Source organism: Misgurnus anguillicaudatus, chromosome 23 (assembly GCF_027580225.2).
Source record: "Misgurnus anguillicaudatus chromosome 23, ASM2758022v2, whole genome shotgun sequence".
Lineage (NCBI taxonomy): Eukaryota > Metazoa > Chordata > Actinopteri > Cypriniformes > Cobitidae > Misgurnus > Misgurnus anguillicaudatus.
Window position 1 is genome coordinate 8,828,459 of NC_073359.2, and position 123,378 is coordinate 8,951,836.

The following is a 123,378-nucleotide window of genomic DNA, read 5'->3' on the forward strand; positions in this document are numbered from 1 at the left end:
ATTTTAATTTTTTGCTGGAGCATTCCTTTAATGCAAGTAATGTAAAATATAATAGACAATGAAATGTAAATTATATATAAATTATAATAGGTAAGTAATGTAGAAAACATAATTTAGTTGAGTCCAGATTCCATAACTGGAAATTAATAATTACAAAGTTCACTTACACTTTATTTAACTAATGTAATATGGACTTTAACAGTTCTTTTTTGATAACATGATTACAGGCCAGGGTACCCTAACCTTAAATTTTCGCTATGTGATCAACTCATCCTCATCTCCCATGTGTGCCATGACAGCAAGTTGTTCATTTTTCCCCCGTCTCAGTGTTTGTGTGTACTTTAGTTTACCCCGTCGCACATTATGGTTATACCCTCACTCGAGGAACATTTACTGGACTTTTTGGTTTTAGTTTCAGACACCCCCTTCTCGTATTACTGCCCGTACACATCGCTGAAGGTGAGCTACAACTAATGTCTGGAAATAATGACTTTATTAATGAATTGTTCTGCTGTCTACAACCTCTGCTGGTCTCGCACAGCCTTCACCTTTACCCCCGCCAACACATCCTCACCCCATGGCGTCAATATTTGACGCACTTGACCATGCGTCAATATGTTACGCGGAGGGTATACCTTTCGCGTCATTTTTTGACGAACTGGGGAGTTCAATACTATTACGTCCGTTGCATTCTCTTTCCTATTTCCTTACCATTTTCGCGTCGGTTTAGGGTTAGATTACGCAAAATTAAACAGTGTACGCGAAATTAAACAGTTGTCACCTGGCGTTGGGGTTAGAGTTAGGTACGACAGTTGTCACCTGGCGTTGGGGTTAGAGTTAGGTTTGGGTAGGGATGTCATTATGTAAATCTAACCCTAAACCGACGCGAAAATGGTAAGAAAATAGGAAAGAGAATGCAACGGACGTAATAGTATTGAAGTCCCCAGTTCGTCAAAAAATGACGCGAAAGGTATACCCTCCGCGGTACATATTGACGCATGGTCAAGTGCGTCAAATATTGACGCCATGGGGTGAGGATGGGTTGCCCCCACTGGTCCGCACAGCCTCCCCTTCACTCCCGCTGGTCTGCGCAGCCTCCCTTTTGCCCCCGCTGGTCCCGCGCAGTCTCACCTTCGCCCCCGCTGGTCCCTCGCAGACTCCCTTTTGCCCCCGCTGGTCCCGCACATACTCCCCTTCACCCCTGCTGGTCCCACGCAGACTCCCCTTCGGCCCCACTGCTGGTCACACTCAGCCTCCCCTTCGCCCCCGCTGTTCACGCGCAGCCTCACTTTTAACCCCGCAGGTCCTGCGCAGCCAACCCTTCGCCCCCGCTGGTTTAACACAGCCCCATCTTCGCCCCCACTGTTCCCACTGGTCTCCTCCAGTCCCCCATCATCCATGCTGGTCTCGCCCAGCCTCCCCTTTTGCCCCCACTGGTCCTGCCTCTTTCTCCTTCTCTATGTATGCCAGCTAAATTATCATCCCTGGGTTTACTGACTGCGGGAGATCCCTCAGCACGCCATTGCCATTTTGTTGAGGGTGCTTCGAGGTCTCCAGCTGCCAGCTCAATTAGGACTTGAGCATCCTTTGCCCGAGCCATCAGCTCCACCTTGGCCCTCCGGAGTCTCTGCTTCCCCATGTCTCTCTGTCTGCTCGGCTCGGCCTTGGACTCAACCTCCCAAGTCTCATCACTTAAGCCCAAAATAAGAGAATTGTGCTAACGTCAGATGAACAACATAGTTGACCGGAAAAACATCTTTTTGAATAAAAAACTAAAAACAAGGTTACCCTGAGCTTGGCTAATAGAATAAGTACTTGAATTTTAGGGTTTTATGTAAGGTCATGTTTGGGTTTTTGGGAAAAGTCAAAATTTCAAATACACCACTAATTATAAAATTACCCATATATTTCTCATAATATATATCAATATATTGGGACCAACATACATACATACATATACAAGGGACATTCAAATCACTCTTATCTCATGAGACAAAGCATCTCGGTTTGACTTGAATGGCCCTTACAGCATTTCTATGGACTTTGGCCTGGAGGATGACATGATGACAGGCCAGGGCAACCTAACCTTAAATTGATATACATGTACAAATCAGTTAACCAAATGTTAAAAATTCATTTAACAAATAACATCTGGTCAGCAAGACACTACTATAAAAGATCTGTACCTCTGTGGAGTTTTACACACACCACCAGCCATGAGAGCTGTTGTGCTTGCCCTGACAGTGGCCCTTGTGGGTGAGTAAAATTTAACCTATACTATATTGTGTATATATTATTTCTTTTTATCTCATTTTACAAGTATATGTAAAATTAAAGTGTGATTTTAAGTGCAAATATTTTTTATTTATTTCAGCATGTCAACAAATGAACCTTGGTAAGAATTATGATCTGGCAATTTTTGTTCTTCATTATATCGTAATTTTAAAATTGTATTAATAATAGTCTGAACTCTTTTCAGTTCCTGAGTTTGCCCCTGATAAGACCTATGTGTACAACTATGAGGCTCAGCTTTTGGGCGGTCTTCCTCAAGAAGGTCTGGCCAGAGCAGGAATCAAAGTCAGCAGTAAGGTTCATCTCACCGCTGTGACAGAAAATATCTTTCTGATGAAGGTAAATATTACAAATGTAGAAATGAAATTAAAATAGTGATACAGTAGATGCTCTTAAAAGATGTATCTTAAGAGAGTTGTTTCATTTTGGAAAACCTTATTAGAATTTAAGGTAAAATTGTTTCTGTACAGCTCAGGGATCCTCTGCTCCACGAGTATGGCGGCATCTGGCCCAAGGATTCTTTCATTCCTGCCACTAAACTCACTGCAGCACTGGCTGCTCAGCTTCAGATTCCCATCAAGTTTGAGTATGCTAATGGTGTGGTTGGAAAGGTATTTGCCCCAGCAGAAGTTTCCCCTACTGTCATGAACTTGCACAGAGGAATCCTCAACATCCTTCAGCTCAACCTCAAGAAGACCCAGAACATTTATGAACTTCAAGAGGTGAGAACGTGGCCATGGTACCTTATTAATCCATTTTAAGACCTGCTATCTAATGTTTTTACTTTTTCTGGAAGGCTGGAGCTCAGGGAGTGTGTAGGACCCACTATGTCATCAATGAGGATCAAAAGGCAAACCACATTATTGTCACCAAGTCTAAGGACCTCAGCCACTGTCAGGACAGAATCATGAAGGACATTGGCTTGGCATACACTGAGAGATGTTCTGAATGCACACGGGTAATACAAAATACAATAAATCTAAAAAACGTTATATATTATATTATATAAAAATGACACTTTCTCTATTTCAACAGAGGGATAAGAGTCTGATTGAAACTGCAACTTACAACTACATCATGAAACCAGCTGCAAACGGTGTACTGATAACGGAAGCAACAGTTGAGGAAGTGCATCAGTTCTCACCCTTCAAGGAGATCCATGGTGCTGCTCTGATGGAAGCAAAGTATAATGGGTTTTTAAATTAAGTTACAGCATTTTTTACAAATGTTCTTAAGCAGTTAAGACTGAGAAATCTTTTTCTAGACAAACCTTGACTTTTGTTGAGATTGAGAAGAACCCAGTCGTTCCCAACAAAGCTGATTACTTGGCCCGTGGATCCCTGCAGTATGAGTTTACAACTGAGGTTCTTCAGACACCTATTCAATTAATGAAGATCAGTGATGCACCAGCCCAGGTACACTTGACCGTTTACCTTAAAAGATCTTTAACTTTAAATGGTTTAAGTTTTTAAAAGGTCTAAATAGAAGGTTTGAAGGTGCATTTGTTCTTCAACTAAATATTGCCTTTTTTCTTTCTAGATCATCGAGGTCATGAAGCACTTGGTTACTAACAATATGGCTGTGGTCCATGATGATGCTCCTCTGAAGTTTGTTCAGCTCATTCAGCTCCTCCGTGCTGCCACCTGGGAGAATATTGAGGCTATCTGGGCTCAATTCAAGGACAAACCAGTTTACAGGTACATTGTTGAAATATGTGAACAGTAATAGACTGTAGTTAGTAAGTATGATTTCTTTATAACTGAAACAATGTATCTGTTAGGCGCTGGCTTCTGGATGCTCTTCCTGCTGTTGGGACACCAGTCGTTGTAAAATTCATTAAGGAGAAGTTTCTGGCTGGTGAACTTAACAATTCTGAATTCATTCAGGCTCTTGTGATGGCTCTGCAAATGGTCACTGCTGATTTGGAAACCATCAAGTTCACTGCTGTGGGTACATTTTACTCTTATCAAAGTGTGGATTTGTAAATATTGTCTAAGCCAAACCTGATTACAGTTTATTTAATTCAAATTTTTTGGAACAGAGTTTGGCAATGAATGAGAAAGTCGCTGCAATTCCAGCAGTACGTGAAGTGGTCATGCTTGGATATGGTTCTATGATCGCCAAACACTGTGTTGCAGTACCTACCTGCAATCCTGAGCTCCTCAGGGTAAAAACTTCAATCTATCCTTTTTTTTTTAAGAAGGACTACTGATTTGCAATATTTTCTAATAATATGCACATAACAATCCTCAGGCCCATCCACGATATTGCTGCAGACGCCATTGCCAAAAACGACATTCGTGAAATCTCATTGGCTTTGAAAGTTCTGGGCAATGCTGGTCACCCTGCTAGTCTTAAAACAATCACAAAGGTCCTGCCAGGACTGAGAACTGCAGCTACTACTCTGCCCATTAAAGTCCAGGTTGATGCCATCTTGGCCCTGAGGAACATTGCCAAGAAGGAACCAAAATTGGTAAGAAATTGGTCAGAAATCATTGGAATTCAGCCATAAAAACCAACTGTTTACATTTCTTTAAATAAAACAAACTTTCTTTCTCACCTCAGGTTCAGCCGTTGGCCTTGCAGCTCTTAGTGGACAGGGCTCTTCACCCTGAAGTGCGCATGGTTGCTTGTATTGTGTTGTTTGAGTCAAAGCCCTCAGTGGCTCTCGTCTCCAGCCTTGCTGGTGCTTTGAGACTTGAGACCAACATGCACGTGGCAAGCTTTGCCTATTCACACATTAAATCATTGACCAGAATCTCTGCTCCTGATATGGCATCCGTGTAAGAAAAACAAACTTTTTTCATATTCAGTATTGATAATATCCCTTCATTTGAGCACAAGAGATAATCATGTTTTTTTGTTTTCAGTGCTGGTGCGGCAAATGTTGCCATCAAGCTTATGAGCCGCAAGCTGGACAGGCTTAGTTATCATTTCAGCAGAGTCCTTCAGTTGGATATCTATCATAGTAAGTCAAAGTCATAGTAAATCATTGTAGTCAGTGAACAGAAGGGACCATAGGCAATTGTTTGATTATTTATTATGTGCAATTACAAGAGTTTGTCCATTAATTTAATTGGTTTCTCTGTCAATGTGAAGCTCCTCTAATGATTGGAGCTGCTGGTAGTGCCTATATGATCAATGATGCCGCCACCATCCTGCCCAGAGCTGTCATAGCTAAAACACGTGCCTACCTGGCTGGAGCTGCTGCTGATGTTCTTGAGGTGAACAATTAAGATTATTTTCCTAAATATTAGACTTCTGGTTTAAAATACGTTCAATGCATTTATTTTCTTTGGCTTCGTTTAAACAGATTGGCGTGAGAACTGAAGGAATCCAGGAAGCTCTTCAGCAATCACCTGCTGCAGATCAAAGTGCTGACCGTATCACAAAGATAAGGCACACAATAAGAGCTGTAAGTTCTGTTTTATTGTTTTTGTTTATTTGTGAATTTATTTGTGAAACAATAGTTTATTGTTTAATTGTGAACCATTAAAAAACAGCATGCATTTTGCCTACATCATCATTTTTGTTTTAACTCCTGAAGCTCACCAACTGGAAGGCTCTGCCAGACAATCAGCCATTGGCTTCAGTCTACATGAAATTATTTGGACAAGAAGTGGCTTATGTCAGCATTGACAAGACTGTTATTGAACAAGCATTACCGGTACTGATGTAATTCATGTAATCTTGCTCATTACTATAAATTTCAGATCTGTTACCATCAGAACGCAAAACTTCTCATAAATACTATTTCTAGCTTGCTACTGGACAAAAACAACGTGAACTGTTAAGGGAAGCCCTTAAAGCATTGCAGGAAGGATTTGCCATGCAGTATGCCAAACCTCTGTTAGTAACGGAAGTGCGTCGTATCTTGCCAACATCCGTTGGTGTGCCCATGGAGCTCAGTTTGTATACTGCTGGTGTTGTTGCTGCAACCGTCAACGGTACGTTTTTTCTTTATTTTTGTTGTTAATTTTTCAAGTTCTTTTAAAAAAAGGCGTCTTGTTTTAATGTTGTTCTGTTAATCCGTCTAGTTAAGGCCACTATTACACCTCCTCTTCCTGAGCAGCCTGAGACCACCACTCTTGAGCAACTGAAGAGGACTGATATTCATCTGCAAGCTGAAGCTAAACCAAGGTACTCATTAATAGCCACACATTGAACTATAAAGAAAGAAATTCTATAATTAGTTTTACAAACATAATGTTTCTTCTTCCAGTGTTGCTCTGCACAAATTTGCTGTAATGGGAGTAAACACTGCCTTCATCCAAGCTGCTATAATGGCCCGAGCAAAGACCCATATAATTCTCCCTGGAAAAGTTGCTGCAAGAGCAGACCTTCTCAAGGGCAACTACAAGGTGGAGGCCCTGCCTGTTGAGGTTCCTGAACATTTTGTTACATTGAGGTAACACGGTTAGAAGAACTGATATAAAATATATGCCAAAATGTAGAAACTGAACCCAACAAAATAACAGTATTGTTAAAAAATAACGGTAGCTAAAAGTATCTCATCTCTTTTGGACAGCTTTGAGACTCTTGCTGTAGTCAGAAATATTGAAGATCCCACTTCAGAGAGGATTGTTCCTTTGGTACCAGAGATGTCTGTTCAAAACTCTCAGACTAATTCTGGTGAACAGGTAAGTTTTCAAACCACTACTGAACCTGGATATGCAGCAACATCCTAAAATTTATTTTGCTATAAGTTTCCATTTTTTTCTTGACAGTCTTCCGAGAGAACTAGTTATTATGGTGGATCAACTGAGGTCCGGTCTGTGAGATCTGCTGCCCCACTGCACAAGACTATGTGTCATGTTTTCCCATACATTGAACTCAAAGGATGTGTTGAGGTGAACTCCCACAACGCTGCTTTTATCAAGGATGCTCCACTATTCTACATAATTGGACAGCATTCAGCACGTTTTGCAATAGCAAGAGGTATACTTATGAACAACATTACATTCATGCAAATCAAAATCATTTTAGAGAAAAATATAAAAGTTTCTGGTTTTGTCTGCAGGTGATGGTCCTGCAGTTGAAAGATTGGAGCTTGAAGTCCAAGTTGGCCCTAAAGCAGCTGAGATGCTCAATAAGCAAATCAACCTTATTGATGAGGAGACTCCAGAGGGTAAGACCATCCTGTTGAAACTGAGGGAAATCCTGGAGGCTCAAGCCAAAAATGCTCCAGTATCTTCTAAGAGTAGCAGCAGCAGAAGCAGCAGCAGCAGCAGAAACAGCAGAAGCAGCAGCAGTTCCAGCAGTTCAAGCTCCTCTATTTCCAGCTCTCGCATGAGTAAGGTGAGGACATGGATTGTTCCTGGTAGGTTATGTATTAGGTGTAATTTCTCTAAGAAACAGGTATAATCATTTTTTTATGCGTTTTCAGAATCCCACCATCATTGAACCTTTTAGGAAATTCCACAGAGATCGGGTAACTATACTAAAATTAATATTGTTATGTACAATTGTTCATTGTATATATTAACTATTGTAGATCATTTTTAGGATTTTCAGTACAGCATTTGTTACAAAGCATTTTTCTGTTTACAGTACCAGGCACCTCATGGAGCCTCAAAGGCAAGAAGCAGTGGAAGCACTGGATCTAGTTTTGAGGTCATTCAGAAACAAGTGAGTCAACTTGTGTTGTGTTGTTCATAATACAAATCCAAAAACTATTATTATCTTAACAAGGTTGCATATGTTTTTTTAGGCTAAGTTCCTTGGAAACTCGATCCCACCTGTTTTTGCTGTTTTTGCCCGTGCTGTGAGAGTTGACCGAAAACACCTGGGCTACCAACTTGCTGCGTATTTTGATAGGCCAACTGAAAGAGTGCAGCTTGTTGTGTCCTCAATAGCTGAAAATGACAACATGAAAATTTGTGCTGATGGTGTCCTGCTCAGCAAGCACAAAGTTGTGGTAGGAGTGGATCTTGAAAAAATCCAACTGAACAGATTTAAGTTGAATTAAAGTAAATTTAACACACCTCAAATTTCCTTTTAGGCCAAGGTTGCTTGGGGTCCCGAGTGTCAACAATATCAAGTCACTGCCAAAGCTGAGGCTGGTGTTCTTGGAGAATTCCCTGCCGCCCGTCTGGAGCTGGAATGGGAAAGACTTCCAATAATTGTCACCACCTATGCCAAAAAGTAATGTTAATTAACACACAACATATTCTTAGGTTATTTAAAAAATGTTTAAATAAAATCTATGTTCTTTGCATCTTTTCTCAAATAGACTGTCTAAGCAAATCTCTATGGCAGCTCTTCAGACGGGATTCAAACTTGAAAGAGCTACAAACAGCGATAAAGAGATTGAACTGACCGCAGCCTTGCCAAATCAAAGGACTCTGAATGTCATGGCTAGGATTCCAGAGGTGAGAAGACAAGAATCATTCATTTAAATGTTTATGACTCACAAAGAGTCATATATGATGTGAAAAACAACTAATTTATTTTTGTTTCTGCTGCTTTAGATGACAATGTCAAGAATGGCGATTCATCTTCCGTATGCTGTTCCCATCAATCCAGATGGAACTTATTCTGGTCATATTGATGAAGACATTCTGACTTGGCTTAAGAGCCAAATGTAGGAATAATTAATAAATTAAATTGTACATTTTCTGGAGAAAATGTAAACCGTGTTAATATGGTAATTATTGTTGACATTTTAAATGCATATGTTTGTAATGTGATCTTAATAAATTTTCAGCAAGCATCAAGGATTTGTAAATTCTTATTTTTATAATGACAACCTGCAACACCCATAATGAATGCAATATAAATGGGTCAGCCTTTTAGCTTAAAGTGTTTTGTTTCATCATGATTTATTAGCTAAAAATCTTTTAAAGTGTTTAAATGAAAGCAAATACTTGCTACTGTATGAACTGACATAGCAAGAATACTTAAAACACCTTAATGCTGGGACACTGTAACTACATAGCAAAATCATCAGTTTACCACCAGACCTGAATCCAAAAGTTAAAATAACAAAAGTTACAAACTGTTTGTAATATGAATCAAATGTAGTTATCTCTGATAATCATTACATTTGGAGAGATGTTTGGTTATTCTATTTTAAGTCATTATTATATTGACTGTTCAATTGGTTCTCAATGTTGCTTAGAGTCTTGCACCAGAAGTTGCTGGGTACAATCTCGACCATGCAACTAGTTAAGAGTTAAGAGGTTTGTCTGACCAAATAATTAAAGGCAGCCGATATGCCAATCTTAACCTTTATTGTTAGAATCAAGTGGTTCCTCAAACCATATAAATAACAGAAAAGGCAGAGGATACGCCTACTTAATCCTGGTCGTAGATTTGCAGTAACAAAAGATTCATCAAATTTACTTGTAGTCAAGAAGTCAAAGTAAATTAGAATAAAGTCAAACATAATTTATTAGCTAGGTAAGAAAATCATAATTCAAAAACCAATTCAGAGTCTAATTTAAATATGAAGCATAAATCAATAAACAGTTGATCATATGAAAGCATTGCATAACTGGCAAAAGGAAGATACACAGTAACGGTACATTCACACGGGGCGATAGCGTTTACACTTGACGGAAGGCTTGTCTGAAGTGTGGCCAACAGCCAATCACAGTGGCCACAGCACATGCTCCGGTCTTCCATAAATGTAATTGGCTAGCTCTGCCTAAGTTATTTGCATAAGGCGACTGACGCAGTGCCGACAAATCCACAATTCAGTTCGGCAATGCATGACGTCACCCATTGAAAGTGAATGGGAAGTGTTAACGCTTTTGCCCCGTATGAATGTACCATGATATTGTGGGAGATCTAACAATGGAATCCCCAAATTAAATTAAAATGCATGATTGAATTTAGAATTTAACTTTCATATACATCATCTATAACAGGGATGGGCAACTTCGGTGCTGGAAGGCCGGTGTCCTGCAGAGTTTAGCTCCAACTTGCCTGAGCACACCTGCCTAAAAGTTTCTAGTATGCCTTGTAAGACCTTAATTGGCTGCTTCAGGTGTGTTTAATTATGGTTGGAGCTAAACTCTTCAGGACCAAAGTTGCCCATCCCTGGTCTATAAGGTAGTGTGCACACCAAAGCTTCTACGTCGGCATATGTTTTCAACTGTTTCCAATGGAAGCGTGGCGCTTTTCAAAAAGCCAGCAACTGGCAGTTTTTTCGCGCTGAAGCTCTGCGGTTTTTCCGTGCTCAGCACTGAATGCTGAGAGTTTAAAAATATTCAACTTTGGGTGAAAAGCTTGTCAATGTTAGATTACACATGGCGGTCCAATCACAGTTGAGGAGGGGCGGTATAAACATCACAACAATCAACCGGCGCATCTTACAAACACTGATAAACAAAGCAGAAGTACACAGCAAAATTTCTGTAAAATTGGCTTCTGTGTAAACCCCAAAGCATCTCATAATTGTTCTGGGATTGCTCCCATCAAGTGGACCTAGTAACATTGTCATAACATGCATGGAAAGTGTTGTGGTTCCCCTTTTTCCGGAGTAAAACCGTCTTCAGTCGTGGGTTTCGATTTCAAAGTTGGACTTTATTGTTAGCGAGATAAAGCCGTGAGGAGATCTTGCAAGACCTTCTGACCACTTTCTGTACTATGGTTTGTATATATAGGGTTGGTTATCCAAGAGCCAATACAATAGCTTCGTGTTCAGGCTTGTAACATAAAGAAACTCATGGCATCACTTTTATAAAGGTGTCCTTTCCAGATCCTTTGTGACCCTTAACATGTAGACCCTCACCATGTATTCCTTGAACAATTTCTCATGATTGCAATACATACTGGTAATAACCTAAATACATAACGGTAAACTACTTGATACACATAACTGGTTATATTTATATAGATTGTACTTGATTTCTTTATATTTTGATTTACAAAACCTTCTTCAAAAGCATTCTGTATGAACAAGATGCAGAAACAATGCCGTAAGGGGCATGCCATAGTAAAGACCCCACACAGTGTGGTGGTTGTCTTGTAGGTAGATGTGAACTCTTTTCAGATGTTGATTCTCATAGGAATTCAATGTTTTCTTATGGTTAGGGTTAAAAGTTTTGAACATTAACTTTTTATATACTTTGAGCCATCCTCGATGTTCGTGATTATCTTTTTTCAGACAAACACAAAGTTATTTTAGAAAATGTCCTGGCTCTTCCAAGCTTAATAACCAGGAACCAACTTCTGACTTTGAAGCCCAAAAATATGCATCCATCCTTCACAGAAGTAATCCATGCAGCTCCAGGTGGTTAACCTCTCATCGCGCACTAGCTCGGGGGCGGAAAGACGTCAGTTTTTTAACGCTGCTAACAATATCTAGCCTACTGTCTACAAACATGAATAATATTAACATTACTATACATCGTTTAAAAGGTCTCCGGGTTTAGCATCAGTGTATGGTCTCTGTTTTGAGATACAGATGCTCTAGCATCATAAATATAGTATTTTGTTACAGAAGTCCAGATGACAACATGCAAAATATAAACGGGACTCCTTACCTTTGTGTTGACATAACGGTCAAGAATCGAATACAGTCTGTTTCAGATGTGTGAATAACCCATAAAAACTCTCCAATAAAATACATCCAATGACCATTTTTGTCCACAAATGCGTATAATCAGTGAAATATAGATATATTGCCCATTGTTTACATCAGATTTCACATGAACGTCTTGTAATAGAATATAATAAAGTTTTAAATATGGATATTTTTTATCAGGTACACACACAAACACACACACACACACGTTGCTTTTAAGCCAGTGGTTCTCAAACTTTTTCAGCGTGCGGCCCCCTTTGTGTACAGTGCATTCCTTTGCGCCCCCCCCCCCCCAAAAAAAATGTATGACAAAAAACTGTTCTGAAACTTCACATTTTAATTAAACAAAACATAAAATTATACAAAGTAGTGCTGTTGGTTAGTAGCCTTATTTTTTAGGTTTAATTTCACAGAATTTATGATAAATTAATGTATTTCATAAAATGTCATAAAACTGGGGCCCCCCTGGCACTGGCCCCCAGTTTGAGAACCACTGTTTTAAGCAATGTGGATCCTAAGAGACAAAATTTTGGTATAGATCCTATCTAAGATTTATGGAAAAATTTCTCTCCAAATTGTGGAACAAAATGTAAATATCCATCTGCCTAATGATAAAGATGGGAGATCAGGAGTTGGAAGATTTTATTTATTATGTCTATACATTTTTTAAGTAGATGTTAAAATATAATTGTAAGGGTTCTATCACTGTGGGCTTTATTGTTTCGCTTATATTTTTTCTTAAATTGTGTCTTCAAAACTACTTTCTCTTCTAAACGCCTTTTTTAGTCCAGATTCCATATCTGGAATAAATAATTACAAAGTTCACTTACTGTTTTTTTAATCTTTTTCACTAAAAAAGTAATATGGACTTTAACAGTTCTTTTTGATGACAGGATTACAGGCCAGGGTAACCTAACCTTAAACTTTCGCAATGTAATCAAAATTTGCATTACTTAATACAAAGTAAGTTTTGGCCTCCCTGGATGGGTCAAGAAGGATCAAAATGGAAAGATGGCCAGCATCTGAAGCAACAAAAAAGGCATAAAAATATATTTTATAGTTTTGCCTAAGTTAAACCAGGTAAAATCATTGTAAACTAGAAAAGAACCTATACTCAAAAAAGTAATGCTTTAAAATTTAATTTTAACACGATAATTTAACTGAAACTAAAAATATATTTCTAAACATACCACATGGTCAGTAGGTGTAGGCTTCCATGTTTAGTAAATGCTCAAAACACTAAAAATGTTTTAAGTTACCTATCAACTGTGTTACCCAGTAAAGATAACATAGTGAACAGTGGCAAATAGATGGTATTTTAAGAACATATTCCTACAGGATATACATAACACTTTATACAATATAGATTGATCCATACTGTATACCATACTGAAAACCCTAACAAGTTGCTTGAACTTGAAACTTCCACCAATTCGATTGAGTAATGGGTCTCCTAAAAAAAAATTATAATTAAGTTCAGTTAACTTGGTGGTCATATTTAAACTGATAAGATCACCAAACTTGGAGTTTGTATAGTGTACTTAAACAATTAAGTTCAATTAATTAATTAAATATACAGTGACCTATATATTTCTTCTAATTTATATCAGTATATTAAGACAATCATACATAGATTTCTTTATATTAGAAAAAAGACAAATATTTCACTGTGGACATTGGGTTGGAAGATGACATGATTACAGGCCAGGGCAACCTAACTTCTAATTGATATCTATGTACAAATCAGTTGACCAAATGTTAATAATTGATTTAACAAATAATACGTGGTCAGCAAGAAACTACTATAAAAGATTTGTACCTCTGTGGAGTTTTACACAAACCACCAGCCATGAGAGCGGTTGTGCTTGCCCTGACAGTGGCCCTTGTGGGTAAGTAAAAATTAAACTTTACTATATTGTATAAAATATTGTTTCTTTTTAATAAAACTTCTCATTTTACAAAAAATAAAAACATATGTTAACATTTTTAAAGTGATTTTAAGTGTATTGTCTTTATTATTTCAGCTTGTCAACAGATTAACCTTGGTAAGAATTATTATCTTTTTTTTTGGGTTCTTCTTTATATGGTAATTTAAAAATGCCATTAAAAATTGTCTGAACTCTTTTCAGTTCCTGAGTTTGCCCCTGATAAGACCTATGTGTACAACTATGAGGCTTTGCTCTTGGGCGGTCTTCCTCAAGAAGGTCTGGCCAGAGCAGGAATTAAAGTCAGCAGCAAGGTTCATCTCACCGCTGTGACAGAAAATAACTTCCTGATGAAGGTAAATATTACAAATGTAGTAGAGATAAACTGAAATAAAATTGTGCTACAGTAGATGATCTTAAAAGATGTATCTTAAGAGAGTTGTTAAAATGTTTATGTACAGCTCATGGATCCTGTGCTCCATGAGTATGGCGGCATCTGGCCCAGGGATTCTTTCATTCCTGCCACTAAGCTCACTGCAGCACTGGCTGCTCAGCTTCAGATTCCCATCAAGTTTGAGTACGCCAATGGTGTGGTTGGAAAGGTATTTGCCCCAGCAGGAGTATCCTCTACTGTCATGAACTTGCACAGAGGAATCCTCAACATCCTTCAGCTCAACCTCAAGAAGACCCAGAACATTTATGAACTGCAAGAGGTAAGAACGTGGCCAATGTACCTTATAAATCCATTTTAAGACCTCCTATCAAATTTGTTTTTACTTTTCCTGAAAGGCTGGAGCTCAGGGAGTGTGCAGGACCCACTATGTCATCAATGAGGATCAAAAGGCAAACCACATTATTGTCACCAAGTCTAAGGACCTCAGCCACTGTCAGGACAGAATCATGAAGGACATTGGCTTGGCATACACTGAGAGCTGTTCTGAATGCACAAAGGTAATGCAAAGCAAAAACTGGAGAAATATTTAATAGATTGAAAATTTCAGACTATAAACCTCCTTTCTTTCTATCAACAGAGAATCAAGAGTTTGATTGAAACTGCAACTTACAACTACATCATGAAATCAGCTGCAAACGGTGTACTGATAACTGAAGCAACAGTTGAGGAAGTGCATCAGTTTTCACCCTTCAATGAGATCCATGGTGCTGCCCTGATGGAATCAAAGTATGTTGGGTTTTTAAATTAAGTTACGATATTTTGTTCACATTTTCTTATGCAGTTAAGACTGAGAAATCTTTTTCCAGACAAACCTTGACTTTTGTTGAGATTGAGAAGAACCCAATCGTTCCCAACAAAGCTGATTACTTGGCCCGTGGATCCCTGCAGTATGAGTTTGCAACTGAGGTTCTTCAGTCACCTATTCAATTAATGAAGATCAGCGATGCACCAGCCCAGGTACACTTGATTGTTTATCTTAAATGATCCTTTAAAGGCAGGGTCCATGATTTCTGAAAGTCAATGTTGATATTTGAAATCACCTAAACAAACAAGCTCCTACGGCAATAGAATCTAGACCTTCTTTTGACAGACCAGTGCCACACATACGCAACCCAGGCACTGATGTCGGTTAGTAGATGCGCACCTTACTGCTGATTGGCTACAAGTGTGTCTTGTAGTCGGCCCGACTCCCTTTTCCAAAGTGTTTTTGAGATATCGTACACTCCGCCTTTAACTTAAAGAAGTTTAAATGGTTTAAGTTTTAAAACTCTGAGGTTTAAAGGTGCAATTGTTCAAATTTGTTCAAACTGTTCAAATTTCAAATGTATATTACCCTTTCTTTTTTTAGATTGTAGAAGTCCTCAAGCACTTGGTTGCTAACAATATGGCTGTGGTCCATGATGATGCTCCTCTCAAGTATGTTCAGCTCATTCAGCTCCTCCGTGTTGCCACCTGGGAGAATATTGAGGCTATCTGGGCTCAATTCAAGGACAAACCAATTTACAGGTACATTGTTGAAATATATTTATTGAAATACTCTGGAATTAGAAAGATTTTTTCAATAAAACAATGTTCCTGTTAGGCGCTGGCTTCTGGATGCTCTTCCTGCTGTTGGGACACCAGTCGTTATAAAATTCATTAAGGAGAAGTTTCTGGCTGGTGAACTTAACAATTCTGAATTCATTCAGGCTCTTGTGATGGCTCTGCAAATGGTCACTGCTGATTTGGAAACCATCCAGTTCACTGCTGTGGGTACATTTTACTCTTATCAAAGCGTAGATTTGTAAATATTGCCTGAGCCAAACCCGATTGCAGTTTAGTTAATTAAAATCTTTTTGAACAGAGTTTGGCAATGAATGAGAAAGTTGCTGCAATCCCAGCAGTACGTGAAGTGGTCATGCTTGGATATGGTTCTATGATCGCCAAACACTGTGATGCAGTACCCACCTGCCCTACTGAGCTCCTCAGGGTAAAAACTTCAATCCATCCTTGCTTTGAGAAGGACTACTAATTTGCTATATTTTCTAACAATATACACATAACAATCCTCAGGCCCATCCACGATATTGCTGCAGACGCCATTGCCAAAAACGACATTCGTGAAATCTCATTGGCTTTGAAAGTTCTGGGCAATGCTGGTCACCCTGCTAGTCTTAAAACAATCACAAAGGTCCTGCCAGGACTGAGAACTGCAGCTACTACTCTGCCCATTAAAGTCCAGGTTGATGCCATCTTGGCCCTGAGGAACATTGCCAAGAAGGAACCAAAATTGGTAAGAAATTGGTCAGAAGTCATTGAAATTCAGCCATAAAAACCAACTGTGTACATTTTTCTTTTCTTTCAAAGTTAACGAACTTTGTTTCTCACCTCAGGTTCAGCCACTGGCCTTGCAGCTCTTAGTGGACAGGGCTCTCCACCCTGAAGTCCGTATGGTTGCTTGTATTGTGTTGTTTGAGTCAAAACCCTCAGTGGCTCTTGTCTCCAGCCTTGCTGGTGCTTTGAGACTTGAGACCAACATGCACGTGGCAAGCTTTGCCTATTCTCACATTAAGTCTTTGACCAGAATCACTGCTCCTGATATGGCGTCTGTGTAAGGATAACAAACCATTATCGAATTTAGTATTTTATAATATCCCTTCATTTCAGCACAATAAATAATCATTGTTTTCATTTTCAGTGCTGGTGCAGCAAGTGTTGCCATCAAACTGCTGAGCCGCAAGCTGGACAGGCTTAGTTACCATTTCAGCAGAGCCCTTCAGTTGGATATCTATCATAGTAAGTCAAAGTCACAGTAAATCATGGTAGTCAGTGAACAGAAGGCACCAAGGGCATTTCTTAACAGCTTTATCTTGTGAAATTACAAGACTTTGTCCATTAACTTAATTGGTTTCTCTGTCAATGTGAAGCTCCTCTAATGATTGGAGCTGCTGGTAGTGCCTATATGATCAATGATGGTGCCACCATCCTGCCCAGAGCTGTCATAGCTAAAGCACGTGCCTACCTGGCTGGAGCTGCTGCCGATGTTGTTGAGGTGAACACTTAGGATTAATTTCCTAACTATTAGACTTCTGGTTTTAGATACTTTCATTGCATTTACTTGGTGGCATCTTTTAAACAGTTTGGTGTGAGAACTGAAGGAATCCAAGAAGCTTTTCAGCAATCACCTGCTGCAGATCAAAATGCTGACGTTATTACAAATATAAGGCGCACACTAAAAGCAGTAAGTTATGTCTAAGTTTATTGTTTAATTGTAAATCATTAAAAACAAAGATGCATTTTGCTTACATCATGATTTCTCTTTCAACTCCTTAAGTTCACCAACTGGAAGAATCTGCCAGACAATCAGCCATTGGCTTCAGTCTACATGAAATTATTTGGACAAGAAGTGGCTTTTGTCAACATTGACAAGACTCTCATTGAACAAGCAATACCGGTATTGTGATGTCCTCTCGCTGATTGCTATAAATTTCAGATCTGTTACAATCATAATACAAAATTTATCATAAATACTATCCCCAGCTGGCTACTGGACAAAAACAACGTGAACTGTTAAGGGAAGCCCTTAAAGCATTGCAGGAAGGATTTGCCATGCAGTATGCTAAACCCCTGTTAGCAGCTGAAGTGCGTCGTATCTTACCAACAGCAGTTGGTCTGCCAATGGAGCTCAGTTTGTATACTGCTGCTGTTGCTGCTGCATCCGTCAATGGTACATTTCTGTGGTTAATTTTTCATGTTCTGTCCTATTTTATAAAAGGCTTCTAGTTTTGAATTTTATTCTGTTCATCCTTCAAGTTAAGGCCACTATCACACCTCCTCTTCCTGAGCAACATGACACCTTAACTCTTGAGCAGCTGAAGAGGACTGATATTCATCTGCAAGCTGAAGCTAAACCAAGGTTGACCATAAAAGCTGCATATTTGTACATGCAGACAGACCTAAAATATGTAACTTAGTATGACAAATATAACCTTGATTGTAATCTCTTCTTTCAGTGTTGCTCTGCAGACCTTTGCTGTGATGGGAGTAAACACTGCCTTGATCCAAGCTGCTGTAATGGCCAAAGGAAAGATCCGTACAATCCTCCCTGGAAAAGTAGCTGCAAGAGCAGACCTCCTTAAGGGCAACTACAAGGTGGAGCTCCTGCCTGTTGAGGTTCCTGAACATATTGCTACCATGAGGTAATACAGTTATTAAAGCTGGTATAAAATTTATGCAAAAATGTAACAAACAAACAAAATAACAAAAAGTAAAAAAATAAAGACTGCTAAAAGTATCTGTTTTTTTCTTTTTTGGACAGCTTTGAGACTCTTGCTGTGGTCAGAAATATGGAAGATCCCACTGCTGAGAGGATTGTTCCTTTGGTGCCAGAGATGTCTGCTCAAAACTCTCAGACTAGTTCTGGTGAACAGGTAAGTTTTTAATCAACTCCTGAACTTGCATATGCAGTAACATCCTAAGATTTAATTTGCTTAAGTTTTCATTTTTTCTTGACAGTCTTCCGAGAGACATTATTATGGTGTATCTGCTGATGTCCGGTCTGTGAGATCTGCTGCTCCACTGCACAAGACTATGTGTCATGCTGTCCCATACATTGAACTCAAAGGATGCGTTGAAGTGAACTCCCGCAATGCTGCTTTTATCAAGGATGCTCCACTATTCTACATACTTGGACAGCATTCAGCACGTGTTGCTATAGCAAGAGGTATTCTTATAAACAGCATTGCATTCATGCAAATCAAAATCTTCTCAGAGAAAATATAAAGGTTTGTTGTTTTGTCTGCAGGTGATGGTCCTGCAGTTGAAAGATTGGAGCTTGAGGTCCAAGTTGGGCCTAAAGCAGCTGAGATGCTCAATAAGCAAATCAACCTTATTGATGAGGAGACTCCAGAGGGAAAGACCATCCTGTTGAAACTGAGGGAAATCCTGGAGGCTGAAGCCAAAAATGCTCCGGTATCTTCCAAGAGTAGCAGCAGCAGCAGCAGCAGAAGCAGTAGCAGCAGAAGCAGCAGCAGAAGCAGCAACAGCCGCAGTTCTAGCAGTTCCAGCAGTTCAAGCTCCTCCATCTCCAGCTCTCGCATGAGTAAGGTGAGGAGATGGATTGTTGCTTACAGGTTAGGTATTAGGTGTCATAAAGTTTCTCTAAGAAACAGGTATAATCATTTTATATGCCTTTTCAGACTGCCACCATCATTGAGCCTTTTAGGAAATTCCACAAAGATCGGGTAACTATACTAAAATTACTATTGTTCACAGCAAGTGTAGACATTTTTTTAGGATTTCCTATACAGATTTTGTTACAAAGCATTTTTCTGTTTACAGTACCAGGCACCCCATGGAGCCTCAAAGGCAAGAAGCAGTGGAAGCGCTGGGTCTAGTTTTGAGGTCATTCAGAAACAAGTGAGTCAGTTTGTGTTGTGTTGTTCATAAGACAAATCCAAAAACTATCATTATCTTACTAAGGTTACATGTGTTTTTTAGGCTAAGTTCCTTGGAAACTCTATCCCACCTGTTTTTGCTGTTTTTGCCCGTGCTGTGAGAGTTGACCGAAAACTCCTGGGCTACCAACTTGCTGCTTATTTTGATAGGCCAACTGAAAGAGTCCAGCTTGTTGTGTCCTCAATTGCTGAAAATGACAACATGAAAATTTGTGCTGATGGTGTCCTGCTCAGCAAGCACAAAGTTGTGGTAGGAGTGGATCTTGAAAAAATCCAACTGAACAGATTTAAGTTGAATTGAAGTAAATTTAACACACCTTAAATGTCCTTTTAGGCAAAGGTTGCTTGGGGTCCAGAGTGTCAACAATATCAAATCACTGCCAAAGCTGAGGCTGGTGTTCTTGGAGAATTCCCTGCTGCCCGTCTGGAGCTGGAATGGGAAAGACTTCCAATTATTGTTACCAACTATGCCAAAAAGTAATGTTAATTAACACACAACATATTCTTAGGCTATTTAAAAAAAATTAAATATAACTCTGCTCTTTGTATCACTTCTCTAATAGGGTGTCTAAGCAAATCTCTATGGCAGCTCTCCGGGCAGGATTCAAACTTGAAAGAGCCACAAACAGCGATAAAGAGATTGAACTGACTGCAGCCTTGCCAAATCAAAGGACTCTGAATGTCATGGCTAGGATTCCAGAGGTGAGAAGACAAGAATCATTCATTTAAATGTTTATGACTCACAAAGAGTAATTTATAACTTGAAAAACAACTAATTTATTTTTGTATCTGCCGCTTTAGATGACAATGTCAAGAATGGCGATTCATCTCCCTTATGCTGTTCCCATCAATCCAGATGGAACTTTTTCCATTCATATTGAGGAGGACATTCTGACCTGGCTTAAGAACCAAATGTATGAATAATTGACAAATAAGACTTCTGAAGAAAATGAGAACAGTGTTCATATGATTGTTGTTGACATTTTAATTGAAAATGTTTGTAATGTGATCCTAATAAATTTTCAGCAAGCATCAGTGATTTGTAAATTCTTATTATTATATTGACAACCTGCAACACTCATAATGAGTGCAATATAAATGGGTCAGCCTTTTAGCTCAGAAACACCTCATGCATTGCCGCTCCCAATATAAAGGCTTTCCTTTGTCATTTATGTTTGGATAACACTCCTATGTCTTCTTCAATTAAAAATGTCTAGTGCATGGAAGTTAGTAAAACTAGAAAACTTCCTCTGACAAGATGTTTGGAATGACTTTTCGCAAAAGGGAAAACTAAATTTGGACTGCTAAATATGACTGCATATCCACGGTCCATATTTTGTTGTTTTCACTTCTCTGGCAAACGCTGACAGTCGAACAGTTGTTCGTGACCAAACATTGCATTAGTTGACATGCAATAACTGTCGAGGCTCAATCCTATAGCTTCAGTGGGCAACCAGTCTTAGGCTACAGAGTGATATGGCTGCTGGCTATGTAACTAATAATTTTGAGTGAATTATCCATTTAACTCTGTTTAATAAAACCCTGCTTTTGCAAGTCGTGGCAAATACATACAGTGAGAAAATAACTGCCAGTTGTTTAGCAACAGCAAATCATACACTGTCTCATGACTCACCTCATTAACTACAGGATTTACATCCAGTGTAAAATTTGGGAAAAGTTAGCCAGTAATCTGTTAATTCAGGGTTTAAAATGACCAAAGGTCTCAAAAACTATAAACAACCAATATTTGTAAATTTTCCAAATGAGACTTTATAAACGATAATAACTAGCTTCTGGTATCGCATTGACAGTGTTTATTCTTCTTCGATTAATGGCAGGTAGCACCAACATTAAGGTGCATTATCGCCACCTACTGTGTTGGAGTGGCTTCTGTGAACCCTGGACCCTATTTACTACCGCTATAATGCTTTGAAAAACCAGGACATTTTCTAAAATAATTTTAATTGTGTTCATCAATTACAGAAAGAGATAAAGAGAGAGAGAGAGAGAGAGAGAGAGAGAAAGAAAGAGAGAGAGAGAGGGAGAGATTGCTTTTAAGCAATTTAGATCCTAAGAGATAAGATGTTGGTAAAGATCCTAATTAAACATTCACAGTGCTGGAGGAAAATGTAAGTGAGCCCATGGACTAATTACTTTATTGAAAGCTCTTTTTTGTCAGAAGCTGGCAAACTGGAGTCCAATTAATAAAATGAGTTTAAATGTGTGGTGTAGTGCAACTTTGATTGATATTAAGACACTCACACATTTTTAAGATTGCTGTCCTTAAGAAGCATCATCTCTTCTGAACCATGCTCTTATAATGATATCTGATCAAGAGACGTTGCACTCCATAAGGCTGAAAAGGGATACAAAACAATCTCAAAATGTTTAGACCTTCATCAGTCTACACTTAGACAAATTGTCTATAAATGGAGACAGTTAAATACTGTAGCTACCCTTCCTAGAAGTGGGCGCACAGTCAAGATGACTCCTAAGACACCATGCAGAATACTCAATGAAGTAAAGAAGAACCCACGAGTAACAGCTAAAGGCTTGAAGACATCATTGGAACGGGCACACAGCTCTGTTCCTGAGTCTACCATACGCAAGTCTTTGGACAGGCACGGTGTCTATGACAGTACACCACGGAGGAAGCCGCTGCTCTCCCGAAAAACATTGCTGTGAGCTTGAAGTTTGCAAAAGAGCACCTTGGCAAACCCCAGTGCTACTGGGAAAATATTTTATGGATTAATGAAACAAAAGTTGATTTTTTTGGAAAAAATGTTATGGCGCAAAATGGGCACAGCTTACCAACATCAAAACATCATCCCAACAGGGAAGTATGGTGGAGGGAACATCATGATTTGGGCTTGCTTTGCTGCCTCATGGCCTGGACCACTTGCCATCATCGAGGGAAAAATGAATTATTAAGTTAAAATAAAAAGTACTACAGGATAATGTCAGGGTGGCTGTCCACCAGTTGAAGCTCAGTAGAAGTTAGTTGATGCAACAGGACAATGACCTTAAGCATTGTAGTAAATCCACTACAGACTGGCTTAAGAAAATCAAAATGCGCCATTTGGAGTGGCCAAGTCAAAGCCCATACCTTAACCTGTGGAATGACCTCCAGAGAGCGGTTCACACCAGACATCCTACAAATGTGTCTGAGTTAAAGCGGTTTTGTAAATGGGAATGAGCAAAAATTGCTTCTGAACGATGCGCAGGTCTGATTCAGAACTACTGAAAGCGCTTGCTTGAAGTATTTGCTGCCAAATGAGGCTCAACAAGCTGTTAAATCCAAGGGTTCACTTACATTTTCCTCCAGCACTATGAATGTTTAATGGGGGTTCTCAAAAAAGACACAAAAAACTAGAATTATTTGTGTGTTGTCACCTTATGCGCATTGTGTTTGTCTGTTGTTGTGACCTAGATGAGGATCAGATCACATTTTATGGCAAATCACAGTAGAAAACCAGTTTATTCCTAGGGGTTTACATACTTTTTCTTGCCACTGTATATCAGAAAGGCTTTCTAGTGTATTAAGGGTCAAGCAGTTTAACCTGCTATTGAATACTTGTTTATTTGTTCGCTCATACTTTTTCTTAAATTGTGTCTCTAAAACAACTTTCTCTTTTAAACATGTTTTGTTGAGTGCAGATTCATATCCATCAACACATTTGTTTTTCATGGGATTCTTCTGTATTTTGCCGTTCTATCCCACTATCATCATATTTAAATATTTTCTTGTATTTTTCCCATATTTGATATGTTTTCTACATTCACCACCGGGAAAGCAGACGGCAGTATTAGCTGTAACATCTTACTCAAATGGCACGTCAATGAAATAATAAGAAGAAGAACCGCATCCATTCCGGAGGAGGTGGTGTGCACCACATTCTTTGTAACTTTGCATGTTAGGAAACACTGCTGTTTGTGCTTTACTGTCATGAAAATCAATCACACTCGTGTTAGAAGGTGTTAAAGATTGCAATGTATGCAGGTGATGGTCTCCTTCCTGATATTTTTAATTTTTGCATGTTTGTCACAATTTAATGTTTCAGATAATGAAAAAAAGTAAATGTTATATTAAAATAACACAAGTACACACAACAGCAGTTTTTAATTGAAGGTAAAACAAAACCAAAACCCACATGGCCCTGTATAAAAAAGTGCCCCACCTCCCATTAAAACATAACTGTGGTTTATCAGACCTGACTTTAATTTCTCTAGCCACACCCAGGCCTGGTTACTGCTAGAAATCACTTAAATAGGACCTGCCTGACAAACTGAATTAGACCAAAAGAGCCTTCAAATGCTACACATCATGTTGAAATCCAAAGAAATTCAGAAACAAATGAGAATAAGAAGTAATTGAGTTCTAACAGTCTGGAAAAGGTTATAAGCCATTTCTAAAGATTTGGGACTCCAGCAAACCACAGTGAGAGCCATTATCCACAAATAAAACATGAAAACATGGAATAGTGGTGATCCTTCCCCGGAGTGGTCGGCCGACTTACCCCAAAAGTGCTACAACCACTCATCTAAAAGATCACAAAAGACCCCACAACAACATCCAAAGAACTGCCTCATTTGGGGTCAGTTAAGGCCCCTGTTCCAAGACAACAACGCTGCTGAGTAAAAAGAAAATAAAGGCTTGTCTCAGTTTGGCCAGAAAACATCTTGATGATCCCAAAGACTTTTGGGAATATACTCTGTGTACTGGTGAGACAAAAGTTTAAATTTTTGGAAGGAATGTGTCCCATTTAGGCACGGGCCGGTTACCGGTTTCAAGGTATACCAAGGTTTTAAAGGGCGGTTTCACATTTGGTGCGATTGCCTGGTCTGAACCCGAGTTCGATTGCTCCCCCCTCCCCATGCCCCCCATGGACTGTGTTCACATATTATTTTTGCATCCGAACCTTGGTACACTTGCATCATCAAGCTGCAGCCGGCGCGTTCTCATGTTGCTTGGCAACCGCTGTAAACAAGAAGACGACAAGCGTGATTGACGAACTGAATGCCTCCGCAAAACTTGACGTCGGCGGACAGCCCTTTGTCATCGAAACGACTGTAGTATGTTTGTGGCTGACAGAAGCAAGTGCGTTTCTGTATTATTTCTTTGAAAACAAAACCAAAGGTTTAAAAAAATAAGAACAAAAGTCAAGCAAGCATTCTATGCATTTTGTTGTCAAGGTAAGTGCACGCACACAAACACACATCTGTTTTGGTGGGACATTCCATATAATACGTAATTAACAGCGGTTCACTTCCGGGATTTGGTACGATTGCGCCCACATCAGCAGCGAACCGATCTGGAGTTCACATGAACCGGACCCCAGACCACCCTTTTTAAGCGGACTCGAGTACATCATCCAAATGTACCGAACTCTGATGTCAATCGAACCCGGGTGCGCACCAAAAGTGCTAATGTGAAAACGCCCAAACAGTCAAGGTTTCAAAACCACTAAAATGTTGTGTGATACCGTCTCCAAGGGATAAGTCATGTGATTGATTTGATGATTACATTTAATATACATTACGTAAATTTTATATATTTTTTGAAAGCATATTATAATTTAAAGGCTTTATTTTTACCTGGCATTTGAAAATAAAACATTTTAGTGTTGCAATGGCAATACAGCAACATTGTGAAACCATGGTATTTTTGCTAAAGGTTATCATATCACCAGAATCTTATACCGGCCCATGCCTAGTCCCATTATGTCTGGCGTAGAGTAACACAGCATTTCAGTAAAGAACATCATGCCAACAGTAAAATGTGGTAGTGGTAGTGTGATGGTCTGGGGCTGTTTTGCTGCTTCAGGACCTGGAAGACTTGCTGTAATAAATGGAACCATGAATTCCGCTGTCTACCAAATAATCCGGAAGGACAATGTTCAGTTCGTGACCTCAAGTTGAAGCAAACTTGGATTCTGCAGCAAGACAATGATGCAAAACAGACTAGCAAGTCCACCTCTGAATGGCTGTAAACACACCAGCAAGTCTACAACTGAATGGCTGAAGAAAAACAAAATGAAGACTTTGTAGGGGCCTAGTCAAACTCCTGACCTCAATCATATTGCCAGAATTCATCAACAGCGCTGACTCATTGCAAGTTATCGGAAACGCTTGAATGCACTTGATGCTGCTAAGGGTGGCCCGACCAGTTATTAGGTTTAGGGGGCAAGCATTTTTTCACACAGGGCCACATGTATTTGGATTTTGTTTTTCCTTCATAATAAAAACCTTTTAAAAACGGCATGTTGTGTTTACTTGTGTTATCTTTGATTAATATTTACAATTGTTTGATGATCTGAAACATTAAAGTGTGACAAACATGCAAACAATTAAAATCAGGAAGGGGAGAAGCCGAGACTTTTTTACATCATTGTATGGGTATAACAAGTCCTTTGCAGATTCAGGAGAGCCACACAACAAATGAAAAGGGTATTCCCCATCCATCCTCTTAGTGCAGGGGTGGGCAATTCTGGTCCTGGAGGGCCACAGTCCTGCAGAGTTTAGCTCCAACCCTAATCAAGCACACCCGAAAAATCTAATCAAAGTTTTCAGTATCACTTGCAAATGAAGTTCAGGTGTGCTTGACTAGGGTTGGAGCTAAACTCTGCAGGACTGTGGCCCTACAGGACCAGAATTGCCCACCCTTGTCTTAGTGCATGGTACACAGGGGTTTTCAAACTGTGGGTTGGGACCATCTAGTGGATTTTACAAAGTTTTGACCTATTAATGAAAATGGTTTTGATGTCAGGTAGTTTGGGGTTGCAATTAAACATACATTTAATTCATACATTGAAAAGATAAACCAATCTCTTCTAAATAAAAAACAAACGTATTTTTGATATTTTTATATAAAATATTTAGGTGGGTCCTGAGATAAACTATATTTGTCTAGTGGGCCACAGAATAAGTTGGGAAGGGGGTAAATGTTTAGTTTGGTTGCTTTCAAATGCCATGATGACAGGTATGTCCAGATTCCATATCTGGAAATGAATAATTACAAAGTTCACTTTTATTTAATCTCTTTCACTAAAAAAGAAATATGGACTTTAACAGTTCTTTTTTGATGACAGGATTACAGGCCAGGGTAACCTAACCTTAAACTTTCGCAATGTAATCAGTTCATGCTTACACAAAGAGAGAATTTTTCCACTAAAATGTTTTATAAGTAATGCTTGTGTTACTACAATAAGATATTGAGCAGCCATACATCATTTTTAATACACAGTAGTAGATTAGGCCATAAATAAACTTTAGTTAAATTAACAAATGTATATGGGTCATTCTATAATTGTGGGTACATCTCGTGGTAGTGAAGTATATTTTAATATATTTTTATCAATATAAAGTCACAATCCTTAATTTACTTGTAAAATTATATATTTCCTTATACCACCACTATATGTTGAAATTTAGTTTATTTAATTATTTTGTAAAGTAGCTTGTTTTATGCACAAATTCACTTAAATTTTACATTTTTGTCTTAAAACTAGGCTTATTTTCTCAGGTCATTTTGCTTATCAAGAAAATGCATCTTGATTTAAGAATTTTTAGATATTTGTACTAAAAACAAGACTCAAATACTAAGTAAGTAAGTCATTTTTTGCAAAGTGCAGAATTACTCTTCCACCATGTGTTCAGGTACTTTGGAATCCCAGAAGACATTGTTTCCGACCGAGGTCCTTAATTAATCTCAGAAGTCTGGAAATCCTTTATGAAGCTCCTAGATGTGACCATAACCCTCTTCTCCAGCTATTACCCCAGACAAATGGCCAAACAGAACGCAAGATTCAGGAAATGAGGCGATTCCTCCGAACCTACCACAATCGCCAGAACTCCTGGAGCCAATTCCTTCCCTTGGGGCGAGTACACACAAAACTTCCTTCTTCAGCAAGCTACTGGTCTCACACTGTTTCAGTAGGTACTCGATTAACAACCACCGATGTTACCCTGGATGGAGGAACCTTCTGAAGTCCCCTCTGTGCAACTTTGGTTTCGGGAAAATGAGAGGGTCTGGGACTCAGCTCACCACCATCTGCAAGAAGCAGTAAGACAACAATGGACTGCGGATGCCCACCATTCCAGGAACCCGTCTATAAGGTGGGATAGATTGTGTGGTTGTCCACAAAGAACATTCGCCTTCATCTCCCCTACCAGATACATTTGCCCTTTTCAAATCATTAAGGAGCTGCAACGCCCTTTACTGTACATTACCGTATTCATCCTTCATTTCTCAGTGTAAACCATACCATTCACCTGTTTCTTACTTGGCTTCCACCAAGCCTGACTTATTTGACTACTTTTGTGAAAATTGCGATATAATATACCTCCATTTTTATTTTGGTAAATGGATTCAGAATCTGTTAATCAGACTTCTAAATTCTTTGTATTTTTCCAAGCTACGAACAAATAATTATTTTGACGGTAACATAGTTGACCGGAATATATCTAACATCTGCTATTTGAGTAAAAAAACAGGTATTATTGAGCTTGGCTAATAGAAAACGTACTTGAATTTAAGGGTTTGATGTAAGGTCATGTTTGGGTTCTTGGGAAAAAGGAAAACTTTTTCTTCTCAAAATTATCAAATTTACCCAAATTATAAAATTACCCATATATTTCTAATATTCTAACTCATATCAATATATAAGGACCAACTATGTGGACATTGACCTGAAGGATGAAATGATGACAGACCAGGGCAACCTAACTTCTAATTGATATCTATGTACAAATCAGTTGACAAAATGTTAATAATTGATTTAACAAATAATACATGGTCAGCAAAAAACTACTATAAAAGGTCTGTACCTCTGTGGAGTTTTACACAAACCACCAGCCATGAGAGCTGTTGTGCTTGCCCTGACAGTGGCCCTTGTGGGTAAGTAAAATTTAAAATGTACTATATTGTATATAATATTATTTCTTTTTAACTAAATTTCTTATTTTACTGACAAAAACATATGTAAAAATTAAATGTGGTTTTAAGCAAATTATCTTTTTTTTATTTCAGCATGTCAACAGATTAACCTTGGTAAGAATTATGATATGGCAATTTTTTTTGTTCTGCTTTATATGGTACTTTAAAAATGGCATTAAAAATTGTCTGAACTCTTTTCAGTTCCTGAGTTTGCCCCTGATAAGACCTATGTGTACAACTATGAGGCTCAACTCTTGGGTGGTCTTCCTCAAGAAGGTCTGGCCAGAGCAGGAATAAAAGTCAGCAGCAAGGTTCATCTCACCGCTGTGGCAGAAAATATCTTCCTGATGAAGGTAAATATTACCAATGTAGAAATAAAACTAAAATTGTGCTACAGTATATGATCTTAAACAATGTATCTTAAGAGAGTTGTTTCATTATATAAAATATTATTAGAATTTAAGGTAAAAATGTTTCTTTACAGCTCAGGGATCCTCTGCTCCACGAGTATGGCGGCATCTGGCCCAAGGATTCTTTCATTCCTGCCACTAAGCTCACTGCAGCACTGGCTGCTCAGCTTCAGATTCCCATCAAGTTTGAGTATGCCAATGGTGTGGTTGGAAAGGTATTTGCCCCAGCAGGAGTTTCCCCCACTGTCTTGAACTTGCACAGAGGAATCCTCAACATCCTTCAGCTCAACCTCAAGAAGACCCAGAACATTTATGAACTTCAAGAGGTAAGAACCTGACCAACATACCTTTATAATCCATTTGAAGATCTGCTATCTAATTTGTTTTTACTTTTCTTGAAAGGCTGGAGCTCAGGGAGTGTGCAGGACCCACTATGTCATCAATGAGGATCAAAAGGCAAACCACATTATTGTCACCAAGTCTAAGGACCTCAGCCACTGTCATGATAGAATCATAAAGGACATTGGCTTGGCCTACACTGAGACCTGTTCTGAATGCACACGGGTAATACAAAATACAAAAGAACTAAAAGACATTATAAATATTATATTATATAAAAATGGCACTTTCTCTATTTCAACAGAGGGATAAGAGTCTGATTGAAACTGCAACTTACAACTACATCATGAAACCATCTGCAAACGGTGTACTGATAACTGAAGCAACAGTTGAGGAAGTGCATCAGTTTTCACCCTTCAAGGAGATCCATGGTGCTGCTCTAATGGAAGCAAAGTATGTTGGGTTCTCAAATTAAGTTACGATATTCTTAACACATTTTCTTAAGCAATTAAGACTGAGAAATCTTTTCCAGACAAACCTTGACTTTTGTTGAGATTGAGAAGAACCCAGTCGTTCCCAACAAAGCTGATTACTTGGCCCGTGGATCCCTGCAGTATGAGTTTGCAACTGAGATTCTTCAGTCACCTATTCAATTAATGAAGATCAGTGATGCACCAGCCCAGGTACACTTGATCATCACTTGATGATTATCCTAAATGATCCTTTTACTTAAAAAGTTTAAACAGTTTAAGGTTTAAAGCTCTGAGGTTTAATATTACACTCTCTTTTTAGATTGTAGAAGTCCTGAAGCACTTGGTTGCTAACAATATGGCTGTGGTCCATGATGATGCTCCTCTAAAGTTTGTTCAGCTTGTTCAGCTCCTCCGTGTTGCCACCTGGGAGAATATTGAGGCTATCTGGGCTCAATTCAAGGACAAACCAGTTTACAGGTACATTGATGAAATATGTTTATTGAAATATACTGGAATTAGAATGGTTTTCTTTTTTTAATTAAACAATGTTCTTGTTAGGCGCTGGCTTCTGGATTCTCTTCCTGCTGTTGGGACACCAGTCGTTGTAAAATTCATTAAGGAGAAGTTTCTGGCTGGGGAACTTAACAATCCTGAATTCATTCAGGCTCTTGTGATGGCTCTGCAAATGGTCACTGCTGATTTGGAAACCATCAAGTTTACTGCTGTGGGTATATTTTACTCTTATCAAAGTGTAGATTTGTAAATATTGTCTAAGCCAAACCTGATTGCAATTTATTTAATTAAAATATTTTTTGAACAGAGTTTGGCTCTGCATGAGAAAGTCGCCGCAATCCCAGCAGCACGTGAAATAGTCATGCTTGGATATGGTTCTATGATCGCCAAATACTGTGTTGCAGTACCCACCTGCAATCCTGAGCTCCTCAGGGTAAAAACTTCAATCCATCTTTGTTTTGAGAAGTACTACTGATTTGCTATATTTTCTAATAATATGCACATAAAAATCCTCAGGCCTATCCACGATATGGCTGCAGAAGCCATTGCCAAAAACGACTTTCATGAAATCTCATTGGCTTTGAAAGTCATGGGCAATGCTGGTCACCCTGCTAGTCTTAAAACAATCACAAAGGTCCTGCCAGGGCTGAGATCTGCAGCTACTACTCTGCCCATTAAAGTCCAGCTTCATGCCATCTTGGCCCTGAGGAACATTGCCAAAAAGGAACCAAAATTGGTAAGAAATTGAAACAGAAATTGTAGGAATTCAATCATGAAAAACCCACTGTGTACATTTTTCTAAAAAGTGAATGAACTTTGTTTCCCACCTCAGGTTCAGCCACTGGCCTTGCAGCTCTTAGTAGACAGGGCTCTCAACCCTGAAGTGCGCATGGTTGCTTGTATTGTGTTGTTTGAGTCAAAGCCCTCAGTGGCTCTTGTCTCCAGCCTTGCTGGTGCTTTGAGACTTGAGACCAACATGCACGTGGCAAGCTTTGCCTATTCTCACATTAAGTCTTTGACCAGAATCACTGCTCCTGATATGGCATCTGTGTAAGTATAACAAATCTTTTTTAAATGTAGTATTTTATAAAATCCCTTTATTTCAGCACAAGAGATAATTATTGTTTTAATTTTCAGTGCTGGTGCAGCAAATGTTGCAATCAAACTGCTGAGCCGCAAGCTGGACAGGCTTAGTTACCATTTCAGCAGAGCCCTTCAGCTGGATATCTATCATAGTAAGTCAAAGTAAATCATGGTGGTCAGTGAACGGAAGGCACCAAGAGAATTTCTTAACATCTTAATCTTGTGAAATTACAAGAGTCTGTATATTAATTTCATTGGTTTCCCTGTGAATGTGAAGCTCCTCTCATGATTGGAGCTGCTGGTAGTGCCTATATGATCAATGATGGTGCCACCATCCTGCCCAGAGCTGTCGTAGCTAAAGCACGTGCCTACCTGGCTGGAGCTGCTGCTGATGTTCTGGAGGTGAAAGATTAAGATTATTTTCCTAAACAGACTTCCTGTTTAAAATGCTTTTTTTCATTATTCTTGATTGCTTTTTTTAAACAGATTGGTGTGAGAACTGAAGGAATCCAGGAAGCTCTTCAACAATCACCTGCTGCAGATCAAAGTGCTGACCATATCACAAAAATAAAGCACACACTAAGAGCAGTAAGTGTCTATTTTGTAGTTTAATTGTGAACCATTAAAAACAAAGATGCATTTTGCCTACATCATGATTTGTCTTTTAACTCCTTAAGCTCACCAACTGGAAGAATCTGCCAAACAATCAGCCATTGGCTTCAGTCTACATGAAATTATTTGGACAAGAAGTGGCTTATGTCAGCATTGACAAGACTGTTATTGAACAAGCATTACCGGTATTAATGTAGATCATGTTCTCTTGCTCATAAATTTCAGATATGCTACCATCAGAATGCTAAATTTCTCATAAATACTATCCCTAGCTTGCTACTGGACAAAAACAACGTGAACTGTTAAGGGAAGCCCTTAAAGCATTGCAGGAAGGATTTGCCATGCAGTATGCCAAACCCCTGTTAGCAGCTGAAGTGCGTCGTATCTTGCCAACAGCAGTTGGTGTGCCCATGGAGCTCAGTTTGTACACTGCTGCTGTTGCTGCTGCAACCGTCAATGGTACATTTCTGTGGTTAATTTCTCATGTTCTGTCCTATTTTATAAAAGGCTTCTAGTTTTAATTTTAATCTGTTCATCCTTCAAGTTAAGGCCACTATTACACCTCCTCTTCCTGAGCAACATGACAGCTTAACTCTTGACCAGCTGAAGAGGACTGATATTCAGTTGCAAGCTGAAGCTCAACCAAGGTACATACAGTGTAATAATAGCTTTATTCATAAAGACAGAAATAAAGTATATAACTGATTTAAAAATATAATCTGTCTAATTCTTTTTTCAGTATTGCTCTGCAGACCTTTGCTGTGATGGGAGTAAACACTGCCTTGATCCAAGCTGCTGTAATGGCCAAAGGAAAGATCCGTACAATCGTTCCTGGAAAAGTAGCTGCAAGAGCAGACCTTGTCAAGGGCAACTATAAGGTGGAGCTCCTGCCTGTTGAGGTTCCTGAACATATGGCTACCATGAGGTAATACAGTTAGTAGAGCTGGTATAAAATGTTTGCGAAAATGTAGGAACTGAACCAAATAAAACAACAAAAAGTAAAAAAATAAAGACAGCTAAAAGCATCTCATGTTTTTTTTTTGGACAGCTTTGAGACTCTTGCTGTGGTCAGAAATATTGAAGATCCCACTTCAGAGAGGACTGTTCCTTTGGTGCCAGAGATGTCTGTTCGAAACTCTCAGACTAATTCTGGTGAAAAGGTAAGTTTTTAATCAACTCCTGACCCTAGATATCCAGCAACATCCTATGATTTAATTTGCTTAAGTTTTCATTTTTATTGACAGTCTTCAGAGAGACCTAATTATAGTGTATCGTCTGATGTCCGGTCTGTGAGATCTGCTGCCCCACTGCACAAGACTATGTGTCTTGTTTGCCCATACATTGAACTCAAGGTATGCGTTGAGGTGAACTCCCACAATGCTGCTTTTATCAAAGATGCTCCACTATTCTACATACTTGGACAGCATTCAGCACGTGTTGCTATAGCAAGAGGTATTCTTATAAACAAAATTACATTCATGCAAATCAAAATCATTTTAGAGAAAAATATAAAAGTTTGTGGTTTTGTCTGCAGGTGATGGTCCTGCAGTTGAAAGATTGGAGCTTGAGGTCCAAGTTGGCCCTAAAGCAGCTGAGATGCTCAATAAGCAAATCATCCTTATTGATGAGGAGACACAAGAGGGAAAGACCATCCTGTTGAAACTGAGGGAAATCCTGGAGGCTGAAGCCAAAAACGCTCCAGTATCTTCCAAGAGTAGCAGCAGCAGCAGTAGTAGAAACAGCAGAAGCAGCAGCAGAAGCAGCAGCAGCCGCAGTTCTAGCAGTTCCAGCAGTTCAAGCTCCTCCATCTCCAGCTCTCGCATGAGTAAGGTGAGGGTATGAGATGTTTCCTCTTGGTTAGGTATTAAACATGTGTGTCATAAACCTCCTTTTAGAAACATATGGAGTGTATATTCATTATATATTGCTTTTCAGACTGCCACCATTATTGAGCCATTTAGGAAATTCCACAAAGATCGGGTAACTACTATAAAATGCTAATTTAAACAATATTGTTATTTTTTCCAAGATTCTGATATTTTAATTGTTCTAAAACTTGATTTCGTGTACAGTTCATGGCACCCCATGGAGCCTCAAAGGCAAGAAGCAGTGGAAGCAGTGGATCTAGTTTTGAGAACATTCAGAAACAAGCTAAGTCATTTTGTGTTATTTGTGTTGCTCATAACACAAAACCCACAGCTGTAATTTTGCAAGTAAAATTCTGAAATTACATTTTCAGGCTAAGTTCCTTGGAAACTCTATCCCACCTGTTTTTGCCGTCTTTGCCCGTGCTGTGAGAGCTGACCAAAAGCTCCTGGGCTATCAACTTGCTTATTATTTTGACAAGCCAACTGCGAGAGTGCAGCTTGTTGTTTCCTCAATTGCTGAAAATGACAACATGAAGATTTGTGCTGATGGCGTCATGCTCAGCAAGCACAAAGTCACTGTAAGGCTGGATCTTGTGATTCTAAATATCAAAAAATCTGAAGTGAAATCAATGACTTCAACAACCTCAAATGTCCTTTTTAGGCCAAGGTTGCTTGGGGTCCAGAGTGTCAACAATATCAAATCACTGCCAAAGCTGAGGCTGGTGTTCTTGGAGAATTCCCTGCCGCCCGTCTGGAGCTGGAATGGGAAAGACTTCCAACAATTGTCACCGCCTATGCCAAAAAGTAATGTTAATCAACACACAACATATTCTTAGGCTATTTGAAACATGTTTAAATATAACCTCTGCTCTTTGTATCACTTCTCAAATAGGCTGTCTAAGCACATCTCTATGGCAGCTCTCCAGGCAGGATTCAAACTTGAAAAAGCCACGAACAGCGATAAAGAGATTGACCTGACTGCAGCCTTGCCAAATCAAAGGACTCTGAATGTCATTGCCAGGATTCCAGAGGTGAGAAGACAAGAATCATTCATTTAAATGTGTATGATTCACATGGAGATACAAATATATAACATGAAACTTTTACCTTTTGCTCTAGATGACAATGTCAAGAATGGCGATTCATCTCCCTTATGCTGTTCCCATCAATCCAGATGGAACCTTTTCCATTCATATTGATGAGGACATTCTGACCTGGCTTAAGAAGCAATTGGAGGAATAATAACAAATTTAGAAATAGATTTTACATTTTCCGAAGAAAATGTAAGCTATGTTTATGTAGTCTTGATTGTTTTCGACAGTTTAATTAAATGTGTTTATTTGAACGTAATGTATCAAATGTACCACAAATAAATGTTCTGCAAGTATCAATGATGTGTCAATTGCTATTATTTTACAATTTTTAGTACAACTGTTCATAGTAGGTACTTTTTGAAAGATATATATTTTTGCAATGCCTTCAAACAGGGTGTTCAATATTTATTTTAAATTACAAAAGGGTTCACACATCATAATTTACTCACCAACATGCTATCAAAAATGTAAATAATTTCAACCCAAACAAATATAAGTATGAAAATTATATACAATATCTAGGTCCATACAATGTAAGGAGTGTCCAAAATGATAATATTCTAAAAAACATATACAGGGACCTTAGGGACCCTTGATGTGAGTCCATGAGGGCCACCAGAGTCATACTTTGGGACAGACTTGAGCCTCACGCCCAAAATAGAAAGAGAAGTTGCCCATCAGTGTGAAAGACCAAAGACCGCATCAACGGTGCAAAGGGGGCGCGGATGAGCCGACGTACCCCGAGTAAGCAAGTTTTTGGTAAATCAACTAAGGGGTGGTTTCCCGGACAGGGATTAGCTTAAACCAGGACTAGGCTTTTAAAGCGTAACTAAACCCCTGGTCAGAGCCTGACTCCACCCACTGGCAATATTTGAAAAATGCAAGAAAAGTGGGCAGACCCCAATGGAGTTAGATGGGACAAAATGAGCTCGTACCAAGGGTGTGGTGAAATCGTAACAAGGGCGTGATGAGCTTGAAGCCGCTTACATCACGCGGTACCGCAACAGGAAAATTTAACTGCAGTAGCCACAATTCAACCTAAAGAGGGCACCACTCAGATGTTTTACACCATATATTGTAGCATTGAAACACTTTACACCCAAATGTCAAAAAAGTTACTCAAATCAATAAACAGCCTTAATAAAGCCCCATTCTTACAGATCATTAACTATAATAGGTTGGTTTAGGGTTTAGTTACTCTTTAACAAACATGCCTTTCTAAAAACATTACTTGTGTGCATTTTGTGGAAAAAAAGAGCACTGATGTATTTTAAGATGTCAGTGCAAGTTGTTTGGACAGCTCTTACATTTATTTTAGTCTAGGACTACTCTAATCCCTGTCCGGGAAACCGCCCCCACGAGTTCAGGGTTAATCTGATGGTAAATTAACCCTGCTTTATGGAATACACCCCAGCTGAGACCTATCAGATTTTTTATTTTATTTAAGAAAATATAACACATTAATGCAGATTTAACTCAAATTTACCAACCTTAGAAGAAATATACAAAAGTAAAACGCAACATGGACAATATTGCAGCAACAATATCACTAACACATTATATATAAAACAAAAACAGTGACAAGGACCTTTAATTTGCCAAATATACACTTTTATTTAACGTTCTGAATGTTTATTTCAAAATACTCATAAGTCACAGGCACACATTGAATCTTGGGCTAGCCAAGGCTGTGAAGGATCCATCTAGGGATACTTGGTTTCAGGGGAAACAAATGCCACATTTGGAGGCAGCACGTGAACGAGCCTTTGAATTGCATGGGACAGCCTTCGTCATGGCCCGGTGATGTCATTGGCCTTCAAATACAGCCTTCAAAGGACGCAGCCCCTGAATTGGGATGCACCCATGGTGGAAGTGATGATGAATGCAAAAATCCGTCTTGTTTTGTAAAGATGTGAGACATTTGATTTTTATAATCTTTCTTGTTTCCGTCCCCAATGTACGTTATATGGTGTGATTGTAAAGCTGTAAACTGCATTGCACACGTGGCCAATCATATAACTCCTTTTGAAAGCATGGAACAACTGTAGCCTATATATTACTGCATGCATTTTTATTTAACAAAAGTGTGTCTAGTTTTTATCCCAATTAATGTTGTGACTACTATATATAAAACAAATTCCTGTAGTATGTTACAGTTACAGTGGCATAGCTTTGTATTATCCACATGCTTTGAATGTAAAATATATAATGGTGGTAATCAACAGCTACATTTCTAAAATATAAAATAAGTAAACGACTTAATGACAAATCCAAAACAACAAATAAAATTTATCAGTACTTAATTCTGTAGTTATTGTAATTCATAGACATTCTGTGCTAAAATAACACTGTACAACCTACTGTATACAGAAACAAAAAATAAATGAACTAAAATACCAGATAAAATCGAACACTGCTTAACGTGATGCAACAGATTTCTAACTAGGAAGTAAACCATAAAAGATTAACCAATACATCTATCCGAATCACCTGTAACTGCTAAAATTACACTGACATACAGTATTAGAAATTTCTATGTGAAATTGCAAAATGTTTTAAAAGCATCATGGCCATAAGTAAAGCATTGCTCATAGCTGTTCTGCATTCGGCAAGCCTTAGATCTCTAACAATCTTATATTATCACAAATTCACATTTGACACAAATGCCTAATATTCATGTTCATATTTTGAAAGTTCCTCCATAAGATACTTTCAGACTTGGAAAGTCGTCTGGATAGGTGTATTACTCTCCTGGTGTTGGATAAATTGGCCGGGGGTCCATGGTGTCGATGAACTAAAGATGAGATTTGCTCACTTTCGCAGAAATTGGAAGGTGTTTCTCTTCATGATGAGACTCTGCGAAATAACAAAACATATTTCAATAAATCTACACTGCAAAAAAAAATTCGAGAAAAAATGTCGTAGTATTTTTGTCTTGTTTTCAGTAAAAATATCTAAAAATTCTTAAATTAAGATGCTTTTTCTTGATAAGCAAAGCGACCTAAGAAAATAAGTTCAGTTTTTAGACCAAAAATATCAAATTAAAGTGATTTTGTGCATAAAAAAAGCAAAAAATCTGCCAATGGGGTAAGCAAATTTTTCTAGAATTTTTCTTGAATTTAGTGTTTAAGAAAAATGTTCAAGATTTTTTTGCTTACCCAATTGGCAAATTGTTTTGCTTGTTTTATACACAAAATCACTTAAACTTTATATTTTTGGTCTAAAAACTAGACTTATTTTCTTGGGCCGTTTTGCTCATCAAGACAAAGCATCTTAATTTAATTTTTTTTAGATATTTTTACTGAAAACAAGACAAAAATATTTTTCTTAAAAATATTTTTTTGCAGTGTACATACCCATCTTTATTCAATGTGTGCACTTTATGAATACATAAATCCATCTTTTTGTGTAAAGATGTGAGACATTTGATTTTTATAATCTTTCTTGTTTCCGTCCCCAATGTACGTTATATGGTGTGATTGTAAAGCTGTAAACTGCATTGCACACGTGGCCAATCATATAACTCCTTTTGAAAGCAAGGAACTAGCCTATATTATTGCATGCATATTTATTTAACAAAAGTGTGTCTAGTTTTTAACAGAGATGAATTTAGAAGCCACCAAACACTTCCATGGTTTCCCTATTTAAAGACATGAGTAGTTACACAAGTAAGTATGGTGACACAAAATAAAACGTAGCAATTCTTTAAATAGGGAAAACATGGAAGTGTTTGGTGACTTCTAAATTCATCCCTGTTTGGATCCTAAAGGAATGAATGGGGCTAGGCTAAATGCTAACAAATTCACGACGAGCTGTACAAAGATTTAGTGCACGCATTGAAAAAAGATAGGTATGTATTAATTCATCCAAGTTGAGGTAAGAACATAGTAAAATATAGAAAAAACAGTGTTGTTTTCCTTTCACTCACGCCTTGTTAATTCATCAGTCATGCGACTTTGTGGTTTGACGTGGTCTGCAAATGATGTGTTTAGAAACTGATGTTTCAGCCACATTGCACGGTCATCCTCAAACGATTTTCTCTGTAGGAAAAAGAACGATCAACGAAATTTTTTTTCTTACATTACAAGTTCTATAATAAATAATTATCATGAGTCAGAACCTCATGGCCCAATCTGATGGCAGCCTCTGTGAAATTTCTTCTTTCCATTTCAAAGTTTTTCCGCTGTTCCTCAAAAACTGTCCACTCTTCTTTCAAGCGTTCTTTCTCTTCCAGCATGTAGCAATCGTTCAGGACAGCTGCAGTCTCTTCATCGCAGGGCGTGTTGAGCTGTTGCTGTAAAAGCATTGCAATGTTTATGTTTTCTAGACATGAAAGTGCCCTTGGTTTTTCTGAAATGAGCATCTTCATATTCATTCATATTTTTTTAAAAGGCTTCTACATTTTGCGCCACAAACAAATCAGATTTTTTTATGTAGATTCTTTAGAAATGTCTGAAGCTGACTTCACCCTATACATTTTGGCCCACAATTTAGCTGTGTAATGCTGTGTTTACACCAACCGTGTTTGAGGTGTTAAAATCACGTCTACCGCACCTGGTTTGCCGCTTGAACAGTTTAAATGCATTCGCGCTTCAGAGGCGAAATACGGTTCTTGTGGGAGGGGCAAGTGCTATGCGGTTGTCTGTTTGCAAGATGGCTGATGTGCATTTATCGAAAGAGTTACCGGTTTTATTTGGTCACCTTACTATAGGGGGAAAATAAACAGCGCGGGTCGTTAAACGTCACGAGACTCAAAAGTGAAATATGTATTTACAACTTACCAGGTTGCCCAATGTCCTCACTGACACTCTTCCATGCGAGGTCCTGTCTCTATATAAATAAGAACTTGTGTCGTATAGCTCCGGGTGACTGCTCACGGACAATATCAAACGTTCCTTCATGTTGAATGAGTGACTCCAGGCGGGACTGCCACAACAGCAAGCAGGCTCTTGGTTAACGTTCAAATTTTCAACTCGCAAAATGCACAAAAAGCACTATTCGCGCGTACCGCGGCAGACGCACGAATGAGGCGGAATTGCGTCTACCACGCCGCGCTAAACGCCTCATTCGCGCCGCGAGACCTCCAGATGCGCGTCAACACGTCTTCACATTGACTTAACTTTGAAATCACTCATGCTTGACGCCTCTACAGCGGCTGGTGTAAATGCAGCATAAGACAAATTCCAGAGATCATAAAATATGTCTCTTTTATAAACCAAAATCTTAGTATGACATAATTGCCTTACACTTAAAATCTCTAAAAAAGACATTTCATGCATTTTTAAGGACCTGTGGATATCCTTACAAACGCTGACAAAAGTTAAACAGATAGCCAAATTGAATTAATTATCCCTCTGCTTACTTGTAGAAGTTGCTGCTGGGTCTGAATGAATTCTTTGCACTGCTGAATTTCTCCTCTGAGCTTTTCAATCTCCTCTTCATGGACTTGTTTGGTAATCGTCTCATCACTGTCACCATCTTGTGCTATAGATGCTGCAAAACAAAATTCAAACAGAAGTGACATGGCCATGGATTTTGAGTTTAAATTGAATGCATCCTGGCCAAAAAATAATTATGTTAGTATGATTATTACTTTTAATTTTCCGTTGGTCTTAAATAGTACAAATATCAAAACTCTTTGGTCATTTTTGAGCGCGATGCTAATGGTCTAATAAGATTCAATAGATTATGCTAAACTATGCTAAAAATGGTACCGCCAGATGTCCATGATTTTTGAAAGCCAATGTTGATATTTAAAATCACCTAAACAAACACGCCCCTACCCCAATAGAATCTGGACCTTCTGTTGATAGACCCGCCCCACACATACGCAACCCTTGATTTGATTTGATTGGCTATAAGTGTGTTTTGGTAGCCGGCCCGTCTCCTTTTCCAAAGCGTTTTTCAAACATCGTGGACTCCGCCTTTAAGAATCAAATGTTTAACTCTAGGGGAGCTGGAAAATGAGCATATTTTCAAAAAAAGTAGAGTCTCCCTTCAAGAAACAATTTCCTTAAAGGGACTTTGACCATATGCCTGTCTATACCTTGGCTGTCCAGTTTCTCAACATGGTATTTTAATTTCCTCCACTGCTGACGAATGCTATTGGTGAGTTTCTCTCGGGCATGATCACATGACATCTCAGGATGTTCTTTCAATGAGTTCTCCTCATCATCAGAATTAGCCTGCTAGACAGAGTTTAGAAAGACACAAAAAACATGTACAGACTCTTTCTTTTTGTTGGTAGAACTATATTAATAAATATATATATATATATATATATATATATATATATATATATATATAAAATTTAAAATATATTTATATATATATATATATGTGTATATATATATATATAATTAAATTTAGATTACGGAAAATATATATATATATATATATATATATATAAAATTTAAATATATATATATATATATATATATATATATATATATATATATATATATATATATATATATATTAAATTTAATATATATATATATATATATATATATATATATATATATATATATATATATATATATATATTAAAAAATTATATATATATATATATATATATATGAATATATTTTAAATTTTATATATATATATATATATATATATATATATATATATATATATATATATATATATATATATATATATATATATATATATATATACTGGTTTACCAAAACTTAGTTACTGGGTTCCTCTTTTACACATTTTCTATATTATAGCACTTAAACATGGAAAAAGTCAGATTTTCATGATATGTCCCCTTTAAGATAAGGTTAAGAAAATATTTACTTACTGTTATAAAATAATGTACAAAAAAGATTGAAAGCATAGCATAGTAGACAAATGTATTTTCCGTAATCTGTGTGTGAACAGGGCTTTAATGAAACCATCAATGTTATTGAGATGCAAGTCTAACCTGATCTACATTATTGCTCTGTTTCTCTTCATTTTTTAATATCTTCTTTGAATTTAACACCGCCATCATCTCTCTCTTCATCTGCTGCAGCACTTTCTTCAACTCAATGTTTTCCATCATTAGCTCCCTCTGGCGATTATCAAATTCATTTAGAAGTGTTTTGTACATTTCTCCCTCATGTCTAAAAAAGAATAAACACATGTTGATAACACATTCTCTATTTTGTACATAAAAATTGAATAACCAAACCAGATGATGATGCTTGAGAAGCAAATATATATATATATACATATATATATATACATATATATATATATATATATATATATATATATATATATATATATATATATATATATATATATATATATATATATATATATATTTTTTTTTTTTTTTTTTTTTGCCAGGGTTTCAAAATGCAATGTTACATGGAAAAGTACAAAGCTATAAACAATTTGTAATTACAATTATTACAATAATGAGATAAAGTAAAGGGTACACGGGGATTTTTAACAAAAACAATTAAGGATGGAGTACAGGTTTAATGTCCTAATGGCTTTAGAATTTTTGAAAGATAAAAGATCTTTTTATAGCCCAATTTCCATTTCAAAAATAATAAATAATGGTTTTTGATGTGAGAATTTATTGCGATGAATATGAGACTTAGCAAGTAACAGTAGAAGATTAATTATAACATATTAATTTTCTCTTGTAAATATGATTATTAATATTATAGAAAAAAATCAGTCTCTTACCTGGCTTCAGTTTTCCCAGTTTTCCAAAGAGATCTTTTCCCATCCGGCCTTCCAACATAATTCAAAACTTCCATTCCTGACAAAGAGTACACATATAAACAAACTAAGCATCCAGTGGCAAGAAAAAGTATGTGAACCCCTAGAAATAAACTGGTTTTCTACAGTGATTTGCTATAAAATGTGATCTGATCTTTAGCTAGGTTACAACAATAGACAAACACAATGTGCATAAGCTGACAACACAGAAATAATAAAAATGTTTGTGTCTTTATTGAAAACACCTATTAAATATTCACAGTGCTAGAGGAAAAAATAAGTGAACCCATAGACTAATTACTTGAAAACTATTTTGTGTCAGAAATAAAATGAGTTCAAAGGTGTGGTTTAGTGATACTTTGATTAATAAAAAGAAGACACTTAAACATTTTGAGATTGGTGTCCTTTTAACCATTTAAACTATTTAAAAACTGCATGTTCACTTGTGTTTCCTTGACTAAAATTTAAATTAGTTTGATGACCTGAAACATTAAATATATTAATTATATATGCAATAATATATACAGATATCTGGAGGGGGGCCAACACTTCACACCACTGTATACAGTAGATTAAGGGCTATTCTCATTTCTCTGTCTTACCCCTTCCCCTTTGTCTTCGTCTTCCCCTTGCCCCTCGAAACCGAGTAAAGGGGAAAGGGTTAAGACTAGGGCTGTCAAAATAAACGCGTTAATAACGCGTTAACGCAAATTCATTTTAACGGCACTAATTTTATTAACGCGCGATTAAGGCAACACGCAATTTCTGTTTGACCCACAGCTGGATAAATTGAGACGCAGCAAGTGACTGGCGCTGTCTAGATGAGTCGGAGCTTTTCATAAAAATAAGAACATTAAGCTCTCGTCTAGCGAATCCAATGCTCTAAATGGTAATTAAACATCTAAAATGCACGTTTTCTGCACGTGCAGTTTTCTTTATCTGCAAGTTTTCCGTGAGGTGTACCGTCCCAAATCCATATAAAGCAAAGATGCGTCTTCTTTCACTTTTTAGTTTCGTTTTAAAAAGCATTCAGAAATTATAGAAAATAGACCGCAGGACTTACTTGATGGTAAAATAATTATTAAGAGAGATAAAGTTCGGGATCTGATTGATGTTAAAAGAGTTATTAAGAGTGACAAGGCTCAAAAGCGATGTCTGACGCAGACGTCTGAAGCGCGTGCACACAAACGCGCGAGTGCGTGACACTTCGTGCTATTTATACGCATCTTCAGGAGACTGGGCTCGATAAATATAGACATCTAACACAAAATTACAGGTTTAAAAATATCTGTTTTGACAAGAATTCACGCAGGTATGACCTATAATCTGTTATATCTAAAGTGAATGTTTGGTTAACTGTTAAGGAAAAGTATCTGTTGTGTCATTTATATTAAACCCTTGCATTATCCTACAGTCTTAAAGTGGTCTGTCTCAATGTCAAAATTAAACAATAAAAAAAAACATATATGTATATTGATATTGTTTTTGCTCTGCAAAAGGTATAGTTCTGTCATGCTTTGTCAGATTCCAACAATTGGTCCAATTGTTTTGAAGTTTTTCAATAAAGAATGTTAAAATATAAATGACACATTTTTGAAAATTTTCTTATCCCAACTCAATTTGCCAGCACAGGTCACAAATGATGCAGCAGCAAACAGAAATGGAGAAAGAACAAGGTCTTCTAAAGGCAAAAACATTTATAAAACTATGGCTGATGGTTCTGTTGAAAATGTAAACAGGCTGTTGTAGACATACATTTGCATATAGCATATATATTATCCAAATTCATGCTGATTAGAGCATTAAAAACTTAAAAAGTGTTACATTTAGGTAAATTTAGAACAGATAAAAATGTGCGATTAATTTGCGATTAATCGCAAGTTAACTCATGATATCATGCGATTAACTGCGATTAAATATTTTAATCTATTGACAGCCCTAGTTAAGACATAATAAATGAGACACCACTCGATTACCGTTTGCGTCAACTTCCCTTGACGCTAACTGGCTGCTACGTAAACAGACAAGCGTTGAAAAACAAAGAAGATGCCGTTGTCTTAGGTTGTGGTAGCGATTGCATGAGCGGAGCTCAACAAATAGCGCATAACTTAGCTGCTAGCTAGCGCCATAAATAGCGATAAAAAAAAAACATTACAATTAAAACCGCTTGAACATTTTATTAAAAGTCTCATAAAACATGAGTGTCATAATATAATCTCAATTAAACTGCAGAAAATAACGTTACTTTCATTTGTGCGACTCCTTGACAGTTCAACGTTCATCAATAAAACGTCTTGATGCCGACTCTCCTGAGATATTCCTACGTTAACGTTTACCCCTCTCTTTCAAGTGTCGTCCTTATCACACTTCGTTTCAAGGGCTATGTATCCATACGCCTTGGCCCTAGCCCTTGATCAAACTGAGAATTGAGACACCACTTTGCCTCACATGAACCCGCAAAACCGAGGTGATGGGGTAAAGGGAAGGGGTAAGACAGAGAAATGAGACGCACCCTAAATACGTACCTTGTTTGTCTTTTCTGGCAATAAGTAGCTGATTAAGGCGTTCCTTTACTTTGCTGTACTCCCTTTCTCTTCTCTTAATATCGTGGTTGTACTGTGTGGCACGGCTTGCAATGACACCCTGCAGCCTTTGTACCTGTTATAACGCAAAGTTTTTTGATTACAACATTGTGGAATGCAATACATGATTATACATGATTCTTTAAATGATTATAAATAAAACTATACATATTAATAAAAACCATAAATGATTCTGATTCCACAAACCTCTTCTTTTGCATCTTTTAGGCAGTTTTGTAATGTCTTCATAGTTGTTTCCAGTTGACGCTCTCTCTCATGCAACCGAATGTTTTCTTTCTTCGAAAGTTCAAGCTGGTCCTACAAAATATTGAAACTTTTTACATTAAACCATGAAATTGAAGTTGTGATTGTCTTTATTTATTTTCCTATCAGGATGCATATTTGAGTAAAATGGCTTTTGAAATGAGAAAGAGAAAATGTAGGTTGGGACTTGATTTCGTTCATCGGAAACTGTCTGGATTGTTGGAAGTTGAGCGTTTCTAGGAAAACAGGACAACAATCAACTGCAGCGAGTCCCCAATAGCCCCGCTGTCAAAATGATTGATTATTGACATAAGGATATTATGTAAAGATCATATTTCAAGATGATGTTTCGTAAATTTCCTATATCAAAACTTTATTTCTGTGAGTAGATGCAGCTAAATTCGAACAAAAACGGAAACACAAACTTGCTTTAGTCGCTTGGTATCTTTGGAAACCTTAAAGTGTCCTCTTTCTAGTCATATTCTCTATGTCATTACCACGGTACGCCAGTAGAGAGCGCCAAAAACAAAGCTGTTTATTAGCAATACACTAGAAAAAATGACTCTCGTACTTAGTATTTTTGTCTTGTTTTCAGTAGAAATATCTAAAAATTCTTAAATCAAGATGTATTTTCTTGATGAGCTAAATTACCTAAGAAAATCTGTCTAGTTTTTAGACAAAAAATATACAATTTAAGTGAAACTGTGGTTAAAACAGTGGCCAAAAATATCTGCTAATGGGGTGAGAAATTTTTTCCTGAATTAAGTATTTTTTTTAACTTATTTCATAATTTTTCTCTCATCCCATGGCAAATATTTTTGCTTGTTTTAAGCACATATTCACTTAAATTGTATATTTTTTGTGTAAAAACTAGACTTATTTTCTTGGGTCATTTTGCCCAAATAGGGGTGTATTGGACATGATATAATAAATGGTCTGTGGGGGATTTTTGAGCTGAAACTTTACAGACACATTCTGGGCACACCTGAGACTTATACTACATCTTGTAAAAAGACCACAATAGGTGACCTTTAAAGGCAATTTTCTCAATATTTTGATTTATTGCACCCACAATATCCAGATTTTCAAATAGTTGTATACTGGTCATATAATGCCACTATCATACCAGGCCATACATCAATTAAAAGCTTATTTATTATGTATAAATCTCAATTTCAGAAAATTGACCTATATGACCTATATGTTTTTGTGGTCCAGGGACAAGTATGACATTATATTTAATAATAAGTGATTAAAACATATATTGTGTTTGTGACATCTGAATGTCTTGCCTTATCTTAAAACTGAAAGTAAAGTAGTTTTCCTTGTGGAAGGTCTGCATTTGTTAACCATGTAATACGCGGGGTAATGTGCAGACAGCCGTTGTTATCGTGAAATAAGCTCCTACTTCGCTTCGCATCAGGTCCTGATCAAACTGTTGTAACTTTTTTCTGCGATAACAACCTGCTGCCTATACATTATTTCTTACATATTACACATTAAATTGCATACCAGCATACATAAAGAGAGGTTTTATATAATACAATACCTTTAGTCTTGAGTTGGTAAGATGTTGATAGTGAAGGTCACTGCTGGACTTGAGCTGCTCCACCTCCAGCTCCTCTATCATTTTAACAGCTTGACGGTGCAGCCGCAGCAGGTCATATATGTTATTTAAAGCAACCACAGCATCTAAATCACGGATTCCCTCCGAGTTACGGAAAATCGGTGGAAAGCCCAGCGACGACAATTCCTGCGAATAAAACAAGTGAGGGTACAGTAAATAACAAAAGAACTTGTGTCTTGGTAGTTGCGTTACCATTTTTCCTGTTATCTGGAGCATCTACCTGATTGATGTATAAAATGCACTCAGAGATATTGTCCGCTGTGCAGAAGTTGCCCGAGACATTTTGAGAACTTTGAGGAGACATCATAGATGGAGTGTATAGCCGTGAAGGAGACATTTCTGGAAAAAACCTGAAACAACACACATAATTTCATTTTAAATGGTTACTTGTATGCAATAATCTATAATAACGTTTGCAGTGTTGAAGGTTTTTACAAGGTTACATTTGTGCCTGAGGTTATGGGTTACAGCAAATCTAAATGAGGTTATTAGAGAAACTGATCCTTAAAATAACTTTTTGGGTCACCTTATCTTCCCTTCTCTCATGAGACTTTGGTTATGTGGAGCATGTAGAGTAAAATCTGTTACTTATGCTATATATATAGATATATATATGGCCTGTCGACTTTATATAGAACAATTTATTTATAAACGTAAAATAAGACGAATCAAACCTAATAAGTTCATTTGGAAAATTTTACATATAATTATTAACACACTCTCATGCCATTCCAATCTCATTTTAGGTGTTTATAGAGACTAGGGGTCTCATTTATAAAGCGTGCGTATATACAAAACAGGGCTGGAAATTGTGCAAAAATTGTGATCTATAAAAAACAAACTTGACGGGAAAATGGTCTTAAAGGGTGGGATCTCAGGAAGATTCATGTACGCACACTTGCAGCTGATCTGTCATTTATAAAGGGAACATTTCTTTGTTTTAAAAGTCTTAAAGGGGACATTTCACAAGACATTTTTTAAGATGTCAAATAAATCTTTGGTGTCCATATGTGTACATATGTGAAGTTTTAGCTCCAAATATCATATAGATAATTTATTATATCAAGTTAAAATTGTCCCTTTAACATGCAAATGAGCTGATCTCTGTTCTAAATGGTAGTGTCGTGGTTGGACAGTACAGATTAATGGGCGGTATTATCCCCTTCTGACATCACCAGGGGAGCCAAATTTCAATTACCTATATTTTCACATGCTTGTGGAGAATGGTTTACCAAAATTAAGTTATTGGATTGATCTCATTCACATTTTCTAGGTTGATAAAAGCACTGGGGACCCAATTGTAGCACTTAAACATGGAAAAAGTCAAATTTTCATGGTATGTCCCCTTTAATATTTTTTGCCATATGCCATTTTTGGCTTTGGTACGTATGTAGACTTTTAGTAAGGATCCTACGCACAGTTTTATAAATGAGACCCGAGGTCTGTCAAGCTCCAAAATGTAGAAAAAAACTTTGAAGCACTAAAAAATCCATAGCAGCCATATGTTTGCTCGGTACAACAGATGCACACATCAACAAGCCAATGACTTTTAATGATGTCACTCATATCCAACCATTAAACTACAAAGCAGATTTTCATTCTTTACCTCATGTGAAGCTATGGTATAACTTCAGGAGATTGAAATGTATAATATGATCAAACAAAAGTTTTAAGATAAGCTTTATTTTTGCCTTAATGGATCAATGTGCACTATATTACTGTACAAGAAAGTGCTGCATGAAGATTTCACAGTAAGAACGGTTGGGTCAAACAAAGTTATTGTTGCAGTGAATAAAACATATGCACACACACAAATAAACATTTTAATCAAAATAACAACTAGCAATAATGTGTTTGCTAACTTACCAAAAGGTATTTTAATTTTGCAAATAACTTTATATTTCACTTATATAATGATACTCTACTAAAATACGTACAGTACACAAGAATGGGTATTTTTTCATTTTTTCCATTAAAAATATTTTAATGAGTCTTGAGATTATGTCTGTCTAGCCCTGCTGAAAAAAAAACAATAAAAACATTACAGAAAATTCTAATGGTTTCCATTAAAATACCAATAGGAACCATTAGCTTTTACCATTAAAACCACTACACTGTAGTGTGTTTTGGGCCATATTCCATTAGAACCAATTAAATTCCCAATGAAACCAATAAAACCATTAGAATTTTCTGTAATGGTTTTATTGTTATTTTCAACAGGGAGGTCTTGAAATCAAAACGATGACACTAATATAAAGTTACCAAACTATCAAAAAACAAAAACACCAAATGTTAAAAGCAAATCAGACTAAATAAAATAAATAAATACATTTAAAAAGCATTTGGAAAAATATGCTAATAACATGAAACAAAATCAAAATATTCATTTATTCGTTTTAAACATACGTTTATCACGTGATAATGTAAACAAACAGTCTATATTTGCATTAAACGTACTGATGACAGTAATAAACGAGAGACTGAACCACGAGAAACTGAATTATCAAAAGTAGGTTAAGGTGAATAAAAGGATTTCGATAAAGATAATAATTTAAACGACATTTACATCTAAATACATCGTAATGTTTAGGGACATCACACTACGTTACTCAGTCAGTCCTGGTAAACACATTACGATTTTACCTCAGAATCAGATGTTAACTTATGAACGACCAGCGGTTCACTTACTGCGTGCGTCCTTTTGGCATCCAAGATCACCATTTACAGTTCACGGTCCCATTTTTCGCCATTCAGTGCAGATTTAACGGTTTCCCGGTAAGTTTACGGAATAAACCGTCTTGTTGTGGTACGTAACAAGCGTGATGCTCCTCAGATCAACCTTGAAAGAAGACAGTCGCAAGCAAACACGTCGCCAAGCAACGAACACGGGGGCGTGTCATTGGCTGTCTCCCTGCAAAAAATCCACCAATGGCATTTGTCGCAAACATTGCAGGTGCAATAACCTAAACTAACAAGTAGTACAATAACAAGTTGTGTTATGAGGTTTAATCATAACCAGTGAATAAAATGTAGTTTGTGATGCCACTACATTACAAATTTATTCACATATATTCTACACTCTTAAAAATAAAGGTGCTTAAACTTTATTCATAGAAAAAAACATTTTTTGCGTCCACAAAGAACTTTTCACCATTTCTTTCTTACATTTTTAGACTCTAGACTTTTTTCTCTTCAAAAAAACTTTTATTTTTTTAAACAGAAAGGTTCTTTAGATGTTAAAGGTTCTTCATGGAACCATTTAGACGAAAAAGGTTCTTCAATGGCATCGTGAAGCACCTTTATTTTTAAGACAAAGGACATGTATAGGCTAATGTATTATTCATCAGACAAATGACATGTATGTACATTATACCTACTATACATGTTAAAATAATAAGAAATACAATAATGATAATGATAATACACTGCAAAAAATGATTTTCAAGTAGTATTTTTGTTTTGTTTTCAGTAAAAAAAAATATCTAAAAATTCTTAAATTAAGATGCTTTTCTTCACTGCAAAAAATGATTTTCAAGAAAAAAATTCTTAGTATTTTTGTCTTGTTTTCAGTAAAAATATCTAAAAATTCTTAAATCAAGATGCTTTTTCTTGAGGGGCAAAACGACCCAAGAAAATAAGTCTAGTTTTTAGACCAAACATATCAAATTTAGGTGATTTTGTGCATAAAACACAAAAAAATCTACCAATGGGGTAAGCAAAAAAAAATCTTGAACATTTTTCTTATACACTAAATTCAAGAAAAATTCAGCTTTAAATTAGTTTACCCCATTGGCAGATATTTTTGCTTCTTTTATGCACAAAATAACTTAAATTTTATATTTTCGGTCTAAAAACTAGACTTATTTTCTTGGGTCGTTTTGTTACTCTATATGCCACCTAAAGGGCACCACAAATATTTTAAACAAAACAGTAGTGCTTTTTTACAGTCCACTTCTACATGTACTACTACCTACTGTGTATGTACCAACCCTGAACCTTTCTGTGGGTCTGTTTATGTTTAATCCCAGGGAACACTAGTAATATAATGTATAGCTTGAATGCACCTTGAATGCAAAAATACATCTAAGGCACAACCATTTATTGTAACTAGAAAAATACAGACTATTTATACCTGTTTTCAAATCCTCCTGACAAATGTGCAAAACATTTTTACTACATCCATGTCTGTTCATAAAGCAATGAGAGCAGCAGAACATCGATCAAATTTAATACCTAACATATACACTAACAGAAAGCAAACACGTGCTACTGTAGCAGATAAGTTAATTGCTAACAGGAACAGGATATCCCAGTGACCCATCCTCCCGAAACAGAGGATCTGTGAGGTGCCTTTTCGCCTCCAGCCACCGTCGTTTCACCTTTACCCTGTTAAATAAAGAGCTACGATGAATAAATCTCATCCAGTGTATCATAACACAATACTTTTAAAGACAACAGCAAAAAGGGGGCGGGGGAGAGATGGGGGTGCCTTTGCTTGTGAATAAGGAACAGACATGATTTAAGTGATGTCACAATGCCAGCTGAGGCCAAGCCCTAATTGAGACATTGCACAGCTGAGCTGAGGTCTTGAGTTCAGTCTCATGGGGCCATAAATCCTCTGGTCTGTATTCTCATGTGATTATGCCATCATCTCAAGAACAGAAAAATCAATAACAGATCGATTTAGTAGAGGGATGTGCAAAATAACGTTTGCAATAACACAAACACAAATGTACAAAATAATGTTTTGATTCAACATTTTCCCTAAAGACAATACTCATGCAGAAAAATATTTTATTGTTAAACTTTTTGACTGCATTTTTTTTAACATATACATATGTGTGAAAATACTTGATTATGCTAAGTGAGTTATTATATGCCTTAGATATAGCTTAGGATTTTTGTTTCATTTTTCACCAGGTGAAAATTGTACTTTGAATTATTTTGTTAAATGCATACAATAATAAAATACATATACACTTTAAAAATGTATATTTCGTTAAAATAATTATGTTGCTTTTATTTTGCACATTTTTTCAAAATGTAACAAAATGTATCATCATATTAATCATGATGTCATGCCGGAATGCGTAGTTTGTGAGAGCAGGTCAGTTATCCATGGCAACCATACAGAGCGAACCTAAATATTTAGCCATGCTACATTTACAACAGTCAAACAATGGCAAACGATTAACACAGTGGGTGGCTACTTAGCATTTCCTGTACGCACACACGCAAGGACTGTACACAATATAAACAACTCTCCGTCTCACCTTCACATTGAGAGACCCACGGCACATCAGCACATATCCTCCAAGTTTGTGTAGCAGATCTGCTGTACAGCCATAAATAGACAAAAACAAAGAAAATACAAGAGGATATGTAGGTTTTATTACAAAGATCACAAAAATAACTTTTAAAACAATATTAAGTTTTGTACAGGTTGTTTTTACACTGCATATGCTTTTATAAAAGTAGAAATAAAATGGAAATGCCACCTTTATGGCACTCAAATAAAAGCACTCTGAAAAAATATTTACAAAATTCCATTCATCGGACGTATGGGACAGAATTTGTTAATAATTACCATTGTGTAAACAGCAGTTTGCTCAAATACCTTCACTGGTGGACTCCATGCGAGACGCTGTGTTGACAGTGTCGCCAAATAAACAGTATCGTGGGATTTTGGTACCGACCACCCCAGCCACTACAGGTCCTGTGTAAGAATAATTGGAGATAAGGTTGAATAAATTTTGATAGATACTTTATTTTTAAGTAAATTATTAATTTAAATAATGTATCATTGACCACAATAAACAAGATTTTTAGTAGTGCTGAGCATAAAATCGCGTACTATACATATATATATGAGTGCATAATATATGAGTGTGTGCTGTGTGTAATTATTATGTATATAATATATAAATACACACACATTCATATTTAAGAAATATTTATATGTGAATATACAGTACTGTGCAAAAATCTTAGGCCACCATGCCAGAATTAGATTTGTTGTTTTTGCAATGTTATAGTGATTATATAAAATTGTTTCTCAGTCTCTTTAATAAAATACAACCAGAAAATACAGGAAATGTCTATGTAGTATTAAAAACTGTATAAAAAGTTTTTAGGATAAAACTCCCCTTCCACTTGACCAATAGCAGGAAACTGCAGGATTTCTTAAACCTAAATAAAATTAAATCTTATCACTGCAAAAAAATGATTTTCAAGAAAAACAAATCTTAGTATTTTTGTCTTCTTTTCAGTAAACATATCTAAAAATTCTTAAATTAAGATGGTTTTTCTTGATGACGAAAACGACCCAAGAAAATAAGTCTAGTTTTTAGACAAAAAATAACAAATTTAAGTGATTTTGTGTATAAACAAGCAATTTTGTGTTTGAGAAAAATGTTCAAGATTTTTTTGCTTACCCCATTGGCAGATTTTTTGGCTTGTTTTATGCACAAAATCACTTAAATTTGATATTTTTGATCTAAAAACTAGACTTATTTTCTTGGGTCTTTTTGGTCATCAAGAAAAAGCATCTTATTTTAAGAATTTTTAGATATTTTTACTGAAAACAAGACAAAAATACTTAAGACTTTTGTACAGTACATGAATGTATATATAGCTTAATGCAATGTTTCGGCTGCACGAGCACGCTTACAAGCATCTCCAATGGTTCCCACTTTGTAAACATCGTAGTTGTCGATGATGGTGTAGAGTTTGTTGAGGAAATCCACGACCTGGTGCGGGGTGCTGGAGCCAGAAAGCTGAGTGAAGCCTACAATGTCACTGGACAATAGAAACAAACAAAAAGTTTTACATGTAAAGTTTTTAATCAATTGATCTAATGGGAGAAGTTTACGTTTTTAGAGTTTTACGCTATTTTATACTTGCCTGAAGTAAACAGTTGCATTGGAGTAACTCTGGGCTTCTGCTGTGCATCCCTGACGAAGATCATCAGCAACTGGTTTTGGTAACATGCCTGTCACAAATGGAAATAATACTGGTACTGTCCTGTTTTTGAGCTTCTGTCCTAATTCACATTTATTTTATGGAAAAAATTATGTGAACATTTATACAGTATTTGTAATTTCACACATACTATCTTTTGCTTGGAAATTTTATAAAACTGCCCGCAATGTGTTAAATGTCCAGTAGGTGGAACCATTAGTATAACAGTTCATGGCTGTAGTCCCAATCATAAGGTGTTTCTCAATGTCAAGGATGCTTCCTTTGCAGGACTGGTCCTTCCAAGTCACTTCCTTCAGAGGCTAGGTGAGGGAACGTGTAAATGAAACAGGCTAGCAAATGCACGTCATTGCGTCATTACGTCAGTGAAAAGGTGTGCTTTCAGGGCTGCGCTCATAGGATTGTGGGTGATTTGAGAGCGGTGTTACTGGAAGCTAAATATTTTCGTTTATAAAGTTTTAAAAAGTGATATTTCTATGGCAAAACTGCACGGATTGGATTGTGAAAAATGGATGCACATATTTTGGACTTGGACATTTTTTGGAGGTGGACCCCATATCCTTATACCCCATAACTGACAGATCCAGGGCATTTTCTAAAATATCTGAAAATGTGTTTGTCTAAAAAATAGATATATGCATCTTGGACAGCTTGAGGGTAAGTAAGTCATGTGTTTAATATCATTTTTGGGCGAACTATCCCTTTAACAAATGAAGTAAAACAATTTCAACTTGTTTTACTAGTTATGTCAACTTATTACAACTCAAAACTTAAAATAGTAAGTTAAATTGATGTGCAAAACCAAGTTCACGGCAAAAAATTATTTTCAAGAAAAAAAATTATTCGTATTTTTGTCGTTTTCAGTTAAAATATCAAAAAATTCTTAAATTAAGATGCTTTTTCTTGATGAGCAAAACGACCCAAGAAAATAAGTTTAGTTTACAGATCAAAAATATCAAATAAGTGATTTTGTGCATAAAACAAGCAAAAAAATCTGCCAATGGGGTAAGCAAAAAAATCTTGAACATTTTCTTAAACACTAAATTCAAGAAAAATTCAAAAAAAAAATTCTTACACCATTGGCAGATTTTTTTTCTTGTTTTATGCACAAAATCACTTACATTTTATATTTTTGGTTTAAAAACTAGACTTATTTTCTTGGGTCATTATGCTCATCAAGAAAAAGCATCTTAATTTAACTGATCTCTCGGAAAGTCATGTTATAGTCACATAAATTGTATTAATTTATTCGTGTCCATGTCATGAAATTCAGTCTTTTTCGCACAAATTTCTATAAATAGTTTTTCGTGTGTTGCACAACTTTCTTTTTCGTTTCATTTTATGTATTGTTTTCTTATTGTTTTTTCTTAATTTCTTACCATTGTCGCTTGGGGTTGGGGTAAGAATCACTTTCTGTTACATTTTTAGACAATCTAACCAAAACCCCAACTCTAACCCCAAGTCCACACTGCAAAAAATTATTTTCAAGAAAACAAAATCTTAGTATTTTTGTCTTGTTTTCAGTAAAAATATCTAAAATTTCTTAAATTAACATGCTTTATCTTGATGAGCAAAACGACCCAAGAAAATAAGTCTAGTTTTTAGACCAAAAATGTCAAATTTAAGTGATTTTGTGCATAAAACAAACAAAAACATCTGCCAATTCGGTAAGCAAATTTTTCTTGAATTTTACTTGAATTTTGTGTTTAAGAAAAATGTTCAAGATTTTTTTGCTTACCCCATTGGCAGATGTTTTGCTTGTTTTATACACAAAATCACTTAAATTTTATATTTTTGGTCTAAAAACTAACTTTCTTGAAAATCATTTTTTGCAGTGCAGGCGAGAATAGTTTTAAAAGCGGAAGAAAAACATGTAGAAACCAATACATAAAATTACATCCTAACCCCAAGCAACAAAGATTTAAAAATGGGGGGGGGAACAATACATAAAATGACACGAAAAAGAAAGTCATGCCATAGACATGAGAAACTATAGATACTTGTCACAAAGCCGAATTTCGTACCATGGACACAAACAAATTGACCAAATCCTGCGCGACTACAACACAACCCTCCGTGAGATCATGTTGCGTGCTAACTTCATGCTGCATTGTTATTGCAAAAGTGTTTGTGTGATGTTTAAAACTGTATTGTACTGTAGAGCAACCGGTCTGTCTTCTGCTTCTCCTGAAGAAGATCTTGTGTTCTCTCAGCTACAATGCTTTCCAAATGTACTTTTCCATCTAGAATAAAACTAATAAGTTAGTTGCACTTGTATGTGAGATGCAATTTAAAAAAATATGTAAAACGAATATATGAATTTAAAAAAGTCTATTGAGATTATACATACCAGGTTCATCATCATATCCACAGGGCTGACCTTGTGCGGGTTTATTTTATCAAGAATCTTCTTCACCTGCTCGAAAGTGGGTCTCATTGTGATGTTGTGGGACCAGCATCTCTTAATCAGCTGGGTAAAATTTAAGTGTTGAGTGCTTTTTCAACAGTTATCAGCAATGATCAAGACCCACCACATTTGCTTAATGCCTAAATGACACTGTTAGAAAAAAATTGTACCCCAGCTATTACTGGGGCAGTACAATTTAAAAAGGTCTTAGTATGTACAGTACCATTACTGTAGGTACACTTTTAAGAAGGAATGGTTAGGGCTAAAATACATCATCAGTGCTTAGGTTGAGGGTTACCCATAATGCACCATAAAAGCAAATGTGCTTACAGTAAGTAAATACCTTTCAAGAGCCATTTTTCAGTTTTACAGACACAAACCTCACAGTAATCGTCCGGATCTGGCCAATCATTGTCTTTCCCAGCCTTCAGTTTGGGAAGTGATGGATGCCACATTACATCAAGCTTGACCGAATCCTCTTGTTCCTGCTGATGTGACAACCATCACGTTTCTTATCACATCCTACGTAAAAAACAAACTAAAGCCTGTTTTCCTGGTTTTTGTATGCTTACTGAAATGAAGTCACTCCGAGTGGCGATTTCGACCAAGATAATGGAGTAGCTTGAGATGAGGAAGAAAAGACAAATGTTTGTTTCAAGCTTCTGAGAAATCGACACAGATGATCTGGTTTTTGAGGACATGAAGTTCATAAAGTAGCTGTAACCTGTACACGTCAGCTGCTGCTGTGAAGCTAGAGCTGATCCGCAGCAAAACTTCAGGGGTGCAGTAAATGCGATACACATTTTGACAGTTGAAATTGGTGCTCACGTCCTCAAAATCCTCCTTTCTGTAGGCCATAAGCCCATAATCTGTATAATGGGAATAAATGTGTCTTTTCATAAATGTGATCTTTTGGTGTCATGAAATTTGTACAATATTTGCTTTTAATGCCCCATCAGGTTCAATTAAACCATCAAAATATGAGGTATGTGGTGCAAAATGGACTTAATCACTAAACTTTTAAGGATATTTATTTATTGGACAGAATAATTATGTAAAAAGATACCACATCAGATACCTTGGTTTTATTGAAATATACAAAAAACGCATAGAAAAACAAAAAGGTAATAAAACATATATTGACTACAATTTTATTTGTACACTTAATTTTTTTACAGCGCGTCGTGAATTTGTTAGCATTTAGCCTAGCCCCATTCATAGGATCTAAACAGGGATGAATTTAGAAGCCACCAAACACTTCCATGTTTTCCCTATTTAAAGACTGTTACATGAGTAGTTATACAAGTAAGTACGTTGGTACGTTCTATTTTGTGCCACCACACTTACTCATGTAACCCCTCATGTAACAGTCCCCAAATAATGTAAACATGGAAGTGTTTGGTGGCCTCCAAATTCACTCCTGTTTGGATCCCAAGGAATGAATGGGGCTAGGCCAAATGCCAACACATTCACGACGCGCTGCACAAAGATCAAGCGCACGCACTGAAAAAAAAAAAGGGATGTATTAATTTTTCTAAGTTGAGGTAAGAACATAGTAACATATTGAAAAACGGTGGTGTTTTCCTTTAAATTCTTCTCAAAGCTGAGCTTTACTCCCACAGACCAATGCAACATGCATGCAACATTTTAAATGCTTTTTTAAAAGAAATTTCACTATAAAGTATCAATTGTTCAAAATTGGACATCACTTTTTGGCCACTACTGTATGTTGTACAGATATACTTGCTAAAAACTCTTTCACTTCTTTCCTAACGGTTTTGGTCAGAGTGAAATGTTTCTTATGTGTTTGACAGCTACGGTCTTTCCATCACTACAGAAAACATAACTGCATCAAACCACAGATAGACAAGATGTGGCAGCAATGGCAGGAAAACACTCACTAGATTCCAGCCTGAATGAATCGCGGTTTGAAGTTGGCGTTCGCTCCAGTGCTGATGGTTACATCTGTGACTCTGCTCACACTGTAGTTCCTCTTTACTGTCTGAAGGCTTATGGTGCTACATAACCCAGTGTAGCAGACCTTACATGTAAAGACCAGGATAAAAAAAGATCAACCCAGTAACAAAGTTTTGGTAAACCATTCTCTGCAAGCATGAAAAAATAGGCCATTGAAATTTGGCTCCCCTTGTGATGTCAGAAGGGGATAATACCGCCCTTTAATCTGCACTATCCAACCACAGCACTGCCATTTAGTGCAGAGATCAGCTAATTTGCATTTTAAATGACACACACTCCTACAAAGTGGCAATTTAAACATGCTATACTACATTATCTATGACATTTTGAGCTAAAACTTCAAATACATACTCTTTATAGAGTCCTCTTTAGATTTATTTTATTATAGTACTATATATTATTTGCAATAATACCATGTATTCTACATATTAAATGAACATTGTGAAAAGCGCTATATAAATAAAATTGAATTGAATTGAATTGAAACCATTAATTGAATGTGTTTAAGTTAGATAATAGATAATCATAACAATTTTATAAAGTGATTTAAAGGTACAGTGTGTAAATTTTTGCAGCATCTAGTGGTGAGGTTGCGAATTGCAACCAACGACTTAGTCCACTGCTCACCCCTCGCTTTTGAAACGCATAGAGAAGCTACGGTAGCCGCCACCAAACAAACATGTCATCGTCGGAGACAACTTAGTAAAATAAATTGTCCTTTAGGGGCTTCTGTAGAAACATGGTGGCACAAAATGGCGACTTCCACGTAAGGGGACCCTCTTGTATGTACATAAAAACTTCTCTTTCTATGGTAATAAAAAATCATAACGGTTCATTATGTTAGATCTTTATACTCCCCTTATTATATTGTTTTGTATATTATTTTGCATTTCTGTCAAGAGGTCCTTCTAAAAATTACACACTGCACCTTTAAATCCAGTGATTTTGTTCTTCATAAAATTATAACATTTGAATAATTGCTGAGTAGTGTCTAAAACATCTTACCAAATATGATATTATTGTAGTTAATGATCCAGCTTTCATCCCAAAACATTTTCAGTTTTTGGTATTGCAGCCACTAGGAAAAGTTTGTAAAAAGTAATATTTCATACCACTTTTTTTTAAAACAGTACTGTATAATTTTGTTATTATATTTACTTGCTGCTTTTGTGTTGCAGCTGGTTGTTGTTTGCTATGCAGTTGCCAAAATATTATAATGTCTTGGTTTCTAAAAAAATGAACAAATATGGGTTAAGTACTTTGCAAACATCCTCACCACCCAGTGGCCACTTTAATGGATGTGGCCATAACCCCACAGTCAGCGGGACACGTTAGACAGTTCTCCTCCAGTTCACACGTCTCTCATCACCACAAACTTTAAAACAAGATATAGTGTAAACAGCACTATACAAATAAAAATCACTTTGACACACAGACGCAACTGAAAGTACAAACAATGGCTAAGCAAAGATTCGTTTTGTTTTCGTCTGAGAAAGTGTGAATTGTTTCCTGGAATAGTATTAGAATATGTCAACAGCTTTATTTAATCCAACACTTCCATGTACATAAACATACACTGTGGGTATATTTTGCACATCTATATCCTTGTATACTAGGCAGGGGCGTCGAACTGGGGGTAAAACCAGTACTGATTACCAGGGCCCCAAAGAAAGAGAGGGCCCTAAAAAGTCTGGAATATATTATGGGGTGGGGCATGGGGGCCCATCAGGACTGCCTATGCATAGGGCCTGAGATCTTGTGCAACGCCCCTGATACTAGGTTGCCAACTTTCTCACTCTCAAATACGGGACAAAGGATAGCCTGTCGCAGCAGTGAGGATATGGTTTTGTGTATACAGTGTATTTAAGCCATTTGTCAAAATGATAGCTTATCTCCTAATTAAATATTATTCATTTATAACTCTTATGCTTTGGCAACAGGTTTATTAATGGTTTGTTAATTTACTTTTAACACAGTCCTTTAATTGAACCATTACCTTTAATATCTGTCTAAAAGTAAAACAAAACACTTGACTCCTGCACTAAGGGTAAAACATTATCCTCTTTGATGTTAATCTTACGTGTGACAAACTAACATAGATTCTGTGAACTGTACTATTTTTTGGTTTGTTTTTAGTTATTGAGTTAACATTAAATAGTTAAAACACACTTACGTTACAGTCTGTAAATCACAAGAGCAAGAATTTCCTAGCAAAGTTGGAAATGCCTTCAGGCTTGTAACGTTAGGTGAGCGATTTCTTCAGAATTGAGAACGAACAGCTAAATAACCAATTATATAAAGAAAGAAAACTTGAAATCGTATTATTTTACCATCTTAAACGTATACTGATTGTGATTAGATGAAAGGTGTCGGAAATCATTCGGCTTGTTCGACATCATGCAGCGCCACAAGAATCGACAGCCGGATGACGTCAAAGTACCGCGAGATCGATTCGCGAAATCATACGAGGAGTTTGCTTTTAAATTGCTCTCGCGGAATTTTGACGTGATCCGGCTGTCGATTCTTGTAGCGCCACATGAAGTCGAACAAGCCTCTTATCAAGTGTCGTGACTCGTGATCAACATTGCTGCTGTTGTGTTTGTGGCGCTTCAAAAACTGACAGGTGGACGACATCAAAGTACCGCGAGAGCACCTCGAAAGCAGTCTCTTTTGGATGACTTCTCGAATCGCTCTCGCGGGATTTTGATGTTATCTTTGCTTGTTTTTTGTGGCGCCACATGAAGTCGTATCTGTCACCGGTTAGATCAGCGTAGCAGTCCAAAAACGGGACGCGAGATGTCCCGTAGCCTATGGGGAAAAAATTAGGCTCAAACTACGGGACATTTTGCAACCCTATTGTATACTGATGATTAAAAGATTTAATTTATGTATCTAACAAACGGAATAATGTTAACCTTGAGCGCTGACTAAGCACTTTTGACTCCAATGCTGCATGCATCTGTCCTTCTTTGATGTGAGCGATGACAGACGTTACTCCAAGATGAACCAGCACCACCTGTGTTAAAAGAAACAAATCGGTATATTTAAACATTTAGTGATAATTTCATATCCAAAGTAACTTGCAGTGCATTTAATGTATACACTTTATCATTGTGTTAGCTGGAAATCAAACCCATGACCTTTACGCTGCTTTTGCACTGCTACCAATTGAGCTACCACCTTTTCTAAACCAGTTGCATGATTTAGATACAAGACATACAGACTTGTTATATCTTTAGAACAAACTGCAACTTTACCCACCCAGTAGTGCAGCATTTACTATAGTAAACTGTAGTATACAATACAGTAGTATATTATAGTAACTTTAATATAGTATAATTACGATAGTATATATCACAAAGTTTATCCATTCTCAGGCACTTTTAACTAACATTTAGTTGGATTACATTAAAAAAGGTCAAATATTACTACAAGAAAGATTGGTCAAAAAAAGTACACCTTTGCACCTTAAGAGCTCATATTAGCACCTCAGCAGTACATATTGGTATCAAAATGTATACATATCTGTACCTTAAAGGAACGCTGCGACTTTTTGTGACTTTAGCTTATTTACATCCCCCAGAGTTTGATAAGTCCATACATACCTTTTTCATCTCCGTGTGTGCTGAAACTCTGTCTGACGCACCCACCGCTAGCCTTAGCACAAAGACTGGAAGTAAATGGCTCTAGCTAGCATACTGTATTGCTCTCCGCCCAAGTGGCAATGCTTTGCCTTCTGAGAATATAGTTCCCGGTATGTATATGGTTGAAAGATGGCTGTGTCTATGACATGCTGTGACTATACAAATCACAACATATAAATAAGAAAAGGTTGATGTTATTTTGTCAGTTAATGGGAGTGGTATGCTAGCTGGAGCTATTTACTTCCAGTCATTGTGCTAGGCTAGGTTAGCAGTGGGTGCGTCCGACAGAGTTACGCGGTCACACAGAGATGAAAAGGATATGTATGGACTTATCTAACTCTGGGGGATATACGGTGAATAAGCTAAAGTCCCAAAAGTCAGTGTGTTCCTTTAATGCTAGTACGAGGCAGGCGAAGGCCGAAGCAGGGGCTAGAGGACCCTATGCAATCCCATCGAGGTTGGGTGTAGAGGATTCGTCAAGATGCTTGGAGTGAAGGGTCTGCACAGCCGGAAAGCCGCCAAGAACAACGAAGACGACAAGATGACTGTGGATCAAGCGGGGTGATCCTTGGATCATACAAGCTACTCAGACACAAGCCAGGGTCTGATCAACCCTAGCTAGGTCGCCTGGGCGAGGGTGTTTGGTGTTGTGAGACCCGAAACACCCAATGAACGCAGGATACATCAACAAACAAAGTTTATATCGTAACCAGCTGTTATGTGAAGGCAACATACCGACATACATTGTTAACATGATATTGCATTCGAGACTTAAAAGAGTGATGGGTTGCCTAGAGGAATATATTGGTATTCTTAGTTGTTTGCAATCCGATAGCATCCTGATAATAATAAAGTTCAGGTAATGTTATATCTGAGAAGGTTTCACTCGCCTGAACTGGAAAATCTTGTTTCGAACAGCGTATTCATAGAAGGAGTCTGACGCGTTGACTGAATAGGTGACGTTGAACTCCTCCCCATCAGTGACCTTTTCAGGTGGACGCTGAACCCAAGCCATTTCTAAACCTGTGAAAATAGTATGTGTGTGCCTATTATTCAACATCTCAGGGGTGTGATTATCTCTGGGGACAGTGGGGACATGCCCCCCAACACTTTTTAAAAGCCCATTTGTGTCTCCCATCGACTTTCAAAGTCGTTTGTTATGATTTTTTTAACCGCACATCTTCATTGCCATGAAGAACACAGAAAGTCTGCCTGTGTCAATGCACGCGTTGCGTGCACACTTTATGAGGTTATGTCCTGTATAAAGGGCCAGGTGATTTTGATTTGTTGGTGATGGAAGGGGAAAAGTACACAATACGTAGTGAATACAGCTTAAATATTAACAAATTTAATGTTCTTCTTGTAGGAGCCAAAGTGTGTGTTTAGATGTTTAGATATGTTAACATGGTCACATCATTACATGGGTGTGGTTTCATATTATTTACGTGCTTGTGTGGTGGGTGAGAAACAAAGAATTGGGCCCTGATTATTCTATACTGATATATTTTTTACCGTTTCCATATAGTTTCAGTAGTAATTAAGCAATAAAAAAGTAAGACATCTTTTTTCTTATACAGTAGTAGCTTACTATTATTTTTAGCAGAATTTATCATTATAATTAACTTAATTATTTCCTGGATTTTGTATCACCATATTCCCTAAACATATGTAAATGCAGAAAATGGGATTCAAAACAAAAACATTTTCCGTAATTTTTGGTTTCCCCTACTTCTCAAACCAAAGTTACATCCTTGTCTATTCACCAACCAAAGCAAAGGTTTATCTTATGTAAAATAAGATAGATAAACTGTATAATGGGATAAACATTATAAATATTTCCTGAAGAGATTACAAACAAGATTCAGTGTTAAAATGAAGGCAACTTATTTTGTGAGCCTACACTGTAAAAAAAATCCGTAGAAATTGCAGCTGGGTTGCCGGTAACTTACCGTAGATTTAAATTTATGATTTTTACTGGCAACATTTTGTTCAAAGTTAAATGAACATCAAACATCCACAAGTCTAAAAAAACAGCATCAAGCAAAACATTCTGGGAAACAAAATCTGAAGCAAAAAACAGAAAAAGGTTCATGATGAATTCTTGTTCCCAGAATGCTTTGCATAAGGCTGTTATTGTATAGTTTTATTCTGTAAAGATAAAGACTTGTAAATATTTCAAATGTATTTAACTTTGAACAAACTCTTGCCAGTAAATAACATAAATTTAAATCTACAGTAAATTACCGGCAACCCAGCTGCAATAACATTGTAATTTCTACAGAATTTTTTTTTACAGTGTATGTTTAAAATACTGTCTGACTTTTTTATCTTTCACTAGAACTGCCAACCTAAATAAACCCCATTGAATTTGACCGTAGCTGATTTACCTCATTATTTGTTAAGAGATGCATGCACTCACCACCGCAACTGATCATGTTATAATCATTCGGCTCTGCTATTGGCCAGCAGTCATATTCGAAGTTGTCCAGATCATGCCAACCTTGAACAGTCAGAATCTGGAAACAATTCACATCCTTGGTTATTATGTATCATTAAGATACAAATGAGATGAATCCTACACTCTCAGAACGAATGTGTTAAAAACAACACATTAGTGTTGATTCTGGGACAACACACTAAATGTGTTGTCCCAGAATTCACCCATCTCTGTGTTATTATTAAAACAACACATTTTGTGTTACTTAACACAACATGTGTTATATTTTAACACAAAATCAACACAAAATGACACATAATGTGTTAAAATTACACATAATGTGTTAAAAGCTTACCGCACAATGATGTGTAAAAAATTAACACATCCTTTCTAAGAGTGTAGGCCTTAGTTATTCTAGGACATTTAGGTAGTTTTTACAAACATGCCTTACAAGAAACATTACTAATGTGCATTTTGAGACAAAACATTGACACTGATATATGTTAAGATATGTCAATGCAAGATGTTTTTAAATTGAGCCATCTTAAACAAGCATTTTTGTCTGAGTCTACAAGCAGTGCCTGCTTTTATTCTATATACTGATGATTGTAGGTCTACCCATCCCAACTACCATTTAGTTTAAGTTTGTCGACGTCACCATCTTTCAGAGATACTACTGCTTATACAGACTCTTCAAAGCATGGCCCAGTTCTTAGAGAATTTGTTGAGTAGTGTAACAATTCCATTTTTTTCCCAATTTTTTTATGTATATCCTTGCTACTCCATGTGACTTTGTAAATTGCCCCTAGGGATAAATAAAGTGTTAAAATGAAATAAAAATTAAATAAAACTGGAAAAACCCCATCCCTTTGGTCCCCCTAACACAGGGGTTCTCAAACTTTTTCAGCGTGCGGCCCCCATTGTGTACGGTGCATTCCTTCGCGCCCCCCCCCCAAAGAAAATTGATCACAAAAAAAAACAGTTCTAAAACTTCACATTTTAATTAAACAAAACATTAAATTATACAAAGTAGTGCTTAAGTAGGTTTAATTTCACAGAATTCATGATAAATTAATGTATTTTATAAAATGTCATAAAACTGGGTCCCCCTGGCACCATCTCGCGGCCCCCCTGGGGGCCCCGGACCCCAGTTTGAGAACCACTGCCCTAACAGATCATGACCTTTTCGACTTAATGTATAACTAAACCATATAATAATGTTTTTATTTGTATTCAATCTGTGTTTGCATTATTGCAGTTCAATACACATTTTAATTACTAATTTACGTCACAAAAACATAATATTTTGTTGTGCTACATTTTGCGTGCAAAATCTTCCACTAAAGTGCAGAATGGCCAGAGGAAATAAAAACAATCTTTTCAATTTATTTTTAATAAATTGCATTGTTCACCAACCTCAACGGTTCAACTCAGTTACCCACTACTATTAGAAAATTTTATCAAACTAGTTTGGAAATATCTACATGCCAGCATTAATCGTGTAGTACATATATGTATATTTAAAAAAAAATAATACACTGTAAACAATTTCAGACCTCTTTAAGCTTAACATTTCCTAGTGACTTATGTTATTCATTTATAGAACCTCAAATGAAGAACTTTAGATGCGCAACTAGTGAGTAGAAAATTTGGTCTGAAGATTTTTTAGAAAAAAGCAAGAAGAGAACAAAAAATTACATTTTACATTAAAAAACAGTTTAAACCACACAAAAATTGTAAAATTCCAGCAGATGGGCTGCCGGGAAAATACGGTAAGATAATGGGCACAATAAATTACAGAATTTTTCCGTACTACAAAAATAAAACATTTTCTGTAATTTTACATCAACACTGTAAAAAAATCTATAAATAAAAACTGTAAAATTACGGCAGCTGGGGTGCCGGAAAAATACCGTAAAATAACGGGCACAATAAATTACAGAAATTGTCCGTAATACAAAAATACAGTTTTTTCTGTAATTTACATAATGATATCTAAATATATAGCATATTATTCACACGCCGGTCCAGTGTACTTATTAAAAATCTATATCATTTATAACATACATTAGCTTTGGGTCGGTTATACACTCAAAGGTTTGCTTCCAATTGAACCTCGCCCTATTTTAAACACAGGTCTTTCTGACATAACCACAATAGCGACGCATGAGACTGTCTGATCCAGTCACAATCACAGATGCTTTCTTGGCATGAAAGCTGACAAGGAATCACTCAGCCAGCATTAAGCATTGTCTAATAACAAGTTTTAGCAGTTTTAGGAGCTGACAAAGTAGTAAAACAGCTCTCCTGCATTACTACAATATTAATTAACTCTTACCTAAGGCAGAAAAGCTTGCACTTACCATAAGAATAGAAAGAGCCCATAGACCCATATTGTCCTGCTTGTCAGGTTGGATGCGCTGTGCAGACTGATCTGGTAAGAAAGGTTCATTTTTTATGATTTTATGTAGAAAACAGTAGGCTAAAAACACTTTAGCCAAGTTTTTCCAGTCACATATTTATGATCAGTGTGAATCAAATTCAGACATTTGCAGAGAAATGTTACCAGCATGAATTCATTACCCCATTTGCTACCATCTGTGTTTTATTGGGATTTTAATTATGGTGCAGTCGCACATAAAACAAAAAAAGGGATTTTTTTGTGGTTTACTTGAAGGGGAAAAAGTTTACAGTTGAGCAATAATAAAGTTTAAGGTTCAGCGACAGGACTCAATTGGAAGTATAAATTCATATGTGAATATAACATTGTAAAGGTTTGCAAAAATAGCAACTGTGTCAGGATCTTGCTGCTTTGGTGAAAATAGGGTCAAATGCTTAATAGAGGCCAGTAGATTTGTCCATTCATAAGTATACTGCAAAACTTTTTTACAATTTGCACAAACAGTCAACGTAAAGGGATAGTTCATCACCAACCAAAAATGTACTCAGGTCTCATGACTTAGTTTTTCTGGGAAACAAAAGGAGGCATTAGGCATGACGCGTCAGTCTATTTTCCAGAGAAAAAAGTCATGAAAGTTTGGAATAACATAAAAGGAAATGATGACAGATGTCATTATGTGGTGAAGTAACTCTTTAACCATTACCGGGTAGACTAATCTTGTCATCTCTGTTACATTATATAATATTATAATCATTTAAAATATATTAATAAGTATTACCAAAAAGGTTATTTATTTTTGTATGAGGCTAATCGAAAATATTATGTGCAATTAATTGTGCAAATAGCTCTTTCATATACACTTACCTAAAGGATTATTAGGAACACCTGTTCAATTTCTCAGTAATGCAATTATCTAATTAACCAATCGCATGGCAGTTGCTTCAATGCATTTAGGGTTGTGGTCCTGGTCAAGTCAATCTCGTGAACTCCAAACTGAGTGTCAAAATGGGAAAGAAAGGCGATTTAAGCAATTTTGAGCGTGTCATGGTTTTTGGTGCCGGTCTGAGTATTTGACAATCTGCTCAGTTACTGGGATTTTCACGAACAACCATTTCTAGGGTTTACAAAGAATGGTGTGAAAAGGGAAAAACATCCAGTATGCGGCAGTTCTGTGGGCGAAAATGCCTTGTTGATGTTAGAGGTCAGAGGAGAATGGGCCGAATCATTCAAGCTGATAGAAGAGCAATTTTGACTGAAATAACCACTCGTTACAACCGAGGTATGCAGCAAAGCATTTGTGAAGCCACAACACGCACAACCTTGAGGCGGATGGGCTACAAACGCAGAAAACCCCACCGGGTACCACTCATCTTCACTACAAATAGGAAAAAGAGGCTACAATTTGCACAAGCTCACCGAAATTGGACAACTGAAGACTGGAAAAATGTTGCCTTGTCTGATAACTCTCGATTTCTGTTGAGATATTCAGATGGTAGTCAGAATTTGGTTTTATGGTGTGGGGGATGTTTTCTTGGCACACTTTAGGCCCCTTAGTGCCAATTTGGCATCGTTTAAATGCCACGGCCTACCTGAGCATTGTTTCTGACCATGTCCATCCCTTTATGACCACCATGTACCCATCCTCTGATGTCTAGTTCCAGCAGGATAATGCACCATGTCACAAAGCTCGAATCATTTCAAATTGGTTTCTTGAACATGACAATGAGTTCACTGTACTAAAATGGCCCCCACAGTCACCAGATCTCAACCCATTAGAGCATCTTTGGGATGTGGTGGAGCGGTAGCTTAATGCCCTGGATGTGCATCCCACAAATCTCCATCAACTGCAAGATGCTATCCTATCATTATGGGCAAACATTTTTAAAGAATGCTTTCAGCACCTAGTTGAATCAATGCTACGTAGAATTAAAGCAGTTCTGAAGGCGAAAGGGGGTCAAACACAGTATTAGTATGGTGTTCCTAGTAATCCTTTAGATGAGTGTACTTTGTGGTATAAATGCTCCCAAAAGTGAACAGGCTCCAATGCCCTTTTTTATTAAAATAATGCTGAAATATGCACTGTCAAAGTGTGAAATATAAAGTGTAAAAAAATGAATGATAAATACATATGCATATTTAAATACAGACTGACACGCACAGACATTTCAGAAGAATTCATGTATAGGCCCGCCTTTCATTACATTGTGATTAAACAAAACAATTACAATTCTTGGAAACTAAAGGAAGGCATACCAAAAGTGAAAGGGTTCCAATAGGCAATTGTTTTGGTATATAATTTCAAATCTCTATATTTAATTTTTTTTTTTAGTTTTAGATTAAAATAATGCTGAAATATGCACTGTCGAAGTGTGAAATATAAAGTGTAAAACTAACAAGAAACATAAAATACCAGTGCTATTGCATAGTGCATTCATGTCAATGTGATTTATATACAAACTGACACGCACAGACATTTCATAGGAACTCATGTATAGCCCCGCCTTTTATTACATCATGATTATCCAAAACAATTACGATTCTTGGGAACTGAAGGCATACCAATCACAGCAGACTTGTACAAACGAATCTGCCTAAGATAACCGTATACACAAACCCAAGCTATTTTGCTGATATGCAAATATTGTTGGTTTCTGGGCAGGGTGATCAAACTAGCCAACCAACTGAACACCAGCTCTTTACCCAAATGAGAATATCTAAAAGTCAAAAACAATGGGCAAAAATATGTTGGTACCCTTTCAAAGAAGTACAAATTTGCACCTAAAGAGTTTGTATTACCTTAACAAATGTATACAGTGTACACATCTGTACTTAAATGGTACATACTTACTGCCCTAGTGAGAGTTTGGGACCATTTAAACCATTGTGGGTTTTTTGGGGGGACAGTGTGGGTGATGTGCACATTTCCCGGTTACTATGATTCTGAAGTGGAACTGTGAATCATATGGATGTTTCCCAATTATGTCATGTTTAAATGCTTTACCACACACAATTTGTAAGTTACTGTAGATGCGTGTCATAATCAAGTGTGAGTTAAACAGGAAAAGCTAGTTTCACAATCAAAGCTATAGCTGTTGTCGTTTTATTGTTTTCCCAATGCACATTACACAGGAATGAATCCGTGTCGCAACTGCATGAGCGCCTGAGCAACTCAGGTGAACTGTTTTGCTGCAGCTCATTGCATCAGAATTACGCAAGACGGACATCTGGCCATTCTTACACATAAAGCTGAACGAACCGGTTTATACCTACCAGTTGTATTTTAGCATTTGAAGTCTGCATGCAAGGAGTGGCTCACAAGATTCAATGATAAATTCTGCAATGGTAGTACCCTACAGGTTTACCACATTGTAAAAAAAAATGCTGCATGAAGTTAAAACAACCTGGTTTTGCAAGTTAATTTAATTTCAGAATGGGAAAGAAAGGTGATTTAAGCAATTTTGAGTGTGGAATTGTTGTTGGTGCCAGACGGGCCGGTCTGAGTATTTCACAATCTGCTCAGTTACTGGGATTTTCACGCACAACCATTTCTAGGGTTTACAGAAAATGGGGTGAAAAGGGAAAAACATCCAGTATGTGGCAGTCCTGTGAGCGAAAATGACTTGTTGATGCTAGAGGTCAGAGGAGAATGAGCCGACTGATTCAAGCTGATAAAAGAGCAACTTTGACTGAAATAACCACTTGTTACAACCGAGGTATGCAACAAAGCATTTGTGAAGCCACAACACGCACAACCTTGAGGCGGATGGGCTACAACAGCAGAAGACCCCACTGGGTACCACTCATCTCCACTACAAATAGGAAAAAGAGGCTAAAATTTGCAAAAGCTCACCAAAATTGGACAATTGAAGACTGGAAAAATGTTGCCTGGTCTAATGTGTCTCGATTTCTTTTGAGACATTCAGATGGTAGACTCAGAATTTGGCGTAAACAGAATGAGAACATGGATCCATCATGCCTTGTTCCCACTGTGCAGGCTGGTGGTGATGGTGTAATGGTGTGGGGGATGTTTTCTTGGCACACTTTAGGCCCCTTAATGTCAATTGTGCATCGTTTAAATGTCACAGCCTACCTGAGCATTGTTTCTGACCATGTCCATCCCTTTATGACCACATGTACCCATCCTCTGATGGCTATTTCTAGCAGGATAATGCACCATGTCACAAAGCTTGAATCATTTCAAATTGTTTTCTTGAACATGACAATGAGTTCACTGTACTAAAATGGCCCCCAGATCTCAACCCAATAGAGCATCTTTGGGATGTGGTGGAACGGGAGCTTCCTGCCCTGGATGTGCATCCCGCAAATCTCCATCAACTGCAAGATGCTATCCTATCAATATGAGCCAACATTTTTAAAGAATGCTTTCAGCACCTTGTTGAATAAATGCCACGTAGACTTAAGGCAGTTCTGAAGGCGAAAGGGCGTCAAACACAGTATAAGTATGGTGTTCCTAATAATCCTTTAGGTGAGGTGTATAAAGAAAAAAATGTAATAATAAAGATAAAATTTTTTGCATTTTATTCAAACAAAACAATATATACAGTCAACTTTATTTACAAATTAATTTTGATTAATATATACACAACTTGAACACGTTACTGTGTTGAACACGTTATATAATCCTTTGAATAGGATTTTAGTTTCTGTCATATATATATATATATATAGTATATGTGACCCTCCCTTTGAAAACAAGGCCAACATCTCAACTATGAGATTTGGGGCATCTTTGAAATGACCTTACTCAGTCTGTATTAAAGATATTAAGCTTATATTAATGTTTTTTACACTATATATGATAATTTAGATGTATGTAGCAAACAGGAAATCACTAAAAATGATCTCCACCAGCATTTGATTGCAGGCACCCCTTAGTTATTTTGTTACCTACAGTATGCAATGAAATGCAGACATATTTAATTCTGGTAAATGGTTGGGCACGTTGCCAAACCCAAAAAAAGGTCCCTAGCTGTCACATGGGCGGTACACTTTGTACCTAAAGACTCAAGAGTTCATATTAGTAGCTAAAAAGTACATATTGGTACCAAAGAGTGCATATTAATACCTTAAAGATACATACTGGTACCAAATGTATACACGTCTCTATCTAAATGGTGCATATTAGGACCTTTTCAAAAGGTAAGTGTCCCGTAACAGCAAGGGACCAACACAAGAGCTACATGAACAGGGCATAACTAATCACATAATAGAAAGTACGACCACAAAATCAACATACTATATACACATCATCAATCTTAAAATCATTATTCTTACAAAAAAGAAATGCATGTACATTTTGAGGAGTTAATTCTATAGTTAACAAATCTCTCTCAAATGTATATTATTAACAGTATGTTACAAAAATCTTTACAGTGATATCCACATAACGTATGATCTACATATATAGTACATACATGATTTCTAAGTACAGTATACTTAAGAAGTAATCAACAGGTTCACAGATTACTTGTCTGTACTGCAAACTAATAAATGCAGTTCAGCATTCTTAAAAGAAAAATCACAATCTTTTAGCAATTTGATGTATTGTCGATAGTCGAATTACTGAGGTAAAACACAACCTTATAAGTCCGTTTCCGTCGAAACTAACCTGGTGGGTCGCACGCATGTTTTGACATGTTGTGCGTTGCTGTTTATGTGGGCAATCTGAATCTGGCATTTGTAACGTCCTGATCCCACACTACTCATTCTTCATACGTTTCGAAAATCTCCCAAATTTTTTGTACCATGATATTTGAGTATCAGTCATCTCTGAGAATATACTGCAAGACAATTTCATAGCAATCAAAACAAGTAAACTCCATCGGCCTTCAAGACTTTAGCATCTCCAGTGTGGACACTTGGCCGTCGTCTGTCGGGGTCTCCTTGAGGCTGCTGCTCGTCTCTCGCACCGAGTCGCGTTGGATGTTGGCTCTGGACGACCTCTGACGCCTCGTTCCTGTGCAATTGCAGCGCATCAGGTTCTTGATGGTGGTCCACATTTCCTCGTCTTTGTAAGAGTAGATGATCGGGTTCATGACAGAGTTGAGAACGGCGAGGAGGAGGAGGGAACGCTTGAACAACAGGATGTTACATTTTTCGCAGTTCAGTCCGTCCAGGAGAAGAACCACGAGCCCGGGGGTCCAGCAGATCACAAACGCTCCTAAAGAGACACAAATACACAGAGAGATAAATTAATGGCATTATTAATGGTGCTTTTGTAATATTAAGGCATTAGTATTACTATTCTACTGGTGAGATTGCGAATTGCAACCAAAAGCCCCTCCCCCAGTTTCAAAACCCATATGGTAGCTGCCACAGGACAAACATTTCGCTGTCTGAGACAACTTCGGGACGAAACGCGAACTATAAAACAGTTTGTCCGTTTAGGGCTACTGGAGAAACATGATGGCGACTTGCATGTAAGGGGACCCGCAGTGTATGGAGATAAAAAATGTCTCATTCTAAAATAATAAACACATAACAGTTCATTTTTTAAAGTCTTTATACACCACTGATAATATAGTTATGTATATTATATTGCATTTCTGTCAAGAGATCCTTCTAAAAGTCCCATATTGCACCTTTAACTGTTAAACTGCAGTATCTGTCTGTGTGCTTGTTTGTTTGCTTGTCTGTCTGTCTGTCTGTCTACCTTATCTGCTGAATGTGTTTGTCTATTCGCCTGTCTGTCTGTCTACCCACTTATGTAGCTGTTTATCTGTCTACTAGGATGTCTGTCTGTCTGCCTACTGTATCTGTCTGTGTGTTTGCTTGTCTGTCTATCTGTTCATGTATTTGTCTGTCTGTCTATCTGTCTATCTGTCTGTCTGTCTGTCTACCCACCTATGTATCTAGCTGTTTATCTGTCTGTCTGTATCTGTTGTATGTGTTTGTCTGTCTGTCTGTCTGTCTGTCTGTCTATTTATTTGTCTGTCTTTCTGTCTACCCACCTATGTATCTAGCCGTTTATCTGTCTACTGTGTCTGTCTGTCTATCTGTCTGTCTATCTGTCTGTCTGTCTGTCTGTCTGTCTATTGTATCTCTCTGTGTCTTTGTTTGTTTGTCTATCTATCTGTCTGTCTGTCTATTTATTTATTTGTTTGTCTGTCTGTCTACCCACTTATGTATCTAGCTGTTTATTTGTCTACTACGATGTCTGTCTGTCTGCCTACTGTATGTGTCTGTGTGTTTGTTTGTTTGTTTGTCTGTCTGTCTCTCTATCTGTTTGTTTATTTATTTGTCTGTCTGTCTACTGTATCTGTCTGTGTGATTTTTTGTTTGTTTTATTGTCAGTCTGTCTGTCTACTGTATCTGCTGCATGTGTTTGTCTATTCGTCGGTCTGTCTGTCTGTTTATTCACTTATGTATCTAGCTGTTTATCTGTCTACTACGGTGTCTCTGTCTGCCTACTGTATCTGTCTGTGTGTTTGCTTGTCTTTCTGTCTGTTCATTTATTTGTCTGTCTGTCTGTCTGTCTGTCTACCCACCTATGTATCTAGCTGTTTATCTGTCTGTCTGTCTGTCTGTCTACTGTATCTGTCGTATGTGTCTGTGTGTTTGTCTGTCTGTCTGTCTGTCTGTCTGTCTATTTATTTGTCTGTCTTTCTGTCTACCCACCTATGTATCTAGCCATTTATCTGTCTACTGTGTCTGTCTGTCTGTCTGTCTGTCTGTCTGCCTGTCTATTGTATCTCTCTGTGTCTTTGTTTGTTTGTCTATCTATCTGTCTGTCTATTTATTTATTTGTTTGTCTGTCTTTCTACCCACCTATGTATCTAGCTGTTTATCTGTCTACTACGGTGTCTGTCTGTCTGTCTGCCTACTGTATCTGTCTGTGTGTTTGCTTGTTTGTTTTTCTGTCTATCTGTTTGCTTGTTTATTTATTTGTCTGTCTGTCTACTGTATCTGTCTGTGTGCTTGTTTGTTTGCTTGTCTGTCTGTCTGTCTGTCTGTCTACCTTATCTGCTGAATGTGTTTGTCTATTCGTCTGTCTGTCTGTCCACCCACTTATGTATCTAGCTGTTTATCTGTCTACTAGGATGTCTGTCTGTCTGTCTGCCTACTGTATCTGTCTGTGTGTTTGCTTGTCTGTCTATCTGTTCATTTATTTGTCTGTCTGTCTGTCTGTCTGTCTGTCTACCCACCTATGTATCTAGCTGTTTATCTGTCTGTCTGTATCTGTTGTATGTGTTTGTATGTTTGTCTGTCTGTCTGTCTGTCTGTCTGTCTATTTATTTGTCTGTCTTTCTGTCTACCCACCTAAGTATCTAGCCGTTTATCTGTCTACTGTGTCTGTCTGTCTATCTGTATGTCTGTCTGTGTACTGTGTCTGTCTATCTGTCTGTCTGTCTGTCTGTCTGTCTGTCTGTCTGCCTGTCTATTGTATCTCTCTGTGTCTTTGTTTGTTTGTCTATCTATCTGTCTGTCTATTTATTTATTTGTTTGTTTGTCTGTCTACTCACTTATGTATCTAGCTGTTTATTTGTCTACTACGATGTCTGTCTGTCTGTCTGTCTGTCTACTGTATCTGTCTGTGTGTTTGTTTGTTTGTTTGTTTGTCTGTCTATCTGTTCATTTATTTGTCTGTATGTCTGTCTACCCACTTATGTATCTAGCTGTTTATCTGTCTACTACAGTGTCTGTCTGTCTGCCTACTGTATCTGTCTGTGTGTTTGTTTGTTTGTTTGTTTGTTTATTTATTTGTCTGTCTGTCTACTGTATCTGTCTGTGTCCTTGTTTGTTTGCTTGTCTGTCTGTCTGTCTGTCTACCCACCTATGTATCTAGTGTTTATTTGTCTACTGTGTCTGTATGTCTACTGTATTTATCTGTCTGTCTATCTGTTTACTGTATCTATTTGTCTGTCTGTCTGTCTACCATACCTATTGTATCTGTCATCTGTATCTACCATATGTCTCTAAGTCAATCTATCTCTGGTTCAGATGTAAGGAAAGTTCAAATTATTCTGAGAAAAAATTACAATATGTTAATTATTTTTTGTATTTAATTTTCTGTATCTAATTAAATAACATGAATAAATGTTAGGTGTGTCCAAACACATCGAAAATAAATACTGTATCAACCCACCTACATGTGAAAATATTTTTCAGGAAATGAAAACAGAGAAAGTTATCATTGGTTCCCACGGGCAATCAGATTGCACCATTTTTTATACATCATGAAAACCGGCTTAGCTGAACCTCAAAACACAACCTTTACCAAATAGCCTCTTCACTTTTTCCTGAAACAAACTTCTATTTCTCATGTCGTGTCCTCAAAGCACTTTCAGAGAATGCGTTTCTGTCCTGACATGTTCAAAACCACTTTTTTCAAGCCCTCATAGTGAATCACTGCATCAAAGCTGCTTTCAGTTGTACTTCCTCTTAATTCTTTCAAGTTAGCATGAAGTCCCGTCTGCACTGCAAAACAAGCTCGGACAAACAGGATGGATATCAGGTGTATGACATGTATCAGCACGTCCTTCAAAACTAAAAAAAATACACTGAACAATGACAAGCTTTTCTCTGCCTGTGCGATTTTTGTGTAGGTTCTTTCAATTGAACCGCATGCAACCTGTCATTTGAAAGTGTGATAAATGTTATTAAGTGGCTAAAGAAAGGCTTACTACTGGGGGAGCACATATATGGTAGAGGTTACATCGAAACCTCATCAAACGGGGGTTCCTCTGAGGTTCGCCATTGAAGTGAACACTCATACCCTTTAATTGTATTAAAAAAAACATCTGGAAGATTAAGGCATGCCATATTTGTTCAAGATGTTTTGTCTAGAATCCATGCATTTATGTATTTATTACACAACACACTTTAAAAAAAAAATGGTAAACCAGTGGTGGCCTTGTGCAGATCTCAAAATGACCAGAACTATTTTAAAATAAGACTCTCTGAAAATCGTTGAAAGTTTGATAAAATTGTAGAAAGGAATGGTCACCATGCTTGGGCTGAGGATGAAATGACATTTCATTTCAGAGTAAAGCGGCTAAGATTAAACTGTACTAGCGAGCGTAGTAATAATGTAACGTATAGAAGAGAGTTCAAAGTTAAGCCAATGTCAGCTGACTCCCTAGGGGTTAAAAAAACTCCTGGGAGGAAAAGTTTTGACTATTTTCACGCTCGATTTCACGCTTGAAGTTCAGATGCAAAACCCTCTAAGTGCGTCCGACATGTTTTCTTGTAAAACTGCATTTTTTAATCAGGCTCTTATGTTTCTGTTCAGTAATTTCTCTTTAATGGAAATGAAAAGGTTATTAGTCAGCTATTGAAATGCCTTATTGTCACTTTAGTCATTTAATTGGTATTTTAACAAATCTGACTCTTTCACTGCAAAATGCATGCAAGCATTTTTGGCAGACAAAACGTTGCAAAATCACTAAAGATGCAACTAGAAACAGTGCAAATGTTGTAAGTAAGAATGTACAAAGGATTTAGGTCCAAGTGCTAACAAAGGACACAATTTGAATGTGAAACACGGACGTTTTGTGCGCTGCAGTTCATCAAATGCATCTTCTGTGCACTTAGAGGGCTTTGCTGAAAAATCAAAGTGCGACCAACAAACCGGTATTTCAAAATGGTCTGAGGCAGGGATTAAGCAGATTAATCAAAGGTATTTGATGAACATATAATTTTGGTTTACAGGACAGGGATTAGCTTAAGCCAGGACTAGTCGTTAGTTTAATTAGGAAATATAACTAGTTTTAACAAACATGTCTTACTAAAAACATTACGTGTGTGCATTTTGAGGCAAAACAAGGAGCACTGGTGAATCTGTCAGTGCAAGTTGTTTTCAGTTTGGACAGCTCTTACATTTATTTTAGTCTAGGACTAGTCTAATCCCTGTCCGGGAAACCGCCTCATAATGCTTGCCGAGAGCATTTGGTAAAAGTCCCATGAAACGGAATTAGCGATTGTCTGACGTATGATGGTGACGTATATCAAAGTGAAATGGCTCCTGAAATTAAAAAGGTAGGGCTGGAATTCGTCCATCAAGAATTGATTGGATTGTTTGAAGTTGGGTGTTGTTGCTAATTGCTAATCGCTGCAATCTTTTTCCAGACTCTGCACACCTGCCATACCATATGACTGGAAGTAAAAAGAGATCGTTTTGAGGAGGGGAGGAGATTTGCGTTTTTGATTAAAGATTATGAGGGCATGTGAATTAAAAAAAATAAAATAAAGCTCACAGATAAAGGTACATTCACATTATAATAAATTTTGTCGCTGTGTGTCACTTGTCTCTTTCAACGAGGTCGTTAGGAGGCGTTTCTACATCTGGTTGGCATAAACAAATGAGTACCGTCCACTCCGGTAATTGACGAGAGACGGATGACGTAAACTCCACTGCTTCGCTTCCATTGGTAGTCGCTCCCGAAAATTGCTCATAATTTGCATAAGTTAAATTTTTCTCAACTTTGGCGCACGACTCGACAAGCCCCATCCAGTCGCCAATGGTCACTGTCGCTCGTGTTGCCGGAAGTTGCCAAGCTTCCATTGAAATGAATGAGATTTCTTCGCTCTGCTACTGCTAGTCCCTGCTAGTCTGAATTAGGCATGTGCCGGTATGAGATTTTGTAGGTATGATAACCTTAAGCAAAAATACCACGGTTTCACAGTGTTGCAGTATTGGCATTGCCACACTAAAATGTGTTATTTTCAAATGTCTGCATATACAAACAACTTTTCAACTGGACACAATACAGGACATGTATTCCAGGTAAAAATAAAACCTTAAATTAAAATATAATTTCAAAAATGTATAAAAATTATAAAATTTATTATTTAATGTAAACATCAAATCAATTACATGCCTTAATTTTTTAACTCATTTTGTGTAAACACAGCTTATACCTTGAAAACGTTATATACTGCAAAAAATTATTTTTTAAGAAAAAAAATTGTAGTATTTTTTGTCTTGTTTTCAATAAAAATATCTAAAAAAAAAAAAACAAGAAAATAAGTCTAGTTTTAGACGAAAAAAATCTGTAAGCAAAAAAATCTTGAAAAAAATTTTAAACACTAAATTCAAGAAAATTTTAAGAGAAATTTGCTTTCCCCATTGGCAGATTTTTTTGCTTGTTTTATGCACAAAATAACTTAAATTCGATATTTAAAAAAAAACTAGACTTATTTTCTTGGGTCCTTTTATTCATCAACAAAAAGCATCTTAAATTAAGAATTTTTAGATATTTTTACTAAAAAAACAAGACAAAAATACTAAGATTTTTTTTCTTCAAAATCATTTTTTTGCAGTGTATCATATAAAATCGTAGTGGTTGTGAAACCTTGACTCTTTAAAACCTCGGTATACCTTGAAACCGGTAACCGGCCCATGAATAGAGCTTTAGTCATTTGTAAAAATTACCACAATATTCCAAAACAAATGAAAGTTTTTAATTTTAATTTAATTTCTACTTTAATATCATTATCTCTTTTTGTCAGAGGGGACATTTAGCGGCTTTTGCATCTGAGGTGCTCAATTGTTGACCAGCTTCAAACTTACAGTCGATTGCATGCAAATAAACTTTTAGTAATCTTAGTTTAAGCAAAGAAACATTTTTTTATTTCTTTTCTTTGCAAATATTTACATAAAAGCTTTACTTTGCTTTCCGTGTCCAGCATTTTTTAAACAAAGAATTTCGAAGTCTCTTCAAAGAGTAGACGTGCTACGCATCTTCATTATGCAGAGTCTCTGAGACGTTACCTCTGCTTTCAAAACAGCAATCCCTTCCGGAAAACAAAGCCATGCTGTCTGGCCAAAACAGGATCTTCACACATGTGAACTATTGGCTTGAAAAGACACGCACTGTACTGTACAGTATATGTGAGGTTAAGGCAGCGAAGCCACAGGCCACTTACAGCGGTGGTTTGATTCAGATTCCAGTCAGTGTAAAGATCGACCTTGTGTGAGATAATTATACGGCCCTGAAGAAAGCATGCTGTGCTGGGAAACGGCCAGCTCCTCCACATCAACCCTATCTGTTAGACAAAGTTACTGTACTAATTCAAGTAACAACTTGCTTTTATCAAACTTTCATCTCAGCTTCCTAGAAATGACGTTGAAGAACTTTGTTACACTAAAAAAGAGTTTTTGGCACTGATTTATTGTAAGTGGTGGACCAGCAAATCCATGCTAAAAGAAGTCAACCATCATGGCCTTGTTGGTAAACCTGGTTGGCTGAATAGGTTTTGTTGGTTAAGACAGTTAGGAAGCAGGTTTGGACACAAACATCCAAATGCCCGTGTTTTTTAAAGGGTATATTGACTTCATATTCATATTTGATTCTTTATGTTGAATAGTATTGTGTTTTTATTACCATTATCTTTATAACATTTAGCCAATGCAAAAGTCGAACAGTGTTTGTGCGTCTCATTGTTTGTTAACCATTTAGTTGAACATGCCTTTTAACCCAGGCAGCTTATCTTGTCTAGTGAGACTCAATCGAGATCTCCAAATCGAATGAATTTACAAAAGGTACAAAACAAAAGCCCAGTTGTGTCTTAAATATGTTATTGTTTCTCCTAAACTGCAATGAGTTAAAGGATAATTCCGGTATTTAACACTTTGAGTCTCATTTCTGATTTGTTTTGGATAAACTACAATGATGGACACAGAAATTTTGACAATGGGTCGTGTCTTGACTTTTCGACTCATTTAGAAGCGTCTCTTGACTGCTTCAGAATGGAAGTCAATGGCCATGCACAAACATGTCATTAAAACAACACTTAACGTTCATTTTCAAAACTGTACTACTCACCGAGTGGTTCGTGGTGTTCGTTGATTATTAAAAACAAATATATTGGCGCAATGTATGATTTCAATCCGTGTTATTTGCTATAGTGGAACTATTTTTTCAGATACCTCACAACCGCGTATATACTTCCGCTCTATATTTGAGTCTGAAGCATGAATGAACGTAGTCCAACAAACTGTAATAAAACGGTAGCATACTTTCAAAATCAAGTTTATTTATAGCACTTACACCATCCAATATGTTTTTTTCATCAGCAGAACAATAAAGATGATATTTTGCAGAAACCCCAGTGCTCCGTCATGCAAGTCAACCGATCCGCACACTTTAAGAGCTAAAGCATATGTATCCAATGCAACAGTAATCCCCCATAACTCCGTGTGAAATATTGACGTCTTGTGAAGCAAATCACTCAGTTTTTGCAAGAAACTGAACGTTATTTACAACATTATTAGCGTGAATGCCAAAGCAGGAAGCGCGTTTTCCGTTTGAGACGATCTCTTCCACTGGTGTGCGTTTGGTGGCTGTTGGCTATGGATGTTGGTCTCTCTGCGCCACCTATAGAGCGGGAGCGTGAAGCGCACTTCCTGCTTGGCCAAAGCTCTTTATTAACCCTGTAAAATATTTATATATATATTCGAATCTCAAAACTGAAAATCGAATGTCAACCCACGGAACGAATATTCTGGTCCAGCCCTACAAATATGGGAAAAAATTATTCTGAGAGAAACCGAGCGAAAAAACAACAACCACATGTAAACAGTCCCTTTTCTGTTTCCCGGCGGCGGAGTGATATATCAGCGAGCAAACAGTCTTCCAGAGAAGTCAATGGAATTTTACAAAATGCCAAATAAAACACGACAGAAACTGTATTTCGCTACACAACTTGTTTTTAATCATCAACGAACACCACAAACCACTCGGTGAGTAGCACAGTTTTGAAAATGAACGTTAAGTGTTGTTTTAATGACATGTTTGTGCATGGCCATTGACTTCCATTCTGAAGCAGTCAAGAGATGCTTCTAAACGAGTCAAAAACTCAAGACACGACCCATTGTCAAAATTTCTGTGTCCATCACTGTAGTTCATCCAAAACGAACCAGAAATGAGACTCAAAGTGTTAAATACCGGAATTATCCTTTAAGCAAGTCTCCCTTAAAGGAAAACAACACTGTTTTTCAATATTTTACTATGTTCTTACCCCAAATTAGATGAATTAATACATGCCTATCTTTATTCAATGCGTCCACTTAATCTTTGTACAGCGCGCCGTGAATGAACCAGCATTTAGCCTAGCCCCATTCACTCCCCAGGATCCAAACAGGGATGAATTCAGAAGCCACCAAACACCTCCATGCCTTCCCCATTCAAAGACTGTTACATGAGTAGTTACACGAGTGGCACAAAATAAAACGTGACGATTTTTAGGGGACAAAAATGAGAACCATTGTATGGCGGAAGAGCACTTAGTTTGCAGCACTTCTACCTTGAAGCGCAGCAACATAATCACTCCTGACTACTCCCCCTCTCGCTCAAACTTCTGTCAATATTACTGCACTCAAGGTCGAAGTGCTGCAAACTAATGGGGCATACACATAAAACGTGGGTTAAACAATTTGCGCGAGAAGATTACATACAAAGTCAATGCAAAGACGCGATCAGACGCGTCCTCACGCGGGGCAATGCGAATGACGCGAATTGGGCGTCACGATTGCCGCGAAAACACGCACTATTCGCCTCAAACGCGCCTTCGCGCAAGTTGAAAATATTCAACTCAATCGAAAAATTGGAATGACACAAAGTTAAATCCCGCGAGTAATCTAGAGCGAGCAACGTGATGCTACGCGTTTGGTGTGGACGTAGCATTAGTGCTCTTTTGCCATACAATATAGTTCTCATGTTTTATCTGCTTAAAAAAACTGCACGTTTTATTTTGTGCCACCGTACTTACTCATGTAACTCCTTGTGTAACATTTTTAAATAGGGAAAACATGGAAGTGTTTGGTGGCTTCTAAATTCATCCCTGTTTGGATCCTAAGGAATGAATGGGGCTACGCTAAATGCTAACACATTCACGACGCGCTGTACAAAGATTAAGTGCACGCATTGGAAAAAGATAGGTATGTATTCATTCATCTAAGTTGAGGTAAGAACATAGTAAAATATTGAAAAATGGTGGTGTTTTCCTTTAACTCTTTCCCTGCCACGGAGCTTCTCATTGGTATTTCCTCAATTAGGTTTAATATCCCACGCTTGATTCTTGTTTTCAGGATCAGGTGTTTATCACACAACGTATACAACAATAAGTTTAATCAAGTCTACCCTTAACAGGATCTGTGATCACATCCCTTCAATCTAAATATTTACTATGTCTATGTAACAAAGTCACAGCAATATTTACTCACACTTGCCCCAACCGACTGTTTTTGGGTGGGTGACAAGTTTGGCAAGAAACTGAGATTATGTGTCATATTTTTGTGAACTGAATCTACAGATTTAGCATTCTGGGTGTCTTTATCATGCTTCAAGTATAAGGTGTGGACTTTGGACAGGGTTATAGTGGCTCTGGGAAAACTATAAAACAACTTATCCTGTAATCGCCATTGAACTTCGACTGAGGAGTCACGATTCCCTTGAGGGTTAATACCTCACGTTGACTGATACGTATCACGGTCTGGAATGCGTGTGGGGGTTCGACGTGCCGATTTCAACGCATGGTTTGCTAAGCAACTTGACCTTGCATTCCATAAGACCCAATCTACCAAATCTGATAAATAGATCACTTACTCAAAATGACATACAGTAAACAATACTAACCTAGTACGGTCATCACAGTTTTGATCAGTTTGATCGGCGTCCTCCTGCGATTAATAGATCCAGAGGTATGCGCCTTCATAACAGCCGTTTTCCTCATCACATAAATGTATATCCTTATGTATATGCCCACCATGATGAGAAAAAGCACCAAGTTGGACACAGACCAGAAGATCAGGTAGCTCCGGCTAAAGATGGGAGCCAGCTTGGAGCACAGGTCCAGACTACAGATACAGTTCCAGCCCAAACTAGGCACCGCACCCATGAATATAGAGATAGCCCAGACCAAGGCGATCAGGAGGGTCACCCTACGCTTGGTGAGGTTACTGTGAACCTTGCAGTTCATCACAGAGATGTAGCGCTCGAGGGCGATCACCAGAAGGTTAGACAGGGACGCCGACAGGCTCGTGTCCAGGAGACCCTGCCGAAAAAAGTAGGCCTGCACCGACAGCTCACGAGATTTTGTTCCCGTGTTGAACATGAGATACACGTAAGCGATGCCAGCCAGAAAATCCGAGGCGGCGAGGTTGGAGAGGAGATAGTAGAACGGGTAGTGAAACCGCCGGTTTGTGACCACCGATGCGATGACCATGGCATTAGCCACTAAGATGAAGCAACAGCATATAGATCCAGCAACCTGAACCAGGATGAGTTGCGTCCTGTCCCAGTCGTCTGAGCTGGTTATGTTGCTATTGTTGTAGAAGAAGCCCATGGGCTTGTCATAGTAGCAACTGTTGTTCCTGGCCATCTTCGGACAATATTACTGTAAGTAAAGAGGAAACAAATGAGGATATAAAAAACTTTGATTGATATGAAAAGCTGATTTTAAAGACATCTATATTTTGCTAATACGTTAAACTGTACCTGGGACTTGAACTTGAAGGATAAGTATTATTAATACGAGTTGCATGTATTTGTTTAAATATTATGTATGCAAGTTGCCTTTGCGTGCTGTTCAGTTGTTAAAGAAGTCTAAACTTTGCAGTAAAACGGAAAAGTGATTGTTTATTTTAAGTTTGTTAAATTGTTTGTCAAAGTTTGTTATTGTTTGTTAAACGTATACAATACAAAGGTTGTGTATTTTGACTGCTACTTTCATCCATTTTATGATTCATTTACTTCGTTAGAATCATATCATGTAATTCATTAGTAGTCATTTTTCTAAAAATACACTCAGCATGATGGAAAAATAAGACATGAGGTCAATGTATTTCCTCTCTATCAATAGAAAATGTGGTTAACACCTAGTCATGCATAAAAAAATAAACTACTGTCGTATACCGTGAAACAAGCATCATTTTGAAAAATACCTTGATATCAATTTTAGGTCATACCGCCCAGCACTACTTGATGGGTACTTGCTTTTGCCCGATCTCATGAACCATCTTTCTGTTTACTTCTTGTCATCATAGTGCTCCTACATGCACTATTTTTACACATTACGAGCATTTTTACAACCAGCAAATTTGTATTTCTCATTCCCTTTACAAAGACATCAATAAAATCATGCTACTGTACATGTGTAAACATACAATCCATCTGTCGCACGTACTGCATAATTAATGACGAAAATTTATTATTTTCATGCATTTTGACAGCAAACTTGCATTTAACCCTCCTGTTATGTTTAACTTTAATAGTTTAATCTATGCTAAATAACTTTAAACTTAAAATAAAATTCTAGGAAAAAAGCATAACTTTTTTCTTTCTTTATATGCACAAATTGTAAATTTAATAGATTCATTTTTATGAAAAAGTATCTTTTGTAGCACATGAATTTAGTGTATATATTTTAAAAAAAATAAAGTAGTAATGAAAATAATATATTTATAACAGTTTTACGCACAATAATAGTAAAAAAAACACTCAGTAGATCACCTCAGTAGATGTACCTATATATACTTGGCAAAAACTTTTATCCAAAGTGACTAAAAGTAACTTCAAGTCAAAAAGTATCAAGGAAAAGTCATAAAGTAGTTTTAAAAATACAATTAGCATATTTTCTCAATCTGACCCCAAACATAATAGGAGGGTTAACTTGCAGCTGATTTTGTGTGCGCACACACGACGCGCGCTCGCGCACGGACACAGCCGGTCATTCAGCACGAGTACAATAACAAAAATGACACCCTCGTTGGGGGCTGAGCACATATTAAAATCATTCCTGCGGCCAAGTCTGGCGACAGAGAACATGATGTGATTACTGCTGGCACAAATAAGTCGGAATACGCACGGGATAATTACAAACTACAGGCAAAACTACTGAAGTAATGTTGGTTTTAACAAAAATAAGGATATAAAGCTCACGGCAATAGTGATCCAAAGTGTAAAACATCTAGAATTATCTATATTTGCGCGTTTTTATGATGCACCGTGATGATGATGTGAAGAAGTCTACTCCTGTACATCAGGAACCGACTTTTAAAAAGTATAATTAAAAGGCCTATAATACGCATTAATGCAGTTTTATAGTAGACTACATAAACTAAAGTACAATTACATATTAATACACGAGTTGCATGTCCATCGGAAGGACCGCGCGTGTGAGGTTTTGGCTTCTAAAGGTGGGCTACATGCGAGAAAAAAAAAAGTGCCGGACTTAATTGATTCAAATTTAAAGATACCAATGTGATCTCTAAACGCCCACTGGCGCTGTGTGCCCCCTGTTCAAACTGAATAAAAGTTAACCATGAGTAACTTTTCTAAGGAATGTTTAAAAACCTGCGCAAATACATGCAGTACAATGTTCAGTTAAATGAAAACACCTACCAGTAACAAAAACTCGTCAGGTCCTCGGTGTAATCTCCATTAGTGATGTGGAGTTTCGCTTCAGTCTGGTGCGACTGACAAAGTATCAGCTGAAGGCTTATCTTGAGTTTGAGGGCGGAGAAACGAGAGGTGTGTACGACTACATGCGAAGCTGCGCAGACCGTTCGGCATATAATATCAACGTATCGCGAGGAGAGTTAAAAAGCTGCGCTCTCGCGGGACTTTTACGTCATACACGGAATAGTCTGCACAGAGCCGCATGAAAACGAACATAGCATGTGGAATATAGCATTGTGTATGTGCGCGCATACACACATACACAATCTGGTCTACACCCTTACATAAATGAACCATGTTTTTTAATATAGTATCGACGTTTAAAGATAAATTGATTTCCATTTATGCTACAAATATTATAGTTAAACTAGGCTACAGTGGGAAATTTGTGGTTAACCTATTGTTATTTTTCGTAAGGACAAAAAAGTCCTAGTGGGAATCAAGTGAACAAAACGTTTTGTGTGTCGGTATGAATAAGTGACGCGTTGCACCGGGACGCTTTAAACGCGCTATTGCGTAACATCGCGTAGGAAGGTAGCGCCTCAAAACGTATCGATGGTATATTTGATGGGTCTCTTTAAACGATAGGCTGACTCATTTATGCTATTAAGATGGGTACACGTCGTGTACTTTAAATACAGGAAGACTTATAATGTATAAGCTTTTTAATATCAAATAAAATATTGAAATTATAGTTTTTATATTAATGTGTACATATAAATTAAATGTATACCTTTTGGACACATTTTTTTAACTATAATATTTATAGTAAAATTATTGTAACCACGTACATTATTTACCATTCTCACTATGAGAATGTCACTGGTTATTTGAGCAGTCATCCTCATCTCAGAACAAAAAGTCCAATTTGACACATTCTGAAAAAGAGGCTCTTGACAAATTGTGTCGAAATAAAGATATCGTAATTAAACCTGCAGATAAAGGAGAAAATTCATCCTACTATCAAGTTTTACCATCAGATCCAACAGCCCAGTTTCAGAGAGATGACAGCCTATAGTATCTGGTAACAAAAGTCTCACTGAACCACTCTCAAATTTTGTTGATTTTGTTCTGAGACCATTAGTCACGTCCCTTCCTAGTTATCTTAGAGATACAGCAGATTTCCTCCAGTGTTTATCAACTATTCATAATGTTGAACAGGATGTAATACTTGCTACTATGGATGTGACTTCACTACTAACATTTCACATCATGAAGGTCTATTGGACTTAAAACATTTCCTTGATTCACGTGTTGAAGATGATGGCCTTCCGTCCAAATTCATAATTGAAATGGCTGAAATGGTTCTCATCAAAATGTATTTCTTATTTAAAAAACAGTATTATTTACAGATTGAGGGCACGGCCATGGGGGCTGCTATGGTGCCCGACTATGCCAATTTATATCTTGTTTTTTTTTTTTTTTTGGAGGAGGATAAATGTGTTTTCAATAACAATCCTTTTTTTAATATAATATCATTTTGTTTAAGAGGTACATTGATGATTGTTTTGTCATTTACGAAGGCTCTACAAGTGTTTTTGAAACATTTGTTCTATACATGAATTGTTTAAGACCATCGATTAAATTTACTCATGAGGTTGGAACCACAAATGTCAGTTTTTGGATACTTGTATATCAATTGTTGATAAACAAATCGTTTCCTCTCTTTATAGAAAAGACACAGCTAAGAATAGTCTCCTCCATGCTACCAGTGCCCATCCTACTCTTTTAAAACGTGGGTTACTCTATAGTCCATTTTTGGGACTTCATCGTATTTGCTCTGGGAGGGAGGATTTTGATGCTAAAGCCCACATAGATTTTGGGTCACGTGGTTGTCCCAATAAATGGCTTGATACTGCACTTGAGAAAGTTTGTAGTTTACAGCAACTTGTAAATAAAAGAATAGCTATTCTTGTGTTTTTAAAATCCACACACACACACCACACCACACACACACACACACACACACACAATATGTTTTTATTATGGATTTATACTCCATGTAACTCAATGTACAAGTCAGAAATTAAGCTTTGTTTTTGGTTAATAATGCCACATGGTGATCAACAGTAAAAATTACAAATTTGACCTCTTAGCAAAAAGAAAAAACACCAACATTCAAAAATGCATGATAAAAAGTTGTCATAGCTCTGCAATCAAAAAATATGGTTATTATGGAAGTCAATGTGGCAAAAACAGCCACTAACAATAAATGAGGGAGAAAAAAAACTGATGCTACACAAAAACTAAAAATGCTTCAAAGCCAATGTTTTTACCAATCTTTGACATGTCCAAGACTGTGAAAAAGGTAAACAAAAATCCATATTACAATCACTTTTTATATTGAAAATCTGTCATTTTGTGTGTTTTTTCCCCAAATCAGTGACACCACTTATAAACTTGCCAATTAAAGAGTTAAAATCATGGAATTTTTGTGAAGATTTGGTAGTTTTGATTAGTACTGAGGTTGATTAACAGATTTATGAAAAAAAAATTGGAAAAAATATATTCATCTGATACATTTTATAGCCGTTGAATTTAGTGGATGTTTTTTGCCCACGGTATATCATTGAGTTTTTAAAAAAATTCAAAGCATTTTCTTAATTTCGTAAATATAAGATTTGTCACCAAAAATCATTCAATTTGATAAAACAGCGAAAAAGTTGTGGCCAAATTAAGAGTAAAAAAACCCTCTAGTGGATGAAAACATCCCCAACAACACATAAGGGTTAAAGGATGTAAATTTTCTTAAAAAAAAATCCAGATAATTTACTCACCACCATGTCATCCAAAATGTTGATGTCTTTCTTTGTTCAGTCCAGAAGAAATTATGTTTTTTGAGGAAAACATTTCAGGATTTTTCTAATTTTAATGGACTTTAATGGACCCCAAAACGTAACAGTTTTAATGCAGTTTAAAATTGCAGTTTCAAAGCACTTTAAACGATCCCAAACGAGGCATAAGGGTCTTATCTAGCGAAACGATTGTCATTTTTGACAAGAAAAATAAAAAATATGCACTTTCAAACGACAACTTTTCGTCTATCTCCGGTCCTCTGACGCGCCAGTGCGACCTTACGTAATTGTGTAATGCAGTGGAAAGGTCACGTGTTACATATATGAAACGTACATTTGCGGACCATTTTAAACAATAAACTGACACAAAGACATTAATTAGTATCATTCAACATACAACAATGTTGGTACGGTCCTCTTTCTCCACACTTGTAAACACAGAGGCGTAGTTTTGATTCGTCATCCGTGACCTCTTGACGTGATGAAGTATTGCGTGAGGTCGCGCTTGCGCGTCACAGGACCGGAAATAGACGAGAAGTTGTGGTTTAAAACTGCAGCTTTTTTATTTCGTGTCAAAAATGGCAATCGTTTCGCTAGATAAGACCCTTATGCCTCGCTTGGGATCGTTTAGTCTTTTAAAACTCTGTTTAAAAAAATGTTAAGTGTTGGGGTCCATTAAAGTTCATTAAAATGACGAAAATCCTGGACTGTTTTCCTCAAAAAACATAATTTCTTCTCGAAAGAACAAAGAAAGACGTCAACTTGTCTTGCTTGTTGCATATTGAGCACTGAAGATAGCAATCTGCTGAAATGTTTGCTCATGTTTCTCTGGTTTAATTTTTTTTTTTTTTTTGCACTATGCACTTTAACACATTTTGTACTTTTTAGACCTTCTTAGTTTTTTTGGATTCAGTGTGCGGTCAGAAATTGTCTGGCCCATTCTCACTAGCAATCGTAGTTCAACCATGAGGACATTTAAGGTAAAACAAATGGTAATCAATCTACCAAAAAACACTGGCTAAACACAAGGGTAAATCTAACACCAACAGAACTAAAACATTAAGTTTTAGCTCAAAATATCACACAGATAATTTATTATATCATGTTAAAAATGCCACTTTGTAAGCATGAGCAAAAATGTGCCGTTTTTGGGTGTGTCCTTTAAAATGCAAATGAGCTGAACTCTGCACTAAAAGGCAATGCCGTGGTTGGACAGTGCAGATTAAGGGGTGGTATTTTCCCCTTCTGACATCACAAGGGGAGCCAAATTTCAATGATCCATTTTTCACATGCTTGCAGAGAATGGTTTACCAAAACTAAGTTTCTGGGATGTTCTCTTTCACATTTTCTAGATTAATAAAAGCATTGCAGACCCAATTATAGCACATAAACATGGAAAAAGTCAGCTTTTCGTGATATGTCCCCTTTAACAGAACTATTTAAAACAAAAATTTTGGCATTGCCACAATATATAAATCTAACAACAACAGAACTAAAACATTAAAGGATAAAACAAAAAAGCACAACACATCTATATAATATGCAAGTCTCTTTATTTAATATATTCTTTTACTCCATTTACAGTTTCCTTGTTGCTGTTGTTCTGAAAGTTTCTTTACATTGTAACATTTCATTGCTGTGGTTGTAAATGTACACAAATCTTTAAAATTCTTAAGTATACATGTAAATATGCAAAAACATTAAGTGCAATCAAAGTAAATAAATGCTGGTGAATAACAAAATATGTTCCTAGTTTGAATGAGTTTCAGTTCTTACAAACAGAAGAAGTGAACCTGTACTCACAGAAACCACCTGCTACTGAATAAAGGTTAAGAAAAGTACCTATTGAGGTAAAAAAAAAACATATATATGTTTATTGCCTCACCCAAAGTCTTTCTCCCAAAAATTAATTTCTTACAAACAATGTCACATATGATCGCCCTTCCCAGTTAATTTTTAAATGAAGGAATGAATAAAGCACAAAGCTTTGACTCATATGTGTGAAAAATGCATCCTGTGTTGCGCATACAGATAGCAAAGATTCCCTTAGCATGCCACACGTTTGAATATTAAGCGCCAGGAATCTTAGGAATGCTGAGCTGCAGACACTTTAAATGCCATTATAATAAGTGCTAATGTAAAAACGAATACAATTTTAAGTGCTTCTCTAATTTAAAACACACTGACAATCCATCACGACTAGAAAATAAATAAAGATATTTTCTCCACAATTGACAAGGTATAATCTTACAGGCTGCGCAATAAAATGCTTCAAACATTTCCTGTGCTTACCATTTGATCCACAAAACCCTTCATTATTTGGTCTTAATTGCATTGCAGTGCACTTAGCTGCGGTCTTTTGCATTATTTTACATTTGCTAATGCAGGTCTTACCGGCATCTGTCATTGCACGTCTAAATGAAATTGCCAATATTCCGTCGGCACGCTCAGAGAGCTCTTCCATCCTGCGTGGAATATGAGCCATGTACACAGAGCAGTAAACAAGTCCCACAATGTGTCTCTTATTTATATTGCAACGACTCCCCATTGCACTTTTCAGCAGATTCGACACTGAACGTGTGATCTGTGAAGTTCAGCTGATGAAATTGATGGTGTCGTCTTTGGGAACTCTGCAAAGAGGGAACAAATTAGATGAACTGCAAGTTGTCAAATTATATATTTTTATGTAGATCGTAATGGAGAACTCTCATTTTTTTGAAGTAACACACCGACTTTTGGGGAATTTTGCTTATTCGCCGTATCCACCAGAGTTAGACAAGTCTATACATACCATCCTCATCACTGCTAGCCTAGCTTAGCACAAAGACCGGAAGCAAATGGCTCCAGCCAGCATACTACTCCCAATGAGTAACAAAATAACGCCAACGTCCTATTTATATGTTGTGATTTGTATAGTCACAACATGTACAAATAACAAGGCCATATGAGACACATCTTTTAAAAATATACATACTGGGAACAATATTCTCAGAAGGCGAAGCAATGCTGCTTGATTGGCGATATTCTGTCACGTTTTGGGAGCACTATTCTAGATGGTGCCACCCACCTCCAGTCTTTGTGCTAAGCCAGGCCAGCAGTGGATGCGTCAGACAGAGTTACAGCACACACGGAGATGAGAAAGGTATGTTTACCTATCCAACTACTCTGGGGGATATGGCGAATAAGCCAAAGTCCTAAAAAGTCAGCGTGTTCCTTCAACAGGCACTGGGGGGTCACAAGCTAAACGCATTACAGACTTGGTATTTAAAACAAAGAATTTCAATTTGGCTTTAGACGTTATATATTGTGGCAATGCCAGTCTTCAATCCTTGTAAGAATTCAGTTTGTTTGGGGTTTTATTTTGTGATGGGTTGCAGTTTCCAGAGGAATTGAAAGTAGAGATTCCTAAAGAAACTTTAATGCCAACTGTTAAAAAAGGGAACTTTTGAGGTTAGATTTGTTATATGGGGTAAATTCCTTAAAACAAACTGTTTATTTATTGGTTAATTTGATCCAACGACTGGGCTCAACCCTTTTAGACACAATGCTGGGTTGAAAATAAAGTGCATACAGATCGAGAAAGTGAATTTAAATTTAATTTCTTCTTAGCAATTAAAACTATTGTTAAGTATGCATTTATTAAACAGAATATAAAAACAGCTACAGTTAATTTCTGTATATACACACAAAAAAAAAATGCTGGGATGTTTTAACCTTTTGTTGGGTGAAATAATTATGTAAATTATAGCAAATAACCTGTTTTCATGAAATGCTCTTATTACAATACGAAAAGTGTATCTGGATATTATACATTTAATTGCCTATTTTTTGTTTACTTTTATTGTACGAATTAAACTATGCAAGAAAATGTCGCTAATTACGGTAGGTTTTAAATGCTTTAGCCTACACCTTTTTCATTTATATTCATATTTATATACACACACACACACACACACACACACACACACACACACACACACACATACACACACACACACACACACACATACACATACATACACATACATACACACACACACACACACACACACACACACACACACACACACACACACACACACACACACACACACACACACACACACACACACACATATATATATATATACAATTAATCGCATACAAAATAAAAGTGATTTTTTTGCATAATATACAAGTGTATGCTTATTATGTATAATATATATATATATATATATACACTCTTAAAACAGATGCGCTGCCCCACAATCCACTCATCTCTGTGTTATTATTAAAACAACTTTTAAAACAACTTGTGTTACATTTTAACACAAAATCAACACAAAATGACTCAGTGTGTTAAAATTACACATAATCCCAGAATCCACCATCTCTGTGTTATTATTGAAACAACACATTTTGTGTTACTTTTAACACAACTTGTGTTTTATTTGAACACAAAATCAACACAAAATGACACATAATGTGTTAAAATTACACATAATGTGTTAAAACCTTAACGCACAAAGATGTGTAAAAAATTAACACATCCTTTAGTGCTTCTCAATTATTTTTTGTCACGCCCCCCTAGGAAGAAGTAAACATTTCACGCCCCCCCAACTCTCCGCCGCGACTGTAAATAGTATAATTTGTCTATAAAATTACACATCTGCAAAACATTGTATCCTTATTAACATTAAAGAAAACACACAAAAAAAGAAATATCGATCAACTTACAACAAAGAATAACTTTATTAACATTGTTTTTTAGTCTGTAACAGAAAAGACTTAAAATGCATAAATTTGCCGGAAATAAAAAAATCAATCCTTATTTAAAGTATAATATTTTTTGACCATTTGATACTGAAAAATTAAATTAAATATAATCAAGAAATAATAATAAAAAACAAGCGGCTTATCAACGTGATTGGGGTGTAATGTCTTTCAGTGACGGTGCAAAAAAAATCACTTTCTGAAAAAGTATTTTCTCTGGGGTCTTGCGCGCCCCCCCTGGTGTCGCTTCGAGCCCCCCCCTGGGGGTCCCGCCCCACTATTTGAGAAGCACTGGTGTACACACACATTCATGTATGTATTTAAGGAACATGTGTATGTGTATGTGTATATATATATATATATATATATATATATATATATATATATATATATATATATATATATATATATATATATATATATATATATATATATATATATATATATATATATATATATATATACATACATATATATATATATATATATATATATACATACATATATTAATAAAAATAAATTACCAATTTTTGTGTGTGTTTACATATACGTAATAATTATGAACAACACACACACATATATTATGCCAAAATGTACTTTTATTTTGCACTCTTAGAAAAGATGTGTTAATTTTTTATACATCTTTGTGTGTTAAGCTTTTAACACATTATGTGTAATTTTAACACATTATGTGTTGATTTTGTGTTCAAATAAAACACAAGTTGTGTTAAAAGTAACACAAAATGTGTCGTTTCAATAATAACACAGAGATGGTGGATTCTGGGACAACGCATTTAGTGTGTTTTTTTTTTTGTTATTTATGTAATTTGCCTGTGAAGACCGAAATAAAAATATCATTCATTTAAATAATAGATATTTGTTGAAAATAACCCCGGTGTGTAATTTTTGTCTATAAGTTAACTAACCAGAAAGTCTAGATATTTCTGGCATATTTGTAAAGCAGAATGACTCTAAACTTGTGTAAAGATAGGACCTTCCCAAATGTTTTCTGGCTAAATCCAGTTTAATGTATCTGTCTTGAAATCCACTCAGCCCTAGACCGACACTAAATAAGTGAGAGGTTTTAAATGTGATACTTAGAGAGCATCGAATTCTAGTAGCCGGGTTTCCCCTGTGAGGAAAGCAAGCAAAGGTCACAAAGCAAGCAAACAATAAGTGCTAATGGAGTTGGGTTTCATATCAACCCGGGAAAACTAACTGAACTTGGAAAAGGCAACACGGTGTATCAAAAATCCTTTCATACGAACGACTTTGCTTTCCTGCTTTTTAGGCATCTTTTCTCATCCAAACTCGCTTGTTTGTAGTTGAAATTCCTGTAAGGCAAGTCGTCGTCTTCTCGCTTTCCCCCCCTAGGATTTCTCTGTAATCAGCACTTTGCTGGGTGTGTCCTTTTTCCTCCACCACTAATTCTATTGCTCATGCCATAGTGGGCTAACCTCAGTTTTGGAGCCCTGCAGCTGATTTTGGAGATTATAGACAGTACCTTCTGCAGCAACACAGCATTAGAGAGGGCTGACTGGTTTCGGTTTCTCTGGTATCCATGCTTGCCCCATCCTGCGCCTGGAGGGGGAAACCCTCCTTTTGCTCCAGCAGGAACCGATGGAGCTCCGTCATGGGGAAGCCTGTTTTTTGGTATCCCTGGTCAAAATAGAGGTTGACATAAAGGCTTCATTTACTGAATGTAATCTTTGTGCTTATTTAAAGGAACAGAAAACGTGGTCATCATTTACTCTTATGTTATTTGAGATAAATATACGCTTACAGAATAAAATACAATGTTAGGCAAAACGTGCAAACATTTCCATCCATATATCAAAAAAGTTGCCATGGTACAAAAAAGTCTATGCAACCTTTGTGCTGTATTCCAACTTTTTCAACACAGAAAAGACCATAATTTAGGTCATCATTCACTAAAACCTATTGTATGTCCTACAGTAGTTCAATCATACTTTTAAAGCTTGTAAGTAAAGCTGTAATGCTGCGTTCACACCAGCCGCGGTAGAGGCGTCAGGCGCGAGTGATTTCAATGTCAAGTCAATGTGAAGACGCATTGACGCGCGTCTGGAGGTCTCGTGGCGCAAACGAGGCATTTAGCGCGGCGTGGTAGACACGATTCCACCTCATTCGCGAGTCTAGTTTGCGCAAATTGAGCGTTACCGCGGGAAACATGCGAGTTAAAAAATTTTTACTTTGATGGAAAACTGCGCCGCGTTAACCAATCAGGAGCTTGCTCTAGTAGTGACGTGATTACAGGAAGCGAGCAGAGTCGCAGAAGCCCCTCCCATGACGCGAATTTCCGTGTGAATGTCTCGATGACTAGAATTTTACTCGCGAATATAGTGAGTAAATTTAAAATGTTCAAGCGGCAAACTAGACGCAGTAGTCCCTTATGTGGTGCAAATCCCTTTTGAGTGGGGGGGGGGGGGGTCGAAAATGTGATGTACACCTTTAAATTAATATAACTATTATGGCATTTTTTTGTCTAGAAGACTAATCTTGGACTTGTTTTAACAAGGACACTTTTTATAGCGGTTTAAATTTATTTTAAGAAATAATAATATTTCAATAACATATTAATTTTATAAATTAAATCATTTTAAATATTTCACAAAAGTAATAATGCAAACATGAAGCCATACGTTTAAGTTAAAATCTCAAAAAATGTGGTTTGTGTCACACTTTTAGTGGTTTTGCCAACAACGGCCACTAGGTGTCAATGGTTTGCTGCATACTCTTGTCACAGATTAATAAATGACTATTATTGCATTATTATTAATTCAAAAAGGTTTTGAAATATGAAAACTACATTCTTCAAGCTTTCCAGTGATATATAGTTTGTTAACATTTTTGAAGATGTATAATAGGATATAGTGTTATGAATAAATAATAATTAATATGCAATCCTATGGGAGGGAAGTCATGTACAAAAAAACTGTCACTACATTATTTCTATCTTTAGATGACCTTAAAATATGAAAACTACATTCTGAGAGCTTTACAGTGATATATAGTTTATCAAGATCTTTTAAAGGGGCCATGTCACAATAATTTTTTAAGATGTCAAATAAATCTTTGGTGTCCCAAGAGCACATATATGAAGTGCATGCACACATACATGTGAGTGAGTAAATGATGTCAGAATTGTATGTTTTAACATTTGGTCTGGTATCCCTTGATGGTTTCATATGCATCGGTGATGAGGGCGATGAAGAGACTGAGCACCATATAAATGAAGAGGGAAATGAACGAGTAGAGATAAGCTCGGCTGAACAGCCACACCATTGTGTTCTTCTGCTTGAATTCAGAAAACGTTGGGAACATGTCATCCCCGTTGACCAAAGAGAAGAGACATTCTGCCACACGACTTAGACCTTCAAACTGAACCATAACAAATGACAAACTTAGTCTAAAACATGGATCTTCTGCCTACATATAACAACATATACTGCCATCTGCTGGCCATGATAAACTGTAAACTTCAAGTTCCTTCCAATAATTTAGCCTTTTATGCTGTAAATGAAAACTTGTATTGGTCTTGTTGGTACCTTTTCATGGTAGGGTCCTAAAACAATCCACCCACAGAAGGTGTAGCCTAGATAGATCATTCCTGCACAGCAGCAGAAACGCAGGACCTTTGGTAAGGCTGCACGCATGGTGAGGATAAGCACCTGTTGTGTCATAAAAAACAATTTATGGCCTTTATATTTGATCAGTCTTTGCAAATCAAAACTTTAATATACAAACAGATGCACTGACATAACTTACATTGTATTTCTGGAAGTATCCCAGATATCTGATGACACCCACCCAGACCATTAAAGTTGATGTTCCCAGAAAGATACTGCATACGTCATAGTTAGTCAGACTCTGTGGATGAAATCAGCCGGAGGGTCGGGAATGAGTAATTGTTGTATTTGACAATAGGCATAAACCTGTTCTACCAGTTTTTCAGTAAAAGTGGTTAACTGTGGTGACTGCAGCAGAAGGTCAAAGTCCAAAGTTAAGCAAGTCGATGACGGTTAATGTGTTAAAGGTGCCAAAGAATGCATTGAAATAATATGTTAAATTATAAAATATTTAACGCTAGCATATAGTATTAATTAGCATGTAGCGCTAACGCAGCAGTCACAACTTTGTTTATAGCATTTTAACAACTTTATACTTAATTTAATGTGTAATTTAATGTTGGGGCGTACATTTCGACTGTGACCTCACAGTCAATGTTATGTTAAAATTGGCCTGTTTACCAGCAGTCTTTTGCAAGCACAAGGTTTACATAAGAATGAGGAAAAAACGCGTTTGAGGCTCACAACATGTCATTACTATGTACAAAGCTCGTATTATTCATCTATGCCTAAGAATATTTTTTTTCTATGGCACCTTTAAGATGTGATAATAATAATAATAATAATAATAATAATAATAATAATAATAATAATAACAATAATAATAATAATAATAAAATTATAATTATTATAGGTATAATAATAATAATAATAATAATAATAATAATAATAATAATAATAATAATAATATATTATAATTATAATTAGTATAGTTATAATAATAATAATAATAATAATAATATTACAATTATCATATTTATAAAAATAATAATAATAATCATAATCATAATAATAATAATAAATTATTATTATTATTATTATTATTATTATTATTATTATTATTATTATTAATTAGCCTGTGCAGTTTTTTCGACCGATTTTTAAAGTCCCCTTAAGCAGTGGTTCTCAAACTTTTTGGCATGGTAATTAAATAATTTTTTATTTAAAATTATATTTAGTTTTAACTTAACATATATTTAAAAATGTATTTTAGGGGCAACAAATACATTTCTAATTTTACAACCCAAAATGTAAAAAATAAAAATTTTCCTGGTCAAAATATGAATATGTATAAAATATATAAAGTATAGACGGTTTCATCGGACGCACTTGATACACGTCTGGATCCGAACCTTACTTCCGGTTTCGTTTTTTTAATGGTCTGACTATTTGCTAAACTGATCTCTTGAACAAATGCCTCGTCGAAATAATGTTTTGGTTTCCTATGTAAGCTATGTGTTATTTTTTGTGCTTGTTATATAAATAAACCACGTTTAAAGAACTTTGTTGTTATTTATTCTTAGCGGAGTTTACCGGAAGTTACGTGCGAACCACGACAGCCGCTTGTTTATGTTGTTACTGCTATATAAAATTATTTTATTTTATTTAAAAAAATGTATACGTATGTATAAAACATAAAATGATAACTATATTTTTGCAGTTAAAATATATATTTAATTTTAATAAACATATAACACTTTTCTTCCAATGTGACATGAATATAAATGCTTTCAAATATTTTTTACTTTTAAAATATATTTTTAAATATACAAAAAATGGCCAAAATATATTTTGTAAACACATTTCAAAATAAATTTCAGCACATATATTGTTTGGCCATTTGTTTTGTATAATTTGAAATTATATTTGAAAATATATTTTTTGCTCTAATGGAAATGTAGTACTGTTGGCTAGTGGCTTTATTTTTCTGAGGTTTAATTACACCAAATTTAAGATAAATTCCATCTTACAGGCCCCCAGTTTGTGAACCACTGCCCTAAATGCCCAAGTGTACTTTGTTTCAGTCGAACGCGAAGCCTTGCATAGTACACAGATGACATGTGTATTGCGATATCTTTCCTGGCCTACATACTCTTGTACACAGAGTAACAAAAATCCAACAGTAGGCTACGCAGGTACTATTCTGATGACACAATTTGCACCACGCACACTGTACGCTGACCGTTGCATATCCATAAAAACTATGTATTAGTCAAGCCTTAAGAATTACTGTATGCAAAACTAAATCAACTGTCCCAGAAGTTTAAGAAAATTATTTTAACATTCCCAAATTCAGATTAAGTGAAATGTTTTTCTCTTCACTGTAATAAAACTCTTTGTTGCACAATTTAAATCACCCTGAATTTAGAATTAATTTAAACTTTCTTGACGAGTGAGGAGTTGCTATACATTATGGGGTGGTTTCCTGGACAGAGATTAGCTTAAACCAGGACTAGGCCTTAGTTTAATTAGGAAATATAACTAGCTTTAACAAACATGCCTTACTAAAACATTCTTGGGTGCATTTTGAGGCAAAACAAAGGGCATTGAGGTATTTTAAGATATGTCAGTGCAAGTTGGTTTCAGTTTGGACAGCTATTAAATTTATTTTAGTCTAGGACTAGTCTAATCCAGTGGTTCTCAAACTGGGGGCCGCGACATTTTATAAATTACATTAATTTATTATGAATTCTCTGTAATTAAACCTAAAAAATATGTTTTGTTTAATTAAAATGTTAGAACTGTTTTTGTCATAAATTTTCTTTGGGGGGCCGTGAAGAACCACTCGTCTAATCCCTGTCCGGAAAACCGCCCCTATAAAAATTACATTGAAATAACATAAGCTAATTCAACTTTAATTCATATAATACAAATCAGTAGTCAAAAATGTGAAATTATTTGTAAATTCAAGTTTATTAAACTTAATTTTAGTGCAACAAGATTTTTTGTTACACTGTACAACCTAAGCTCAGTGAGATTAATAATTTAATTAATTAATTAGCCAAAAACGTTGTTCAAAGAAAATATACCTTAGCTTGTATTTCCATTTTTAGTATTGACCCAATGATAGACAGAACATCGCTGATGATAACCAAGATATACCAGCCATTTAGGAAATCCCTTTGGTCGTCTTCACACACATCCTGGTTGTAATTCTCAAGACAGAACCTAGAAAAACGCTGAAGAGAGAGGAAGTGTCATGTTACCGCAAGAATGCAAAAATATCAGAACTGCATGAATTCATATTGAGTCACTTAATGACCCACTAGTGTAGATTGATGTTAAATGTAATATGCGACCCTGGACCAAAAAACCAGTCATATGGGTCAAATTTTTTTAATTGAGATTATCTGAAAACTATAGAAATAATATATAATAAAAAAATAATAATAAGACTATTTAAAAATCTGGAATCTGAGGGTGCTTTAAAGGTGTCCAAATGGAGTGCTTAGCAATTACTCACGAAAATAATAGTTTTGATATATTTATGGTAGGAAATTTACAAAACATCTTCATGAAAAATGATCTTTACTTAATATCCTAATGATTTTGGCATAAAAACTATAATTTTGACCTATACAATCAATTTTTTGGCTATTGGCTACAAATATACCCATGCTACTTAAAACTGGTTTTGTGGTCCATTTGGGTCACAAATATGCAGAAGATTGATGTGCTGTTCCTTATGTAGATATACCTGAAGAAGTTTCACAGCAAGAACAATAGATCGAGTGCAGAGCACCGCAGAAAACAAACAGACCACTATTACCAATCCATCAAACATAAGGAGGTAATGTGTATTCTTCTGAGCTGAAAATAAGACAATATGGATCATATGCATGTCATGTTCATGTTGGCCATGTTATTTTTCCACAAAAAACTGTAATTCTTCCCATACCAGTTCCTGAAATCGTCCAGTTCTTGCAAACGGTACTGACCGTGTCAAAATCCAGGGTTATTTTCACCTTCCCGCTATGGCAACTGTTATCAAAAATTATCTGCACACAAAAAAATCTAATATTTAGTAACATTCATACAGTAAAATTATTATTTTTTTAAATATCTACTGTACAAACCTTAACGAAAAATGTGTAACAGTCAGGCAGCTCGCGTGAGCGGACGGTCTGTAAATTGATTCCTCTCAGCGCAAATTTAATCTCAATATCGACCAACCTGTGTTTATATAAACAACAGAAATAAAAATTTTTAATTTTTTAAAATTTTTTAAATTTAATTTTTTGCCATATAAGCGCTATTGATTCTTATGATAAATATATATTTTGTGTTTCCAAACCTATAAAAGTCCAGCTCAAAAAAAGATGCATTGTTTACTCTCCATGTTGTTGTGGCCTTTGGATCCAGAGTTAAACAAACTGGAAAATAAATAAAAATCTACAGTTCATGTGAAATGATCTAATAGAATAAAATAATGAAAACAGACTCTGTAAATAGACTGAAAATCAAATGGCCCTTTTCACACTAGATTATGGAAAATACACATACATCCAGAACTTGTCTGGGATTGTTTGATTTTTGGTTCATTCACACTGCCAATGATTTTCTGTAATCTGTGCATGTACTAACACACACATACCATAAAGATCCCATAAAGACACGTGATATATTTAAAGTCCTGCACTTGGTATGTTTATCCACAGCGTCTGAAGTTTGATAATTATCCATAATTTTTCTCTCGAGAAACCCTGCACATGCATTTTTGTTTATGACCAGTGTTGGGGCTAACGCATTACAAGTAACAGGCATACCGTAATAATATTACTTTTCTGAAGTAATGAGTAAAGTAACGCATTTCTTTTAAATGTACACATTTATATTAGAGTACTTTTTCAAAAAAGTAATGCAAGTTACTTTTTTAGTTTAATTCGATAAAAAAAACATTAAACTGAACGTAGTGACATTATGCACTCTATGTGTACATGTCTGTGTGGGAACAGTTTGAATCAAAAACTGAAATGGCAGGCCAGAGCTCGACATTTTTTAGATGAAATGTGCAATTTCTGAATGGAGAACTTTTCAGTCATAAAAAACACCTGCAAGACCTGAAAGAGATCAAGCCTCAGCCAAGAAAAAGTAATGCAAAAGTGACTAAAAAGTAACGTAAGCTTTGCTTTCCATGAAAAGTATCTAAGTAACGCAATTAGTTACTTTTTTGGGGAGTAACTTAATATTGTAATGCATTACTTTTAAAAGTAACTTTCCCAACACTGTTTAAGATCATATGCGCGTGATGCGCTGTTCTGTCATGCTGGTGAATGATCTCAGCTTTAGCGTGGATAGTTACAAGCTCCCTGATCTCTGCTTCAGTCCAGTTTGCCGACATTTCTTGATGTGAATGTTGATCTGCATTTATTTCCTTTGTCAAAGAGCTAAACCATAACTAAGTTCTTGTTGGGACGACAATTGCGTCCTCACTACGGAACCCCCCTTACGGCATTGTTTCTGCATCTTGTTCACACAGAATGCTTTCTGTGAATGTTACGGCAATATTACTAGATCCTCTTTACGGGAGTGATCCCAAAACATTAATGGGACGTGTTTGTGTTCACACAGAAGCCTTTTACAGAATTTTTCTGGGAGTGCTATGTGAATGGGGTTAATTAGTCGGTGTCAACTATACAAAAAAAGAAATATAAAATTTTTATGGTTTGTAACATCTTAACCTCAGTCACACAGCACCCTGATCCCAGAAAAGTTTGTGTGACACTAATGGTGCGTTTACACCACCCGCGGTAGAGGCGTGAAGCGCAAGTGATTTCAATGTTAAGTCGATGTGCAGACGCGTTGACGCGTGTCAGGAGGTCCCAAGGCGCGGAAGAGGCGTTCGGCGCGGAGCGGAAGACGCGTTTCCGCCTCATTCGCGCGTGAGTCACGTGACGTTTATCGACCCGTGCCGTTTATTTTCCCCCTATAGTAAGGTTACCCAATATAAACTTGTAACTCTCTTGATAAATGCACAAGTAACATCAGTCATTTTGCAAACAAACACTCGCACAGCAATTGCCCCTCCCACAAGAAGCAGATTTTGCTCCGGACACGCGTCAAATGCTTGCTTTTTCCGCACGTCTACTCCGCTCTACACGTGCGAATGCATTCAAAGTGTTCAAGCGGCAAACTAGGCGCGGTAGACGCGATTTTGACACCCAAAGCGCGTTTGGTGTAAACTCAGCATAACACTATCCCCTTAATTGATTCGGGGATCGCTCCCGTAAAAGACCTAGTAACATTGCTGTAACATTTACGGAATGCATCCTATGTGAAAAGGCGGCTTGGGTATCGAGTATCGATTGGAACTGGGACTAGCTTTGCGATTTCCCCGGAATCGTTCAAAAGTTTACATTTCGATTCCTAGTTTCGATTCAGAGTCCGCCGACCGGAAAAACTGACCACTGAAAACCCACAAAGAAGCGTCTACCGGAAGTGTTGGCATAACCTAGCGATTTGAACATTGATAGCGTGCATCGGTGGTCCAAAGTGCGGCTTCACTTTTAAACAGAATGAAATCTCGGCAAAATGCAACATTTACGGCAAGATTGTTTCGTGCATAGGAGGGTGCACGTCGAAAATGATAAAGCAACTACGAGTTCATGGAGTAGAAATAAATGTGCAGGCTTTGACGCGCTGCGCAGACTGTCCTCTGGCTCCGACCCCAAGCCTGGCACCGCAGCGAGTGATTTTATATTGTACGCTTTTATATCAGGGAGCTCATCACTATCTATGCTGAAGATGAGATCATTCACCAGCATAATAAAACAGCGCATTACATTCTCCTTTATGATCTTATCATAAACTAAAATGCACACTCATGGTTTCTCGAGAGAGAAATCACGGATATTGAATAAACTTTAGACACAGCGGAAATAAACTACCAACTGCAGGACTTTAAATACTTCACGTGTCTTTACAGTATGTGTGTGAATGCATGCACAGATTCCAGAAAATTATTGGAATTAACCAAAATCAAAACAATCCCAGACGAATCCCCAATGCATTTTCCGTGTATATTCCGTAATCTGTGTGTGAAACATGGCAATGAGTACCAAATTATTAAAATATGAAAAAATATAGCCATTTGAAAAAAGCAGGAATCACCAAATATTTCAAAAATGTTCTGACCTGCCTACTCTTTAGGTAGGTGTGCAAAGGTTTGAACATCTAAGGCTTTATTTTTGGAGAAAACAAGTCACCTGTTTCAAGCTGTGCATCAATATCATAAGATCCTTCAGATGGTTTCACACTGCCTTTCTTATAGCTTTCTTTGCAAATGACCATGGGAAGAAATTTTCCGTTTTCCTCAGCAACACCAACAGGACCCACAGACAGGTTTCCTAGTTGGTAATACTATCGCAGGGATAGATAAATGCTCGTTTTTATTCTTAGATTTGACAGTTATTCTAAGTGCAAACTTCACAATGATCTTCCAATATAAAGAAATGTCATTAAACATAAGACAAAGGCAAATAAAAGGTGGTAAAGAAAATAAGATGAAGGCCTGTACAAACCTGATCTATGACATAGTATAAACTATCGTACACATTGTGTTGGGTGTAGGCAGAAATGCTGTAGTCGTCCTCATCCACACCATTGTAGTTTCTTAAAAACAAGTTCTTGAACGCCATTAAGTTTTCCTCTTTGTAGGACACCACAAGCTGGTTGTTGAGTCCAAACAGTATGAGCTTCAAGAAATAATTGAAATGGGTTCATGGACATTACGTAAGGAATAATTGACGATGGGCCATTGAATATAAGAAAATAATGCACACCCAAGGTTACACCGCAGGTGTGCATTATTTTCAAATAATTCAAAGGACCGGAGTCAATTATTCCTCTTGCACGGTTACCACAAACATTGCTCTGGTGCCTATTTTTAGGACATTTGACAAGTTAGGTGTGCAGTTATAAGAAATTAACGCATACCCACTGAACATTTCTCAGCCAATCAGAATACAGCATTCAACAGACCCGTGGTATAATTTCAAATAATTCAGAGGACCGGAGTCAATTATTCTGCTTATGCCACGGTTACTACAAAGATTGCTCTGGTGCCTACTTTTAGGACATTTGAAAAGTTAGGTGTGCGGTTATCGAAAAATAATGCATACCCATGGAACATTTCTCAACCAATCGAAATACAGCATTCAACAGACCCGTGGTATAAAGCTGTGTATATAACGTTTGGAAAATTACACCGTGCTTCATAATTATTACAAGGAGGAAACTATTTTGTTTTGTCATACAGTATACAGTAATGCAATATACAAATGCAGCCCTCCTTTGGGAAAGACAGAGAATGTTTACATCCATGCTGTCGTGTACATGGTTAACCCTATAAATACCTGAAGCGTAATCATAAATATTTTCAAAATTTGCACTGCTAGTTTCCATGGTAGCTGTCGCCGGGCTCTGTACTTCTCACAAGGGCTCATGAAGTAAAACCTCAAGTCATCTCTCAGGATCTCCTCTGTCATGGGATCAGCTGACACGGATGTAGTAGTACTATATGAAAAATATATACACACCTAAATATGAATACTGAATTGGAGTATTTTCTGATAAAAACCACACAAAATCTAACGAATGTCATTATGAACTATTAGATGTTTACCATTTAGAGCTGCATAACAACTAATCGAAACTAATCGTTTGTAAAATAAAGGTTTTTGTATATATTTTTATATTTATATTATATATAAACTATGAATACTTAATATATACACATATATACATGCATGTGTGTGTATTTATACAAAATAATTATTATACACAGCACACACGCATATATAAAAACACCAAAATCAGTATCTGGTCAGTTTTAATTAATAAAATTCTTAAATTCTTAATTCTTAAATTAATAAATTCTTAATTTAACGTGAAATCTAATATCTGCTGTGTTATTTTCATCTTTTTTCCAAACCGCAACAAAGACACTCCTCCTTCTCTGCAGAATGCAATACATCTGCTTAACCAATCAAAGCGCACCATTCCACACAATGTAAACAATAATGGTGGTGCTTTGAATACACACAGAATCCTAGTTTTCCTCATCTACTTTGTACTTCATGATCAACAAACAAACAAAAACAAAATAATACTTTTGATGGCATTGATAAACCTGTGATGGTTTTCTGTGGCGGTGAAGAAACGTAAGCCATCAAATTTGAATAATTTACGCGCGAGGCACTCGGGCGAAGGAAAAATGCCGGCTGTTGCTTGTTCTCCCAACAGCCTCAAGCTTCTGTCATGCTAACACATTGACCCCAGAGGATCTTATGAAAAACTTTCCATTATTTTACTCAAAGTCAACGAAAATCGAGCAGGACCAAAACATTTTACTGCTGATCGCTGTGAAAAAAGTTTAGCGACGACGTCCCAATGACAGTGTAATGACAAGTGTTTTGATTAATGCCATTAATGTTTACCACTAGTCAACTAATTGAATATAACATGGCAAAGATGAATGCACATTTATATATTGAGTCAAAAGATTTATAGCATTTTGAAAAAAAACTTGTCATGGATTTATTGCATTTTGCGGAAAAAAAATCATTTTTTTGTAATAAATATTTGAAAATTAAATTATGGATTTGAATTTTACATGTTTATAACCTTAAGATGCTATGTGAAAGTTTATAACAGAAAATAGTGGTTTTCATTTTGTCACTTTTACTGAAATTAGTCCAAATGGATTCATTGCGTTTTGGAACCAAACTCTTCATATGATGTAAACAAAAACTTTTATTCTGCAAACGATTCGTTGCAATTAGTTGTTATGCAGCCCTATCATTATTATTTTTTGGGTCTTAAGATTTAATCCAGTACAATTTAAAGGTGCAGTGTGTAAATTTTAGAGGCATCTAGTGGTGAGGTTGCGAATTACAACCAACGACTCAGGCTCACCTCTCGTTTTTGAAACACATAGAGAAGCTACGGTAGCCGCCATCGGACAACCATGTCATCATCGGAGACAACTTAGTAAAAAAGTTTGGGCTTCTGTAGAAACATGGTGGCACAAAATGGCGACTTCCATGTAAGGGGAGGCTCGTGTATGTAGATAAATACGTCTCATTCTAAGGTAATAAACACATAACGGTTCATTATGAAAGGTCTTTATACACCCCTGATAATATAGTTCTGTATATTATTTTGCATTTCTGTCATGAGATCCGTCTAAAAATTACACACTGCACCTTTAATGGTGTTATTGGTTTCCTTCCACCAGATAAAACATTAGGAAAGATCCATAAAGACCACTAGTTTCCCTTGCAACCAATACAATTCACATTGTAACCATTAAATCTATTAGAAATTCAGTGATGGATTCTATTGTTTCATGGTTTTTTTTACACTTTATCTTCATGAAAAATTAACATTGATGAGGCACAAAACAAAAAACACTGCTTAGATTTTACGAAACATTTACATAACTCATGTGACAGAGGTTATTTTAAGAAGAGGAAGATGACAGGGGTCAATGAACGTGAAAACGGAACACAGTTCTGCTGAGTTTCTTAATTTTCTTCTTTTTTTAAACTTTAACCAATCCTTTAAAAACAACTGCAAATAATCTCTCCACAGTCTCACAACATAAACCTTTGAAACACTAACAGGGGTAGAAGTCCAAGGCTGTACTTGTATGCTCAAAAAAAAAAAACTGACGTGTGAACTAAAAAAAAAAGAACACAAAAAACACACTTTTCAAAACACAGCTTTCAAGTTGAGTGGCACCAGCATCTATTTTCTTTAGATCTAGACTAAAACGACGCAAATCTTCGTGCAAGATCTGAAGATGTGTACGCACATGTCTTTATTTGTTATGCAAATATAGTGTAATATAAGGACTGTCTAGTTTATTTAACTTACCTTAAACCATCAGCCCCAACATAGTGGCAGTTCCTATCATTTAACTCCATGTCATCTGTCATGTAACCGCACACATCAAACGCAAAGCACACGTGCCAGCCATGAGCGCCACTTCATTATCAAACTACTTTATAAACTTGCATTTGACGTCATCAGCGCTCACATCCAACGACCAATCAGGAGCGAGGAGGCTTTCCGGTGGGTGTGGCCTCTGAACGTCTGCTTTTCATCGTTTGGTTACAAAACTGCCTACAAATAATTTTATATCGCAAAATTAAAAATTTATTAAATAAAATCACACGTTTGACATATTTATTTGTACTTTATATGATGTTATAAAGCAAATTTTTGTAAGGTTATATATCTAATATTCAAATTCCTTAATCAACAGAAATTAGGTTTCTGTTTGCGAATTTAAAATGATGAAAATGAAACTTTACCAACATAACGCATAATCCTTCACATTTTTATTTATTCATATTTAAAAAACTATCAAATTTACATATAATGAAGCAAAACTACATAATTTACATAGAAACCTCCCACCAAAATATTTTTGAACATCGATGGCAGAAACCATGAGGTAGCTTCTAGTTGACAAAAAGTTTACACCCATGCCTTTGTTAAACCTGGATAAACAGTTTTCTGTGCAGCGTTTATAATTAAATTTATTTTTGGTAATATGACATATTTATTAGGTATCAGCCAAACATGTCTCCAGGTAATAGATCCAAGAAATTTACCCCAATAGATATGCGCTTTGCTAATATCATCTTCTGGAAAAAGAGAGCATATCGTTTTATTTTGGGGTTTCTTTTAAAAAATTACAACAAAATGGCCAGACTAAGAAAACGTAAGAGTAAGCAATACCTCTATAAATATAGGTAGCACCAATTACAGGGGCACATACTTTGTGTAATACAGGGAAAAACAAATACAAAAGCAATGCAGCATACAGGAAGTCATTAAATGCCCCTGAAAATTAAGCAGTTATCCTACTAAAAATATCAACTTATCCAAAGCAAAATTTCATAAATACACTCCTATGCTTATACAAGACGTTATAATTATTTGTAAATAAAATATTGGTGTGGTGAAAATGTCCCATTTTTAAGGTTGTAAACCTTCTCTCCAAGGTTGCATGTTAATTCAGTTACTTAAGTGCTTCACTCAAAACTTACTATCGACAGGGAGAATACTAAAATATATTTTATTTTAAAATAAGCAATTGTATGAAAGTAATAGCATTGACACCATTTTATGGCTGCGTTTCTTGAACTGGAGTCTTAAAGCTTGAATATATTTCCTCTCCGAGGACTTCGGTTGCGTCTCCTGATGTCCCCTGTACACAAAAAGCACATATATTTGGTCAAAATAATGTAGAATTAAACTTTACATATTTAGTTCAAGGAACAATTGAACAACTGAGGTTTAATCACATTCTTCATGCGTCTTGGCATGCGCTCAGTCTTTTACATTGTTGTGACTTTATTGTCACTCCTGAGGTTTGCCATTGTTGGAATTCAACAGACACTGGACTGAAATGGTCACGAAACATGAAATGATAATTAAAGGGGACATTTCTTTTTTAAGATGTCAAATAAATCTTTGCTGTCCCTAGAGTGCATATGTGAAGTTTTAGCTCAAAATATCATATAGATAATTTATTATAACATGTTAAAATTGACATTTCGTAGGTGTGAGCAAAAATGTGTCATTTTTGGGTGTGTCCTTTTAAATGCAAATGAGCTGATATCGGCACTAAATGGCAGTGCTGTGGTTGGATAGTGCAGATTAAGGGGTGGTATTATCCCCTTCTGACATCACAGAGGGAGCCAAATGTCAATGACCTATTTTTTTCATATTCTTGCAGAGAATGGTTTACCAAAACTAAGTTACTTTGTTGATCTTTTTCACATTTCTAGGTTGATAGAAGCACAATTATAGCAATTAAACATGGAAAAAGTCAGATTTTCATGATATGTCCCATTTAAAGGCTAAATGTAGATGCTAAGAAGTAACATTTTCATGCTAACTACATTTTCACAATGTAATGAATATTGCAAATGGACATGCCCTATTGACAACAAACACCTGTAATGCTGCGTTCACACCAGCCGCGGTAGAGGCGTCAAGCGCGAGTGATTTCAATGTTAAGTCAATGTGAAGACGCGGGTCTGGAGGTCTCGCAGCACGAATGGGGCATTTATCACAGCGCGGTAGACACGATTCCGTCTAGTTCGCGCGAATTGAGCATTGCTGCACAAATTAGGGTCGTGCCGATAGACGATAGTATCTTGTATCGACGATCTTCAGACATATGGCCAATGGCAGGCTTTCATGGCGATAGTCATGACGATAGTTGGCGAATGGTTATTATTATTATTATTATTATTATAATCATCATAGTTTAACATTTACATCCACAATGCATGCTTTTCCTCGCATGAGGGTTTTTGGGCTTCACTTTACGCGGAGAGCTTGTAAAGAGAGAATTCCTTTTTTGCACGTACCTGCACTTAATGCGCGCGTCTTGGACTCCTTCTAGCACTAAATCCAGCGCGCCACGTCATGAGCAGCTGCGCTTCTCTCTGTCTCACGTGCACGCGCTCTCGCGTCTGTCCGAAGTCTAAACATAAACTAAACTGTAATCCTTGTGTATTTGTTTAGTTTAATGCGTTTCATGGGAGCTGAGGCAAACTTTACTTTTTGTTTAAAATATGACCTGCTGCATATTGGCGCCTCTCTCACTCTCGCGTACGTGCAGTGCGCTGTCCGAAGTCAGATCACTAGGTATTAATCCTGTTTATGATATGCATTTCAATGAGTTGTAGCAACAGGTCCCTCGTGTTTATATGATTGTGTCTAAAATATGATCGCGTTCCGCTGGACCGATGCGTTTAAAAAGGCACCTCATGAGAGCACCACTGCTTGACACGTGTAGTCTTCTGCAACAACACTAAACAAATGCATTGAATTGTTTGTATGTGCGCACGTGTGTGTGTGTGCGCGCGTGTGCGCGTGCGTGCCCGCAGATGCATGTTTTTACAGTTATTAAGTAATCATTACTCGCATTAATGGCATCAGTTTTAAGAAGGTTGCGGTCATGGCGGTGTTGCTCTTGTTCTTTTTTGTCCACCCATCAAGTGACTTGTTAAAATGAGTAAAAAATTAACAAATAAAAAATATGTAAACTACTGCCACGCCCCCCGATACTATCGTGTATCGCCGATCTCACAGGCTGACGATAGGACGATCTCAAAATAGGGCATATCGCCCAACACTAGCACAAATTTTAACTTTGGCGTAAAAACCCACCGCGTTAACCAATCAGGAGCTTGTTCTAGTAATGACGTGATTATAGGAAGCGAGCAGAGTCGCAGAAGCCCCTCCCATGATGCGAATTTCCGCGTGAATGTCTCGATGATTCGAATTTCAAGCGCGTCTTTCACGCACGAATGCAGCGAGTAAACTCAACGTTCAAGTGGCAAACTAGACGCGATAGACGTAAATTTGACGGCTGCTGTAAACATACGGTAACAATTCTGTAACAGTAACATAGAAAAAAATCACAATACACGCAGACTCTAAAATACCATGATTATTAGCCGTGTAATTAGCTATTGACAATGATCAACCACAAATGTAGTGAAGTCAGAGATTCGAGTTGCTTACAGTAAAAACCTGCAGGTTGATGTTATTTCGAGCAGCCCACATCCTTTTAGTGAACGTAAAGTGCTGCAGTGTTTGAATTAAAGGAACATTTATTTTTAATATTACTCTTTTTTATACAGTAAGCCAGAATAACACTACAAATGACTAATATAAAAACTATAAAAGTAATTTGTCATCACTTACCTTTATGTCGTTCCAAACCTGCCTGACAATGAAGCTTAGAAAGAAAGCTCAAGCAGCTCCTTTCTATACAATAAATGCGTGAACAAAACAATATTATAGGTTTGGAATGACAAAAGGGTCAAATGTGTTCCTACCTGTGAAACCCAGCTAAAGTCAATAGGTCTCATTCACTAATAATTGCGTACGAATTTAATACGCACAGTCGAACTTCTCACAAAAACTTTTCGCCTAATTCACAACACGTGCTTGCGTACATGAATTTGTTCTTATAGTTGTTCTTACGTTAGTGAATTTGGAGTGTTCTACATGGTAATTCGCATAAAACACGCCCAAACCAGCTCCATATAAGGGTTTTCTGCAGTGCTGGTCAACAGAAAATTTTAGCGCAGTTTTTCAAAGAACCAAAAGAGCTCGAAAAGAAATCCATGATCATATTTATTATCGGTAAAGTTACGTTTTGCTTTGCATTTTTTATTTTGGGAGCCAGTGCTGTCCACAGACCGGAGTGACATTAAAGAAGTATTAGATGCGTTAACAAATATGACATTTAATTAATATGACAGAGACGCGCATCTGTATCTAAAATAAAACATACAGGAGATCAAGTGATTGACGTCTGGACTTCTCATTACGTTTACATGACGTTTACATTAGGCATTAAAGGCGCTCTAAGCGAATTGAAGCGTTTTAGACCATAAAACATTTTTTGTTACATACCGGAAACATCTCCTCACTATCTGCTTGCTGCCTGTCCGCTGATCAAACTGTAAAAAAACGTGATCTCTGTAGACAGCCCAGGCTTCACAAACGGCAATATCAACATAGTGGCCAAACCTAGCATCACATAACAAAACAAAGTATTCCAGCCAATAAACGACAAAAAGGATTTGGGGGTGGGGGTTGGGCGCGTTCATGAAAGCACGGAAGGGAGGGGGAGGGGGAGGAGTTAGCTACGCTCCGTCTGTTTGAAAACAGTTCAAACGTCAACAATAACTAACGTCTCGCAGATTCGCTTAGAGAGCCTTTAAGCAGACGCTTTCATATAGACAGTTTCAGCAGTAACAACATAAACAAGCGGCTTTCGTAGTCATCACGTAACTTCCGGTAAACTCTGCAAAGAATAAATAACAACAAAGTCCTTTTAAAGTAGTTTATTTATATAACAAGCAAAATAAACAACACGTAGATTACATAGGAACCCAAAACATTTGTTATTTTCAACGAGGTATTTGTTTAAGATTTCAGTTACAGCAACTAGTCAGACCATTAAACAAACAAAAAACAGAAGTAAATTCGGACCAGAGTCAGACGCTTATCGCATCACCGCACGTGCGCCCAATGAAACGGTCTATAGAGATTTAAAAAGTGAGGAAGGAAAGCGTGAAGATTTGTCATTACAGACATCTTCTTTATATGTTTAGAAAAAATAAGTAGGCTATAATCTAATAATGTATAATATAATGTATACAATAATAACACAGATCATTAAATATAATCATGTACATTTTATAAAAGTTATAATTATAGGTTAGTATTTGATTATTGCGTACAAGTGGTTTTAGTTTTTTTTTTTAATTATTGCATACATTTAGAAGACATTTTGATGCGAAAGTTTTTGTTTAATCACGATTTGTTCAGGAAAACATCCGAACGCACATCTCACAAATTTGTACGTACGAATGCTTAGTGAATGAGATCCATTGTTTTTGTGATTTACTCTTTTCTATATAAAATTATGCTACGTAATGTAAAGAACATTCTGTGAAAAATAAGCATTGATATCTTTAATATTGACTGAGTGAGGTCAAAGGGAAACCAAATTTTTATTCTCCAAATCTCATAATCAGATTATAAGGCTGGATTTCACAAACAGGGGTCACATATTTCACTGAAAAAAATTTTTTTAAGGTAAGTGGTTGCAATCAATTTATTTAAGCTATATTTAAACAAAAAAGATTAGTAAAGAAAAATAAAATAAAAAAACTTTTGTTTAAATGTAGCTTAAATTGATTGCAACCACTTACCTTAAAAAATTGAGTAAATTGAATGAATCATTTTTTTCAGTGTTGGGTGATTCTCGCGAAATTAGACGTATGAGGTGTCATGAAACATTTTGATAAAAAAAGGAAATGCAAAGTAAGAGTATCAAAATAAGAAGCATACAGTTACAAACATCTCTTCATGTTCTATTTTGCACATGATTTCAAATGACATCATACAAACCAATTTTGTTTACAACATTTAAGGGAAAAATTTTCATTACCGCAACGTGTGCATGACTGGATTTGGGTTCTTTGACATGGAAATATTTATAATAAAAAAAGCTTCAGTGTATGTTATACTATAAACATTTACAGTAAAGAAACATGTGGTATTTGGTGATCATAGAGATTATAATAAGGAATATAAATGTCTCCAAGGCCAATTTTCTCATCCTCCGCAACAATTTTCAATCATTGTTTAAGCCCTCAAGGAACTAACATTTAAAATAAAATTTGTTGGAAGGGACATAATTGACTGTGACACTCAAGATGGCTACCAGGGAAGCAGATCTTATTTTTTTTCTCCAGATAAAATGTTGTTTGTCATAGTACCTAGACAACTTTTTAGTTCTCACTACCGAAACATGAGTTTGTAAATGCATATATTTAAGGTAATCTCATGTTGCGGTAATGATTATTTTTGATAATAATAATCCAAAAAAAAGGAAATAATTCTATAGGAAATATTTTTTAAATCCTCTAAAATAATGGTTATAGTAAGTTCAGACCTTAATCTTATATGGGAAAAAAAATTTGCTTTTTGAAAATTCTGATTGTGGACACCTTCTAAATCTGGATTTCGTGAGAATCACTCATTTCCATTTTTTTAGGGTGTACTAATTCTTTAAGAGATCCAATACTTACATCATTCCCTTGTTCAGCACCCAGGGTCTTCACATCTATTTGTTGAGACGCCTCATTGCTTATGAGTTCATTCTCACTTTTGTCCTGAATCTGAGCGTCTTTCTGAGTGTCTTTGTCTTTAGTAGAAACGTTATTCTCCTTTTCTTCCTCTTTTAGGACTTCCTCCACTTTAGGTTCTCCACCTCCTTCTATCTCAGGACCTGGCTCCTGTCTTCCCTGTTGAAAATCAATATTGTCCTCGCCAGAGGCGCTACCTACAAAGCGCAGATTCTCGACCCGAACAGTTTGCGCCTCTCCGGGCCTGGGATTAAATCGCTGTGGGAGGTCCATGCTTTGATAGTTCCTATCTCTTGGCTGAACGGTATTCACATCTGCATTGGCATTCCGTTCCCTAAATTCCTTGTTAACCCGGTTTCTTACTTGATTGATCGTCTCTTGCTGCTCTGATAGTGGCAGTGGTGCATCTCCACCTGCGAGGGGTTCGTGCTCTCTTATTGGAGGAGCTGGCTGATGTTCTACCGCAGAATGCGGCTGGTCCCGACGTCCACCAAGCCAGAGCCAAGGTAATGCATGTTGTATAGCCACATGAGCACTTCCGTACACGCAAAGCTGAGGAAGGGAAGAAATTACATGAGTATGCTTTTACCTAAAGTACCTTAAAATAATTTGCATTAAATCTTACAAGGATGGCTGCCCCGATCAAAAGAAGCACAGGTATCTGGAGAGTGACTGGCAGATCTTTCAGCAAAGCTATGAGAAACTCGCTGATGCCCTGACCGATGTGCTTCCGTGGATCTGTGATGAAGTTGGTAATGGTGACTGTGATAGCCTGTAAAAAAAATATATATATTTTGAGTTTATATACATATACATTTTATATACATTGGCACCATTGGTAAATATGAGCAAATAGAGGTTTGAAAATAAATCTACATTTCTCTTTTGACAACATAGAAAATATTAAATTATACAATATATAATTAATAATATATTTATATATATGATATATATATAGCGTGTGTGTACGGTAAAACAGAAAAAAGTATACCTGTAATTTCAAACTGATGGCTTATAATAGACCCTTTACTTAAAGGTGACATTTCACAAGACATTTTTAAGATGTCAAATAAATATCCCCAGAGTACGTATGTGAAGTTTAAGCTCAAAATACCCCACAGATCATTTATAATAACATGTTTAAATTGCCACGTTGTAGGTGTGAGCAAAAATGTGCCGTTTAGCTTAACACACCCACAATTAAATGGCATAGCGGTGGGCGGTGCCTCTAAACATGGCGCCCACGTCCCATAATGCAACACTGCGGTGACGTACATTAACATTCCCTAAAATAGCCAATAGCATCCAGCTGCAGCCCCGCAGACTCACCTCCGACTAGACACCAGTGGCTGGACACCAGTGGATAGACAGCCTACGTCATTTCCGTTTCGCCGCTAATTTTCGTTTTCACCGCTGGATGAACAGCAATTTTATTTTATATTTCAACTCTGGATATAGACAGACAGCATATTTATTTTATATTTTCACCTCTGGATAGACAGCATATTTATTTTATATTTTCACCTCTGGATAGACAGCGTATTTATTTTATATTTTCACCTCTGCATAGACAGCATATTTATTTTATATTTTCATCTCTGGATAGACAGCATATTTATTTTCGGTTTTCACCAGTGGATAGAGATTCTTTGCAGGCTTAATTGCACACGTTTTTTCCGTAGTCATTTTACTTTAATGACTTAAAATATATAATATAAAATCTGTGTGCAAATTGAAATATGATCTTTATAATATCTCTTTACATAAAACAATTCCCAATGATATGCTTAATATTATAACATCAATAATTCATGCAAACTGCATTCACAAAAACCACCTTGAAAATATATATTGTTCAGATCATTTCACTATTTTTTTGTGACTTAAATTCAGCCTAGATCAATGAACTATAACGTTGTCATTACAACAGACTTCTACATGTTAATTCACAGTTTTTTTTTTTAAATGAAACCACTACTGTTTTTAAAATATACGTAGATTCACATGATCAGAGAATTCACCAAACAATCCAGATCAAATTAACACTTCGTGGTTTTGCAATATTTATTGGAAATTACACACATCTTAGTAAAATTAGACAAATCTGACCATCAGAATGAAGATGCAACAGTCAGGCTCGTAAGGTTGTGGGGGAAGTCCCGATTTCAAGAGAAAATAAAACATGAACAGTTTCAAATAAACTATTGCACACAGTGCACAACACACCTCATTCCTGCCCCCTTAAACTGTCTAGTTTGTGCATTTGAAGACATGACCGATAAATCATCGACAGTTTATTATTTTTTCTTACCGCTGACATGTGCATGGCGCGTCAAATTTGAAAAGTGAATGACGATACGATTTGATTGATTTCTTCGGTTAATGATTTGCTGTCGGTGTTCTAAAAGTGCTAACAAGTTAGCAAGCAAACAGCAACAAAATATCCACATTATTATTGTTACAATGCTTGTCTAATGAATTAAATGTTCCCGGTCAGATCTAAGTTAACATAAACACTAAATTTGCTGTTGTTGGCACAAAAAATACCAAAAACACCAATGCCTTCACAAAATAAAAACAGAGAACGGAAAGGGAGGCTGGTAAAGGCATTGCAAACATTGATTCAAAGCTCCATCAAGCCAGCAGGTAAATCATACTGAATATCTATTGTCAAACTTTAATTCTTGTTATTATATTTTCCCATTATAATCACTTGTAATCACTTGTCTAAGTTGATGCTAGTAATATAGTAACACATCATTTATTTATAGTACTTTATTAAAACCATACTAGTACCACCCCCTGTGCCCTTTTTGGTTTGGGCCACTGCCCCATCTAGCATTTTCATTTTCTAAATGACTGTTCTCATTACAAAGAAAAGTGAATGGTTTATAAATAATTTTGGCATTAAGGTATAATGCAAAATAAGTTAAAATAAGGCTTTTCAAACTAAGGCCACTGGGTTTTGTACAGATGCAAATTTGTGTGTATAGTATGTACAGTATGAGTGTGACTTATGAAATGTAGTTTTCACAGAGCTGTGTGTTTCACTAGTTTTCTTGCTAATGATTTAGTTTGTTTAGTTAATTTTAACACAATTATCAGCACTAAGGTTTAAAAAATATTATCCGGCCCTCACCAGTCTTAAAATGTAAGGAATACTGGAGCTTGTTTGGGTTGGTGGTGGGACTGTTCGAGGTGGGCGCCGGAAAATTTCCCTTATTTTCAAATCCAAAACTTGACAGGTATGCACTGGTGTCTAGCAAGAAGTGAGTCTGCAGGGCTGCAGCTGGATGCCTCTCAAAATAGCACGCGATTGTCACGCGCATCTCGTCACAGGCGCACGACTTATCAGCGTGCACCGTGCAGCCCTAATGTGAAGCTGCATTGGTACCATGAAAAATGGTGAAAAGCATTATATAAATAAATAAAACACTCACCTCTGGTGGCTTTCTCATGCGCTTTGCTGTTGGGTCATAATTCAGCATGTCATAAAGATCAATCCACTCATCGTCGCCATTCACATTTGCGAGGGCAATAACAAAAAGTCCATAAAAAACAAACATAATACAAAATACAGTCGACAGAGAGCTAGATACATTCATGATTAATAACGTTTAGTGATTAAACACCAGCTGTCTAAACCGTTTCGATCTTACTTACAATAAAAATGTTTTTTTGTGAAAATCGATCGTTAACTACGACCAAACATATTCGTGTAAAAATATAAGTGCAGTGAAAGTCAATACTAAACAACTGCAGAAGCGCAGACACATACGTCATGACAGTCTGAGACTGACAGTCCCAGCCTGACAGTCTGAGGCCAGAAGTGGGCCTTATAAGGCATTCCGCTACTTCTATGTCGTTGTAAGTAATACGGTAATATGATTATGCAGGCATGTGGGTTTTCTGTCTTTTATGCTCCGTACGGACGCTAACTTTGTTAGAAAATCATACCCATTATATCAAAAGCATGGACTATGATCAAGACCCACATCGATAAAAAAAATGCAGGGCTTGCACAGAGCGATTCACTCGACATCAAAGTACCGTGAGATCAGAGTGCATGTTGTGCTTGTTTTAAGAAATGTATTAAAAATATTTAATTTAAAAAGATATATTTACGATATTTGAGCTGCAATTGTATATTATTTATAAATATATAGGGCGATTTCAGAATGACTGAGGCACTTTTTGCCTTATGAGATGAATTATATTTTATATACACACACGTATGTATGCAAGTTACAGGGCCGGAGTGGGACTCATTTTCAGCCCTGGAGTTTCATGCCTTAGACCGGCCCACTTTAGTTCACGACTGACTATTAAAATAATATCTTTAAACCCTCAGTAGTATAAGTCTGCAGTAGTGCACTGTTCTCTGCAGCCTTGCAATTCACTGTATTTTTCAAATATATAATTTCATATTCCGTGCAAATGCAGTAAACAATTATAATTTTTGCCATAATTATGCAGCCCTACCATAAGACCATAATATTACTAAAGTAAACTTATTCAAAAACTAAAGGAAACAAATGTGTTTGTATTTTCCTCTATATTTCTATTTCTAAAAAATGGTGAGTCTTGAGATTAACTGTTGGGTTGATAACGTTTGGAAACCCCTGATATACAATACACAAGCAAGATTTATCAAGTAGGCCTATGCATTGGAAACAAATGGAAATAATCTGTATCTTTTTTTTTAGTACTTAGATCATGTCTATTGCTAAATAACGTAGGCCTACATTGTGTTAAAAAAAAGAAAACATCATGGATATACTTTTGAAACTAATGAGTTTTGCATCAAATAGATTTTTGTTCCTCTTGCAATAAACGATGAATAATGACTATTCATAGAGAATTCATCTATGACTTGGATAAAAAAATACGTTTAGAGGCCAGCCCGTTTGTATTAAGACGCGCTCAAGTTTATTTAAAATATAATAGACGCGCGGCCGGCAAGCGCACTCAAAAGACGCGCTCAAGTTTATTTAAAATATAGACGCGCGGCCGGCAAGCGCACTCAAAAGACGCACTCAAGTTTATTTAAAATATAATAGACGCGCGGCCGGCAAGCGCACTCAAAAGACGCGCTCAAGCTTATTTTAAATATAGACGCGCGGCCGGCAAGCGCAATCAATATAGACGCGTCTGAAACAAAACTCGTGTTCAAGTAAGCGCTTTGAAAACCAGAAGACAGCGGCACGTCCTGCGTTTCCCATGCGTTTTAGATGTCAATGAACCCTAATGCAAGAATTCTTCCAATAAGTGGTCGGGACTCGGGACACAATCAACTTGTGCATAAAGCGGCGGGGACATCTCTCACCCGCAAATACGCGTCATCCCGGTGGCATGACAACACCGGCCCTTGTGGCCAAAAAAAACAGACCGGCCCACCGGGAATCCTCCCGGTTCTCCCTATGGCCAATCCGGGCCTGGCAAGTTATGTCTGTTTATGTATTTGTGTAAAATAATGTAAAACGTAAGAATTGTTATTTGCTACAGACAATTGTTAATAGTTATTTTTTTTTTAGTTAAATGTATAGTTTATTATCCATTTCTATATGTCATAAATGAATAAAAATAAATGTAACACAAATCTTAAAAAATAAAGCTTGAGCATTTAATTTGAATGAAAAAGCATTTTAATAGATTTTAATGTTTAAAAATTATCCGTCCATCTCCGGTCTGAGATTACAACTCCGCCACTTCCGGCCTCAGACTGTCAGGCTGGGGCTGTCAGTAGCATAGATATGTATAAAGGCTAGATGGCTTACCGGCGCTGAGAGCCATAGATATGTATAAAGGCTAGATGGCTCAAGGCGGAGTCAGCTGTGTCGTCACTTGGCGGCCATCTTAGGTCAGTGCTGCCATAGTGCTGCTCCCTGCTGCTGTGGACGGAAGGTGAGTGACATACGCCAACTAAAATGCTCGAAACTTGCTGAATTCTTGACGGATTTACAAACGGTTTGGTTTTTTACAAACGTTATTAACGTGGCTATAATTCTGGATGCTTTAACATGTTTCATGATTTTTTTATTTATTTTTAGTATACGTATTCAGTGTCATAGGTACATCTTTGACGTTTATAACAAACCAATCCGTTTGAAAATCGGTAAAAAATTAAGCAAGTTATGCTCATTTAAAAGTACCTGCATCATTAAGACTCAATGCTACGAGTGAGCGAGCGCCCTGTCGTAAGATGGCCGCCAAACTGCGGACGTTCCACTCAATTGGCCATCAGCGCGGACGAGCCATCTAGCCTTTATACATATCTATGCTGAGAGCCAATGGGACCCGACGACGTCACACGGCGGCCATCTTAGGACAGGACCGCTCGTCCAGTTATAACATTAAAGTCTATTGTGCATGTAGTGCTGAAATAACTATATTTTGCTCAATTTTCAACCGATTTTCAAACGGCTTGGTGTGTCATAAACGTCAGGGATACGGCTATTTAACTGCATACTTGTGAAAAATTATACATCGAAACATCGGCATCAGCACAAATCATAGCCACGTTAATAAGGTTTGTAATACACCAAACCGTTTGTAAATCCGTCAAGAATTCAGCAAGTTACGAGCATTTTAGTTGGCCTATGTCACTGCACCTTCCGTCCGCAGCAGCAGGGAGCAGCACTATGGTAGCACTGACCTAAGATGGCCGCCAAGTGACGACACAGCTGACTCCGCCTTGAGCCATCTAGCCTTTATACATATCTATGGTCAGTAGGCTTGTTTGAGATGCAGCTTGCCTTGCCGGAAATTCAGACGAGAGCAGACGGCTGCAGTGAGGGGATGAGTGAAAAAAGAGCTTTTAAGTCAGACACTTCACCAATCTCGCAGTCCAGTCGACTACAAACGTCAGCATAGGCAGAGATCACGTTCGCGTATTTTATCGCGGATTAAATAGATGCAACTTAAATACTAATAAATTCATTTACATAAAGATGTTTATAAGGAGAATCAACGAAGGTGAACTGTTCGTTACTGGAAAAGGTTACTTAGTAAATGTTGGGATAAATAAATCTAAGTCTAGTGGTAATACAAATTCGTTTTTGTTGTGTGAAATATAAACAGCTCACAGTACAAATAATTCAACACCAATACAAAAGTTTACAGGAATTCATTAAAAATATAAATGTCATAGTAAAGAACAATTAAATTAATATAAAAACTACTATAGGAATTAGAGTTTTTAGAATTAACAAGTCATCAGCTGACATAACCTGGCCAATGAGCATTAAGCTGTGTCGTCCTATAGAGGGGTTGCAAGTTTACAAACATTGCAGGGTGCGCGCGCATCCAGGAGGCAGAAAGCCCGATTGGTGAGCTGATCCGCTACTGCAACAACCTTAATTATTGAAGCATTCTTTATTGTTTGTATATAAATAAGCCTTGATTTTAGTTGGATCTGTTTTTCTGTCTTTATTTTTGCAGTGTTACTGTGATACATGTATGAATTATAATGTTATAATTATAATGCTAGTAACGTAATAGTCGCATCTAGTGGTATGTTAACATCAGGCACCCAGCACTGACTCTGTTGGTACTATTTTCCACGCAACAATTCCTTGGCATTTTGACTTACAGACACCGCTACTACCATACAACACAATGCACTTCTCTTCTTTCTGCCTCTCGGTTGCGCGCGCAACCAGTTAGTGACGTCGCCGTGCAACCTGTCTATATGGGGAGGCTGCAGACCTGGAGCTGGTAGATCTACGCCCCAGACAGTTTTACGACCCTGGCAGTTTTGCGCCCCTGTTGTTCCTCATGCGTCCAGTAGGGGGAGAGGGAAATACAACTAGGATACTAGTCTATTTAAACCTATATGGGGAGGCTGCAGACCTGGAGCCGGTAGATCTACGCCCCAGACAGTTTTACGACCCTGGCGGTTTTGCGCCCCTGTTGTTCCTCGTGCGTCCAGTAGGGGGAGAGGGAAATACAACTAGGACACTAGTCTATTTAAACAACCGTTTATGAGCACTATTTATTAATATTACACATTTAAGCAAAAATTGTATAAACTTACAGTGTACACGCAGTCTGCA

At 36.7% G+C, this 123,378-nt stretch overlaps 8 protein-coding genes across 12 annotated transcripts; 3 read left to right on the forward strand and 5 right to left on the reverse strand.

Moving 5' to 3' along the window:
• The first annotated feature begins 2,119 nt into the window (after window positions 1–2,119).
• Window positions 2,120–9,008, forward strand: LOC129454051 (vitellogenin). The gene is made up of 28 exons (XM_073862221.1): window positions 2,120–2,256; window positions 2,375–2,395; window positions 2,480–2,631; window positions 2,763–3,014; window positions 3,089–3,250; window positions 3,328–3,476; window positions 3,557–3,707; window positions 3,832–3,989; window positions 4,073–4,238; window positions 4,334–4,451; window positions 4,539–4,765; window positions 4,858–5,075; window positions 5,163–5,260; window positions 5,392–5,516; window positions 5,606–5,707; window positions 5,840–5,959; window positions 6,053–6,239; window positions 6,330–6,432; window positions 6,515–6,700; window positions 6,821–6,932; window positions 7,020–7,230; window positions 7,313–7,590; window positions 7,679–7,723; window positions 7,843–7,920; window positions 8,003–8,209; window positions 8,294–8,436; window positions 8,525–8,663; window positions 8,763–9,008. The coding sequence occupies exons 1-28, from the start codon at window positions 2,217–2,219 to the stop codon at window positions 8,877–8,879; spliced, it is 4,065 nt and encodes a 1,354-aa protein (XP_073718322.1). The 5' UTR covers window positions 2,120–2,216; the 3' UTR covers window positions 8,880–9,008.
• A 4,590-nt stretch (window positions 9,009–13,598) lies between these two features.
• On the forward strand, window positions 13,599–20,588 carry LOC129454049 (vitellogenin). The gene is made up of 28 exons (XM_073862219.1): window positions 13,599–13,713; window positions 13,849–13,869; window positions 13,954–14,105; window positions 14,211–14,462; window positions 14,539–14,700; window positions 14,781–14,929; window positions 15,010–15,160; window positions 15,552–15,709; window positions 15,786–15,951; window positions 16,047–16,164; window positions 16,249–16,475; window positions 16,576–16,793; window positions 16,881–16,978; window positions 17,110–17,234; window positions 17,322–17,423; window positions 17,517–17,636; window positions 17,723–17,909; window positions 17,996–18,098; window positions 18,196–18,381; window positions 18,501–18,612; window positions 18,698–18,905; window positions 18,987–19,288; window positions 19,381–19,425; window positions 19,523–19,600; window positions 19,682–19,888; window positions 19,973–20,115; window positions 20,202–20,340; window positions 20,440–20,588. Exons 1-28 carry the CDS (start codon window positions 13,674–13,676, stop codon window positions 20,560–20,562), a joined length of 4,092 nt encoding a protein of 1,363 aa, XP_073718320.1. The 5' UTR covers window positions 13,599–13,673; the 3' UTR covers window positions 20,563–20,588.
• A 7,823-nt stretch (window positions 20,589–28,411) lies between these two features.
• Window positions 28,412–35,262, forward strand: LOC129454050 (vitellogenin-like). The gene is made up of 28 exons (XM_073862220.1): window positions 28,412–28,534; window positions 28,667–28,687; window positions 28,775–28,926; window positions 29,058–29,309; window positions 29,386–29,547; window positions 29,627–29,775; window positions 29,855–30,005; window positions 30,115–30,272; window positions 30,354–30,519; window positions 30,616–30,733; window positions 30,818–31,044; window positions 31,141–31,358; window positions 31,446–31,543; window positions 31,669–31,793; window positions 31,878–31,979; window positions 32,069–32,188; window positions 32,276–32,462; window positions 32,548–32,650; window positions 32,743–32,928; window positions 33,052–33,163; window positions 33,248–33,455; window positions 33,538–33,833; window positions 33,939–33,983; window positions 34,076–34,153; window positions 34,243–34,449; window positions 34,533–34,675; window positions 34,764–34,902; window positions 34,991–35,262. The coding sequence occupies exons 1-28, from the start codon at window positions 28,495–28,497 to the stop codon at window positions 35,111–35,113; spliced, it is 4,086 nt and encodes a 1,361-aa protein (XP_073718321.1). The 5' UTR covers window positions 28,412–28,494; the 3' UTR covers window positions 35,114–35,262.
• A 1,292-nt stretch (window positions 35,263–36,554) lies between these two features.
• LOC129453678 (afadin- and alpha-actinin-binding protein) lies at window positions 36,555–52,631 on the reverse strand. 4 transcript variants are annotated; one of them, XM_073862222.1, is made up of 12 exons: window positions 52,440–52,631; window positions 47,387–47,516; window positions 47,089–47,292; window positions 45,483–45,593; window positions 45,219–45,351; window positions 42,658–42,733; window positions 41,900–42,080; window positions 41,012–41,153; window positions 40,328–40,458; window positions 39,086–39,259; window positions 38,894–39,005; window positions 36,555–37,821 (listed from the first exon to the last, which is right to left on the reverse strand). In XM_073862222.1, exons 2-12 carry the CDS (start codon window positions 47,501–47,503, stop codon window positions 37,760–37,762), a joined length of 1,443 nt encoding a protein of 480 aa, XP_073718323.1. In that variant the 5' UTR covers window positions 47,504–47,516; window positions 52,440–52,631; the 3' UTR covers window positions 36,555–37,759. The 4 variants fall into 4 exon arrangements, with proteins under 4 accessions (XP_073718323.1, XP_055073977.2, XP_055073976.2 ...); XM_055218002.2 differs by lacking the exon at window positions 52,440–52,631 and adding an exon at window positions 49,855–50,102 and having other exon boundaries at window positions 41,012–41,150; window positions 41,909–42,080; XM_055218001.2 differs by lacking the exon at window positions 52,440–52,631 and adding an exon at window positions 49,855–50,098 and having other exon boundaries at window positions 41,012–41,150.
• Window positions 52,632–53,801: 1,170 nt separating this feature from the next.
• On the reverse strand, window positions 53,802–58,594 carry LOC129453679 (uncharacterized). Of its 2 annotated transcripts, XM_073862223.1 has the most exons (8): window positions 58,453–58,594; window positions 57,276–57,420; window positions 57,124–57,172; window positions 56,932–57,039; window positions 56,495–56,614; window positions 56,301–56,387; window positions 54,070–54,157; window positions 53,802–53,964 (listed from the first exon to the last, which is right to left on the reverse strand). In XM_073862223.1, the coding sequence occupies exons 2-6, from the start codon at window positions 57,407–57,409 to the stop codon at window positions 56,358–56,360; spliced, it is 441 nt and encodes a 146-aa protein (XP_073718324.1). In that variant the 5' UTR covers window positions 57,410–57,420; window positions 58,453–58,594; the 3' UTR covers window positions 53,802–53,964; window positions 54,070–54,157; window positions 56,301–56,357. The 2 variants fall into 2 exon arrangements, with proteins under 2 accessions (XP_073718324.1, XP_073718325.1); XM_073862224.1 differs by lacking the exons at window positions 56,301–56,387; window positions 56,495–56,614.
• Window positions 58,595–71,534: 12,940 nt separating this feature from the next.
• lpar3 (lysophosphatidic acid receptor 3) lies at window positions 71,535–86,467 on the reverse strand. The gene is made up of 3 exons (XM_055218466.2): window positions 86,375–86,467; window positions 83,609–84,368; window positions 71,535–73,191 (listed from the first exon to the last, which is right to left on the reverse strand). Exons 2-3 carry the CDS (start codon window positions 84,351–84,353, stop codon window positions 72,860–72,862), a joined length of 1,077 nt encoding a protein of 358 aa, XP_055074441.2. The 5' UTR covers window positions 84,354–84,368; window positions 86,375–86,467; the 3' UTR covers window positions 71,535–72,859.
• A 4,295-nt stretch (window positions 86,468–90,762) lies between these two features.
• Window positions 90,763–108,661, reverse strand: mcoln2 (mucolipin TRP cation channel 2). The gene is made up of 14 exons (XM_073861403.1): window positions 108,504–108,661; window positions 105,980–106,139; window positions 105,146–105,319; window positions 104,831–104,984; window positions 101,920–101,998; window positions 101,702–101,798; window positions 101,524–101,623; window positions 101,323–101,435; window positions 100,655–100,804; window positions 97,765–97,866; window positions 97,545–97,667; window positions 97,163–97,377; window positions 95,483–95,629; window positions 90,763–91,856 (listed from the first exon to the last, which is right to left on the reverse strand). The coding sequence occupies exons 1-14, from the start codon at window positions 108,563–108,565 to the stop codon at window positions 91,820–91,822; spliced, it is 1,713 nt and encodes a 570-aa protein (XP_073717504.1). The 5' UTR covers window positions 108,566–108,661; the 3' UTR covers window positions 90,763–91,819.
• Window positions 108,662–108,948: 287 nt separating this feature from the next.
• Window positions 108,949–119,543, reverse strand: LOC129452807 (chloride channel CLIC-like protein 1). Its single transcript, XM_073862251.1, has 4 exons — window positions 118,765–119,543; window positions 115,950–116,096; window positions 115,268–115,876; window positions 108,949–109,845 (listed from the first exon to the last, which is right to left on the reverse strand). The coding sequence occupies exons 1-4, from the start codon at window positions 118,927–118,929 to the stop codon at window positions 109,762–109,764; spliced, it is 1,005 nt and encodes a 334-aa protein (XP_073718352.1). The 5' UTR covers window positions 118,930–119,543; the 3' UTR covers window positions 108,949–109,761.
• Between the last annotated feature and the right edge of the window lie 3,835 nt (window positions 119,544–123,378).

Bases quoted from the DNA above. Each gene is read 5' to 3' on its own strand.
- LOC129454051 (XM_073862221.1), top strand. From the start codon at position 2,217: ATGAGAGCTGTTGTGCTTGCCCTGACAGTGGCCCTTGTGG. The intron at 3,015-3,088 runs GTGAGAACGTGG...TTTTTCTGGAAG, and splicing joins ACATTTATGAACTTCAAGAG to GCTGGAGCTCAGGGAGTGTG. The intron at 3,708-3,831 runs GTACACTTGACC...TTTTCTTTCTAG, and splicing joins TCAGTGATGCACCAGCCCAG to ATCATCGAGGTCATGAAGCA.
- LOC129454049 (XM_073862219.1), top strand. From the start codon at position 13,674: ATGAGAGCGGTTGTGCTTGCCCTGACAGTGGCCCTTGTGG. The intron at 14,106-14,210 runs GTAAATATTACA...GTTTATGTACAG, and splicing joins AAAATAACTTCCTGATGAAG to CTCATGGATCCTGTGCTCCA. The intron at 17,424-17,516 runs GTAAGTTATGTC...CAACTCCTTAAG, and splicing joins TAAGGCGCACACTAAAAGCA to TTCACCAACTGGAAGAATCT.
- LOC129454050 (XM_073862220.1), top strand. From the start codon at position 28,495: ATGAGAGCTGTTGTGCTTGCCCTGACAGTGGCCCTTGTGG. The intron at 28,688-28,774 runs GTAAGAATTATG...AACTCTTTTCAG, and splicing joins ATGTCAACAGATTAACCTTG to TTCCTGAGTTTGCCCCTGAT. The intron at 34,903-34,990 runs GTGAGAAGACAA...CTTTTGCTCTAG, and splicing joins TCATTGCCAGGATTCCAGAG to ATGACAATGTCAAGAATGGC.
- LOC129453678 (XM_055218000.2), bottom strand. From the start codon at position 49,874: ATGCCAAAAGGACGCACGCA. The intron at 40,459-41,011 runs GTATAGACAGGC...TTTGTTTTGCAG, and splicing joins TGAGAAACTGGACAGCCAAG to CATCTATAGCACAAGATGGT. The intron at 39,260-40,327 runs GTAAGCAGAGGG...ATGCTTTTACAG, and splicing joins CCCAGCAGCAACTTCTACAA to CAACAGCTCAACACGCCCTG.
- LOC129453679 (XM_073862223.1), bottom strand. From the start codon at position 57,409: ATGGCCTACAGAAAGGAGGATTTTGAGGACGTGAGCACCAATTTCAAC. The intron at 57,173-57,275 runs GTTACAGCTACT...CCTCATCTCAAG, and splicing joins GCAGCAGCTGACGTGTACAG to CTACTCCATTATCTTGGTCG. The intron at 57,040-57,123 runs GTAAGCATACAA...TTGTCACATCAG, and splicing joins CTCGGAGTGACTTCATTTCA to CAGGAACAAGAGGATTCGGT.
- lpar3 (XM_055218466.2), bottom strand. From the start codon at position 84,353: ATGGCCAGGAACAACAGTTGCTACTATGACAAGCCCATGGGCTTCTTC. The intron at 73,192-83,608 runs GTTAGTATTGTT...GTGTCTCTTTAG, and splicing joins AACTGTGATGACCGTACTAG to GAGCGTTTGTGATCTGCTGG.
- mcoln2 (XM_073861403.1), bottom strand. From the start codon at position 108,565: ATGACAGATGACATGGAGTTAAATGATAGGAACTGCCACTATGTTGGG. The intron at 97,867-100,654 runs GTATATTTTCTT...TTTCATCCACAG, and splicing joins AAATGGAAATACAAGCTAAG to AGTCTGACTAACTATGACGT. The intron at 97,378-97,544 runs GTACCAACAAGA...GTTATGGTTCAG, and splicing joins TAGGACCCTACCATGAAAAG to TTTGAAGGTCTAAGTCGTGT.
- LOC129452807 (XM_073862251.1), bottom strand. From the start codon at position 118,929: ATGAATGTATCTAGCTCTCTGTCGACTGTATTTTGTATTATGTTTGTT. The intron at 116,097-118,764 runs GTGAGTGTTTTA...TTTTTTTTACAG, and splicing joins GCATGAGAAAGCCACCAGAG to GCTATCACAGTCACCATTAC. The intron at 109,846-115,267 runs GTAAGTATTGGA...TTTTGTGTACAG, and splicing joins GTGCTGAACAAGGGAATGAT to GGGACATCAGGAGACGCAAC.